The 126079-nt window shown below is 31.7% G+C and overlaps 1 protein-coding gene across 1 annotated transcript; it reads left to right on the top strand.

Annotated features, from left to right (window-relative positions):
• The first annotated feature begins 24184 nt into the window (after positions 1-24184).
• Positions 24185-84339, top strand: LOC147067334 (homeotic protein empty spiracles-like). The gene is made up of 3 exons (XM_085954104.1): positions 24185-25283; positions 59087-59259; positions 83786-84339. Exons 1-3 carry the CDS (start codon positions 24947-24949, stop codon positions 84017-84019), a joined length of 744 nt encoding a protein of 247 aa, XP_085810230.1. The 5' UTR covers positions 24185-24946; the 3' UTR covers positions 84020-84339.
• Positions 84340-126079: the final 41740 nt, after the last annotated feature.

The following is a 126079-nucleotide window of genomic DNA, read 5'->3' as shown; positions in this document are numbered from 1 at the left end:
GCGAGATGGTACTAATATTCAAACATCACGAATCGAACGTTAAAACTAATGATAGTGATTTGTCCGTACTTCGATTGGCTGTTAATTTGCAGTTTACTTACAAATTCTGCCCCCAGGGGCATAATTATCGATAAATTACGGCGGGAAAGAAAAAAAACGAGGTAAAAACATGGCGTCGGCCGCTTCGTTCGGTCGTGGGTTGTTTATTTAAATAACCACGCTCCTAATAACGCGTTTCTCGCCAATTCTCTCTCTTTTGGTTCAAGTCTCGGCTGCTCTGTGTGGCTTTCTTTGTTTTTTAGTGAACTTGTTATTTGTTAATGCGTTGAAATTTCGTATACACTTAAGACAAACCTGGGTGTTTGTTTTTTTGAGGGCAATTGCTCGGTTTTACCTCCGAGAACCGTGGTACAGTGTTACATAATAAAAATCTATTTCATTACATTAATAAACACTTTTTCAACACTGACGGATTTGTTCGGAAATCGTACATTTTCTTTTAAAATTCTTCTCGTCTAGCATGTCTGTAGATTTAAGTGGTAAAACTCGCCACTGTGGACAATTACGCTATAATATTTAAATATAAATAAGATTAATTGATAATAATATAAAATATGTTTAAAAAAAATACATAAATATTAATTATGTATAACATTTATAATTGAATTCTACGCTTTCTAGTAGCTACGCTCTACGCCGTATGGCGTAGCATTAGAAAATCGGAACATAAATAGATATTATTTTTAATCACAATACAAACTTATAAGATCGTATTATTATCATAATTATATGTGTGTGTGTGTGTATTTAATATAATATTTTTCTTTCAACGAATAATTCACTAGGTTTAAGAATGTAATAAGTATTAGATATTTGGAAAAACACATTTTTTCTCATTCTTGTAATTTTTATTTTTCATAATACTGTTGAATTTTTTTTTTTATTTCAGTTAGTTTGGAAACACTTCAAATGTGCTTTATTGCTTTTTCAATGTGCTTTACCTATTTGGCCACATGCACCCTACCAAATTACGATGAAATTTAATAATTAGCATGTAACTGAAGCGTTTCTGAAATTTAGCTAGAATTAGCGACTTGCTTTTGAGGTTTGAATCAAACTACCAGTAATAAGTAGATAGGTACTTACCCTGATTACTAACAGGCATCCGGATGTCTCCAAATTGTAGCCTTACCGTACTTGAAATTGCTAATAATGTAATAAATTATTTTTTATAGAATAATTCACAACATTTGAGAATGTAACATGCTTTATAACATACCTCAGGAACATACATACCTACATATTATTATTATACATAAAAATCTTGAAAATTTTGGTTCCGAGTGAGACTCGAATCTGCAAGCATTAGATTTCGGCCAATGTGCTTTTTCCTTTAGATACCTTCCTCTTTATGTATCAACAATTCAACACTGTATTTTTAATTATATGCTGACCATTTTCATTCCGACAGAACATAACATGTGTTTATAATGTGCAATACAAAAATTAACTACTTCTCGAGTATTTGGTGGAATCTTTCCAAACAACACTTGGATTTAGGGATGCTAGGAATAACCACAATATAGATAGAGAATATTGAAAATGCCTTAAAAGTGTTTGGGATTACACAAGTATCTATATTGAAAAATAAATTAATACCTACATAATATTTTTTAAGACAATCCGCTACTGTAAACCCTTTTAATAGGCAAAGTACACAGTAAATACCAACCATATTTAGATATCCAACGCAAAAGCTCATATCTACAATGTAGTTATCGTAAGCCCACGGATCTGACATTATACAAGTAAGGAGCTCACAACCTGTGATTATGCCAGGCTATTGATCGGATACTGACGTAAACCAGTGGTCAACAACAAGCAATATGTATAGATATAGTACAATTAATATTCTTGATTTAACTAACGATTTTTCAAACGTATTGGAATTATTTTTATGTACCTACCTACTATCGACTACTATTCCTGTTGATACTGAATAACACGTTTTTTTAAAGTATGTTTGGTCTACTGCACCACCTTTCATCAGTGGGAGTTTAAGAGACGTACACTGTACGTGGATGCCATAGCGCAGGGATGGGCATACATGAGGTCAACGAGAGCTGCATTCTGGATCTTCATATATATATAAAGAGCCACACCATAGTCACATTCTCACGTACCTAGTATTAAATACACAAATTTACATTTCTACACATATATTAATTCTCACCTTGTCACATCACACGACATTTAGAAAGGAAAACTCGCGAAAATACAAGTATAATGGGAAAAGAAAAAACCTATATTTTAATCAAGAGATATTGGGAGCCGCACTTAACCCAATTTCCTCAAACACCGCAATTTCCCACGTCTGCCATAGAGTCTAACTGATTCCAAGATCTCTCGCACAACAGATATTAAACTAATGAAATCTTAGTATAAAAACATTAAAAACTTTTTTACACAATTTTAATAGTTAGTTTTATTGTAGTTTTTTTTATCAGATTAATGTTAATGTAATAACCTACTACGTATATTATTTTAAACGTGGCATTTGTTCCTATTTTCTCTAATCGAAACATAATGTCAAACCGCTAATGAGTGACATAAAAGCAGTTGCTGCAAGGATCGTAAACACCTCGAAGCCTCGTAATATGAATGATTCGCATTCGTTTAAGATTCTGGAAAAATTACGACTAATCAAGTGCCTTCTGCATCTTAAATAAAATCGACACTGTTTGTCGTGAAACTGGAGAAATTGTGAGAGCATACGTCAATAGATAGTGATGATATTATGACACTTGAAAGCCTCAGACATATTGATTATGGGGGCCAGGGTAATAAATTCAAATCGGTAGTACAATATCAAAACTGAAAACTTGGCGATGATATCGTTTTGATAATAAACGAAAAATATTTTTATTGGCTCATTGAGTTCTTAATCTAAAATTAAAATAATTACAAGATAAAAAGAACTTTTTATATACCATGTTTTTAAATGTTCTGTTGAATCATATAAACTTGACAATTCTATGTATTAATACTTTAGGACAAATAAGGCAATTGTCAACAAATCATTTTTTTTGCTATTTTGCAACAAACAAACAAACAAACAAACAAATATAGAATACTGAAATGTCATTTTGATTTCCATAGTAACGCACGTATATATTAATAATTTAGTTGCTAGGACCACCCCCTTGGCAACCAATAATAGTGGATTGGATTACGGATTTCTTGCGAAATAACTTTTCATACAAAACAGAATTAACTTAAAATGAATTCAATTCTACTTAAAGATGGCTAAAAGTATTAAAAGAATGCATTGGCATCGTGTTATGATATACTCTAAAAGTTTCAAATGTCTAGCTAGTCGGGAAGTTAGTTAAAAATCGATTGCAAGATTTGTACTGGATAAACAACCACCGGGCAAACAAAAATACGAGCTAAGAAAAACGTGGTAAAAAATATAGATTATGAGGGGCACTTTTGACCTATATTTTACAAATGTAAGGAATTTAATCCGGTCTCAGTAGGTACCTACCTGTGTAGAACCATGGACAAGTAAAGAAAGTTTTATGTAAATTTAAAGGTTCATTACTGTTGTCTCCGGTTTTGACGAACACTTACGTCTACAATCCAATGCTAATTTATTTTTGTCTTGAAATTAAATTAAAAAATATATATATATTTTTAAATTTCATATTTTGGTATTTCAACCACAGACAAGGTTTGCGGTCACTAATAAGGTGATAGAAACAAATACCTGTACATCGTGGTACAAAGGTGTTTATAGTCGTCTGAGTAGAAGAGAAAGATCATTTCAATTGTGAGAAACCATTTCAAATCAACGGAAATAGGCAACAGAGCCGTATATAGGTGAATAATTTTATTTCCAAATTTTCTGAACCAATTAAAGTAGGTGAACGAAGAATTTTTAATAATTCATGAAATTTTTCAGATTACGTACCTAGATATGTAATCTAATGCTACGTTTATACATTAGTGAAAGATTAATAATACCTAAGTAAGTAGGTAGGTACATAATAAATGGATCAGTATTATAATAATGTGTCTAATAATGTGACAACTTGTCACTGACAAGTATAACAAATGTGAGAATGTAGGTATTTAATTTATTCATACACAGTGGCGTAGCTATAAATTTAATATTAGTCCCCTATGATTTTTTGCAAGGGCCTCCCCCAGTGTTTCATGCGGTGCTGGCGATGCCTGCTAAACCTTAGCTGGCTCGCACATCACAACTCGCCTTGTGTGCCTGACGACCATAAATCAAATTTTCTGAATGTTGCATACTACAACCTCGCACATCTGCCTAGCGGCAAACGTCAAACGCGAAAAAGGAGAGTCTCTTGTCTGCCATTTGTATTGTGTTGATTGTATGAACAAACGTCAAACGCGGTGACCAGCGATGAGCGAGCAATGACAGTGTAGACAGAGATAGAGACAGAAATGGCCGATGGCCGCGGGCTGTGCGCTTGCGCGGAGTCGACTTTTTTTAGATACAACATGCAGGCTGTAGCAGAATGCGACATGTTGCATGCAGGATCGTCGCAGCGTCGAGTTGCATCGGCCAATCTGCGAAGCTCCATTTGATAACGTTTGTTTCTTGGTTTACGATGACGTCACATCGACGAATTCGTCGTAAGACGAATGCGGCGAGTTCTGATGTGCGAGCCCTCATAACCAATGCCTCGATATTAAACTTGCGCATCAGCGATGTGTTCTGTGTGCCTGCATCGTATTGTGTGATTCTTCGGACGCATGGAACCAATAATTGATTTGGGGAGTGTGTCTGATTAAAAATGGTAAATAAATCATTAGAAAACCGATACATGGCATCCACCACAAGACTTGCAGATAATAGAATTGGCCGTAGGGACAAGATTAGAAAAGCTGGTACAAAACTCCGCAGTACTCACTCGAGAATGATCACGGCCCTAATGTTTTGTAAACTCTTGCAATGAGATAGCTACGTCACTGTTAAAACATATCATCGCTTCGTTCCCTATTTCTCGTAAGAAAGTCGTTTTTCGGTTCGTAAAATTTTGATCTTTTTTGACGGTAGTATACCGGTGAGGAAGTATATCGGTTATAAATCTTTGCTACCTGGAATTGAATTATTCTATTCCATCTTATATTAGGTATATAGGTACAACTCTCAATTTATTAAAAAATAATAAATCTCATTTTAAGTTTGGTTCAGTGCCCCCCACTGTAACTTGATAATTAACAATATTCGCTATGTGCTTCCAGTGACGTAGGTTCGCAATGTTTTACTCTTAAGGTGATGTCTCTAGGTAAAGTTGTTATCGAAAAATAGCTAGAAAAGTTTATTAATCGGTAAATACATATTCAAAAGTAATGATAAAAATAAAATAAAAAATTAAGAAGTATCATGGAGTTCTATATACCAAAAATACGTGTCAAATTCGGTACATTTCTATCGGGTGGTAAGAATGAATGACATAAGATTTATTATCAAAATTACGATAAAAATGTACGTAAATCTATTACCCAGGGAAACGCTAAACGAAAATTGGAATTTATTATATCCTTATATCTTTTTTTTCAAATTTAAAAAACATCGATTTAGAGGTTAGAAAGCACGCAATTAAAATCAAAAAATCTCGGCTTACACGCAATTTATCGCAAAAAACGCTTAGCGTTTCTATTAAAAATATTATTTATTAATTTTTACGGCAGTTATTTAAATTAAATCTTGTATTTTTGTATATTAACGAATCGATAGAAATTGAAACCATAATAATTGCTCAAATTGGCAACATGTTGATAACACTTAGCCGACGCTTGGCCGTATGGTGCTGCCGTTGTGGAATTATTTGGAAACAAAATATCTCCATACAAAACACACACATACCATAACATGACGTTGAAAATGAAACTCACACATAGACAAGACAAAATAACATTTCTCTGCATTTTGACAAAAATCAGTTTATCAGTTTGAGGCGAAATTGCCATATGAATAAAAATAACTTAATAATTGAAATTACAATATTTACTTAATTTACGTAGAAACCTGCCTATATTCAAAATTTGAAACTGCGAATTATTTGCAATTAGTATTTGCTTAAATTACAACTGTTTTTTATCATTATTTATGATAAAAATAATCAACAAAATAAACAAATCTCGCATTTTAACATATGGTAGCATTCGTGCTCTCGATCGAATATCGGGTTTATAACAATTCTTCTTTATTTGGCCATTATTATATTGTTTGAAAACAGGAAGGAATCGACTCATCAGTAACATTTTTGTCAAGTAAGTAAACTTTTCAGTGTATAATAAATAATATTATTATCGTACATCAAAATGACAAACTATGTCACGCAGTTTTGATTATCAAACAAACATTCAAAAATTATTGAAAAGAGTTACATATACTGTATTTTCAATCACCATCATGCATTTATCATCAATATATATTATTTCAGGCGTAGACTCATCGTTTTCGTAAAATTATAAATACTTTACGTTAGTTTGAGGTTATGTTTATGACAAATGTCATCGAGCGTATCTTGTACGTTTTTTAAATTATCTAATAGATAGTGAATTTCTTTCATTCGCATAATATGATTGTAGAACCGAATTTCATAAAATAAAATTTTAATTTCATTCAAAATTACTGAAACTTGTCTCGAAAATGTATCTCATAATCATCATTATAATTATTCACAATGCTTATACAATGTAACCAATGATTGATTATAATCAAATATTTTATGTGCTTTCAAACACGTGTCCGTGTTTTTAATACAACATAATCGTAAATTGAAAACGTTACCTACAGTGATAAGTTTGACACGAGTATATGAATGTAATGAGGTTATGTTTTTTTGTTTACATATAGATAAATCTTTTAATACTGATGAACTCGACGAAATATTGGACGACAGTGACTGCGAAGTCGGCGACGGTTACGAGTCCGACCACAGCGACGACATTTACAACCTTCGACATCACAATCCAGGGTTCTTCCCTGGCTCACAAAATGGTAGGTTTACAATTTTCTTAATAATATATTTATTGGTTTTATATACCATCCGGTCATACACTAGATTCATTTTCATTACATGCTTTGGTATAAAAACAAGAAATCATTACATCTTGTACACATGATGTAGCGATTGTCTCGAATGAGGAGTTGATGGTTTGAATAGTAAACTTCAATCAAAACATATTATTGCCCATCATTATTTGTATTTTTACTGCTAAATACTTGAATTAATGAGGAAATATGGATTATGTAATAATATTTTTTTCCTATTGTTTCAGTATGCCGAATGCTGGTCCGGAATTGGAGGAAGATTTGTTGGCGAGAGGGCATGTTGCTGACAATGTCCTCAGCTCCTTTTTCGAATACTTCAACCGCGCTCTCTTCGAAAAAATAGCTGAGCAGACAAATTTATATTCAGCACAAAAAAGGGACTTGTGGTCGGTGAATACGAATTCGAAATTCGTATTCACCGGCATCCAAATTATGATGGGTACATTAAGGTTTCCGCAGACTCGAATGTACTGGTGTTATGATCTAAGCATTCCAATCATTAATCAAGCAATGCCCAGAGACGGGTACTTCGAACTGCGGAATCACTTTCATTTTGCAGATAACACTGCTGACCGCACGGGCTGCACAGATAAACTTTGGAAGATTAGTCCCTTTTTAAGTGAGGTTCTAAAAAAATGCCATACTTTGCCCAGACCTGCTCATAACTCCATCGACGAGCAAATGATGCCGTTCAATGGCCGCTGTAGACACAGGCAATTTGTGCTTAACAATCCAAATCCTGTAGGCCTTAAAAATTTTGTTCTCGCGGCCAGTGATAGATTTTCACATATATGTAGGGAAGGGAACGGTATCAGATGGAGATATGAAGCAGTTCGGTCTGGGCGCAAGTGTGGTCAAGTTACTCTGCCGGACTCTCCCCAATCCTCCTGCATTGTCTATACTGATCGTTTTTTCACAAGTTTGAAGCTCGCCGATTCGTTACTTCACGACAAAATATTCTTAACTGGAACTGTCAGAAGTAATAGAATCGGCGATGTGATTAAGAAATTAAAAAAACGATAAGGCAATGCAAAGGGGAGATTGGGATGAGAAGGTTCGGTAGGATGACAAAGTCTGTGTAGTCAAGTGGAAAGATAATAAATCCGTGTTATTATTTTCCACTGCGGTCGGCAGTACTCCTGTTGGTACCTGCATGCGATGATCGAAGGAAGTAAAGAGGAAGATCAGTGCCACTCAGCCGGCCATTGTAAAGCACTACAATATGTCGATGGGTGGCATTGATCTTTGCGATCGGATAATTGCTTATTACAGGACTGCGATGAAGACATGCAAATGGCCTGTGAGGGTTTTTAACCACTTTGTGGACTTGGCGGTGGTAAACTGTTGGCTAATGTATATGCGGAATTGTAAACTAGAAAATGTACCCCGAAAGGATATTATGGGACTGTTGTCGTACTGAATCAGATTAGCGAAAGCTATTATTCGGTATGAAGATCGGGTAGCCAACATTTTAACACTGCCAGCACGAGGTCGGCCAAGAAACATGTCGACATCGCAGGTAGACACAGAGCCACCAGCTCGCAGGAGAACGGTTGTCCCCCAACCGATCGCTGAGGTACGTTTGGACAGCGTTGGCCACCATTCAGCATCCGTGTGCAGATACCCTGGATGCAAGTCCCGCACCAGGTATATTTGCATAAAATGCAATATATACGTGTGCACAAAATTTTGCTTTGAGCTGTATCACACAGTATAGGATGCAGCTCAAAGCAATTTTAAAGTACATATTTAGGGTTTTATTTCATAATTTTAACTAATTTTAAGTGTAAATATATTTAATTATCCTATTTATAATGTTTTTGTATTGTTTTTATTGTGTAATGTTCTATAAATTGACCATTCCTATGAACAAGTTGTTTTCTTTACCTTCCCTAAGTTTATAGAGTAGGTAATATTCATCTGCAGTGTGACCTGGTATGTGCATATAGTATATTTTACTTTATAAAATAAAAATAAAAATTGTCAATAGACTAATATCTACTTCTCTTCCATAAAATCAAAGAAATATTTTTTTCGATGGCGGGTTCTCCCTCGGGTCTCAAGAGATTATATTAGAATATATTATTACTTATATTCTCAAATAATATGTAAATGAATTTTTGTCTATCAATTTTTTTCATCTAGAATTCCATTCCACTGGCAACTTTTATTTACTTTTAAAATTAGTTATGGTAACTCACTGCCATCTGGTTGAAACTGACCAAAGTTTTTAGTAACAGATTTTTAGAAATTCATGGTAGATGCCTTTAAATATAAATAGATGGTGTAAAAGTCACATTATATGTGATATTTAGGCAAAGACATCGCCTTAAGCAGATTCAAAAGTTTTCTCCCTACCGTTTAATTATAGATTAATGAACTTCATTGTGTACTATGTCTACAGTAATTACTTATATTATTTCTTCTTGTGTAGCAGTAACAGAAAAATACAAGAAATATTTGTTAAATTCTGTCAAGAACATCCATAGGCCTGCAGAAGTAACTAGCATAGAAATGTTGAAAAGTATCTTCGAAACATAGGGTTTTAATACCTAGGTGTATGTTTTCTTTGCTTAATTTACCATCCATAAGCAATGAAAGACCTACCTGGATACACATAACATCACTGCATTTGCGTTCATCGCCGTGTAGGCAGTGACGTTCCTAGACAAAATGCCGCCCCTAGGCAGCGTCAAAATGCCGCCCCATTTTTTTATCATCCTTTCATTACTCCAATATCTAAGAAATGTGTTGTATGAAGCATGGCCCCCTCATCCTGAAGCGGGCCCCATGTTAGGATCTTTGGCGCCCCCCCTACCTATCGCTAAGGATAAAAGCAGTGTGACGCTCTACAGTAATGTTTTCCAAATGGTGTACGCGTTAAAATTGATGTGTATATTTAGTGTTTTTTTGTATATTTTAATACATACACTTGAATTATGGAGTTTTTGAGTATCGCTACACTATTATAAATTGTATTGTGTAACCACATAATTTTAAATAATATCACCATTGAAGGAAAATAGCGCCGCAGGCGAATTTTTTGCTATTAGAGCAAATTTGTGATATGTGTTTATCTCACTTATGGAGCCCGGGCCCCAGGCTAGAGCCCTATCAGCCCCCCCCTTGTGGGGGCCATGGTATGGATACATTACTAATAAAATATACACCTACCACTAAGCTGAAACATACAAAATTAAATTTAGATATCAATAAATAAATAAGCGAATAAATATAATATTAGTTAGACACTTACCCAAATCACCAGAGTCTGAGATGCCATTTGGTTGATATGTCTGACACATTTGGTTTGTATCATTTAGTAATACCTACGCAAATGTATTATTTTCACACCATTTTTTCTATGCTATTATTGTACCCTACAAAATGTAAACAAAATAATTTTCCTCATTATTTTTTTAATATAAACCTAAATTTAATCATAAATACACTATTAATTAATAGTCTCAACATTCAACCGTTGATGATTGAAATAAACTACAAATCCACACTATTATCAGCAAAAAATATGTTAACAAAAAAACGACTTAAAAGAAGGTATTGCACAGTATTGTATTCACAGCACGATAAATATGATATAATCTAGGTAGATACCTACCAGTGTACATTTTTATTACAATTAGCTGGTACTTAACGTAAATACCTATTATATGCACGAATACTAATTGATTATGTCAAATGTCAATAAGGATTAATAATCATTATGAAAAGGTATCTATTTGCAATAGGTACATCCGACAACTTTTAAATCTCGCGAATGACTGGCAAAAATATTTGGATAAATTAAAAAATACGGTATGTACCTACCAATAAATCTCTACCATAAATTCTCCTTGTTTCATTACCAACTTTGATATATATAATATTATTTTCTTTTAATAACTATGGCGCGACATAATTATTATTGGCTTTTGCGCAGTATACTTACCACTGTTATGAAAGAAACTCTTTAATCTGAGTAAATGACATTGTATTATTATGACTGATTTATTATTCGGTTATGGTGTTTTAATTTATAAAAATATTCTAGTGTAAATAATGTGTCTAGGCGCCAAGTTTATTAGCATTTGTATACGAAACCGAGCAGTCAAAGATAAAATAAAATAAATCACTAGCGGAGTAGAATCACTAGGTGGTGACATCATATTAAAATCGCTGCGAGTACCACCTACTGGGTAATAATAAAAAAAGCATCCGGAACAAAACATCTCCAACGTTCTGGTTATAATACGATTTGCCGCCCTTCGAGTATCTGCCGCCCCCAAGCGACGCTCAATCTGCCTACCCCCACGGGACGTCACTGCGTGTAGGTAAGTAACTTTTATTTAAAAAACACCCACATTTGTCTTTTATTTCTAATTGCATACATTATTTTTGTTGAAATAAAAAAATACGGAAAAGAAATTTTGGTAGGTAAGTACTTACAAGAAAAATAATAAACATAAAAATATAATGGAACTTCTTAAAGTGGCCGTGGTGTAACACGAGAGGTGTAGGCTACCTGCGCCACGCGCGCAACGCGCGGTTTCTTACAGTGTACTCCGCCATTTATGTCTTACATTTTATTCTCTAAGGACTCTTTCGATTACCAACTCGAAATAGATAAAAATAAGCTCCTGAATGTGGAAATGACGTGTTGAATGGACTTGTGCTCAGAGCATACATTTTACTATACTGCGAAGGAATTTTACTCATCAAAGGTGCCGTAAAAAGTGTGAAAACTACACATCACAGAACAGATAATAAATGGAATACCGATAGGCTATATTCAATACGTCGGATCTTGATGCAGGATTTTGAATGTGTGAGTGTCCTACGAAAATGAAGCACGTAGTATGCACGTGCCATAGTGTGTGTAATACACCAACATTAAATGAGTGTAAATGCATAAACCGAGAGCAGTTTTCAGTATTCGACGTAAAACGTATTCTTAACACGTGTGTAAGTTTAACTCGGATTCTTCCTTACTCGAGTCGGTAACCTGCTATCGCCTTACCCGTTATGTGTTTCAGTTCCCATTATTTCTGAGTTCCCTGCCACACACCTAGTAATTTGAATTTTAAATTTTAAAAATTTAAAAATTGTTTGCGGAAAAATATCGCCGTACAAGTATAAAACCTACCTACGTACCTATCTGTTTTGTGACTTATTTTGTTATGACAAGTTTATAGACCGCTTTGCGAAAATAATTATTTTACGCGCCACTGAGTGTTATAAATAAAATAATAAAGTTGTGCTGCGATGATTTCAAATTAAATGTTTTAAAAACCATGGATTGTAAAAATTGTTCCTACATCTTTTTAATTTTTCATAATTTTCTGACGAAATTAGTGCTTCCTAAACTTCAAAGAAAACCGCCACTGAACGAATATTTTATTTTTCTAGTAGGTAGGTACAAAACCTACTTTCATAGCAACAGTGGATAGGTGCATATTAACAAAATTATTCATCGTTAGTTCATCACATAAATCCCATCTCTTTTTATCGCCTACTTAGCAACTTTTATCCTAAGAGAATGATTTTCCTTTGTGTTATGCATAAAACGTGTTTGCATAGTGGAAACGCCTCGGCCAGCTAGAAAGTAGCCGTGGCTTCTCATAATCGACTCGGTTTTGCAGCGAGATGGATGCACACCACTCATTCTAAAAGTGTTTTTACAGAACCCATTGTCGATTATTAAGTCTTCGAAATAACTTTAAATCTTATTAAGGCTATACCTCAGCTGAGGCATGGTCTAAAAAGATCGTGACAAGGCGATGCGCGGATTGTGCAAATGACGCGAGCCGAACGAAATATAATTTGTCATAAAAATTCGACATGCGTCCTTTTAATGTTATGTTTATTATTATATTCGTAATATTAATAGTATATTCATTGACATGTTTTCTTTTTCAAGTACATTTGGAACGTTTTTAGTCATCTTTACACGATTTAAGAATATATTCCTCCAACGCCATCACAAAACAAATTGATGTGCTCACATGTCAACTATCGCTCTCCAACTGGCAACGCGGCCGAAATTACGTCCCACATACTGTTGAAAATTATTTGCCGTTTCACTTATGTACGCTCCTAACATACAGCAGAGACGTCGTGTTGAGGCATGCAGTTCATGCGTTGCTTAAGGGCGGCACTTAGTTGCGTTCAATTCATAAGTTATATTGGAGAGAAAAAAGAGTGGTACCGGAAACGGAAGGTATACAAAATGTAGAGCTACGAGTGTCTACCCAAGACAGTGACTAAAGGTGGAGGTAGGCTGTTAAAATTCGACATAAATAACGCACACTGAACTTTATCAGTCATACGCATTTGTTTTCATTGAACTTAAACTACAATGTGTAGACAGCGTCGGTTAGTTTTTAAAATCCAATAATTAGACCTTGCGTAAACCAAGCCATGATAGTTTTATACCTTATATTAAAAAACTATTCATCCATCTATAAAATATCTAAAATCATGACATTAAATCATACTTACATAATTTTGGATATTTTATACATAGAAGGATATTTTTTATCTATTATAGTTTGGTTTATCCACGGCTTAATGATGTTTTTAAAACTTACCAACGCCATCTGTAGTACGTATTTATAATTCAACGAAAATAAAAAAACTATGACTGAAAAAGTGTGCATTATTTTTGTCGGATCGCCAATAGCATACCAAAATTATTATAGTTTGGATTCGGCAGAGTTTATTGGATTTTTAAAAACTAACAAACAATGTCTACACATTGTAGTATTAGTTCAATGAAAACAAATACGTATGACTGACAAAGTTCAGTTTGCACCATTTCTGTCGGATCTTAACAGTCTACCTCTACCCTTCGTCACTGACGCAATGAGTGATGGTGTGGAATGAAACAACGAAATCAATCATTTGATTATTAAGGGAAGGTTTATTTTATTCATGCGTGGTTACCAGCTGGCTTTCATATTATTTACTATTAAATAAAGGTTTTTCTTTGACAACTTTGCTATGAACATACCTTTTTTAAATAGTTTATTCTATTCCCATATCCCATTCCCATATCCCATAAATCTGATAAAAAGTCACAATAATTTCTTACATTATCTATGCATGTTGCGCCATTTTATTTAGTAGGTACCTACTGTGCTTGCACGATATTTACGAGATTTATAAACTGTCATGCGGTCAATTTTATAATATAAACTATCCACAAAAACACGTTAGTTTAATTATAAGTACCTACCTACGTATGATAGAATGGCTTCAGGTGCCCTTGAAAAAAATTTACCCGTATTAATAATTCATTATTTTTTGGTTGTAAACATCGATATAGCCAGGGCTCGAAATGGACCGGGACGCACCGGAGCGCCGTTCCGGTTCGTAAAATCGGTAAAATTATCGCTCCGTCTCGCGGAAAAAATAATTTTACCGTCTGAGCTAGATAGACCTTATAACAAAAAATCTAACACTTATGTTTATAAAATACAAATAAAATTTGATAACTATGTTAATAACTTCAGAAAATTTTCGAGCGCTCCGGTTCGTAATCTTTTCCATTTCGAGCGCTGGATACCGTATAGCAATTTTTATAAGTATGTAGGTATCTAAGTAGGTAGGTACCTACTTATTATTATTTAAAGAAGTTTGATTGATTTTTCTCTTACTTTGGTAAACAAGCATGTTGATAAGATTTCGCTAATATAATATAAGTAGGTACTTATGCTTCGTCCAGTACCTACTTGAAATGGAGATTTTAAACTTATTGATAAATTAAATGAACTTGTTAGCTTGTGTAATATTAATTGCCTATTTGACAAATTAAAAAAAGGGCAACATTTTACGTTGTTTCCTATTTACTATATGGATAAATAATATTTTCAAAATATTTAGGTATAGATACTTACCTATGTACAATTCAATTGATATAATTATGCGATTACTTACAGTTTTATTTCCCAATTTTAATATAACAATAATGAATAGTGAAATGTTGGAGAATCACTGATTGAAAGTATGAAGAGGCGCGGGTTCGTTTACCGCCGTAGGCACTGCGCAAATTTGCTTCAAATCGCCACCTTGATAGCGGGTTTACTCGCTCGCACCAATGAAAGTCAACATAAATGCATCTCTTTCTTTCCGTACAATGGGTGGATAATTATTATGACGTATTTTAGTGTGACGTAAATTAATAATTTTTCCACTTTTATGTTTAGTTTATTAATCTAATTTTGAGAACCTAGGTACATATTTATGTCTACTGGTTCACAAAAAAAATTACAACGCAGATAACTAGGTTATATGTATTACTATACACCTCAGAGTCAGACTACCTTTAGGTATTTAAAAAAAACACCTTCCGGAAAACGCATTTAAAGATTATTCATTCAATGTATTTCATTATTATAATAATTTCAGATTTCCGTTATGAACCAAGGCCGACTATATTCAGCCAGTGGGACTGATTTGTGAGGTACATATCTAGTGCTTATTATTGATTATCTTTGAATGCAATGCGGTATTTTCTATTGAATATTTCGTTCAAATTATTACCATTTATTTCAATATGCAACAACCATCATTTTCTTTAAACAGTTTACCATGTTGCATTCGAAGTATGAGCAATTATACAGCGCGCTCGAAACATATTTTTTTTCGAAAATACTAACATATTTAAGTAAGTATCTAATTATATGTATATTTTATAAAAATAAGTAAAGTTAGATTTTTGTTGCATGGTAATAGCTCAGATGATCAAATATTTTTTTCCACGAGACGGGCGATAATCTCGGAAAATTCATGAACCTGAACTGCGCTCTGGTCCATTTCGAGCCCTGAATACCTAGCACTACTAACGTAGCTTTCAGTTTCGTGCCACAACCTGATTACAGTGAGCCTTGGTATGGGTCTACGTGTAAACTGGTCCTGATAAATACTATGATAATTTATGTACAAAATATGTAGGTACCTACTTACCTACGTATTTTTGGGTAAATAAATTGAACATAAGACAGTCCGAGACTCTGCGGCTCAGATTTTAATTTCAAGATTTTTTTCTGAAATTATTACATTCATGTACTTTATGGTTACTGGTTTGTTTCCTTCTTCCAGTCCCACTTTTCACTATTTGAATTGGGGTAGGTATAGCCAATGGCTAATGACCTATTTTTCAAGATGGAGCGGCATTCATAATTTATGTTCTTATCTAAGGGATAAGATACAGATCCAAGCCCGTAACAGAAAAATCACTATATCTATAAGTACCTACAGTTAATTAAGAATTTTTAAAATAATAATACCTACTTAATAAAAAATACATCACACTAAACGTAGTGTCCATTCGATCCTCTCGCAGTATTTGCAGAGTGATAGGGAGGCAAAATTACCGGCAGTTTACATAAGAAATTGCGTGGAATGTTTGGAAAACATCGCTAACAGGGTTGCAACAATTTAAATAGGTACATGAAATATTTCGATAATTACTTTTAAATGATGATAACATCGCTTGGAAAAAGTAATTGAATTTTAAACGGATGCTCTTCTGTTATGTACCTACCCGAAAATATCTAATGAGATTCGATTGCACTATATGTATAATAGGTATCTAAATACATAATATATCATGTTATTTATTCATCACATCGTATATTAGATACGTTATATTATGCTTCAAATATAAACTACCTAATATTGATGACTGGACAAGTTGAGAATGATTCAAAGGTGTGAAACAGGTCTTCGTATTTATAAATTTTCGTGAACTAAATTCTACAAAATTATTAATATTTTCTTTTAGGTGTCTAATTTACATCTCGATTCTAGGTTATATGGAGATAAAGAATGCGTAACACTAAACAGAAAATAACATTAACGTTATACTATTAGGTAACATTATTACAGTAGGTAGATACCTACCTACAGTGACGTCCCTAGATAAAATGCCGCCCTGGGCAGCGTCATAATGCCGCCTCATTTTTTTTTATACAATATTTTTTATCACCCGTGCTCGTGTCGTTTCTGGTCATCAAGGACGTCGAAGGAGAACAGAAGTAAACTAGACATCGTGGACCCGACAAAAAATTAAAGTCCTGTTAAACCTTTGTAGCTAATTATTAAATTTTTTTCGAACCAGTGAGCTGAATTATTGAAAGGAAAGATATTTTCGTTAAGTTATTTCTATATAAGTATACCAAATATGATTCTACACCGCCGCCCTTCAAGTAACTACCGCCCGCAAGCGACACTCAATCTGCCTACCCCCAAGGGACGTCACTGCCTACCTACCTACTTATTAGGTACAATAATGAAAACACGCCATTTATTTAATTTCTTCATTCAAAATGTCACTGACTATTTGTTAATTACATAATTTGCCACATTACTAATAGTAAGTACCTAAGTGGGTTGTTATGCCACCCTTTGGCCTGCAGATATGGTGGGTAAATAAATATAATACCTCGATATTACCTATTTGTATCAACTTATCTCAACTTACTTATCAAATTAATGTGAAGTAATTTAGTCCTTAGTCCTCGTTTCGTACATCACATTACAAATCACAATATTTATTTAGCATTAAAGTTTATATGAAGTGGGCAGATGAGGCTGAAATAACAATTTGTTGGCGCACAACACGACAGGGGCGTAATAATACTTATTCACTATTATTTTAATGAATGATCGTAAAACGTGAACTCAATAGCGTTAAAGCATCATGAGACAGTGGTTCTTAAATACGTTAGATAAAAAATAAAATGGAAGATAATAAATATCACCAGATTTAACAGAGTCGAAAAGTGCCTGTTAGGTAAGTAAAGGTAAACGATGGGTAACTAAATACATTTTTCGAAAAATAATGCACACTTTATTGATATAGGTACAGGATATACCTATTTACCAATAGGTAGGTTTTCAGAAAAGGTTATAGACATCTGACAAAAATCTGTATCACCCTGATTACAATTTTATCCACCTGCACACTATTTTATGTAGGTACGAGTACCATATATATTTTTAATGTTAGGTATATCCATCTGACGTTCGGCTACAGACGGTTTAAGGAGAGAGAAAACAAATACATAATGACGTATTATTTACGTAACCTACAAATTAACGCAGTTTGTAAATTGAACCTTTTTACAATGCAGGTTGAGTTCATTTTTAAACAATGTAATAAGTACAGGTTTCCAGAAAATTAAAATATATGCTGGTTGGTGTCACTATCTTCGCCTAGAGCTGGTACCCACATTTGCAGCAAATTGACGTGAACCGTGGGGCGTCTGGCTTTTGGAAACAAGTACGACCTGTGATTATGCACGTGTGCCTGCGTCGATTTGCACCGGCGTGTGTCTTGGCACTTTTGCGTAGGTACCTAAATGGAATACCTACTTACTTGAACAGTCATGCTTAGGTACTTACGGGAAATATTTCGGCAACTCGGAACTGCAATTTCTCCTTCATTCGCAAAAAATCACCCCTCACTCATACTTAGGTCTCATAAAAATCTATTAACTTGCTCAATATTTTATTAAGAATAGGTAGGTACATGTTAAATGTATCTACCTACATGGGTATCTAGTAATAACCTAGTGGCAGAACTCCGTTATATTAGTCAAAAAAGTTTTTGGTGATTCTACTATATTAAAGTTAATATGTCAGCCTATTGACAGTTGTTTTGGGTTATAAATCCATCAAACAAATTTATATGAAAAATATAACTTTTAATCAAAAATTATAAGATTCGAGGGAAATACAATGCAATAATAGGTAGAATGACGTGTTGTCTTATAGTTTCTAATAAGAGTAGGTATAATTTTGCGATTTTTCTTTTTTAAATATTGAGCAGGTGGCTGATAGATACTTAGGTCATTTACTCGATAAAGTTGGAGTACCGCATTGAAAGAGGATCATGCACTAAATTGCTGGGCGGGGCTAAACAAAATACACACACACAACTTATCTGTACTAACACACGGTTACATCTCTTTCTCTCTCGGTGTTGCTAGTTTATCGTTTCAATTATTTATCCCCTGAATAATGCTAAGTGTTGACTGACGGCAGGGTGCGATGTTGCCAGAACGGGAATTTGAATTTAGAATATTATGCAGTCAAGAATAAAACAAAAAAATCGACTATGGAGAGTAGGAAGGTAGGTTATGAAAAGGATAAGTAGGTATATAATATGTAGGTATTGATTGATATTAGGCTTCATATTGACGCAGTAGGTATATGAATAAAATCGTGAATGGCCATTATAGATATAGGTAGGTATGTCTACTTTTAGGTACAATAATGTTTTTCTTTCATCAACAAATGCATGTGGTTGAAAATTAATCTCAACTATTACTATTTGAAAAAAAATCAGATTTTTAATATTCTCTCCCATGGTTATGTATCTATTCTTGACTTAAAGTCATGTAAATTCAGTCAAAGCACTTACCTAGGTACCTATATGAAATTTTCTATTATAAAACGATTCAAATATGTTGATAATAGATCAGATCTAAGTTCCGACTTACTGAACTGAGTGTAGTAGGTACCTATACCTAGTAGTACAGAGTATAGTAGGTACCTACCTACCTACCTAATTACCTAATGGTACAAACTGGCGGCACTTAGCGAGTAACGACAGAATAAAATACTTACTAGAAATTTTATCAAAGTGTTTTAATTATTATTCAACATTTTTTTTTAATTGGTACTTACCAACCTATAAACAAAGCTGATAATTTATTAATTTTAAAAAGTTATAGGTAGGTAGGTACTCATTGTAGGTACAGCAGGTAGCTATGTAGGTATTATCATTAAATGTAGAAACTGTTTATTAAGTTCGTTGGAATAATATGTAGAAAAGGTTTAAAAATCATAGATAAGTAGGTATGGTCAGTGGCGTAGCTGTCTCACCATAAGAGATATACATATGCAAAGCATTGGGTCCCAGTGGGATAAATGGCCCTAAATGTAACCCCGATAATAATTGATTGTTAATGAATTTTATATTTCATAATATTATAGGCCTATCGTTCACAAATAATACGTATAGATAAAAAATAAATCTCAGGGAAATCTGAAAAAAAGAAGCCGATAAAACTGGAAAAAATTGGGTGTGAGAGGTAAGAAAGCTTACGGTTTTGATTTTGGATGATTTTTGAATGATTTCTGCGTAGGGGGGCAATATTTTCAGCTACGTCACTGGTTATGCACATAGGAAGAGCATATTCTTTTGGCATTGCGGCCAAATAATCACTTTGGAACGGTATTAGTGTCATTTGAAAGTAACGATACCAACACCTAAATGTCCTAAATAAATCGCCTACCCTGCCACAAGAATCTGACACCATTGTAACTTGAAATGTGTGTACCTAACTTGAAATCTTTTTAATGATCCTGCATTGAAGTCCAGTGTGGTCACACTCACAATACATAGCAAAGAATACTTCAATGTCAGATTTTCTAGGAAAAAAATAGAAAATACAAATTAAAAGGCAGAAATTGTTGCAAACCAAATAGGCAGGTAGGTACCTACTTACCTAGGTTGAATAGGCAGGTGATTACGTACATACATAATATTATATACTTACTAAAAAGCAATATCATTTATATGATACGTACCTAGATAGGTAGATACCTATTTTTTGCATTAAAAATATTGAAGTTACATACTATTTGATATCCATTTTTATAGGCAGGTAGGTAGGTAGGTAAGAACACCCATCAGTTTCAAGTGCATATACAATCCAATAGGTATACCTACCCACATACCTATGAGATGTAACAATCTAATTATATAGTATCCTCCACGTAACTTTGCCATTGTACACAGTGACAAGATTTGTGTGTAATACGCACTGCGTATTAGTGTATTAGTAAATACCAGGCCTGATTGGCTGATTTCATCAAATAATTCAAAATAATTCAAAGAAATCTATTCGAACTTGCAAGGTTACGTGGAGGGTGGTCTACCTAGGTAACCTTAAAATAATTATTTTGTAGGTAGATAATAATAGACGACGTAGAATGTAGGAAAATTTCCAATTAGAAGCATTATTATGATTTTCCGAATAACAATTTATCGGGAAAATTCGTTCACCGAACAAAATTGAAATTGAACGGAACGAAGATGTTTGGATTTAGATTTTAGAACAAAGTTTCTGTTGAGATTATTTTTAGAAATTTCACACATGGAATAGCTAAGTTATTTTGATACGGAAGTAAAGTCTTTAATCATACAACATACAAGGATTGCTTTAACTGAATATCGCCCAACAATAATTAATTAATAGGTATACCTAATTTAGTCGTTGTCTTGTAGATAGGTGCAAGCCGCATTGACTACTAGAAAGTAGATAACCAGGGAACATAGAATTTAAATAATATAATGAATGGATATTTTACTCACCTAGCTAAAATATTTTTTCCTAACTTATCTTAATTCAAATGATGTAGCTCATGGCCCCCACGTCCTGAAGCGGGGCCTCAGGCCAGGATCTTTTGCGGCCCCCTTACTTATCGTGAAGGAGATAGGTACTATGACGCTTAGTAGATAGAGTTTCCCAAATGGTGTTCCAGGTAAAATTACGATTATTCGGTGTAATTTGAGCGATTTCTCGTATTTTTTAATCTACTTGATCTACTCAAAAATAACGAATAATTTCAATTCTTACTTTTCAATAATATTTTACCACAAAATTCAACAAATCGCTGAAAATGATTTTCTTGTGAATTAGAGAATGTTTCACAATTAGGTAAGTATATTGCATCTAGTTATTCAGTAGTAAATCTAGATTTAACATGTTGCAAGAGCCGTAAGTATATGGTTCCGAGGGAAGAAGAAGGAGGACCCGCTTTATTTAAAATAAAAATATAAATTAACTAAAAAATATGTAAGTAATTTAATGGGGGATTTTAATATATTTTGCGGTTAGTGGGGTCAAGGATTGAATTTGATTTTTATTGATATTTATAGTTTATTATTTATAGTATTATATTGATAACTATAGCTAGATGTTATTCATTTCCTACCTACCTACCCCAAAGCATTTTCAATTACAGCATAGGTGACTTCGCTGGACTACGTTGAATGAAGAGGGATTCACATGATGGTGGTTTGGGCTTGCACATTTTTTTGTTGTCCAGAATCGAATTCTTCCTCTCACAAAAATCTTCAGTGCAATTAGCTTTTCCGGCAATGTTAGATATCCATACTGCGTTAGGTAGAGCGTCTTTTAAGATTTTCTCCCGAACATCTTTTTCACCGAAAAAAAATATGCGTTCAGAGTCTGGGGAATTTGCCACATTAAATTTATCAGATGTGATGTAGGTAAGTAATAGTCGGTGCCCTTTTATATTCCTGGACGTTATGCATCGTCTGGTTGAAGTTCTTCCTCAATAAATTATTTTCTGTTGATTTATTCTATTGACTACCTAGGTATTCTATTCCTATATCGATACACACCTACATGTTGGATGAAAATAAATAGGTATTAGGTTCACCACGTTCCCTTCAGTTGTAAATCCAGCCCTATTTAAATAGGTAGGCACCATAGAGGTATTAAATAAAAAGAGGGGCAAGAATCGGCTTTTTCACAGAACTGAATGAAACAGGCCAACGATATCCGTCAACTTACGAGAAATAGCGACGCGTAAATATGCAGGGCATCACGGAGGATTTACTTCATATAACCTGCCGCCCCTAGATAGGCACCAACCTAGGTTACCTACCTACCAGTGGCGAAGGGTGGAGGTAAGCTGTTAAGATCAGCTATAAATAGTGCACTTGTTAGTAATACGTATTTGTTTTCATTGAAATAAGACTACAATTTACAGAGGCTGTTGGTTAGTTTTTAAAATTCAATTAAACCCTGCGAAACCAAACCATAATAAATAATAGTCAAAAATACTCGTCTATCTATAAAATATCTAAAATTAAGCAATTAAGTTATACTTACATAAGATTGGATATTGTATAGATAGAATAATATTTTTCATCTATTATAGTTTAGTTTAGACAGGGTTTAATGAATTAAAAAAAAACGGGCCAACAATATTTGAGTAGGTACTCTTAATCCAACGAAAACAAATAAGTATGAATGAAAAAGTGTGCACAATTTTGTCGTATCGCCCAAAGTACATCAAAACTATTACGGCTTGGTTTAGGCAGGGTTTAATTGATTTTTAACAACTAACCAACACCATATGTACCCAAATAATTGTAGTATTAGTTCAATAAAAACAAATACGTATGACTAACAATGTTTAATGTGCACTATTTATGGCGGATCCTAGCCTACATCCACCCTTCGCTACTGCTACTTAAATAGGTATCTACGCTTATCGTCTCCCACTGTCTGAAAAGAAATATGTATTTTAGTAAGTAGTCAAAAAATATCAATCTTAAGTATAATCTATAGTCAAAATAAATATCAAATAAAAATGCATTGTTTTAATTATTAGATATACCTAATAATTTGGTACTGTTCGGTTATACGGAATTCAGCGGAAACACATTTTGAAAATAGCCGATAAACTGGATTATTTATTAGGTTAACCTAACCAAACCTAACCTAACCCAACCTAACCTAACATAAACTAACCCAAACTAACAAATAATCCAGTAGGTATATCGGGTATTTTCAAAATGTGTTTTCCGCTGTATTCCGTATAACCGAACAGTACCTACCAATAATTTTGTTATACCTATGATGGTTCCTTTCTAACTTTCCAAATCATAAAATTGGTAGACAGTTACTACATAGCTACGTAGGTCCTACATACGCTGTAGGATTATCGGAAAGCTCATTAGGCCGACATTTTGAAAGAATTACTTCTGCATTCTTCATTGCGCGAGTGGTACTTTCAGCCGTATAATATAAATAAATACCAATACAAAAAAGCTTTGCACAACACTGTGCAAACAAAACAACCTCACGGAATGATAATCTGTCCAGAGGCGTTCCTCTGCCGACGCCTCGCCCATGCCGGCCAATCAGAAGGCGTCCCGGCGTTGCCATGACGACTCGAGTGTCGGCTCTCGACACCAATGGTCTCCCGGCCACGCCCAGCCGTCCTATCCCCGACAGCCTCGCGAAGATATGCCGTGGCAGTAAGCTTTAGATGCTGGTCGAGCGACGTCAGACACGCGCGCTGAATAACGATCACTTCACGGTGTTTTTTTTTTATTTTGCCAACGATACAATTGTTAAATTTTCGTGCGCGGCGACAACAATAATAAGTCATTTGAATAATTGACACAATGATCCATAGTTTGTTACCGAGTTTATACACGGATAATGACTTTATTTTTGAGTGACTCGATATGCAAGTGAAGTGCCTTTCTGTGATTGAGATTTTTATGTGAAACTAAATAACAAACACAAATATACTCTTCTACATTATCTGATTTTATACAATATTTTCCATGAAGAAGAATCGGTACTTATACCTATATCCTGACACGTGTTAGGTAGGCATAATTTATTAAAACCATAAAAATAAACAAAGTGACAGAATCCTTATGGAAAATGACAAACTTATAGGGATAGTGTTGTGTTCAATGTTTACTTAAAATAAATTGCACAAGTATTTTATAGTGCGAATATTATAATGCTAGGAACGTGTGATATATTTTAGAAATATTCACCTGTAATAGGTACATTACATTTATCTACTTATCGTCAAATATTTAATAGATTTGAATTAAGCTTTTTTGTGTCGGATAAGCTAAAGCTCTCATGGTGTTAAGACAAGCTTTTTAAGTGTCTAATTAATTATTAATAAAAAAGAGACACTATAATTCGCGCCGCAGTTGTTGAAATCTGAAGCCTTAAGATTCTACTGTACGGCGCGGCCTTCGGGCCGTCAATGACGATGATGCCATTAGCGCCTACTCCTATAATGGCGGCTCCGCCCAAGCCGAAGATAGGCTTCAGCATTGAGAGTATAGTGGGTGGCGGGAGCCCTACACACTCCAGTCCGCACTCGGGGGATGATTTGTCGAGAAGGGTGCCCCTGAGGCCGAGCGCTTTGCCAGCGGCGCCGTGTTTATCGGAGCCGAGGCTTCTGGCGCAACTTCAGGGTGCTGCGTTGGCGGCTCTGGTACACAGACCTATGCCACCTCAACCCCCGAGAGACTCCTACCCCCTCTACCCGTGGCTGTTGAGCAGGCACGGGAGAATATTCCCGCATCGGTTTCCTGGAGGTAAGATTACATCTGTTTAATTAAATACATTATAGATAGGTACCTACCCATCCTTTAAGTACACACCTGCTATAGGGTGCTAACCTAATACTAGAGCTAGATAAATAAGTACCAATTGATACGCTTGGTGTAGAGTGGTGTCAGTTTCTTGTGGCAGTACAGGCGACTCATTTAGGTGTTGGTCTCGTTACTCTCAAATGACACTAAAACCGTTCCAAAATGATTTCTTTGAGGTCGCAATGCGAGAAGAATCCGTCCTTCTTCCACGTACCTATAATAAATTACATAGGTACCTAACAAGTTACTAGATAGATAGTACCAACCAAGTAAGTACCTATATATTTTATAAACGGAGACCTGATAAATATACCTACCTAGGTAGGTATACCTATTTATAATAAACGGATCGTACGCAGATAGGCATGGTTGAATTGTGGCCTGCGACCGACCCTGGAAATTTTATAGTATACTTAGGTAGATAGGTCGACAGGTAGGTACATAAGAATTATAACACTTAAAAAATCCTATCGATTGTCGAATAGTGGTCAGGCTCGAAGGGTGATAAAAATGTTAATGTGATTAATATAATACCTATGTGATAATCATATGATTTGGAGTACGTATGGATATAAGCAGATACCTACCTACCTACATGCGTTGTTCACAGTCTGCAATTAAAATGTTTGGCAGGAAAATTTGCCTACCGAGATTTCTCAGTATGTTTGATGAGTAAGAGGGTATTTAGTTTTTTCTTTTTTCAATTTGATTTTGAATTAAACTGAAAATAATTTTAGCTGACTTCTAACCTAACCATTTTTACTCCTAAACCGATTGTATTATACCTACCTATGCAAAGATGGTTTTAAACTTTTTATCCAACTTATTGTGATATTTGCTTTGGATAAAATATTAAGTAGGTACAATGAAAATAAAATCGTGAGAATTCCACTGATAGCTTCAGAGGCAGATACTCTACTACTGAAGCGTGGGTGTCTTAAAATAATGTTTTGTAGATATTATCTTGTCTTGTCAAGATACCCATCTAGTACCTACCTACCTACGTAACCATTTTCTTATTGAACGACATATAAATGATAAAGACTTTTATATCTACGATTGAAGTAAATAGGTATATACAGGTATCTAATTATCATATTGTACCTAATCTACTTTTTATAAAATGAATGATTTTTGCCATACTTAGTTAGACACATTAGTGCAGCGAGAGGTAGAACAGTCGCTTGTAGGCGAAAAAATGTGGCATCCTAAGTAAGAAATAGTAGGTACTTATAGGTCCTACTTAGTACCTAATAAAAACTCTGACGTATATTGGTATAAATTTATCAGATACACATGCGAGTTTAAAGCTGGCTTTATACCCACAAATAGGTATTTTACTACGATACCTATTATCTACTTAAAATACCTACGTGAAAACTGCCGTGCGCGTAGCAGATGGGTAGGTACCTACGTTTATTATATACCTGTTGTATTATTATTATATAGTCATTCTACAGTGGCACCATGGGGACGGTAAAAGCGCCTTGTGTTTGTAGTGGTATTGTAATATGTTAGCATAGACAACTGAAACAAGCATAGTAGCAAAAAATTCCTATACACCCGCAAATCACCTATGGTGCCAGTAGGGTGTATACCTACTTTTTAGTAAGGATGGTTTGAGATTCTTCAAAGATATTTATTTTTCGTATCTTAGCGTTACTATACTAAACCGTTTAAATAGCTATGTACCTATCTACATATATGCATATGTAGGTATAGGTTAGGTACCTAATGTAATAAAATATACCTACAGATCATTGTGGGTATTTACGAAGTAAGTAAACAGGAACACCGAGAAAAAATAGTATTTTCTACAGTTACTACGTCTTTATTAGCTAGTTGCATATTGAATAATGTTTACGTAATAATGATTATTTTTTATGTAAAATTTGTTTTAATTTAATACAGTAAACGATATTATATAAATGGATATCGATAATATGCACGTGTTTTAAGTTAATTTATAATGCTTAAAATAACGCGGACCTACTATCCCCACCTGTATTAATTTTTATTAATTAATTAATCTAATGCCACAACTTTTATCCAGAGCTTACGCTAATAAGCAAACTATTACACAGCGATTTCGACATGTCGAATTAATTTGGTTACCTGTAATCCGGATTAACAAGTTTGTGTTGATTAACTGTGAACGACACTGTGCGTATAGGTAACACTGTAGATGACATCGCAAAAGGTGAGCGCCAACGAACTCAGCCTTTAAAACATGAGCATTAATTTTCTAGTTACACAGTTTATTTTTTTCTCATAAGCTAAAGCATGAGCACAAAAGCTTATAAATGGTAGAAGAAAGAGTTTATTTTCAATGTATTTTAGATAAAGGCCTTCACCTGAAAATTATATTATTTTAAATGAAGGTGCTAATGTGTAAGTTGTAATTTTTAAACCAGGTATATAAGTACCTAGGTAGGTACTTAAAATAAATTGTTTGTGATATATTAATTACTCAATTACCGCAGACGGAAATTAAAGTATTATTATAATTCCATAGTTTTACATTTTTATGTACGTACCAACTTCGTCAGTAATACAGATACTTTGAAAAATCTACAATTGTGCCTCATTGGTTTATTGGGCTATCAACTAATTATTTTTAAAGTCTATATAATTATTGCTTTCAATACCATAAAAATTGTGTATAAATTTGCTTTAGCAGTGAGTATGTTAGTTGTTTTCTGTATCTATATAGCTGAGTTTTTGTTTTGTTTAAAAAAAAAAATAGTAAATGAGTCCACGCGTGCAATTATCAATTGCGGTAAATTATCCGGGTAGAATTAGGTACTTAGATTCTAACATGCCTCGTTACCCATACAATAAGGTCAACAGTGATATCAGATGTAGGTACCTATGTGTACCTAAGTTAGAAGCTAAGTTTCAACGGGGCACTTGATTAAGCTAATAATTTTTATTGCATGGACACATAATAATACATAACTATAAAATACACTTTTGTATAATTATAAACCTTCTAATATATAAATATTAATTTTACTATTTACTATTTACTATTGATAAATTTAGATTTTCAGAGCTCAAGTTTCATTATCCAAACTAGACAAAGCTGCGAGTTATTGGTTTATCTCAGATCATACCTTATCAAACCAGTGATTGTTTTGCGTTAAGCGTTACAAAACTGTGTTAATTTAATTGATTGATTAATTAATACAACAAAATTTAGGCGTGGACAGTTTGGAATATTTTACGCGTAGTAAAAATTTTATATTATAACTAGTTGGTAAGTAGGTATTCAATGTACGACCTACCTATAGAAATTTCTATTCAGTGTTGTAGGTAGGAGATAGGTTTATACCTACGTATATTATGATTATATACATACATACTGAAATATTTATGCACCAAACATAGCCCATAGCCCCAAAAATCTTAGGTGGCCTAGTACCCGAAAAATAATTTTAAGTCATCCATGAAAAAAAGAGGATGCGAAAATGTGCGATCGTCTATATTATAATTATTGTCTATAAGATGGGACTTCACTACTTATTGGCCTACATCAATTAAATATAATTTTCACACGCTCTAAACTTGTCACTAAACTCTGATAAGTTGACAATAATTGTAAACGAAGTTTTTTCGTCATCATCGAGATAGATACCACAACACGAATCGATATAAATAGGTACGAAGATTTCTTAGTTACCTTCTCACGTTTACATGTTTGATTTGATGATTTTTGATGATTTGTTAGACAATTTTCATATAACATTAGAACGAACTTATTAAGCCACATTTTATTGATAAATAATTACAAGATAAAAAGAACTTTTTATATACAACGTTTTTAAATATTCTGTTGAACAATATAAACTTGACTTGACTAGCTTAAACGATCAAAAAAATTTGTACTTGACATGTCACATTGATTTCCATAGTGACGCACATATATATTAATAATTTAGTTGCTAGGACCCCAGACCCCTAGCAACCAATAATGGTGTCTAAATAACATTTCATACAAAACAAAATTAACTGAAAATGAATTCAATTCTACTTAAATATGGCTAAAAGTATTAAAAATGCATTGGCATCGTGTTCTGATATATTCTAAAAGTTTCAAATGTCTAGCTAGTCGGGAAGCTAGTTAAAAATCGATTGAAAGATTTGTACCGGGCAAATAAGAATACGAGCTAAGAAAAACGTTAGATAGAATACATAACTTTAAAATACGATGTCGGTAAGTACCTACTTACTAATTCATATAGGTACACATTTTATATTGTTTTATCATTGTATGTTTTGTTTTGAACTTTCTTCATTTTCTTCTTGTAGTATGGTTACTTACCTACGCTCCTATTATTTAAAATAAAAGTAAATTGCATTAAATTATTGCAGTTTTTCTCAAAAACGCTACTCTCAACCCTTAACACTGAAAAAATAATAAACTTTGCCCAAACATTTTTACATTAATTAATATTTTATCGCTGTAGCATAGGTACCTACGTTATCATCAGTTTCTGTGGGAATAGCTGGGAGCCTACTCATCAGCAACATCTTCTTGGCTACGTGTTAAAACTGTGAACTAACATGCTCCTCCCATTTTCCATTATGAACTAACAAGCTCCTCCCATTTAGTCGACAACAGCGCCTAGAAGCGTAGCCAAGAAGATGTTGCAGAAGAGTAGTTAGTAGCAGATACCTACTCGATTAGTGTAGATACCTTATAGGTACCTATTGCATGGTAATCGGGTACCCAGTATCTAAATAAGTAGGTAAATCATTGAATTATTGAAAGGGGTACCTATTTAAGAACTGTGATGTATGTGGTAAAGCAGGGGAGAATAACTTGAATTTATTCATCGTTTTTAATAAAAACACAGTTTAGTGAGTAATTATTATCTCGTAGGTAGTTACACAAATTATTCATCGTTATCTTCTCTATGTAATTAAATTATTTCTTTCTCCATTCACCCTCGTCCAAAGGGTCATATTTTCCGCGATGACAAATCATTAATTTATTCTATATCACATGCTCCCAGATTGTGTACTATAATGTTTATAATTAATAAATTAATACAAATTATGTTCACACTTAACATTCGTTATCTACATTCTACATTCTGCAAGATAGTAAATAAATATATAATCGAAAAGCATCGTTTTATTAATTAAAGAAAATAATATATATTACGTAGGTACTTAATTATGTTAACTAACTATTTATACTTATAAGCTCATACATTTTAAAATTCTAACACCCGCCTCATTTACACTCTTTCTTTCTGGAAAATACTGTGGCGCATTTTTTTCTGTCCAAAATCAATATCCAGAGCTTTTGTTTAGCTTTCCTTACAGTTTTGAAATCTTATCTCTCTATTTTGAATCTACTGTGTTTTTTTAATGAACAGGTCATTAAATCATTGTACAGCCTAGAACTCTGCCATCTTAAGTCATGAGATTATTTTAGGAAGATATACCTACATGACTGGGAAAGGCGACTTGGGGTATTGCACTAGCTTGAACGATGACTTTGCTAAGCCACTGATCATCGCAGAAAGAACTACCGAATACTCAGGTTGTGTTACAAAAATTATCAGGGATTCTTGAATATTTTGTTAAAAAACTTACCACTAAAATAGTCTGATTGACTTTTTACACAGATATATTGGTAGTTATTTAATCTGTAGGTATTATTATTATTTTCAATGGTAACTAAAAATAGGGGAACATAATATTTATAGGACGTATTGGTACTATTAGGCAGTGGCGAAGGGAGGAGCGAAGCTGTGGAGACCCGATAAAAATAGTAGGTATACACCAAACTTTGTCAGACATAATATTTCTTTGTTGCAATGAACTAAGAATAGGTACAAATAATTTCAGATGGTGTTGGCAAGTTTTTAAAATTCAATTAAACCCTGCACTGAGGCGATATGACAGCGAGTCGCAGTCAAAGCCTCGGTAAAATCATAAAAAAATCATACATCATTTTAGATATTTTATGGATATACGAATATGTTAGTAGGTACTGTAGGTAGGTACTTATCTATTATGGTTTGGCTTAGGCAGGGCTTAGTTGAATTTTAAAAGCGGATCAACACCATCTGTAATTTGTATTCTTAGTTCAATTAACACAAATAAGTGTGACTGCCAAAGTTAAGTGTGCACTATTTAAATCTGGTATCCACAGCCTACCTCCACTTTTCTCCAATACTATTAGGTACCCACAAGTTTTATATTACGTGAAGGGCGCATATTTTATTACTGTCTTGTCTCGTTAAAATACTGTGCTATGCCTAGTTCTACATACATATCTACTTATTATAAACCACAGGTTCCCAACCTTTTACGGGTGGCAACCAGAAAACCCGTCGCGACCCATAGGTTGGGAACCCGTGTAATATAAACAAATAACTAGCCATTGGTTCAATTTAAATAATAGAATCTGAACATACCTAATAAGTTTTCGATATTTTATAATTAAGTATTTGGTAGAAAAGGCAGGATTTCTCAAAAGATTTTTCAATAGGTAACCATCAACATTTTGGTAAATGTGATAAAGTGGAAATTGTTTAATTAAAAAATAGCATTCTGCTAACAACGATTTTCATGAGAGCACTACATAATTGTAGGTACATACAGTGTGAAACTATCTATAAATAACGCTTATAATAATTAAATGATTAAAGGTCATCAAATGAAGTAACTTTTTAATTAACTAAGTTGCTAATTCAACTTTAATGACATCTACTCGTATTTATGATAGGTATTGGTACTGTGCTTTAATATATTATATATTATTTATAATAATCATATTACTACATTCAGTAATAAATTACACTAATTATGTTAATTAAAAATATTGTAGTCATTCATGTATTGATAGTAGGTATAAAAATAAGACGCAATAGGGGATTCACGCATTTGTATTATTTTTTTGTTTAACACTAGATAAGAAAAAGTTATAATCTTAATTGTTTTTAACATAACATGTTTATATCTTTCTTCGCGATTTTATAACTTCAGCAAATAATTGTGATAGTGGCGAAAACTCCATACTAGGCAATTGTTTAAAGCCTACCTTCTTAAGAAAAATATTTTTTAATTACATATTGACGTATCTATTTATATTATAATCGCTTGAATATTTTATATTCTATAGAAATCATTTAATTTTCCAACGACATCTGTCGTATGTGTAGAAATTAATGTATTATACATAATATATTATATAGATTATAGAACAGTCTGTCAAATATTAAAAAAAAATATGCCACAGAGCGCTATCTGTCTTTAAAGTATTTATCGGATTATTTGTCGAGGAATGCGGATATTTTTTTGTATGGACTTTACGTCACGTGACTTCAGTCTGTCTATCACATTGTATGCAATATGGTAGACTCCGATCGCCAAGCCTAAAACCTTTGCGCATAATATTATTGTCCATGATAGATAATTTATCCACAGCCTACCTCTTTCCGAAAGTCACCCTTTACCACTGGTAGGTACATGATTAAATTATACATATTGTTAATTATTTACGAATATTTTTTTATAGTAGAGTAAATTATAAACCCCAAATAGTCAGAGATTCGTAATATCATTAAAATCTCTAAATATTAAATCATAAGTATTATTCACAAAAAGTTTCCGTTTAAATAATCGCCCGCGTAACCGTCAATGGTTTCTCTCGGTAGTCATTATTTACCTACCTAGTATCTAAATAACCTACCTAATTATTGCCTAACATATCAAATGAGATAGTTTAAAAAAAATTGATATAGATACCTATAAGTACCTACAATTAAACATCGAGTGGGAAATTTCTTCTCCCGTCGGGGAAAAAACCTAAATTAATTAAGCGTCTCTTAATAATTTATAGGTAAGTAGGTATTTACTATTGATAAAGATTATAAAGGTAGATAGGTACTACCCTTATATTGTATTTACATTACTTAGTACAGGTGTTGTAGCTATGCCCCAACTAGGGAACACAAAAATATTGTCGAAGTGGGTTGCCTTCTGAATGAGCTACCTATACCAAGTTTTAAATCATCCGTCTGGAGAAATGTGAGATAAATTTAAACACGAAGAATATGATATTTCCAATTATTACCTACGTATGTATCATGATACGGATTATAGTTTGTCACGTAAAGGAAACGCGCATTGTATTAGTAATATCTTAGGACAGTCGGCGCACTTTGTTTTCTTCGCGTTGTATTGCTCGACCATCATAAAGTAAAAAAGTGAACCAGGCTTCAAAATCATGCTCCATGGCGATTGGATTTTAAATGTACTTATAGGTATATTTTATTAAACTGTCCTGTGGCGGCTACGATAACTTTTTTTAAAGGATGCTCCGATGTTTTTTTTATTTAAATTCATATACATACTTAGTTCTACAGCATAATGTAATAAATATTTTAAAAACAATCAAATTAAATATATGTACACATAAAATATTTTTTTTAAATCTTTAAGAGCTATCTGTCTTAAAAATTGATAATTTTCAATATGTACCTAATATAGGTAAGGCCGTCCATGTAAGGACCAGCGATTTAATACACCAATCCCAATGTGAAGTACTTAATATTATTTTAGTTTTTAGTATGTACCTAAATATTATCAATAAAATTATAAAAAAAACTGGTAAGTACCTACTTGAAATGGTAAATCAAATAGGTAGGTACCTACATAATAGTTCATTCACAGATATGTACGTACTTACTTATTTTTATTTTTTGTAATGTTTTATTGGTAGCTAGATACATTTTTCTTTTTACGTTGATATTATACCTACGCCTTCTTTTTGAATATAATAAAAAAAAAAAACAGAATTATAATATGAATATTTCAATAATGGAATATTATTTTCATTTTGTATACAAGTTGGTATAAGTATAACAAATTATTTAATAACACTCAAATGTATGACAATAATTATTTATTATAGCTACTTCAACAGAATACAATAGTTATACTTGTCAGGCGTTTCGATTGTAAGGTTCGTAGTTCTAACAATGCGATTATTACAATAACTATAGGTAGGAGCGTTTTTCATGACTTAGGTAATAACTATAGACATGGCCCCCACAAAGGGGGGCTGATAGGGCTCTAGCCTTGGGGCCCGGGCTCAGGAGGGACCCGGCGAGGTGAATCGACCAGATAAGTGAGATAAACACACATCACAAATTTGCTTTAATAGTAAAAAAAAAGTCGCTATTTTTTTTCAATAATATTACTCAAAATTATGTGATTGTACGATACAATTTTTAATTGTGTATCAATACTCGACATCTCCATAATTCGTATGGATGTTTTAAAATATAGATACATTAAACCCTAAATATACAGATTATTTTTACCGCGTATATACTGCCTTTATTCTTAGCGATAGGTAAGGGAGCCCGCCAAAGATCCTAGCTTGGGGGCCCGCTTCACGATGTGGGGCCCATGGCTATAGATGACTTATTCTTATTTATAAATATAATATAAACTATCAATAATTAACTGTAATAACATACTCAAGGGATACCTACTTAAAGAAAAATGATTGCAGTAGGTACATTTTAGTAGGTAAATTTTCAGTTGAGGCAGAAAACGTGATTCAGACATTATTAAAAAAAAGAAAATTTTTCTTTTCTAAGATTGTTTTGAATATTTTGCAGGGTTTATAACAGCATTTGAAGTTACACGAATCTCAGCTAAATCGAACCTTGCATTTTGCACATTATGTACCTTCTTATTGTACGACAACCAACATCTTCTTGGCTACACTTCTAGGCGCTGCTGTCTACTAAATGGGAGGAGCTTGTTAGTTTATAATGGAATTGCGGGTAAAATGGTCGGAGCATGTTAGTTCACAGTTTTAACACGTAGCCAAAAAGATATTGTCGTACAATAGTTTACATATCTAGATTTAGTCAGGTAGGTTATAAGATATTAACCAGGGCGATTGCGCGAACCCTATTTTGAGTTGTTCCGCTCCGGGACCTAATACTTGCTCCGGCTCCGCTCCAGGATCTGCTCCGCTCAGGGTAAAAAGTATTATATTATGTACTTATACAAATGTTAAAAAAAAAAAGATTTCAAATAATCGTCATTTTCATTATTTGCCTCTTCTGTCAAAAAAGTGAGGACATTTATCACTCGGCAGTGTTGCCATATTTAAAATAATTCCAGTGTTGAAAAGTGTCAAAATATACTATTTTCATTGGATTTTAGGACGAAAATTTAATAATAAAAAAAACATGCGGAACAGTGGAGCACTACAAATTTTCGATGCTCCGGCTCAGCTCCGGGTAAAATCCCATTGCTCCAGTGCTCCGTGCTCCTGCTCCGAGCTCCGCTCCAACGATCTGATATTAACTACCTAGAAAAATCGTACCTATAAATAGGAAATAGCTGGTTTTATTTTATTATACCTACTAAGGTACTAAACGTAGTTACCAACCTATTGACATCACTAAATTTATCCTACTTCGGGGATTACGCCAGAACTAGCTTCCGGTAGTCTTGAATTCAATTTATTAATAATATTAAGTTTCATTTTGTGTTTTATGGAAAGATTAGCTTTAAAAACTGTAAATAGTGACCGAGTGTATGTCTAGATACTCTAGATGGACGAAGTTGGTCAAATTCCGAGAAGGCAGGCCGCAGGAATGAAGCCGTATTATCATACGAGAACTTCGAACAATCATCAGTTGGGAATAGCTCACTACCTAGGCGGGTCACTCTCGTAAGTCTCGAATATTTATATCAAGCCTTAATCACAGTTTTTTTTAAATGTAAATACCTATCCGCAACAAGTTGTTGACTATTGGATATCGTGCAATAGTGTCATCACCACCTACGTGATAAATGATAACTACTTAATAATACAAAAGTATTTATTTGTAGGTATATCCATAATAATAGATTTATTAAAAACATGTTGTACCCACTTAATTTGTTAAAATATGTGAGTATTTAGGGACATGTAAACCTCATTAGTATTTGAAGAACCTTATTATCAATATATTCCGAATTTAATCAATCTGTAATTGATTTAGGTAAAAATTGATTAATTAATTATTAATAAACAATACAATAATTGAATACCTACCTACCCAACTATATTCAGATAATTTCAGGGTTAAAAGCTCCGCTTCCTGGGCGAGCTTTTTTTGAAAGGGTAGCTTTCACAAAGGACGAATTAAATCCTGCTTAGGCAGCTTTAAAGCCAGGCCGGGTCCATTGTGCTTTTGGGGAAGCCTTATCGACTTCACACGACAATAGCGGATAATTGACTCAATTGTGAAGTCAGTTTTTAAATACAACATATCAACGCAACTAATGCCAACACGTTTTACACCCAGGGTTGTCATAGAAAAGTGAACGAATTATTTTATTATTATTTAATAAATATATCACAAGCAATATTTCTTCTTATTAATTTGTTGATGTACTTAGGTAGGTACCTACTCAGCGAATTAATTTAATTTTATTATTTTTAACCATTTTTATACTTACTGGTGTGACAAAGAATTAGCCACCAATAATTATCGAAATATAATATATGTTAGTATGTAGGTAAAGCTAAGCCCAACATTTTGTGGTGAGGTACCGAGCTAATGCTTTATAATTAAATGATGCACGGAGAATTCTGTTGTGCGCAGCTGCACAGGTAACTTTGATGACAAGTTACCATAGACAACGAAGACAATCAAGAGCTTTAGATAATTTAGATAGGTGTGAAAAAATATATTTACATTATATTATATTCTTTTTAAGCACTCTGCGTTAGATAATAGGTAAGTTGAATGTATTATAAACGTAACTAATTTTTACTCAGTGCAAGACAACACTGTTTTACAACCAAGGTGTCGCGATTTTTTTTTCTAAAACTATAATAAATGCAAATGTGGCTTTATTTCAAGAAAAACTTTTTATTTCAACAATTCTGGTGTGTCGTTAAATCCTTATTAGTTTTAAAGTGTGCCGCTAAGTGAAAAAGGTTGAAAAGTACTGAAATACAGTATTATATAATTAAAACCAAAACTTAAGCTTGTATCACACAAATTATTCACCCAAAATCAACCACAAAATATGGTCCCTTAGTGATAGGCCAAAAATAATTGAAATATTTAGACTTCAGACTTAGGTCATAGAGGATACTTGAATTCTTATTATACTGGAGAATAAATTAATGTATTATGAGTGGGTCAATTAATTTTTTGGTTAATTATTTGGTTGTATAATAATTGACACACCATGTAAATATTTGTACATTCAATTTATTGTTTGTAATAGAAAAATTCATGTGTTTTTAATGATTCGTACCTACACACATTTTCTTGTTGTTTTTAATATTCTCTAACGACTTTTGCGTTTAAACTGTAATAAAAATAAAAGATATATACCTACCTACCTAAAACAATTTCAGAAAAATAATAACTTAATCACTTGCCGGAGAAATTTAGAAAAAATAGCTTTCTAGTATACACTTCTACCTACGTCTATTATAATATAAGAAATACACGCTCAAAATGGCGTCACTTGGACATGTGATATCGCGTGTTCTATACAATTTATTTATTACGTAATTACTAGATCATTATTTCAAATGTTTGCACTGTCTATGGAGTCGTGGTGATTATACCCAGTAATTTTAAAAATTGTAACTCGGTGTATATGATATGGAATAGACAAAAACAAACATCATAAACAAGATTATGACGTAGGCATATGTAGGATGACTAAAATTGTATGTGTACTGACACCATAGCAGTACCTTAGCCGCTCGGTACCCATTAGATTAGGGATTACAAAAACGAATTGAATTTTCGATCCCGGAATTTCAGGGCTAGCGTTCCTGGTCTCGATCCCGGAATCCCGATATTGGTCAAATGATTTCAAAATTTTCTCTTTTAATTATTATTAAAGATTGAAATACCGGATGAGAACCATCGGTGCTTATTATTGACTACCGGTATTTACACAGGTATTGAAAAAATAGAAATATATACCTAAATACTCTGCAAATATTTGCAATTAATCAATAATTTATATAAGTACATTTTTTTTCAATTTAACTTCAAATCAAAATACCTAAGCTAACAGGATTAACTTCTTCATATTATTCATCATCAAAATCTATTCAAGAAAGACGTTCTAACGGCTTAATTGTTATTTTTATGATTTTTGATTTCGTAGAAGTATCCACGTATTTTTTGGCTATGCAAGTAGGTATTGTTTCATAATATTTGAAGTATCCACCGTCTAAAATGTTTCTGCTCTCTTAATACAAAAAATTCCAGTATGTTGAATTTTATAAAACTGGTATGTACTTATTTCGAAAAATACCGGGATCCCAGTTTTCGAAATATCGGTATTGAAAACACTAATCAGTGTGTAGGTAGATTATGTTTATTTGAAGTATAAATATATTTTTTTCTAATGAAATAGTTCGATTAAAAAAATATTTATTAGTTAGTCATTACGTATAATTATAGACACATTACTATTTGAATGAGTGAAAATCTTAGTAGGTAAGTGTGCCTTTTCAATCATTTTTTTCGTAAGATTTTATATTCACTGATTTATTGATAAACCAGGCATTTTCTTTAGGTAACCTATACCTACCTCTTTAGTTATCAACAATAGGTTACTTATTTCAGATTAAAATAATATGAAAGCTTCCGGAACCTTCAGTATAATAAGCCATTACCCTACACATTTGACTGCGAGACTCACAATAGTTTTTTTGGTACTGTTCGGTTATACGGAATACAGCGGAAAACACATTTTGAAAATAGCCGATAAACTGGATTATCCGAATTATCCGATTAAACCGAACAGTACCGTTTTTTTTATTAAATAAACTTGCGAATTTATGCATGCATGTAACTGTCAGAGTACGGAAAAATATTGATTCTCATATTTAAAAACACAGGGGCACAATTTTTCTACAAACGTGTTGGGGAAATTTTAAAAGATTTAAAAAACACACCCATTGGCGATTTAAGGTTCGCAGAGGACCGAGGCATTGACATGATTGGTGGTCTCCTTAGGGTGCTTGCAGGTATGGAGCCACCTTGTGGAACGGTCGTTGAGTGACATACATACTTACAGCAGTTATATTGCCATATATTGCATCATGAAAACCCACTACTGTATCTACCTGCCTAACGTTGTTTTAACTATTAAAATCTTTATTGTTTTATTTTAATTTGTGTAGATATATTTCAGTAGACAAATGACTTGCATAATATTTCGATATCATTCATACAGATTTCGTACAGATACAGCAGGTAACAAGTAGATACTTAATATCTATCGATCTGGCAAGTAATTATCTCAAAATCTTTACCAGCTATTTATTAAGCATTATGAGATAATCGTACCTAGCAGGAAGCTAATGCGCTGGCATGAAAATTCTTGACTGCCTTTATAGAAGCCATTAAGAGTTTGTTTTATAATACTTAGCCAATTAGGAGGATTGGTAGGTACTCGGAATGAGTGTGCGCGTATGTAATTATTGAATATTTTGCCTCAGGCTGTGAGTTATAAATGTAACATGAAGGCACTTTTAATGTGTACGGTGGTGCACGATTGTTTCTCTAAAGATTGATGTTTAGATTCGGAATTAATAGTTTGAGCCTCTTGTTTTGCGGAGGAAGTGGGGAGAGATACTTCTCACAATATCAATATTGATATCAAGATCAAGATATATGTGCAGGTATGTAGATAGATATGTATTGTTTTTGTGAGTGGCGAAGACTCCATACTAGGCGATTATTTAAAGCCTACCTTATTAGGAAAAATAATTTTAAATTTCGTATTGGCATACCTATTTATATAATCACATAAATATTATATAGAAATAATTTATTCAAAATTATGTAGGAATTTCACTATCGTTTCATAATTTCAATAAGCACCATATAGGTATTGCATCAATCGAAAGTTTAAAAAAATATGCCACATTGTTTTGTATGGATATTTGATGATGGATCCGAGCGTTTTTTTGTATTGAGTTTATGTCACGTGATCTCAAGATGTCTGAAGCAGTCCATACAAATCGGTAGGCTGTGTGCACCTATTCATCGGAATATCGGAATATCGGATTATCTTCTTATTTCCCGTAAGTAGGTACACCTATCTGACAAGTGTGCTTTCTCCACAGCCTACCTCTTTTCAAAAGTCACCCTTCGCTACTGGTTTGTGTTTTCTACTAATTGACTGGGTGGATTCATAGTTCAAACTTCAACGTAACATTTTTCTGGGCAATAATGACGCCTTTTAAGAGAAGACGTATAGAAAAGGAAATTGACAATACTAACTAGGTTCGCTCTCACTTAAGTTATTTCGTTAATCTGCAAATGTAAAAATTTCAAGACTATAGTAGGTATATAATTATACTATTAATATACTTCATAGCCGTACATCATGGGTTCGATCCTCCAGCTGTGGAAAAAAGGCACCTTGTTTTTTTTAATGTACCTATATTATATCTAGTACAAGGATCTGATAGGTTGGTCAAAAAATAGTTATTAACCATCCCTTAAAAAATGTCTTTTAACAAAACGTCCACTCAATGCAAGCCCATATGCTTCGCTTAAGATGGATAATAGCAATAAACTTATTTACGCTAGCAAAAAAGTCACTAATGACCGTATCTAATGATAGAAAAAAGTACCTAAGTAGGTACATAACCTTATGACCACAATTTTATAAGTAAAAAAATAAGTACCTACCTACCTATGTAATAGGTACTTTCTACAGTGCATTGAAAAGTTTATTATTACCTACCTAAAGTTTGTTTGTATAATTGAATAGGTGCTTCTGAGTTGTAAATTATTTCATAAAATTTGAAATGGTAACTGCTGCATTATTTTATTATGTCAGATTGTTAATTTACAAACTAGCTGGATGTCTAACCAGCCGTTCTATGTAAAAGAGTCGTCGTTATGAACTTGCGATGAAAAATAGCCCTTGTACTCGTAAATAATGGTTACAGGGTAACAACAAAACATTTGAATAAGTACAGTATTTATAGTATTATAATTTTACTCACATTATTTAAAACCTCCAAGTGATATTAGGTTTGAAAATCTACTTATTCGTGGTAGTTTGAAGACGTCTTCATTCAACGATATTATGTACCTACCTTCACATAGTGTGACAGAATTTTGATATTGGAAAAACACTATTTATAAAGTGGATTCGCTCTTTATTTTCAGATGTAATATGTATGATGGATTTAATAATATACGATACATGATTTGATTAAATTAAGACGTGCAATAATGTTCACTATATTAACGAAACACGTGCCGTGTAACTGGTAATAATAGGTATGTTGATAATATTAAATAAATAAAGTTATAAATACGATTATTTAAATACATAAAACCAATGACATTGTTAATGGACAGCGTACTCAATACAGTAGCTAGCAAATAAATTCGCGCATAGCAACATTTGCACATGCATAGGTAGACGTCACACAATTTCCATTATGCGATATCACGCATCGGGAATTTATAGCAATATCACCTTTATTGGAATGGCGTTAGAATACTGTTTCTAGTGTCAATGTACATTTGAGCGAACCCGTTCGAACCGAACCATTCGGCAGACCCGACAAAAAGCATCGGGAATTTATAGCATTATCACCTTTATTGTAATGGCGTTAGAACAGATGCCATTCGGCAGACCCGACAAAAAAGTGAGTGTCATTTTTTTTCCAGATGCTTCGTCCATATTAATGTCATTGCATAAAACACTTATATATAAGTATATGTACCTACTTACATATCTACCTACTTATGAAATGCGTCATTTGGTTGTTGTGTTCAGTTGGGTTCGATTGGATTATTTGATCAATTTTGAAATCTCAGTTGATAAACAATATGAAAATACAAATTTTATGCATTTCTTTTTTATTTAATTGTGTTAGTTATCAATTATTATTAGTGGAAAGACATTGTATTTATTAAAATATAACACACTCATTCCACTGGGACATCGTCAACAGTTGAAGATATTACATTGAAGTGGGCAAAACCACCCCTGATAATTAATAAACTAAGTGGAATAAGTACCTAACTACTACGTATTGTGTAATAAACATTTCCTTGTAGTGGAAATCAACTCATCTTAAATTCATTCTCGCCTAAATTCTATCCCCATTCCGAAAAAGAAATTTCTATGTAGGTGGATTTGATTATAATTTTTTTATAGTAAGTTGTTGAGATTGATACACCTGGGTCTTCTTTAGATAAAGTTTTCGATCATTATTATAGTAGGTATACTCTTAAGCATTATCAAATTAAGTACATATCGTTAATTATTACCATTTTATAGAGCGGGGGCCATTTTTGAAAACTTTTGAACAGGAAATGATCGAATGAACAAATTGCAAAAAATAAGCTCGACGATGAATCTGAATTTGAAGAGAGCGTTGTGTTACTATACTAATCCACAGTGGGTACGCTACCTATAAGGTTTTTTTTATCAAGAAAGTATGTAGTTATGTACTTCTTGAACAGGTAGTAGGTGAGTGAAAATATGGTATAGCGAATGCATCGTACAATTCTACATATATACGGGCTCGGGCAAGTAGCCACGGTTCTAAGATACCCAACTAATTACGCAATTACCCTCCCATGATAAATGAACGAGTAATGCGTCTATTAGGTACTCAGCTACTCGCTTAGAGGAAGAATTACAAGAGGTTTACGATGGCTAAATTATTGTCTTTGTATATTATAGCTATGATTAATATCATACCTATTATAATTCATTCTGTTTACCCTTAATTACTGAGGTTAGGAGACAATCATTTGTCATGTGATGTTATTGTTTCACATATTATTATATTCTTAAATTAACATTGATTTCAGCTGTTAAGAGATATTAATATTGTGAAAATTGAAATCAGTTAAACATAGAATGTAGAAAATTATTTTAAAGTATGAAACCGAATTTGATTTCAATAATTAAATAATTATTGAAATAAAGCTAAGCCGGCTCTCACATCTAAACTCTCTCGTCTACCGCACAGCTATAAATCAAACCTTCTAAGAACGTCGATCCGTGTTGCATATGAAGACCGCGCACATCTACTTAGCGGCAGTCGCACGTAACCCTCTAAACATATAGATATTTGGACGCGGCGATCGGCGAGCCGGCATAGGAATGACCAGTTCGACTCGCATCCCGAGAAGCATGCAACGTGTCGATTGCAACAGTAGATGTTGTTTTCAAACTAAAAACTCGCATTCGACCAATCTGCGGAGCTCAATTTCGCAACGTGTGTTTTGTGAATAACGATTACGTCACATCGACGTATTCGACACGTTGCAAATGAGACGAGTTTTGATATGAGAGCTCAGGCGTGGGCAAACTTTTTGGATGAAGGGCCACACTAGGAATATAAAATGAACGACGGGCCGCAAGTAAAATACTATTTTTTAGACATTCATTATTTATTATCATGAAAAAAGAATTTCAAAATTTCAAATATATGATTCTCTAATAGTCAACAATTTAATGAGCAGAATGAAACTGTTTAACATTTTTTGAATTTCAGGTGTTAGCGATGATGCCCACAGAACGCGTCGGGCGCGCGAAGTCCGCGTATGCAGTGTTTATTCATAACCATAATCACACGTCTCTTCCCGCGCATTACCCTTCACCTATGTTATAAGCGGCCCAAGCAGCACAAAATAAATATTATTACAGCGCCTCTCATAACAAAGCAATAAAAATATTATATTATTTCGGGACTTGTAATTAAAATTTACGATGACATTATTCAACCAGCGATAAACTGAACACGCAATAAAATAAAACAATGACTTCTCTGTAATTAAATAATTGCTTTCCGCCCGTCGATCGACAATGCCTCGCGCAGCGTGTTTTTACTCGCTGTGTTCAATGAATGGACTCCATTGTATTTTCTTTCATTCGTATCGCCGAGAAGCGGTGATTCGCGAAAAAACGATGATTCATGCGGCGCGCGCGTAAAATGCGTCGTCAAATCCAGTGGGCGCTGGCGTATTTGATTACGTTGTATTCTCGTTGATTTACGCGCCACTTGTAGAAATTTTGCGCGAGCGCCGCACTCGCTGCGTCAATGGGCTTTATGCCTTAATTTTGTAGTTGAGATTCTTAAAACTGCTTGTAAATGTTCATCGGTGATGCTTGATCGTAAAGAGTTTTTATTGATATTCATAATTAAAAATATTTGTTCTCATATTGCTCCATTCAGGACGATCCAGCACCGACACTCTCCAGTTGCTTTGGCCGAGTGTTCTTAAATATCCTGTGGCGCAGTCCAGCCATCTCAATTTCGGTCGTCTAGGTGAAGACCCTCGAGGACTGCGTACATAGTCCGTCTTGCTGGTATATCTTCCAGCATTCTATTCACGTGGCCGATCCAGCGCAGTCTCTGCATTTTCATATGCTACGTGATCTTTTCACTCCCATACATTGAACATAATAGCAGTATGATTACTGTCTGAAAATATTTTACTCTTTATTTTACAGTAATTAATACTTATTTCCTCTGTACATAATAAAAAAATTAATTAACTTTACAATGCACATTGGGTACCTACAAAAATTGTACACACTAATAAAGATTATTTATTATAAGTTTAGAAAAAGTTTTAAAGGCAGCTATGTCGTTAACCTAATCTTTCCTACAATTTTGGAAACATTCGAATTGTTTAGTAATAATATTGCTTCTACAACATAATTGAGTATTCTCGACAATCAAAGAAATAATTATTTGTTTATAGCTCACCTTTTGTCAACCATTTTCCGCCATCACCCACTGACTTTTCCGTTTCGATGTGAGATATACCCAGTTAGGTATCTACGACTACCAGTCTGCTATAGCCACCGGCTCGAAATGTGACGGCTCCAATGTTCAATATTTTATACAAAACCCACATGTTTTGTATGAAATGTTATTTTATGTACTCAGGTGATTTCCCGTCAGTGGATCTACATCCTGTTTTTATGAAAAACAACTTATAGACTCATTAAATGCATACTTACGTCTTATTACTTAGGTACCTACTTAATATTATCGGCAAATATATGTGTAAAACTATTTATTGTAGGTGCAGGTAGTACGTAACTCATGTTATTATCGATACATGGGTACATATTTCTATAATTTACCATAGTAGGTACTTTATAGGAAGACACCAACCTACTTATTTTTATTAAAATATTCGTTTTTTTTATAAATATATCTACGTACCTACTGTAAGTAAATTACTTTTTCGGTCAAATGCAATTGTAAATAATATTTTATAGACTACCACAGTGTGGATATATTTTAAAATATTAAATTATATTTTGAGGATATGCCAATTAGTTCCATACACTAGATTCTAGTCACCACATTCAAACACATACATTGATTGAATCAGAAGTTCAAAAAACATGTGTTTTACCTGAACACAATATAATATGCCGTGTCCGGAAATTTGTATGTATGCAGTTCGCCGTATCACACTTCACCGTCAAATCGTCTCTGTTCTGGCAGAACACACTAACTGGAGAATACTAGTTTTGAGTAATTTGACTTTGAAGTTGTTAAAATGTTTGAAATAATGGTCTATCATGTGAGTTTATTAAGTAATCGTAAAAAGGATGACGTTAAAATACAGACTGTTTATTTATTAAGAAGGTTTCCAGACGGTAAAGTTTGAAATAAGGAACATTTTGGTACTAACTCAATATGTATTTTTTTAGAATTAGTGTCTTCTGCCAGAACAGTGACGAAATGTTGTATCGGTAAAATATGGTCGTATACTACGTCGTAGAAGACCGTTCAACCTCTTTGGGTCGTATAGTACTGAGATAAAATTCATGTTTAAATAAAACACGGTTCTTGTCGGTTTACAGACAGGAATCCAGCGGCAAACAAATTTTGTAAGGTTAGCATAGGTTAGGATCTAATAAAATTGGAACATTATTGTCTGCAATGCTCCATGAACAACGCGTATTTTTTATTTATCTCGGTGCCTATATATGTTCATCTTTTTCCGATAAAAAAGCTCATGGCGAACTGTGCATGTTGAAATGTAATACGTACAATTTACATGAAATCGAATACAAGACGAGTGCCAAAGCTTATTCTCAAATGTGGGCAAAAAAATATTAGGTATGTTTATTTCTATTGCACCTTCACAACTTGACAGACTGCGAAATCGGTATATGTATTACTTAGTAAAATGTTTCGATTTTCTATGGAACAAGTGAGATTTGAATCCATATCTATCGCATATGATGATGAATCAGCTATCCAATATTGAATAAAAATAATATATACCTAAATTTATGTATGTTAACTAAACCACAATGTCAAAAATGTAGAGTAGGAGAGTCATTGCATGCCCTATAATAATCAAAATAATTAATTTTTCATAACTTCATATTAATACCTACCTACTACTACATGTTGGTTGATTTGGGTTAATTATAAAATTGTATTTGACTGAAAAGTAGTGAACATACTTTATCTACAGCACCGAGTACCTGCATACAAACTTTTACACCGGTAATTATTATGACATGCAATTAGGTACCTAACTACATATCATTTATTAATTTCCTACATGGATTTTTTTCATCAAAAACACCATTTCATCACGAATGTAGGTTACTTATCTTTGCAATATATGTAGCTAATTATTGCAGTTTCATGTTTTATGTAGAGGTAATGATGTCTTGTGTCTAATTTATATGAGTAATTTTCTGTTTCCCATGAGAGTTAGTAAGTAACCGAAGTACGTTGAGTTAAGAGTACTTCGCTTTTTTTATACGTATTAGGTACCTACTATCGCTTTTACAAAATATGTAACCCTAATTAGTAACATGAGCGTAAAATTTATTAGTGGGTACGCATGTAGTAGGTATACACATATCTGGAAGGAGATTATTGGTAACCCCTGTAATTTCAGTAATCACCATCCTCAGTAATCACCGAAGCAAAGGATATGAAAAGACACACATAACCAGGGAACTCTGAAATAATGGGAACTGAAATACCTGACTGGTGTGGAGTAAGAGGCAACCGATCTCGAGTGCGGAAGAATATGGGATAAACTTAAACACGTATGAAGAATAGGTACGCTTGTACTTCATTTTGACAACTGCTCTCAGCTTATACACTAATGCTCATTCAATATTAGTGTATTTAAAGGTTGCAACACACACTATTACACGTCTATAATGTATGGTTCATTTTCGTAGGACACTCACACATTTAAAACCCTGCGTTAAAATGTAGTGTATTGGGCTATTGGAATTCTATTTATTAATATGTTCTGTGCACATAACTCATAATATCATTGCTTTTCATTTTTTATACTCAGCTTTGATAATGAGTAATTGCCATAGATAAAATAAATATGTCATATTATATTAAAAAAACATTAATTGAGATTCCATTTTACAATAATTATTATTGCAAATAGCTATCAAAAATATTATAAGTAGGCACCCAGGTACCATTACTGTTAAAACTTGTTTTATAGATGTTCTTGAAATAAGTTTTTTAATACTAGGAATTAATAATTTTACTATTATTGGTTACAATTTCTCTTGAATAATATTAATTTTCAAAGCCAAAACAAAGCCACAGAAATCCACCCCCTGAATCTACATTTACTCATAAAATTCAATTCACTTAATCAAAAAATTTGTAACTCCACATCCTGAAAAAAATATTGAAATAATGGTTAACAAAGCGTTCTCGCAAGAAGACATCACAAACCCTTTAACACGATTGTATCATTATAAATATTGTACGCACATTTCAATAGTATCACGTTCTTTCAAATGTTTATTTTATAAAGTCAATGTTACGTTTATTTTTCGTTTAAAAGTTTACCTGTGTCTGGAGAAAACTTAAAAAGCTCTCGATAATTTCACTACTTAAGTGGAAGTTAATCGCTTGCTTGCACAGTTCATAATAAGAACAAAAAAATTAAAGAGTGGAAACTCTTTACGTAATGGTTCTTTAATTTTATGATACGGGGGCTCAAAGTGGGGTTTGCTTAATGTAAAGTAAACTACTTATGGTATAAGTTTAATAATTTTAATTCGTTTCTTAATATACGTAAATATCAGCCATTACAGGTGTGTATAACCTTTATTTAAATATCCACCAGGCATAATATTGCACACTATTATCCTTGGCGAGAATAACTTAGGTACATATTTACTTTAGGTTTTGAAAAAATCGATTCTAGATACTATTTTAGGGGTCTAGGAAGATTCTGCACTGGGACAACTGGGTGCCACGCAATCGAATGAATTTCGAAAATAAATCGACGTTCGTATATAGATGTGTAGATACTTTATTTAATATTATTACTTATCTACATTTCAACTGTTATATTATTATTATTTAATATTTGGTGAAAAATTAAATATGCGCACATAAATAATAATTGAATTGTGCATAATATGTTTTAAGTTCTAACGAGAAGAGACTTTTTTTATTATTATGTAAAGCATTATGTTAAGAGCAAATTACCAAGTAGTAGATAGAAACTGATTAAAAGTCCTCGTCTATTTTCTGTATAAAATTGTAACGAACGTCTAATTACTCTAATTATTTCATTCGAAAGTGAGGCGCCCAATTGTCCTAGCGCCCAGTTGTCCTATTCCCTATTTTAGTTATTGTTTTACAGTTTAAATTGTGTATATTCGATTAATACGCAGTGATTGACAGTTCATTTAGTTTTGTCATAAAATTAACATTTACAAATAAATAAAGCCCGCAAAAAGTTAGATAGTTTATCCTGATTTTATATGAATAAAATGTTAACTAACGTTGAACACGGCGGGCGTTATACCTTGAATAAAAAGTAGGTAAGTAAGTAAAAATATTTTTAATCATCTTGTTCATTAGATTTTTTGACGAAGGGACAGAAAACAAGACTTTAGCTAATTATCGTAGCTAGCGTAGATCAGAATATCACCCGTTTGCTGTTAATTCAAGTGGATAATAAATACAGTATAACTATTACTTATATAAAAACTATGTACAAAAATAAAATAAACCAATATATTATAAGGAGGCAATATATGAGTTGGACATTTCACTCGGATAGGGGATAACCGTTAGGCAAATGCTGTCAAACAGTGGTACTTAAGGCTTTCAGCTGGGGCACGGTCTAAAACGATCGTGACTACGCGACGCGAAGATTGTGCAAACGACGCGTGCAGAACAAAACATAATTTGTCATAAAAATTCAATATGCATCCATTTAATGTTATGTTTGTTGTTCTATTAGTAATAATAATAATAATATATTCAATGACATGTTTTCTTTTTCAAGTAAATGGGTCACGTTTTTTAGTCATCTTTACATGACTTAAGATTTAATTCCCCAGATGCCATCACAAAACAAATTGACGTGTTCACAGCTCGACTTTCGCTCTCCGATTGGCAGCGAGTCTAAAATTTCGTCGCACCTATAGTTGAAAATTATTTGCTGTTTCACTGAAGTATACTCTTAACGGGCACTAAGCGACCACAAGGGCGTCCTAAAGCCCGCTGCTAATATAGTTCAGTGGATGCATATGGTAGTGAAGAATTAGGAACCGAGGAGAGAGAGGAAAGGGAAGTCTTCATCCAGCAGTGGATCGACCCCAGTTGATGATGATAATATAAAACAAAACTAAAACCTAAACATCGCAAACGAAAAAACATATACCTACTTACATTAAAGAAAACAATAATGTCTTGATAAATAAAATAAAATTATAAAAAAACAAATAATCATTAATTTTCGCACTGAATTAAATTTAGCATCACTGAATTTCTGTTCCTAATCGTTATATAGTAAGTAGGTTCATGGTATCTACATAATTCAAAATACTATAGTTCGAGGCAACAACACCTTTCTACGATGAAGGCATTAAAATCACGTTAGGTCATATTGCCCCGACTCTGCAACTCAAATAATTGCTATTAATTAAAAACGAATTGAAAATTGACTGCGAAAATATCTCAATTTGTTAATTCGTCTGATAGGTACAACTAATCTTAACGTTTATTTAATTAAGTTGTACAAAATATTGTATGAATTTTATGTTAGTATTGATTGCATAATATTTGCTATAACAATAATTTGTTAAAATCTGATTAACCGAGGAATGTTGTAAGATATAAAATATTTATTAATAAAAAAAATGTGGAAACATAGTAACATACCTACGTACTATTAAGACGGTTATAAATTGAATACTTATACGTAACTCTGAGAAAAAGGTTTTTTTTGTTTTAAATATTTATGTGAGTAATGGTTATAAAACAAAATATCAACATCAATTATAAAGAAATTATACAAGTGGGTAATGTGGTAATAACATTAAATAAAATCAGGATTCCAGGTAAAATCCACATAGGTCGTAAGAGGTAATAATATATCAGTGATCCTCAAAGTGTTTTTTTTTTTAAATCTTTTTTTATTGACTTATTTAATTACGTTGTTGTTTTTAAATAAATGCGGCTAAAAAGCTATTTGGTACGTGCAGTGGTGTAATACCTATATCATATGAACATACGTACTTTAATAATTAAATTACGCAAAATTAGGACCTACCTACATATTTATTAATTATGATTTTTGCCTGCGGTGCTTCTGTGCCTGATTAATTTACTGGGTGTTCATTTTGACACACATTTAAAATCTGATACACAGATATCCAGAAAAAACATTTTTGCATATACAAACAATATTGAAATAGGATACCTATGTAAATAGTTCATTATTTTAGATATGTAGGTACCTATTTTGTTCGATTTCTTGATAAATCATGTTATTTTAATATGTATATATTAAAAACTGACAAATATTGTGCACCAATTATTCATTGGTACCTATATATTATCTAGTTTGGGCCATTTATGCCAAGTCTACTCAGTATCAGTCATCAAAATATGAAATCTAAAAAATATGCGTGTTTCTCATAAATTGTTTTTTCATAATACATAACAATTAATTTAGATATCACAGAAAAAAACGCTCAACTATCATTCAACAATGTTAAAATCAGTGATGTCCGTGAGAGCAGACAGACCATGCGTTGCAAAGAGACTAAGGCAGTAATTGTGAATATTATAATATAGGTACCTGAATTTTTGATAGTAGATTCCGTGGACGCGAGTCCCTGCCTCATTAATGTGAAATTTTTGAGATTTTAGGTACCTTTTTTATTATACCTAATTCACTAACTTACATATATTCGTACTTTAATACAAATCCATTAAAGCTCATTCAACTAAATAAGTACTTAGATTGTTGATATACTGGTCATGGCCCCCACATCCTAAAGAGGCCCCCAGGTCAGAATCATTGGCGGGCCCCCCTACCTATCGCTAAGGTTAATTACAGTTTGATGTTCTACAGTGGCGTTTTCCAAATGGTTTTCGAGGTCAAATAAAATTCAGTGCAGATTTTTTAACACAATCAAAAATAGCGTCGCACAACCATATATTTTAAAATGTGAATAAATCTGAAGTAAAATAGCGCCGTAGACGACTTTTTTACTAATTATTAGAGCACATTTAAGATGTGTGTTTATCTCATTTATCTGGTCGACCGCCACGCCGGGCCCCCTTTCTGCATGGGCCCCTAGGCTAGAGCCCTGTCAGCCCACCCATTGTGGGGGCCATGATTCTGGTGTAGGTATGTATGTAATATGACTTGTAAAAAAGAGTGTTCACGTGAATAAAGTAAATTGACTAGGGGTTATTATTTAAGTAGGGCTCTATGTCTCCAAACGCGCCACTTAGACGATTCCTTTCTGTATAAATGACGATATCCAATAACTATTTGATACGGCAACACATCTTAATGTTTAAGAGCAGATGACACTGGAATAATACATATTATGTATATAGTATTTTTATGCATGGGCAATGGTTAATAATCATAAAAGTAGAATATTATGCCATATTTTGTTGACGCAAATTAATAATAATACCTACTACCTTACATTATCTCATTCACTGCTGACTAGATAATATTTTTTTATTACCACCTTTAAAATGCACGTTAATTACATCGATCGGCCGCCTGGTCATTACGCGCCAGGTGCGTCTTCAGCGTCCAAAGTATTAAAGCATATTTTTTAATATGAGATAACGCATTTTGAAAATTTTAAGTATTTGTGTTAAAAATGAGTCAACGTTTGACACTTCTTTTTTTTCTATTTTGCTCATGTCCGATCTTAATAGGATCATATGAGCCTCCACATGGCGGAGGTTTGTATTAACAGATTTACGAGAAATGAATGTTAGCCACTTGCTCAACCTATTAGGTCCATACTGTGACTCCTAACACAAATTGAAAAACAATATGCCTATTTGCCTGACCCAGGATTCAAACCTGGGACCCACGACATTATCAGTCGGCGTTTATACCGCTCAGCCATGGGGCCGTCAAACGTTGACAATTCAGTAAAAGTATTTGATTTACGGACTGTTTGGGATAATATAAGATATAAGATTAATAATAAATTGATTAGAGAATGGAATACCAAAATGACACAGTGACTTCTTACAATTAATTGATTTTTAAATTGTAACGTAATTTTAAACTTTTACTGGTAGGCTCTATTATTTTTATATCACAATAACGATTCAACACAATAAAATAATCTATAATCAAATATTATAATAGGTATGGCAACACACTAATATATTTTTTGTCAGGTGTCATGTGCATCAAAAGTTTACGAAGCAGTCAGCAAGATGCATCGTGGCTGATAAACTAACGTACAGACCTAATTTGCCGAGATGCTTAATGTAAAATTAATTGTTTCTATCTCGGGGCATGAAATGTGTTGCAATAATAATTTTGAAAAACACAAGACGGTCATTAGAATAATATATATATTATTACTCACTTTACTAAAAGCAGACAGAATTGTTTAACTTTTTTTTACATGCTTCGCACGGTTAATTTGACGGCGACCTACATTTTTGCTAATTTCTTAACTTTTCACTCGAAAATCATAAACAATCAACACTGTTAGGTACACACATTATTTTACAAATCAGTAAAATTATCTATTTTACCTACTTATATAAGTGGTATAAGTACATTTTTTATGGTAATTGAACATGGAATAAATATGTGAATTCGACAAAAATACCGAGTACCTAAAATACGTTTCTACTTTCATAGCATTTTTTTGGTTTTCAATTTTCACTCTGATGGTGTTATTTATTGTTTCCATAATATATAATGGCATCAGGTTTTTAGGCCGGTGTGCCATTGCATTATACAGTAGGTACGTAAAAAGTACAATTAAGTAGATATCTAATAAAACGGTGAAGAATGAAAGTAGAGTTTGTGCTTGTAGGTAATCAGGGAAAAAACTTACATTAAAAAAACTAAATTATTAACAAATATGACAGTAGGTACAATTAGGGATTGCAATACAGAATGAAAATACTAATACTAGTATTTCGGTATTTTCTATTAAATATCGGTATTCGTGAAATATATGAAAAAGAAAACAGAAGTATCTACCAATCAGTAAATATATATAGTAGGTACCTATATTATAAATCTCTTTCAAAATATTAATATTTTATAGCACGTGCTATTACTGGTCTACAAGGGCGTTGAAGGGTAATGGAAGTAAACCAGACATCGCGTAACCGGACATAAAAATACGGTCATTTTAAACCTTATACGTGAATTAATACATTTTGTTTCCACTTTCAAACCCGAATATTATAGGTATTATCTAATTTTTAAAACAGGAATTTCGGTATGGGATACCGGTTTTGAAATACCGGTATTGCAACCCTAAATACAATGTATATTTTTCATATTTACAGATCCATTTTGATTTCGTCGTAGGTAAATACTAAGTACCTACCTACTAATTAATTAACAACATTTTAGGATTACTTATCTTATATTATTATCTCTTACTGAATCTCTTATTAGTTATACTTAAATCATCCTTTACAAATTCTTTTAGTGAGGAAAATATTGAAATATTTATTAAAACATATTATCTAAGAAAAATTTATTGTTTGATTGGGAATATCTCAGAGTAATGATATAACTATGGCCCCCACATCCTGACGTGGGCCCCCTGGCCAGGATGTTTGGCGCTCCCCCTACCTATCGCAGAGGTTAAGGGGGATATGATGTTCTACAGCAGTTTTTCCCGAATAGTATTCCACGGAACCCCAGATTTCCGCAAGCTAAAATTGAGAGTAGGTATTTCATGTATTTTAGTGATTTTTGTATTTTTAAATAAATTCTTTTGGATTATTGAGTTATCGACACTCATCATCATAATATTATGAAAAACTGATTACGACCCTCTTCTGCTGTCTCCCGGGTGTTTCGAACCTCTAACTCCCCCTCATGGTGCGCCCCTAATAACGAACACTTGGTTAAGATTTTGTTAAAATATTATTAAAAATTAGATCTCTATTCGAGAGGTAAGCTATGGTAACTTCAACTATGCCCTATGGTGTAATTATGTTATTATGACCATGTTTACAATTATTTTTTCGAACTCTGTTCCCATAATAAATATCAGTCAATCATGATTAGACAAATAAAATTGTTAAAATGTATTTTATAGGCATTAAAAATATATATACCTATATATATATATATATATATTTAAAAACTAGGATAATATACAAAACAAAGAATATAAATAGGTACTTTAAATATTTTCACTATTTCTTAGTAAAATTAAGTTAAAGTTAAAAAGTTAGATTTGCTAGATATTTAAAGTTTGAAAATCACTAATTTGTCCGTCATATAAAGTTCGCCCAGACTTACCATAGCTTACCTCTCATATACTGATATTAGGTTACAATTACCGGTTATGTCATTATAATACTATATAGATAGATAAGCAGCCAACTATGCAATGTTAGGCAAATGCCTCGATAATAAAAATCCTAAATACATACGTTTGTAATTAAATCCAATAAAAAGTACTATTACCAACAGAATAAAAACAGCACACTCAGATGGAGTATTGAAAAGATTTTAATTGAATTTAATTACAAGATGCTTGGTAATTATTTAATTATAAGAACATCCAGTAGTCATATTTGAGTTTTCAATTTATTAATTATATAATTATAATATGAGATATAATTAAGTTAATTAAATATTGATTAAATACCTTCTTACATACAGCATATTATATTAGGGGAAAAACAAGAAATATAAAGTATGTACCTATGTACCTACTGTTTTCATATTATTATACGTGCCGAGTTAGGGATTCAGAGCCAACTGATATTTTTGAGAAACTGGGTTTTATTTTTTTGTCTATGGAAGTTACGCAATTATAGTTAATTCGATTAAACATAGATCTTTACCACGGTTATTTCAATTTGTATTTTTATTTACTTAATAATAAATTTGTAATATTCATTCATAATATAATCATTATTTACAGTCATTAAGTACATAATTCACTAATATTAAATTAATAAATCAATCACTATTAAATATTAATCATTTAATTTGTATTGTTTTATGCAATAACTTTGCCTATGTAGTAATTTAACCCACTGATAACCAGACAAGTTGAAATGAAACGTTTTCTCTACTCAATTAAATATGTATTAGTTAATGATCTCCCTGCTCAAGTAATGAAGTAATTTTGGTGTAATTTGAGCATTATCTAATGTTTTGCAACGTGAAAAGGTTTCACTGAGTCTGTTTCATACGCGTATCATTAGATACAGAGTGTTTTAAAACTCATTACATTTTCCTTTAATTGAATTAAAACTCTGTTGTCAAGGCCGGTACTCATACAATATAATTAATAATTAACGCACCTTGAATTAAAAGTGGCTAATATTGTGAGGTATTGATAATAAACAGAGGTGTCGATGATGGATGGATAGGCATAAGTAATAATTATCTATATTTAATAAGCTGTAAATAATATGTGAAATTAATAAGTGGTTGTCTTTTTTTATGGGCAATTTTTATTGTATGATAAACAGCTGAAGAGACGTGCAATATTACATACTATTTTGCATGATTGCGTTAGTTTTTTATTAAATTATACGTGTGTACCTACCATAAAAATGATAATATAATAATTGATTTATTCCAAAATAAATGTTTTCAAGTTTATATTGAATTCGTGTGCCTTATATATTTTATTATAAAGGTAAAAAAATATAGAAAATACTTTAGTAGAATAAATTTTAAACACTCTGTATAAAAAGCGGGGTATTAGGAATCAGTATAATATATTATTATTGCCCACATGCAATTCGACGATTAGCAGACTAACTAACTGACTCTGTATTTTTAGTATTGTGCGAACTGACAGAATGAGTAAATTAATTTAACGTGAACCAAATGGCATTTAAATTAGAGCGGAATTAATTCGGAACGTAGAATTGCCCTTTTGTACAAATGCCGGGCTATAATGGGTTAATGTGAGTAATTTTTGATTTATTTTAATTTTGACTGAACGCATTTTAAAAACGTTTATTTAGCAGTTAAATTTTAAATTGATGTTAAAATGCTTCTGGATTGTGCAGGTAGATAATAGTTAGTGTGATTGGCTGAGACATTTGGTCAATGAAATTATGACTATAGTATCATTGGTTCTAAAATATAATCATTAATATGAATGTTTTAGCATTGCATAGTACCTAAATCACTTAGAAAATCCTCAAAAACATAATTATTAGAATAAAAAATACTTGCTTACATCTTGTTTATATAAACATGGGACCTATATAGGTATATAACATTTTAAAAAATTAACATCAAGTATTGATTTTTTCTACTGGCGTAGCAGGCCATTTTTAATTTCTTAAAAATAATAATTAAACATACTTATATTCTATTGCTAAGAGAATCAAACAACGAAATAGTTAGGTCAGTACAATTTGTACATATAATGTAGTTGTATTTAAATATTAATTTTTAGTTTTTATCTCTTCAATTATTTTTGATCTTATTCAAGTAAATATAATAAATAGTCGGTACCTAAGTAATCTTTTAAATGAATCACATTTTATTTTATTTATGTTAAAATTAATGATATTTGCTATGTCTTGAAACTCAGGAGATCAATAATGGGATCTGAAATACCTAACGGGTAAGGAGTAGCAGGCAACCGATCTCGAGTGCGGAAGAACACGGTATAAACTTAAACACATGTCAAGAATACGTCATACATAGAATACTGACAACTGCTCTCGGTTAATGCATTGACGCTCATTTAATATTGGTGTAGTCCACACAATATTGCAGGTCCATAATGCGTGGTTCATTTTCGTAGGACACTCACATACTCAAAACCCTGCGTTCAAGTGTAATGTATTGAATATAGCCTATCGGAATTCTATTTATTAATCTATTCTATGGTGTAGATACTTACTTACCGGGCTGGATTACGTCCCAATAATTTTATTCAGTGTTTTTGTAATGTGCGTTTAGTTAGATTATTTATCGTTCTAGGCGTTTTAATAGGTGATAAACCTTAACATAATTTTTGTGACTTGATAAACTGCCGCTAAAACGATGGATCAGCGTCAATATTATTCGTTAATTACCCCAATAATTCATAACTCAGCTGTGTCAATAAAATCAGAACCGTTGCAATTTCGTTTGCTGTAAATCTAATCGGAACTTGACAGCGGTTATAAATTTCACTCCAACAGTGATAGAGGACATAAAAGATTGAATCGGGTTACAGGCAACTGTTTTACGACGGGCTGAAGTTACACGCGGCAAATAATGTAACATAGCGATTACATTGTAACAATGTTAGGCTTTAAACGGGCGAAAACGACGGTTGATACGTCAAATATTACACTTTAAGGGCCCAGGTGCCGCATAACAGTCGAATCAGAAGACTTTCTGGTTTATTCGTAAGTTAAGTCTGAAAAAATTGTAGACTATTGGAAAGATGTAAGCATAATATATCATTATCATGACATATAATTGACTATAACAATATAATTGAACATATTATCTACATAATTCGAAAAACCTGAGAAAAATACATAGGAAAAAAAATATTATCGGTTTTAGAGGACAAAAAATATAACATCATATATAACAGTAACTTATATCTTTGATAGCAAAAAAAATGCATTCGAAGATTAACTTAAAAATCCGTTTTGGGCATTTAAAAATACTGAAATTTAAAAAAAAATGTAAAGCTACATACAAAATAAATACTTACCTTCTAATGTACGTAGGTATTGGAAAAAAATAAGTTAAACATACCAGGTGCTTGGTGCTTGAAAAATCAATATTTTTCGAGAATACAAGTTAAAAAATGTAGAAAATATTATCTATCCCTTCTTTACACAATAAAAATCCAGACAATTTCGCTATATTGTTAACGCGGCGCCCAAAATTGGTTTATTACATTTTATTATGTAATATTTTTAAGGGAATCTCCAAGCTTTTTAAGCTTTCACCTACCTATTTAAAACCGTTACCGCATACATAATATATATTAGTAAGATAATAAATATTGTAAGTTAAAATATAATGACAGTATTTGGTATTAAATATGTATTACATTTTATTTAAGTGAGACTTATTTTTTTACAAAGTAGACATAAGTAAACTTTATGACTCTGATACTGATATTCATGAGCATTGTGGTAAAGTCGTCAGATGTTTGATGAGTGATCTCGTTTATCCTTTCAGCCGACCCTCAGCAAATACTCAACTCATTGATTTCTGGACGTTTTCCAGGACCAGACATTCCCGGTTTCCTCCTGCAGCCCTTCAGAAAGCCCAAGAGAATCAGAACGGCCTTCTCGCCCTCGCAACTCCTCAAATTAGAACACGCCTTCGAAAAGAATCACTACGTCGTGGGGGCGGAAAGAAAACAACTAGCGCAATCCTTAAGTTTGACGGAAACACAGGTAAAACATCTTTAATTATTAACCAATATGTTTCATATAATTAAATCTAGGATTTTTTAATGCCATACAGACAATATTCACTGTTAGCAGAAGCATGATTATATATTGATATATTAATAGTAAAGGTACATGAAAAACGTTACAAAATTGTTTACAATGTTTGTCGTCTATTTGGTTAAGTTTAATATGGTTATTGTATTCCATTTAGTGAACTTAATAAGTAATATTATGTTTATAAAGATTTTTAATGTGTGAAATCATTGACATATTAAACTAAAATTTTCGATTTGAGATAATGATTTTTAACTAAACGTTGATAATTTAATAATATGATACTATCTATACCTATCTATTTTCGTTTATAAAACTAAACGGGATACTTCCCTGACATCTAAGAAAACGTAAGTAAATGAGCATCGTAAATATGTAGATATTTATAGTATTAAATGATTAATATAGATACATCCGGCATAGAATCATCCTCTTAATAGCAGCCAAGTTACTCTTACAGTCAGTGTCCGTATTTCACTATGACTGTACCAACCTAATATGGATTTTTTTTAAATACAGAAAACGTTAATAATACAGAAATGCGAAAGTCAGTCGATATGGAGTATAGACTAAGACGTTAGCAGTAGTTTTGGTTTATGACTAAACGTGAGATAAGCCAATAAACATAAAAAATACAGAGCCCCCTGAATTACCTCAAAATACCTAATATTACACAGATTGAATGCACGTTTTGCGTTACACATACTATACCTATACATTATATTAAATAATTACAAGGTAAAAATAACTTTTTATATACAACGTTTTTAAATTTTCTGTTGAGTCATATAAACTTGACTTGACTAGCTTAAACGATCAAAAAAATTGTACTTAATAATTTAATAAATTAATATTTAGTTGCTCGGACCCCAGACCCCTAGCAACCAATAATAGTGGATTAGATTACGGATTTCTTCCGAAATAACTTTTCATACAAAACAGAATTAACTGAAAATGAATTCAATTCTACTTAAAGTTGGCTAAAAGTATTAAAAAAATGCATTGGCATTGTGTTCTGATATATTCTAAAAGTTTCAAATGTCTAGCTAGTCGGGAAGTTAGTTAAAAATCGATTGCAAGATTTGTACCGGACAAAGAACCACCGGATAAATAAGAATACGAGCTAAGAAAAACGTTGTAAAATAGCATAATATTATTCTTTTACATAATATTTATACCATATTTTTCCACCACCAAGAATCGTATTTTCTTACAATTACACCTAGAAGGTAACACGATTTCTTTGTGAAAAACGAATATTGTGCATTTCCATATTGAAAATAAAACATGATAACTGATATTAAAAGACTTACCCACTCCGCAACGAAGACGCGCCTGCATAAAATTTATAAGAACAAAAAATACACTGGAGATAATTGCAGTAATTAAGTGAAACTATTATTAATTGTCATGTCGTTAGCCATGTCTTATTAAAACTAAATAGGTTTTTTTCACTGCAATAAGTAACGGTAGGATAGTTTTAATTTTATGTGTGTTTTTTATATCACTGATGTTAATAATTGATAGTATTAATTATGTTTTTTTCAAACTATCATCTAGTTTGTTTAATTTGAGTATAATCTGCGATATAGCAATTAATTTTTTAAATTAGAAATGAGACCGGTTAATCTTTAATGAAATGATGCAATCATGATATTAACTTTTTGCAATTTCACCGTAACTATTGGCTACATGAATAACTATAAAAATAAAAATAAAATTGACCTACACAACAATTAAACATCGCAAGCAAACGTCATATTTTTATGAATTTTTTTCATTTGGCTTATCAAACACAGTTTCAACATTCAGAAAAAAACATAATAATATAATAAGTAAAGGGACAAATTTACATATTTAACATTTGCATTCATTAACAGAGAAGATTAGATCGACTATTTATTTAAACACATTACTCGAAATATAAGATTTTACGAATCGGAGCGCTCAAAGATTTTCCTCCACTACAAAATTACCATTGTCATTTTAATATCGAATAATAAAAACGTAGTTATGTAGGTTAGTATAAAAAATATTGAAGTGTATTCTCCATTGATCACAAATTCTTCTTCTATATTCGTTGTCTATGAAACACGTCTACACGCCCGCTCCTGAAAACCTATGTCATATTTTTATTGCACCTGGCTTCCACATTCTGTATATAGACCTACAAATGACATATATACACGTAAAATGAAATGTAAAAACTTTTAATTAAGTAAATGATAAACTAATTTAATTTAAAGAAATTAAACAATACAATTCTGTCTTTGGATTAGAACTAAGAAGGAGCAGTAAAAACAAAATTGTGTAACAGCTATTTAATTACTTATCTTCGTATAATGTTAAAAAGCGATTATTCCAAAAGCAACCCTTAATCCATCATCATCATAGCATTATTATTAGGAGAAGTGGTTCAATTTACGACAGGGTGTAACAACTTAACTGAACGAAACTTGCTCGAGCCACTTTCCTAAAGCTATCGCATTACTCCGTAATTAATTCAATAGTCACCCAAACCAAATGGCGTTTTCCTCTGCACTATATACAATGGTTCTCAAAATATTATTGTACGTTTCTATTTTATTTCCAAATATACAGTAAAAATTCGTGACATCTATTTGCGCAATAGATAGAATATTGCAAACACCATTGCTCTGGATTCAGATTATTGGTTTTCAGGCGCACACATAACCCCATCCCCCACCAGCAACGGAAAAACATACAAAATATTTAGGTAAATGGTACCTATATCAATCAGTTTTCTTCTTCTTCGTAAGGGCCTCGTAAGAATGCACCTAGAAAGTGTGATAATTGGGATAGTAGGCGGAGTAAATGTGGTAGTCAGTCCGCCGAGTTAAAAATCAATAAAAAATATTTTAGATAATTTTCAAAATACCCTCCATAGAATACAATAGGTAGGTATTATGTAACATTCACTCAACCGGTAGAATTTGAACTCGGACCTTATATAAAGGCGACGCTTCCAATATAACCTCAGCGGAACACATACGTCTAACGGAATTCGAAATTCAAATTTCAAAAATAAACTTTAAAAGAATCGTCTCTTTTGTATGTTGTTGTGTTTAAGTCGTCGCCTTCGTCGTTCATGTTTTCTTCATAATATGTGTATAATAATATGGACTCCCACTCCACGCAACGCCTCCAATAATCTTAACTCTGAGTATATGGTTACCTAGGTATCTAGTACCTACTTCATAATATTTTACTGTATTTTGTATTAATTTTTGGTCAATAATTGTTGTTTTAGAGTCACTGCTCCGAATCCAACCAGCTATGGCCATGCATCATATTCGTTGACGGGTTTTAATTTTCTGGGTGTGTATAATGTCAGCAGGGTTGTTAACAGTTAGCACCCCCCTCTAGATGTTGCTTGTGTCTCCGCCCCACTTGTGAAGTCCCGCTGCTCGCTATTATTATAGCGATAGGGTGAAACGCTATCAAGCGTTTGAGAATAGTTTCATACATAAATGTATGATATATTCTGTAGTTTATCAATTTCAGGGTTGTCAAAAATTTCGAAGCAAAAGAGTTATCCTTAAATATTTACTTAAACATTATTAACCATTCTCATTCTCTTCTCCGTTTTCACGATCGTCACTGTTGAGCATTATTACTTAATTACTCATTAAATGTCCTGGGGTCTCTCCAGCAATTTTTGCAATCGGTCAGTACTTGTTAAGAGCGACTTCTCTCTTTCGCGACTTAAATGTTACTTATAATGATGATCCTTTCTAAATTATTGTGTTCCCTTATTAGTCCCTCATACACACGCATATATTTACTGCCAGAAATAGCGTGAAAATTAAAATTTCGAGATAATAACTTTTATCACACTTATCCAAAAAATGCTGATTGTCTCTATTGACACGTCTGATATGCGTGTCATGTTCTGTATGCTACTCGGTATATTTTGTATATTTTGTCACCACGTTTACCACTATTGTTATACGGTGCATGCACACATGTATACTATAGCGTGAAAATTCTGAAACGAATAAATTTTGTTGATCCATGCATACAGTATTGCAACTTGCACGACAATAGGAGTTTAATTTTTCCTTTTATTTTTACGGTCGCTATATTACCTATCCACTGCTAGCAATAAATGCACGCACATGTATCCTGTTTATACGTGCATGGATTTACTGCTGACAGTGAGTAAGTAATTCAGAAGCTTCTGATCTTTTTGGATTCATGCATGAAATCGTGTCAACTGCAGGATAATACATGCTTACACGTAGATTTTCTTGTTATGGCCGCGATATACGCAGTATTGCTGGCAGTAAATCCATGCACGTTTACGAGCGCTAATAAGCTATGTGGTTATAAAACTCCAAAAATAACAAGACATATTTTAGAGATGGATTTTCGCGCTTTCTTTTCCATCCTTTGAATGATTTTGCCGCTTCTGCTTTCAATAGTATACCATACCATAACCAAAGTTGCATAATGAGTAGGTAACTTAAAAACTGTATTGAATCAAAAACTTAAAGTTACAGCATAAACTGTCATATTAAGTGGGTAATAATATTTCTATTTGGTCAATAACTTTTTTTGATTATACATAATTCAAGACCAGTTAATGAAAGGATCAGCAAATTATTGACAGCTGCCATTTCATTAGCACGATTTAAAAAAAATATTTATCGCCATAACAATTATTGTCTAACTAATTATTTATCTTTTATAAAAACACAATTGCTATGATAAGCGTAGGCATAGGAAGCATTTTGGACTGTCTGAAATACTTTGATTGGGACGATCATGATTAATGATGGGAACTAGGTAGGCATAACAAATTGATACTTACTTCATACGTTTTAGTAACTTTAATATAAGTACCTATCATAGATTATGTATATGCAGCCTTAAGAGTATAAGTATATGGATATAATATATGGTTATCTAGTTGATATATAGCTTTATTTATTTTCTAATATCCTCATACTATTTACATTAAATTAAAGACGTGGGGAATAATAATTATCTGACAGGTTGAAGGTAAGCTGGACAACTAGGTCCGAATACAAAGAAGGAAGTGAAATGTGCAGCTAGACGCGATCATTGCGTGGCACTCGCATCGCTAAGCCGGCTAGCACATCAGAACTTGTCTTGTCTGCTCTATGTGACGTCATCTTTATTCACAAAACACGTTGCCAAATGAAGCTACGCAGATTGGTCGAATGCAACTTTTTAGTATAAAAAAATATCCAGTGGTGCTATCAACAAATTTCATGTGTCTCGGGCTGCGAGTCGAAGACGCCAGAATGCATACGCACACCTACGAATTGGTCTTTCCTATTCCTATACTCATTGATTGTGGTTATTTAAAAAATAATAAAGTAAATAGGTACCTAAATCAGGTGAAACATTATAATTTGAGGGGATATACGTTGTGTATACCTACCTACTCGTATGACCAAAAGTCTGGGGGTTTTCTTTTGTACTGTTATACTTACCATTTATTTCAATATCTACGTTCTTGCTAGATGAATTTGACTTGAAATGTTTGGTGTGAATATAATATATATGTAGGTAGGTACTTATTATAATATATATATCATACTTTTCCTGTGTTGACTGAAAGCTTTAGGATGTCCATAATAGATAGTAATAAATTATTAATATAACTTACATTAACGTAAACAATTAATTACACTTAAAATTTTAAAAAAAAACAACAGTAGGTACCAATTTTATTTAAGTAGCAATTCACACTGTGCATCTGTATTTCAAAGCCGAGTTTTCAACTAACTAAAATAAACCATGTTAGTTGTATGCAGATATCATTATTTAAACGAACACGATAGCAGATATACAATATTTCTTTACATTATATTACCGTCAATTTTCAATATGCACCCTCATTGTACTGTAAGTAAAGTTCATTTTTTAACTAGATTCATTTGTATTAATCTAAATTAACACAATTATAATGAGCAGTTCCACATTTATATGGTCATAGTTTTTTAAGAGGCAACTTTTATTTGTCATATTATGTTATGTTTATTAGTAAGTCTTGCAAGTACGCAAACAATATAGCATCACCCTATCATTGAGTACCTACTTATTCATATAACGAGGGGAGAATTAACGATGTCTGAATAGTCTGAATCGTCCACAATAACGATAAATCAAAAAAATGTACATCTTTCTAGAATAATGAACACTGATTTTATGATTATGTGCACTTTCATGATGTTTATTATTATAACGGTTTTATTACTTATATAAAAAACTAATTTCTTGTTTATAATTCCACTCATTTTCCCTTGATTGTTAATTTAACAATGCATATTATTAAAAATAAACAATTACTTACCAGCTAGTACCTAATTAGGTACTAGGGATTTTGGTTCCGGGATACCGCAAGATTTTTTAATCTTCCGGGATTCAAAATATTAAATCCCGGAACTTCGGTATTAGTTCTTTTAATTATGAACCTTTGTAATATTCAAACTTTCATGGCATTACAGGGTCGAAATAAGTGTTAAAGAATTATAAAACTTCGTATATATATATATATATATGTGTGTGCTTTAAATAATCAATTAAGAAAGTGATACTAAAAGTGAAATTTATTGTATTTTTTGTTGTTAGTGCAATATATTCATTTTAAATATTTATATTAATACCGGACAGTAAGTAGGTACATTAAAAAAATTACTGGTACATGTCTTATCCCGTCAGTGCTCGTAATATAAAAGTTTATGTACCGGAGCACTTGATAATTTTCCGAAAATATTAAGAAATATATAAGTTATTTATCTGCTGAATATAAGAAATGCATGGCTTGTAAGACTTCACTGCTTTGTACGTATAATTAATGTACTATTTTCTATCATTTAAAATGTTAACTTAATAATATCATGCCATTTACATAGTCATTGAAAGTATCGGAAATCGAATCCTAAACATTAAACCAATGGAAAGGTACAAAACTCAGAAAATAATCAGAATTTAAGATTGCATAAAAACTTTTTAACAAAACAATACAAAGTCATATTATTGTTTGTAGAACTAGGTGTTTACGAAATATCAAATTTATTAAACATGCAAATCATTGTAATGATTGTCTTAATAATTTCCCAACTGGAGCGGCATCCACGAGACTGAGCGGTAGTCTCTAAGATTTCACGAACCGGAGCTGCTCTCCGGTGCATTCCAGTCCATTTCAAGAGCTGAATCCCGGGATGTCGAGATTCTGTGATTTAAAATATACAAATACCTCAATCTGTAATCCACTGTGAGTTGAGGATTCCATGACTGTTTTTTGAAAAGTATTTGAAGTTATATTAACATTGCTTCTAATATAAGTATTATTAATTTTATCCTACTTTACAAATAGCGTCGTAATTAAACGATCCGGAAAACAAAACTTCTTTAATAGATAATTAAAAATGTCACTCATTGTTATAAGTAATTAGGTCTTCAAATGTTGACTTTTCTCATCTGCCTACGCTTCTGTATATGTATAATTTCATCTTACTATTTTTAAAAGCATTGTTTTAGGATATCAGTAATGAAAAATATTGAATAGAGCTGTTGCATATTATGAAAGTAAGTAAATAAATTAGGTCTTTCATGTGCGATTCTTACCATATAATTTTGACTTTAATTATGTAGCTTATAATATTGGAGATTAAATTAATGGACTAAGGAAAATGAGAAAAAGAAAGAAAAACATTGTATTAATATTGTTTTGATAATACCAATAATAATACGATATACCTATCATTATTACGTATATATATAATTGATATAGGTAACTTTTTAAAGGATTAATTGGCTAACTTAAGCTGTCATGGAATCCATAGACTTATAGCGCCTGTACGTCATGCATGTGTTTACTTGCACCAATTAATACTGTTTATTAACTATTGCAATAATAATATTTACTGTTTACACGTAAAAGTGCTGACGGGCTCTACAATCTCATTTTTCAAGCGTAAGCGAGACGCGATGTTGTCATTGTATGGTGCTATTTGACAGCTTCAGACAAGTTTGGACAGGTTCGGTATATGTCAAAATGTGCTGTGCGGGTAGTTCGTATTTCTTTCAGCAGCTTCGCCACAATCGCTGTACTGCGCATGCGCATCCATCATTCAAGTACTTCATGCAGCTTCTGAACTTTTTTGATTCATGCATGCTACCCTTGCAACTTCCACGATAATACGTGTTTACAAGTGCATTCTCTTGATATTGCCGTGATAATACGTACTGTCAGCAGTTAATCCATGCACATGTAAACGGGGTATAAAAATATAATAATAATACAAAATCTTACGCGATCATCGGGTCTATTCTATACAAAAGGCGACTATCGACCGCTAACGTGCTAACGTGATAATGTGTTAGTATTTGTTACATACATTTAATATTGAAATATTATAATTGTAATTGTATTGTAATCAGTTAATAAGTCGAAACTGTCTCTCTCTCGCTCTCTCTCTATCGCTCATGCTCTAAATTTTAGCACAGGCAGGGGGCATGCCGTTAAAATATATCATTTATTGCAACAATTAATACCGGCTAATTATAATTGTTACAATACGTGTTAATAATTTGATACAAACATACCCTAGTTAGCGGTTTTAGCGGACGAAAGCAGCCTTTTGTATAGAATAGACCCGCAGAAATGCACGCACCAAATTTTCAAGGCAATATCGGACACCGTTCAAAGTCCAATACTTACCTTTTAAGTTATCTTACGATTTTAAGCAAGGTGGTATCTTGTACGAGTAGGTAGGTATAACTATACCTACTGCTTATTTTAAAAAAATGAGCTTCAATTAGCTGGAATAAATATACTGCCCCTATCAATAATTATCAGAAGTGAAAAAAAGCTACCTACTCGAAAGAATTTATTTTTAAACACACAGTATAATATTTAATTTGATTTTTCTTTATGTTCAAATAATATTTAAGTACATGCTAATTTTTGTTTTTATAATAAGATTTTACTATTTAATCTCTGAAGTAGCTATCAACAAATTTATACTGACGCATGTCAAATACTTTATTGCACTAAATTGTGTCTAATTTGTTTTTGTTGCAAAAAGTATTTTTTTAAAGATAACTTATTTATTTTTCTAAAAAGATCTTTCCTCGAATCTGCGTAAAACTGGTTTTAGTAGAGACTGGCATGAGCAAGTTCTAATTAATTAATAAATTTACTAATGCCCAAGTCACCGGAGAGGTGAATTTAATTCTTGTTTGATCAAGACCTGTAATTATGTATAATTAAACTGTCAAACGAGGTAATTGCCCACATTTGTTCTCTGATGTATTTGATTACGTTCTTTATTTACCCTTTACGTTGAGATAACAATCGAAAACAACGTACTTACTTACACATAGGATAATGTTACTCACTTCATAGTTGTTGAGATTTTGTGGAGTTAGTTTGAAAAAGTTGACACAATCACAATTAAACACACTTTTGCAGGGACAAACCAAAATATGGAGTATCTCAATTTATATCAGAACTTCATTGTCGCGACACCGCTGGGGAAAATCCCTTGTCATTCTAAGTGTCTAAGAGGTGCGACTTCTTTCAGTTTTTCTGCAGCCTATACCTATAATAACTAGTGTAGTATCAGAAAAAAAATTCTGAAGCATTTTTTTGTTGTAAATTTCTTAAAAAGATGACTTCAATTATTACTGATAGTTAAAAAATCAAGCAACGGGAAGTTAAAATAGAACAGGTAATTACATTTTCCCATGATTACTTTGAACTCTTTCACACTTTTGATCAAAGTTTACTATATATATAAAAATGCCCATTATTTCAGTTTTGGATTTGTTTTTCCATAATATCGATTAGTACTATCTGTAGAAGTATCGGATTGCGCTCTGTCTTAGAAAAAAAGTCCAGAGGTGCTCCAGTCCCACTACATCACTGGTTTTTTTGTCCTTATAGTTGTATAATTTATTATATTTATCATCAGTGGTGATTAAAGTGACACAGAGTTGAATATTTTATAATTTATATAAAATACCTATCTGTAAGTGAATTGGTATCTATAGAAGTCTGCTTTGATAACGTTATTGTCTACATCAGAACAGTCAGAACATTAGGTAAACATTAAAATTTATTATAGAACGTTCTTTGGGAAAATGAAATAGAATTGAAAGAAGAATTTTCACGGGAATTTTAAATTGGTGAACAGTTTTAAATTTTGAGAGCTTAGTTTACGTTCTTAGAGCTATAGAAAATAAAACACCATACCGAGTCGACTAATGGGCGAAGCACAATATAAACAGGTCGGTTAAACACTATAAAAATTACCATACTGACGTATATTACAAGTAAATTATATACAGAGAACGATTTGAATATTAAAATAATAATTATATCGTAATCAGAACGTATTTAAGGGTTATTTTCCTTTGAATAAAATTGCTTAGCCACTTAGCCACGTCGCTTTATATGGTCTATGAAATGGCGATCGTCAACAATTATTTTTACTTTAATTATTTAAATTTTGGAAAAAATATTGATACTTTACATTTTAAAGTGTCAATACTCTTCAAAAAAAAACCTTTGAATTTTTTTTATTTGAAGTCAGATATATTTACAATTAAAGAAATGTTTAAAAAAATGTAATTTGATTAAAGAAACCTTTGTTACATATCGTCACCTCAATACTACAACTAGATAACTCTGATTTGGTCATTATTGGGAAAATGAAATTTAAAGTTTACATTAACATAAATCTAAGCTACTTTAATATATTATTATTATATTATTTAAAATAAAAATGGTAAAGTGTACTTATCTAATTGTGAATAATTAAATAATTTTCAATTGTATAAAAAATATTGTTAATATATTATTTTATTTATTTAATGCATTTATGGCTTTAAAATTATCTAATATTTTCGAACACAAAATTAATACAGTTCCCATTAACTGTTGACTCATCTAGTTTTATCATTTTGTCGAGAAGGAAATGTAGAATCATATTCAATAGCTATCTCAAAAACACTGAATATCAAGTTATCTAGTATTGAGGTGACGATAATAATATGTTTGCAATTAAAATGTCATTTATTAAACATTCTCTTATAAAGCGAAAATATAATATTTGAATAAGGTATTTTAATGTAGGAACCATCCCGTTCATTTTCTACGTTAGTTTCTCTATAATGCTTGCTTTTTATTACATTGTAAAATTTATGGGGATCGATCTGATTTCATTTGTGATGAGTTCTATGCCTAAAATTTTTGTCATTTATTTTAATTGGTATGATAAAAATATTTTAATATTCCGCGGCACCTATGTAAGCCAGTTGTTTCGCCACTTTGGGAACCACTGCTTGATTATATTCTTTTCTATATGCGCAGTTAAATAAATGAAGAATTATCAACTTGGAAAGCTTTAAATCAAATATTCAACATATAGCGTTACGACAACGATAACGTCGATAACAAGTTTAATGTATTAGTTACCTGTATGATTACTAAGTGAAAGAAAGCATTTAGTAATGTTAACCATGAAGTATTTTGTAACGTTACGTACCACTGGCTTTTATTAAAATAACATATATCGGGAGCTTCGTGTGTTGTTTAAACGAACAAGCAATCATTACCTCGTATTAAAAATAATTACGGAAAAATTATTATAAATTACTAGGCCTTTTATCACATATGGTCATCGGTGTATTTTATTCTATACCAATATTACATATTATTATTTTATGTTGGTGAAAAGCACATCTCAGTTTTTTTAGATTTAAAATACATCTTGTTACCGAAATATAATCTTAAACACTTTTAGATCCGATGGCCACTATGCGTACACAACAATTATTTTAAGTATTTATTATTATATTCTACCTTGTTAACATAAATCTAAAATATATTATAATAGATGATCTGAATACAAAATAACTCTGAATGTCAACTAACAGTGGGACATTTAGTGACGCAGAGACCCGACGCACTGAATTATCACATTGATATAAGAATAAAAAATGCTATAATTTAATAATAATAATTGTATGACCGATTTGAACCCATTTCAAACATCCCTACGAATCGATTGTGTCATCTGCGTCAAATATATTCACTACTGATTGTTAGGTAAGTATACAATTGTTTATATTTCTCTAGGTACATAGAATTATTATAGTGATAGAATAAGACGTAATAAATACTACCTAAATAATTCACCTAGTTGTACAATAATAATTAGGACTGGCTTTGTCTTGATAGAATAATAGTTTTGGAAAAAATTATAAAAACTCAGAAAACTTGACAGAAATGTGATTTAATAATGCCTCTTAATTTTATGAAAGCAGAGTTTGGGCATAATGATTAGTAATGTATAAAATATGTATATAACAATCGATTAAAAATACTATGATATAGTGGGCGTCAAAGAAACCGGCGAGATTTATTAATAATAGATAACTTATCATAAAATTAATTCTCGTGCGAAAACTTTGCTAACTAACTTTAAACTGGAAAATATACATACATACGTCCGACCCACGTGAAATAAATATATATATATCTTGTCTTAAATATTTTAATATACAATGATTATTGTATTAAGTTTTTTTTTGTACAAATGCCCGTAAATTGCTTATTTTTGTCATGGTCATCAAAGGGTTATCATCAATCATTATTGATACCCATGATATCGGTTAATAATACTGAATGTAAACTGTTTAAAATGAATTATTTAAGAAAGTTTATGGGAGTGGAATGTTTAGAACCGTTTAGAGTTTTTGATTAGTTTAATGGAATATAATATGCATTATTATTTTCAAACACTATTCAAAAATTATCTTAAATCAGTTCCAATTTAGCTAACTACGCAATTGTTAATAATTGACCACGCAGATAGATTTACAGGATTTAAAAAACTATTACCTTATTATTGTGATATTAATAATCACCATGACATTACAATAATATCTAAGTGTGTATTAACTAATTAGTAAGACCACAGATACCGCTTAATAATTTGTACCTACGGATTAGAGTTTCTTCTGTACAATTTTGAAAAAGTTTCGAGCTTTCGTGCAATTAACAGAGTTCTCTTTTTATCCAATCTGCCATAAAGTATAAAAATGGTTTTAAAGATCCTTGACTTCAAACTATGTATAGAATATAGGTAATGTTTATGGTAAGGAAAAACAAAAATAATTTTAAGTTGGTAGCCTTCTGAGTGAAGTTGTAACAAAGTTTAAAGCTCGAGTATTGTGGAATATGAGATAAACGTAAACACATGCTATTTTCAAAAGTTACGTTTTATCATGATATGCATACAATTTTGTCACTTAAATGAAACGCACATTCAAAATTATTAGTAATATTTGAGGATATTCAGCGCTCTTTGTGTTTCCTGCGTTTTATGACCTAGTCATAAAATAATATACAGAATCCGGCTCGAAGCAAACGCGACTGGCTTTCACATTTATATTTTATTAATCTGTTCTGTGTTTGTGATAATTTTTCTGCAATTAAACATAAAATACGAATGCGTTTTCCGCCCGCGATTAATGTAATATTAAAATGGGAAAACTATAGGCACTTAGCTACATATAAGTATTGTAATTTATTTTGTTATTATTATACATGATACATGATGATAAGTATATGAATTGATATTGCTGTGTAAATTATATTAATGTGACCCACAGGTGGGCGTTCTTTATTACAATGTCACAGATAACTATTTTCATAGCCTAAATGAATTCATATCCGAAAACAATGCCACAGTATCACGTCTCAATTAAAGTCTTGTCTTCCAATTGAGTAGCTACCATTGTAATATTGAATTACCGAAATGAAGGAGTGACAGAACAATGTAAGCGAGATAGAACTAGTATCTAATTCACATACTTAGTCGCGCCTCAATTGCACTGTATAATAATAATAATATTTCTCTCCATGGAGAATGAGAGAGGCTTCTATTACTTGCTATTCGAATTTCAACTCATTATTGTGGCACGCCTACCATCCATTTATCTATGAAGCTATACATTTTGTACTCGTAGGTAGGTATTTACATACATTCTAAAATATTTTTATAGCTACTTCAAAACGTTGCGGCACTTGATTAATATAAGACTTTTAAAATCTACTTAATTATATAATATTATGTTGTGTATACGTTACTGTGGATGGGTATGCAAATACACTTTTTGAAGACAAAGTTCCTTAGTCGTAGCATCCTGAAAAGAATAAAGATATAACTATAAATACATAATATTTGAAACAAGTGAAATGAATTTTCCTGTCAGATTGATGAATTAATGATAATAACACAATTGCTCATATGTCTTACGTAAATTATTTTTCATTTTAATGATCATTGTTATGTTTTAATTAAAACAATAATTACTTATGCCACCACTACGCCATAGTAATTTATAATCTCAAACTCTTTTACATTTTCAGTAATTCTTCAATTTCGTTCGTTAAAACAACACTTCAATGCATTGAAATGTTGGGTTAGGTACGTTCATTTGAAAACATAAGTGTATAAATACACGTTTACATAATTTGTCGAAGCCCAAGAAACATAGGATTGATATATTACTGGGTTGTACACATTTAAAAAAAAATCTAGAAGAAAGGCTTCGGTCGAATGGGATTTTAAAACATAATATTCACTTGCCAACCGATCAACATAAGTAGTGACTTTGCACATATTCTATGATAGTAAGTGAGGATATGTATTTTGTATTATTATTATACTCTCACTTCATTTTAAGGCTACTTATATACCTATGTATCAACAGGTCTGAGATATTTATATTGAAAACATAATATTATAATATTAATTTGTCTTATATGTAGGTATATATTTTTATTCGTGGGAAATTTAAATATATACCGCTACTCATCGAAACTACTATAACGAGAAAAATTCTTGCAATACTCGGCATACGAATCATTAGCACGATACGCCCACCTTTGTGTAGATAAATAAATACTTTCCATATATTTATATTCCAAGCGTATTAGTCTCTTGTAATATTGGTGTTATTACGCCATAGGTATCCATCATTAAATTCCAATTTGGCATTTTTAAAAATTCCGGGAAGCAATGGTTTTTCTCATAGGTTGAATTCGATTCTAGTATTGAATTTTATGAACATGTTTTTTAGTCAATGTATATTTTGACTTTTAATGCCATTATCTTTTAATTTTCCTATTATGACTTCCGTAAAGGAGTCGGACACCATCACGGGGATTTTATTTTTGTTGCATAATAACCGGAATAGCTCAGAGCTACACTCATACCAATCATTATGGTTCCACGGTAATTCGGCATCTTTCTCTTCGACATTGATTGATTCTTCTTAGGATATTTACAAGACTAATTAAATTATGCATATATAAATGATTTTTCTTTTGACCATGTCTGATCCTAATAGGATTATGGGCCTCCATTGTGTGGAGGCTTGTATTGACAGACACGTTTTTACGATAAATGGATGTTAGTCACTTGCTCAACCTATTAGGTCCATTTCTGACACCAAACACAAATTGAAAAACCATCTGAGTTTTTGCGAGACTCACAACATTATAAGTCGACGCGTAAGCTACTCGGCCATCGTGGGTTCAAATGTAATAATAAGATGTTAACATCTTGGTTTTTTTTAGCAAAACGGGACAATCTCATTTACGTGGTCTAGTAATTTCCACTATAGTGAAAGAAATTGAATGAATTATTTCTTTTATTTACGTTAGTCTGATTCTTCTATAAGTAAGTAGGTAGGTACCTACTAAATATTTGTGTGTTTCTCATAAAATTATGTCCATCAGTATTTTTTTTAATTATGTCAATTCTTCATACTGTCAATAGATTTCAAAACTAATCAATTCATTTATTTAATATTTTATTGTTATTAAAATTACTTATTTAATTCACTAATCGTGGTATTTGTAGTTTTTATTATTTTTTACGAGAATCAACAGGAGGCTTATCAATATTTAAGCATAACTGTACAATAATTAATAAATTGTATGTAGGTAGGTATAAACAGTTTTTTTTTTAAATTTATTTATTACCTGTTACTGAGGCTATTAAATTGAATGATTTTCACAATTAAATACTCCTATTATTAAATTCTTTAGGTGGAATTGTGCAAAACTGATTTCCATTTTCCCGAACCGATGATGAAACCGACCACGTAATTAAATGCTAATAGATGAATACTTATTATTATACCTACATGCAGGAAACATAATAATTATGATTAATAAAATTAAAATAGATGTATTAAAATTACGAAATACAATATTTTGTATGATATATAAAATTTCATATTGCATGATACGTATTTTTACTATTTGGACATTATCCATTATTAATATTTTCAAACAAAGAAAATCTTGCATAGGTATACAATACCATTATATAGATTATATGTGATAATGTACAATTAATTACATATTTCATTAATTTTGAATTTGTAACATATAATATGACGTTGAGAAATGGAAAATACTGTAAATAATTAAATGAGCACTGTATATTATATGCAGTATGTACCTACACGGGTTACCATACTAATAATTAATTATGTTTATCAAAGTTTTTTGTTTGTTTTGGTTTCTTATTATTTCATAAAATTACATAAGATAATTCAATCACAAAACTTATTTAAATAAATTTTAGTCAATATTTTTATATTATGACGTAATCTTCTACATTTCATTCCATAATAGGCTAATCGTATCAGATCTCCAATGTATTGGACATTGATCCACTTGCGGAGGATGGTTAGCCAAGATAATCTCTACCTTTCCCTGCATTATGAATTAGACGACATGTTGCTGGACGTCTGTATTGATTATTAATTATGCTATTACTTATATTCAGTCCAGTAAAACTCAATTAAGCACTAAAAATTAATTTCTTAAATAAAACAGTCCAGAAAACGAACATTATAGAATAAGTCAAATTTTAAAACTTTTCTTTAATGGTTGTAACTATGGTATAAGTAGGTACCTACCTACCTAAAACATGGTGTTGTTTTATTTTAATATTAATTTAAAATTCTGCGTGAAATGAAAATATTTAGTAGGTAGTAATAATTATTTTTACAGAATTTAAAATGATTAAAGATTAAGTGTACCTAATCAAAATCATTCATATTTCTTTTTTAAATGCACTAAGATCTTGAAAATAAAAAAAAGTTAGTTTCTGAGAGGTCTATATTTTACACGTCATGTTATTTTGAGTAGTTATACACTAATAAAGTAGGTACCTACATAATTAAAAAAATGTTTGTTTTGTACTTTTTTCAAATCAACCATCCGTAAAATAATCTTCCATTATGACATTTTTAGGTGATTATTTTATTCAATTACTACACTAATTAATTCCAATAAAGATAAAATTAATTATACGTATAATGTATCTAATTCGTTCTCGATGAATTATGATGTAGGTACCTACATAATATGTGTACATACTACATAGGTATTTAGCTCTTAGACACTATGTAGGTAATAATTATATTGTTATGAAAACATATATTATATAATAAGTATACAAGTAATAAATTGATTGATTAAAATATTTTTAGGTTTAGTAAATGGCGTTGTACAATTGATGCAATTAGAAAAGCGATTGAGCGTGCAATGAGCGACAGAAAATATCCATTAAATTTATATTACGAGCCATTACTTTTGGCACCAGTTTCCGCACAGATTCCCCCAACGCCGGCGCTTCTCAAACTTCGATAAAAAAACATTGCACATAGTATAATATAATATCTATCATACTAGATATTTAGATCGAATTATTACGAATATTTTTATTACAATATAATATAATTTTGTAATGTACCTATAATGCATCTGCCTAGGTGAAGTTTGCGTTATCATATTTTTTGAATTGTCTAACTCTAACACAATATAAACAATAATAACAAAAAATACACCGTGGAAGCAAATACAAACCTGCTTATTTTTGTTGTAAAAACGATGTGCAGTAAAGAGTGACCATGCGGCGAGAAAATTATAAAAATAAGAAAAATCATTGAAACCTTATTATTTCACACAACACTAATTGTATTATGCTATATTTGTTATTAAATAAAATAAAACATAATATTATATAGTTGACACCAGCAATCTAAAATCTACGCATTATTTAATAATAATCAAAACTAGCTTTGTCTGTTTACTGTTTGGAATAACTTTGTCAATATATCTGATGAGACGAACTGATTGAGATCAGTATAATATTTAATATGAGAATTGAATACATACTTACTATGTACATTTATTTTTTATAATATTATGATATTTACCAATATTTACCAATTTCACGAGTTAACATTAATAATGTTTTAATATGTAAGTGTCAAATGTCTACAAAATCGTGTTATTATTTTAAAAAAAAAATGATTCGATGTGAATAAACGTTACAATCAATCAAAGATCATTTTAATTAACATTATGAATGGTCGCGCATTATAGATAATGTTACCATATTAACTTGTCTATAGAAAATTTTGAGAACCAATCTAACGGTGGTGCATTTTCACCCCCATGGGGTAAGAAATCATTTCAACCCTCCGTTTCGATTGCAATGAAGCGCGGAGCCTGTACCAGATGCAACCAGATAGACTAACAATGCTATAATAAACCCTGAAATCCCAACGATCAGATCATAATTCTCCAAAATTAATTCGGCAGGGAGGGGTACAATCGCCGCATATAAACTTTATTTTTCCTGCGGACTTTTAAATTAATTAAAATTCGAAAAAGAATTACAATAAACTGGATATAATTACCTACATATTATCTAATGTTCGATATTATTGCATAGCAACTGGGTTGTGTATTAATGATTGTTAAAATATTTTTAGACGTGATAAAAATTGGTGGATGATTTATTAAAATAATTAATTATTAAGTGTAGTTTGAGAGTGCCAAATTTATGACGCAATTAAAGATTATAATCGACTTCTATAAGTATATAAATAGAAACTTACACATTAATACATTTATATTGGGATACATTTTAAAGTTCATATCACAATGATATTGAGTTTTATTTATTTTTTAGTATTTAGTTTAGGTACTTAATAGTAAAATATTTTTAATTAAGCAAATAATATAATTGGTAAACATTGATTAATTCTTACATTCGGATGTATTAACATAGCATTGTGAGAAACTAGCGACATCTATTAATATTATTGCAATGATAGAAATTTTAATGAATAAATTTATGGTCCAAGTATTCGCACTGTTTACTAATTAATACAAAAGATTCAGATATCTGAGATATCTATAGAGATAGTATTATTGATTGTGTAGACAAATAAAACATAGTTGAAAAATGCTGTTTGGTTATGTAAATTGTACTTATTACATTTCGCCGTAGCACAGTTTGTCGTGTGCTATATTCTCAGAAAGAAATGGCTTTATAGTATAAGATTTTTAAAAAACCACGTTCTTCGTGGAGCTTTGCAAACAATAATGTTCCGATTTTATTAAATTCAACAACAAAATAATTTAATTTTTACGATTTGAAGCATACGGCACCAGAATTTTATATACTACATTTTATGGGTGATTATATGTTTAATTTACTTACTTTATTACCTATTTTCTTCTATCTTCAACCACAAGGGTGGTTTCCGACGGTTTTTATTAAGTACCTATTTTTAAGTGTTTTATTTAGACATAAATTTGATCTAATTCCAATACAAGATCTCACGGTGAACTGTGATAAAGGCAACTGCATACGTACTACTTTCCGAACCGGAACCGTTTACCTAAACGATTATGCCAAACATCACTGTATGTATATGCGCACCAGTGCTTAATTTATTATTGTTCTGTTTGTTTGTTCATCTACAAGCACTCTTTGTCACTGCCATAAAGTTATTAAGAAAGAAGCAGTATGTATTATATCATTTATTTACAATAAAGTTGATAAAAATGACTGTCGCTTTTGCAAAGTGCTCGGAATTTTAAACCGTTGCAGTATTTAATTCTGGGTCTGTGAGGTAAAGTGGATTGAATGAAATATTTCATTCGAAGCAAAAAAGCTTACACTATAGATGCATCAAAAAAGGAAACTATGTTAATTTTTTTGTTCAGCATTCGTTAATTTTGCGATGAATATTTTTACCTATGTAGATGACATTACTAACGGAATAACTGACAATGAAACGCATTTTTGGACTTGTATCAAATGAAAACCTGCGTATTTTCATTTAACTTTTACGCCAAAATATTGTCTTGTTGTTTAATATTTTATAATAATATATTAGTTAATACGACCTGTAGGAACAAACTTTAAGTTTAGAGGAATTAAAGACTGAATAAGCAATAGCACGCTGTCACTGTGTTTCCTCTTTCTCTTTCTATGTAATACCTATGTTATACACTATTTTTTTAGATATTTTCTTTTGCACCCTAAAAAAGCAACCCTTTCTATTCCCATTCGGGATTGGCCAATTTCACCATCACTCCATCATCTCTATTAGCCAGTGCACTTTGTATTCATCCCTTTCATAGTTCAAATGCAGGGGTAGACGATGCTTTATAATATTATATTTAAGTACTTAGCCATTATAAGTAGGGATATAGTCAAATAATAATAATTTTATTGTTGTAAATTCTTATTTTTTTTGCGATTACTTTCTATGGTGGGTTTTGGCTACCTCAAGCGGACTCTTAAATTCCTTTTGACTCTAGTTATTAACTCCCAATACATCCAAATATTCATGGAAGCCATCAAATTTGGGCCAACAGACGTGAGGCACTTTGTCCATCGACGACATCAACCTCTTCATAATATAATCTTTGCGGTTTTTTTTATAAAACTACCTACGTTCTACATGAATAAAAAGTTCTCACATTAAAATTCACTTTTTACAGTAAAATATGAATCGCACGATACGGAATTTGTTTTAATTTCTACTCCATCTTCAAAATTATCTTTTTAAAATAAATACTGTACAATAATATTTTAATTTTAACAGATTTAAATTCAAATTTCATCAATAAGGTACCTAACCTCGGTTGATAGTATATTAATATTTTTATATTTTAATGATTTCTAAATTTATAAAATCATTGAAATTAAATGATTGGGATATTGAATACCTACTGATATTGCATGATTACAAGAATAATACTTCATAACTTTGCATTACAGATAAAATGGTTCCATAAAGTAACACTTAGTTAGGAACCCTTTTAGGCAACGACCCCTTTCGGTAATCGAGGCATCAGTTAAAGCAACAAATAATAAATTGGACCAGTAAACCGCTTAATGCGCAACCCCTAAGCACCCGTCTCGCGCTAGCGATAACGCAATCCATTAGTGTGAGGGAGACGCACTCTGTGGGAAAACTCACCCCCCTGAAAATATTTTCTTTACCGCTCCATGTAAAGTGCGCCGAGTTTGTTTTTGCATTATGTGGAGAGTTCGGCAACATTTAGTTCCTGATACGAAAATATTTCCTGATACAAAATACCCTTATTCTTAAGTTATTCGTTTAACTAATGAATTACCTATGCACTAATTTTATTCTACCATTGAGTAACGAAAATAATTTGAATAATCAATAATCTAAGAAGAGTTATATTTATTGAGAAATTTACCCAAATCCATTAAATGTATTCGAAAATATATGCCTCACGGTGAAGTAATGCTAGAGTTAGAGTGCCCATTTCTAAACTCGTGTCAAAATCACATGTTGTATTTTTCAATTGACACAGAGTAAGGACCAAATGGATTCGGCAAATGAAAAACAGACATTAATCTTAAAAAAATATATCCATAGCTCTTTGGAGGCTCAGTAAAAGACAATTTACTTATAAAATGTATTAGTGAAAAAGCCTGCTTCATGAATGTCTTTATCATAAAGGAAGATTTTCGACAATTTTGGATTATTTTGATATATAAGTACATAATAATAATTGAGTACTGAAAATGTAATTATATTCATAGTCACTACTAACAGCTGTCATTGGTGGTTTTCCTTGATGATGGATGTGTAGATCCTTGATGATGGTGTGGACGCTTTGTCAGAAAGCTCCCAATGTCTTAAAAGATGCGTATTTTTTGCAATATGAGTAGGTATATATCAATGCACAAACAATAAATCAGCTTAAAAATGCTGCCAACATAAATATTGTTATTTTTTCATATATTGAATGGCAGCTTATGATGTAGGCAAGGTTTTCACAAGGAGGCCCCCAAACCTCACAGCGTATCGTTATATTTTCATATAATCAATGGCAGCTTATAATGTAGGCAAGGTTTTCATAAGGGTGGGCCCAAATATCACAGCGTATCGTACACCCACGTGTTTAAAATCGCGTTTAGTAAAATGAACATTTAACTAATAACTGGGAAAATAATCATGAAAAAGACAAAAACATTAAACCTACCAAATACGTCAATATAACTAAAATAAAAAAATAAATATTTCCAAATATTATTTTGGTACATCTTACCTATTACAATTTTATTTATATCATCTGCCAAAAAAATACTGCCTAGATTATGCAGTCATATTATTATTCGGTTTCCGACCCCTCAAAATGCTAAAATTGGTATCATTGAACGCTTGTTTTCATTTCGAAAAACGCCCGTTATGGATACAGAGGGGTCGTTGAAAAGCCCTGCGATTGGGGCGCTTAATTCAGATGGGGGATGTTTATTTGATTCGAGTTAGGTGGTTGTTAACCGTGATCGGGAGCATGGTTCCGATTCGCTAGGGGATGGTTTAAACTACCCTTTGAGTTATTGCAAGTAATTGCGCGACGTTTTAGTACAATTTGAAAATAAATTGTGATATTAGTTGAGTGCGTGTAGTACGTTTTGTAATAATTCATTATCATCGTCATTCTTTGATCGTTAAAGATTTAAAAAAAAACTATCATTACCTTTAGAGTATTGGTAAGTTACTGTAATAAATTGGCAGAATTGGACGGGAATAAATGAAAAGAACAACAAGACAAGATTTTGAATTTTTGTCACTTTAAGGTCGGTTCGTGTATATTCTTTTATTTAACTTTTACTGCTGTCAAAATTACAGTTATTCTGATACTGAAAAAAAAATATTATTGCTTTATTAAGTATATCGATAGTTGTATATCAATCAACGAAGCGACATTATGCGATGTCGGATACTTCAGTTAGTTAGGTAGGTATACATTATGTGACCCTAGACGAGAAGATAATTTGGATAAAATATAGATAGATCATATTCCAGATCGTCATTCATATCCTTTTATATATGTGTATTATAAATATCGTTTTAAAGGTATGATAATATTTATATTCGGAATTTGAAATGTATCCAATTTCCTGAATAAATAATCCAGCTATCACATTATTTGTCATAAACCCATGACACAAAGAGATATTTTTGCATTGCAACCGTTTACATCGGAACATACCGCAGCCAATAGCGCGTAAAGATGACAGTCAAATGCGACTTTATAACCAGTTAACATATGAATGGATATTTTGCTGCACAATAAAAATGTTCATAGCATATTTCACATGCCATTACCCCCATGATAAATGGTATTTGGCAAGCTGCAGTTTTCCCTCCGCGGCGGCCATTTTGATTGTCGCTCTATGGCTGATGCATTTCTTTTGTTTGTGATACTTTTTATTTTCTTTTTTATATTTATTTGCATCGTACTAGAACATATAAATGACACCGGATGAAGTTATATGGATAAATATTGAGATATAGGTATTAAATATATGTATAATATACATTATAACTACTTAATGCTTTACTTGGCAATTACTGAAAGCAGTATTTTCTTTCCGAAAGAAAATTACACATTTGTTCCACTCTATTACATTTTTAATTAGAGCTCTTTATATTATGTGGTGCTAATATTGTTATAGAGAATACGTTGAAATAATATAAGTAAATATTCATGTACATAATTAGAGTGTATGTATACCAATCACTACCCTGAAACCAATACAAATTAAAAACAAAAAAGCATAATTAGGTATTTCTCATACCAAGAATGTTTATAACTTAAATTACTCACTGCGGTGATTTAAAAGACTTTGGGGGTTTATTGTAAGGCTTTATTGTAAAATTGGCTAATAAGTAGGCGGCACAATGGGAGCAGGTTATATTTTTCTACTGCCTAGTTAATGAGATGAGTAAACAACATGTAATTGAATTTTTAAAAAGATTGCAAAGGCTAATGATTTTATTATGTACCTACACATCATTTTGCATCGCATATTAATGTATATACTTATATCAAAGTTCATGCATCTACTCTGAGACTTAATGTTACAAGCCTGAAAGATAAGAGAAAGTTCAATGCAAAGAATATAGTCATCAATTCAACGTTACAAAATTTGCAGCTGCAGTCACAACCAAATGTTGGAATACAAAAAAAAAATACAATTAGATATTTTTAATCGCATGTAACTAAAAATACATTTTCTTTCTTTCGCAGGTGAAAGTATGGTTTCAAAATCGGAGAACAAAACACAAGCGAATGCAGCAAGAAGAAGAAGCAAAATCATCACAATCAGGAGGCCAGTCCAAGGGTGGACAAGGCGGCAAGTCGTCGACGGGAGACGATGACCAGCCCTCAGGATACGGTCAAGGATACGACGATGACGAAGAGGAACTCATCGACATGGAAATGGACGATGATGGAATGACGGACAGTGAAAACGAAGGATGAGAACTACTTTCTAAGTGCTAGCTATGTGACACATAAGTCAAATGTACTTGTATCAAGTTTCCTATTTGTGATTAACAGTGATTAGTATAAAGACAAAACTCATTTTTAAATGTGTGAACCGAGAAATTTAATACTCACAATATTAATTCCTGCAAATACAGTCGTTTTGAGTAGCTGTGACCTATCAGTTAACTTTGACCCACACTCTTATATTCTCTTTATGAATATTTGGAAACGTATCTATCTGAAATCTGTACCTACTAACTTTATATAAATTTGAACCAATGAAAATACTCCATGAATAGTTTGTCTATATTTACAAAAAGTAAAAAAAAAGATTCATAGGTAGAACGGTATAATATCACCCTTAGCTTGACGGATATTATCAAACCATTTCTGTTGTTTAAAATACATTTTACAAGTTTTTATATGCAGATTATAATTGCAAAATTTGTTTTAAAATCCATTAAAATAAAAAATATATTTTAGATTGAATCTGCTCACTTGCGTTTCTTGTCATTATTTACTGTTTATTAAATATTTTAATCAGAGAATTTTTATTTTGTGTTCATTATTTATTAAGCATTATTTTCAATCGTTATTTTCAAAATCATTTTGAGAAGGTTTCTAAATAAATAATATTTTTCTGCCGGATTTTATTTAACTAAATATTGTTATAATATACCTGTTTATAACTTATTGTATTTCCAGCCATATTAAAATCAGTTAATTTGTACCCTGCACCAACCGAATATTGTGTACAAACTATATGTAGGTAATATTTCATAATTTATTACAAAATAATTGTACGTACCTATTTACACGTCCTACCTATCATAAACGTTAGCATTTTAAAATATCAAATTTTAAATATTCGCCGAAATATATATATACACGCCCTTATAGAGTATATCTACGTTTGTTATTCAAAATCATTTTTTTTTTCATTTTATTCTAGAAACAAAATTACAAAACTTGTAAAAAATGTTAAATTTATATTTATGACTCATAAAGTTTAAAATACGCTGATTTTAAACAATTTAGATGGCTAATAATTTTCAACAAAACCCACGACTATTAGAAAATATGATGGAATGAAAATTCCAAACCAAACTATCTTTAACAATCTCTTTTTGCCTTTGGGCATCATTGTTCAAAATTTAAAACACACACCTAAACATATTGTTTTAAGATCTTCGATCGAACTTTATCGCTGTTTTAAGGCTTAATGTATCTTGTTTTTGTTCGATAAAAATCCGGTATGTTAATTTATTGATTTACTAATAATAAATAAAACCTATATTAAAATATCCTCACTATTTTATTGCCGGTAGCATAATTCTCTTATCCGAAGAGCGATATTTAAATGCTGTGAATAATAGTTTTAAGTTAATATTGTGACTCATAACTTTGTGTATTTATATTTAAGTCAGTGCCAAATAATATTAAGACATTTGTAAATAATTTAATAGGCATGAATTGTATTATACTTAATTAATTATTATATTATATTAAATAAATGTACTTATTGTTTCAAGACATGCATTAAATTGCATTACTGTATCTGTTCCCAGTGAGAATTCTTATCCTATGTATTTTATTAAGACATCATACGTTGATGTTTAAAAATATGTAGTTCATTAAAAAAGAAAAATAAATATGGTCTTTAGTAGGTTGACAGTTATAATTATTAAAATTGTTGTAGTTTTATAATGGTCAAATTACACGAATCGACACTATTTTTACTGACCGTTTAGTTACTACGATTATACGACTACGAATGCGAGTTATATGGTCAGTATCATAAAAATGTCACTTTCAATCCGAAGTGAAGTATAAAAGTTACTATGTCACCATCATTGCTCGAGCTATCATGTTGACGTGTAATTTCATAATTTTCACATGAATGTTATTTGTATAAATAGGCAACACTAATACAAAATAATACTATAGAGCAGAGGGGGGCAAACTTTTTGGATGGAGGGCCAAATTCAAGAATTCAAAATGAGCGGCGGGCCGCAAGTAAAATACCATTTTTAGATATACACTATTTATTATCACAAAAATAAATATTACAAAAAAATTATGAGAAGAATGAAACTGTTGTACATTTTTTACCATTTTTTTTAATTCAGGTGTTAATTTTGCAGTTGATATTCTCAAAACTACTTGTAAATGGGCATCGGAGATATTTGATCGTTAAGAATTTTTATTAAGGTTCATGATCGAAAATGTTTGTTTGTTCGAATTTGTCTGAATTAAGGGCATTGTAAAATTTGGAGATTTCTTCACGACGACACAATTCTCTTAAATCAGTGTCAAACTGCAGATCAATGATCTCAAGTTGTAGCTCTGTCGGTACACTATCAATATCTATTGAAAATGGATCGCGTACTATTGCTAAACAAATTTTAATCCATATAAATATATTTTTTTTTAATTATAAAAAAGTTATTCGTAATCAGAAGTACAATTAATGATGGCGGGCCACAAAAAAATATCCGGCGGGCCACATGCGGACCACGGGCCGCAGTTTGCCCCCCTCTGCTATAGAAAATGCAGTCACTAACTTTTTACTTGCCCATGAAATAGGTAATCAACAAAAAATATTGTTTAGTATAGTCACCACTTATAATTTTTAATACTAGCAACACAATGAACAAATCATAACAAATTAATGTCGAGACGATCATATTGGTATCTGAATCGTTGTGTGTAATACTCATTTATGATTGAAGATTGTTCATGGGTTGGACGGGAGTCTTTCAATCGTCGAGACTGTTAATTTAATCTGGCCATACGATGGTAGTAGAATGTAAAATTTAACCTACGTGTTATTGTCCATTTTTAGTTTATTATCCATTATAAGTGACTATGTAAACATATAATAAAAATAAAACGCACAATCGAATGAGTAAACCATGGCCGTAACTACATATATATTAATTTTATACATCTGCTAATTCTATGATAGACCATATTATGCGAAATGTAAATATACATATTATTATTATTTATGGAATGTAAATATTTAAAAAAATAATAGGTATGGTATCACTAGGTATCAATGTGACCGATTTCTAAAAACGTAGAATGAAAAAATGTATTATTATGAATGTGTAATATCCTAAGATAGGTAATTAAAAACATGATAATGAAAACGAATCGCATACACATAAATCAAATTTATCTTTAAAAAATCTTAATTTTTGTAATATTATTACAGTTTTTTGGATGAAAATTATCCAACAACACTGATTATTTATTATAGCAAATATTTATCTCGAAAGTATAATGATAATATTATTATCTTTGAAATCACATATATTTTTAGTTATCAAACAATGCCATCATTAGATATTTTTTTTCTACTTTTTGGACTCCCTTAAAACGTAGATTCATAAACCTAATTGGGTGCTCTTTCATTTCAGTAATTTTTAATAGTCCTGCAATTTTCGCTTTTGTAGATAAGTAGTTTTATTTGACTTAGCTTTAAAAATGATTTAAATATTTTGCAATAAAATATAGTTTCGGATAGTGACGACACGTGCAAACCCGGGAGCGCTGACAAACTAACATACTCACTTATAAAAATGTTCAATTTCGAATCATCGAATTTGATTTGATCAAGTGGAGTTTTTATTTAAATCAATATACTTCCGATATATTTAACTTGCTATCAATCTGAGTTTGGCTTTAATTCAAATTTGAAATAATTCATTAGATATTCCCGTATATTCGAAGTTTTTTTTTTGCAATTGAGATGAATGAAGTTGTATATTTATATTAAACTGTGTAAAAAACTATGTGATGTTCATAATATGAAAGTCTATCGTGTGTCTGTTGACAAATTTAATGCTTGGAGATGACTTTAGCTGGTCGAAAAGCCAGCTGTTTCATTTATTCGTAATAAAAATCTTGTCAATATTTAAAAAACCTGTTTTTTTATTAAAACAATATAATCCTATTCCTAATTAAATCCCCTATCATCTTATCACATATATAATTTTACATATCTACTGTTTAATCTGCAAGCCAGCTAACTGCACTTTTGACGAAAAATGAGATTTTGATGGCATTTTGTTATAAATCATGTTTTTTATACTCCCACAAAATTTCAAACTCCTAAACCTAAAAATAAATGCGTTTTTGTCCGTCCTTCACACAAAACAGCCGCAGGTGCCATATTACCAGTATCGTAAATGGAACAACTCCGCTCTTTATATGTTTTTCTATATAATAGGGAGGCTAAACTAGTGTATTAATTCATAGTGCAGCTTAATTGTAAAAAAATTCCAAGTGTATTTTTGGAATTGTTAAATTTCGCTTGATATAAATTATTTAGTTTTTTCTCCTTCCTGAACAATTTATCCAAAAGGAGTTAGCTAATTTACAGATTAAGGAGTAGATATTCAAAAATTTTAAACATGAAAAGTGCACAGGTCTTGAGTTAAAATTTCAAAAGCATTATTTTGTAATCAAATGATGAGCTGATTACAGATGAACAAAACAAATGAAAATATTGTTGTTGTCATTCATATGATGCGTTGAACAAGATTTCTGACTTGGATGATTTCAATAAATATTAATTGTGGAAAAAATACGTTAACATACCTATTTATGCAAGATATTTTGTTTAGCAGTGGTAAAACAAAGATGATGGGATTAGGTACCGACTGTATAGGCAGATATTGTGCTATTTTGTTATTTAACATGAGACATGTCCCTAAATTATAGATGTCAATATGAAGTTCCTAATAATTAACAAGAATTTAGATGGGATTTACATCTAGTATAACAACAATACGAAATTCCTTTATTAAAACACTGTCTCACAATAGCATTATTTTAAAATCACACAGATTCATTCATGTGGGTTTTAATAAGCCTCATTAAACTACATAATTTAAAAAATTTATAAAGTCAGTCACTCCAGTTCTAACTTGTTGTAAATGCGTATTAGTTTTGAGTTAATCAAGTTTAAAGATTGAGATCAAATATATTCGATGTTAGCATATGTGGCACGGTAGAACTTCGGGTAGCAAAGGTTTAAACTAATTAATAAAATATGACAATGCTTACTGCAGAAAAACATAAACTACACAAATTTGTGATAACTACTTACAATTTAATAAAGTTACATTCCTCTTACAACAAGTTAGAAAAGGGGTGATGATATTATTATAATATTACATAATATTTGGGAATTATTTTGTTTTAGAGATTCGGCTACGCTATTTTACAACGTTTTTCTTAGATCGTATTCTTATTTGTCCGGTACATATCTTGCAATCGATTTTTAAATAACTTCCGGACTAGCTAGATATTTGAAACTTTTAGAATATATCAGAACACGATGCCAATGCATTTTTTTAATACTTTTAGCCATCTTTAAGTAGAATTGATTTCATTTTCAGTTAATTCTGTTTTGTATGAAAAGTTATTGCGACACTATTATTGATTGCTAGAGGGGTCTGGGGTCCTAGCAACTAAATTATTAATATATACGTGCGTTACTATGGACATCAATATGACATTTCAAAATGACATTTCAGTATTATTTCTATCAAGTAGAATTTTTTTGATCGTTTAAGCTAGTCAAGTCAAGTTTATATGATTCAACAGAAAATTTAAAAACGTTGTAAGTATATAAAAAGTACTTTTTATCTTGTAATTATTTTGTAATTTCGTTTGAATATTAAATTATTAATTTTGATTCAGATTTATATACTATGGTTTATTGATTAAAATTAGTTAGGAATACATCGTGTATGTCCAGTGTCTGCCGAAATTGAGTTTATATACAAAAAAACACCCATCTCGATGAAACCTATATTATAATGTATACATCTCATTCAAATACTTATACATATATATTTCGCATTCGATTTTCAATTATTGATGATTGATTCAAAACTGGGTATACAACATCTGTGCACTAACTAACATATCTATATGAGTATGTTATAATCCTAATCAACCTAATTTTACACGACGAAAAAAATTTTATAAGGATTTCCGCACAAAGAATGGATACAGCGATTGTATCGTTTTGTTTAATATTCCAATACAGCTAATCACAGTCATCATTTAGTAGTAATTTATTACTATTGCATATTTTACTAGGAGGTATTTATCTGTAAACAATTAAAGTCAATATTTGTACGAATACGGCACGACTTGAGTAAGGCATTTAATTAATAAGGAAATCGTAAATTTTTACCCATCGATTCATGTATCTGTAGATTAAAAAAACCGATAAAAGCCGTTTTGAATTATGTTCTTTTAACACAAAAAACCCCATTAATAACGCGTAAAAAATGAATCAAGAGTGTGTACACCCTAACTGTCATGGAGATTTGAAATATGGACAAAAAACCCGTTCTATTAAAACAATGATTATTATAGGCACTGTAATTATGGCGTTTTTTAACATATTAAAACATCCTACGCTTATTAGATGTATAGATAGTGAGGAATATTTTAGTGATACTAATAACTAAGATATCATAGCTGAATTATTTTTAACATATTATTACGGTATAATAAATTAACTAAGTTCAAAGAAATTTGTCAAAATTTTGTCAAAAGATCAAATAATATATTTCAACAAATATAAATATTTATTTTTAAATCATTTTGTATTCATTTATCAGACGTTAAATATATTTGTTTTAATTTACACAGTAAGTTCCTTTAAATACATTTATCAAAAGAGTTTCAATTTATAATATTGACAAAGGAATCGAATAAAAAACTACCAATAATTTAATGTGTTAATTACTTTACTGTCGATTCTTGACGGAATGCCATCTTTTCACTAGGTCTACAATCCATCCAGATCTTTGCCTCTTTGCGAAGAGGTTCCTTAGCAGTTGTATTTTTACTAGAAATGACAATATGTGAATTTTCTAGATCCGTGATACGAACCCGAGACCGACGACTTCATAGGAGGATCTAAAATAACGGTAACGTACCGCCCATCCGTCGTGAACGTGAAACGATTTGTATTAATTTAAATAAAACACAATATATTTAATAATATAACAATCATTTTTTTTTGTTCACCATGTAACGTTCCTTTATTGAAAATACATCATTTGATAAACATAGTATAAATAATAAAATTGGTGTGTGTACTTATGTACGCGCGATAGAAGTTATACTTATTTGGCGTAACAAAACAAAAGTTGTGATAACCTAGATTCTTCGACTAGCTCTTAATTATCTTGTTAAATTACACACTCAAGAAAAAGGACCGCTTATTCGAACGCCGTTTGTCTATTTCTATACACTTTAACTTATATTACTAAATTATATAATTATTTACCGTTGTAATTATTATTAATTAGTAACAACTGCCAGTACGACGTTTAATAGTTTGTTTACGTAAGGAATTGCAAATGGCCGACAATAATAAATTTACTGCCTAGGCAACGGAACAATTCTAAACTATAATATTATACTGTATAATCGGTGGTTCGAATCCAATCGAGTGCGTTTATTATTGTGTAAAAATATAAATTATCTGTCACACGTCAAAAATACACTCATACACGCCAAAAGAAGTATAACTTCAAAAATCATTTTGAAAAATTACGACGCCCAGCGGGACTTGGACACGCATCCACTGGATTCGCGCCAATGTATTTTACAAATTGAGCCATATTGTGTGTCTTGTTTAATTACGGCGAAATTAACTACTAGTTTTTACATTTTTTAAGAGACGCTCTTAGTATATCGTTCTGACAACATTATCATCACTGTAATAGTGATCACGTATAGGCTAATATAAATACTAAAACCTTTCTTGATAAAACTAAATCCAACCGAGAATGTTGCTTATTTGAAAACTGTGTTTTCTGATATTGGAACATATTGGAATTCTATTGATTTTATTATTGGTATGTAATTAAAAGCGAACTATACCTATATATTTAAAAAAATAAAATGGGGATTTTATGTCAATAATTTCATAATATGCCTAATGCGTAGGATGCTGGAATTTTATCTGGGGGCTCCGGGTTTGATTCCCAGTGAGGTCACAATAAATTTATGTGAATTTCTCAACGCCTGGGTATTTGTGATTTTTCCACGTCTACTACTAATAACACTTCTGTTTCGTTACACAACTACTGTCACTGGGCACCATGGCATGTTGTAGTAGGCTGGAATGTATATGCGGGCACGACCATCAAGACGCTGAATACGTCCTTTGGGACTGCACGCTAATGGGAGCTGTTTGTCAGGGACCATCCACACCTGGGACTAATTGGCCACGCCTCCTTGATATCAAGCAATACCAATTTTGTAGCATTTGAAAAAATTGCTGGGTCGTACGGAGGACGGAATAATTCTGATCTCTCCTTAGATTCATCATTTTCAACTCCTGACTCCTCTGTTTTGGCAAAGTTTCAGTAAACGGGTACAGAGGACACTTCATGACACTAAAGATAAATTCTCTAAACTCTTTCTTTCAGCACCAAGGTATATGGTCGCTACATCAGTCCCGTGCATCTTTGTTTCAGGACAAGGAAGTATGGCATTAATGTCTTTTCATTCCGACACGTTTATATCGTCATGGAATGCGGCCGTGAACAAATCGCGAATGCATTTATATGACGGGTGGAGATGGGGTATTGATTAATAATATCAATACTGTGGCTACAACTTAATGGTGATAATCTCTATCAATATTAATTTATATTAAAATTGTCAGTCTTCTAAGATTTAAAAAAATCGTTATGAAATTATTACATATTCAAGTTGAGTGACAAAAATGTTCGTTTTATGATATTTTTATCACTCAATTAAATTACTATGCTTATACAATAATATTCACGGACTGTCACTTAATATGCAAAAATCGTGCAGCATATAAACTAGCGAAAAAATTAACTTTTATATTTTTCTTCTCGGAATGACAAACACAATATTAGATTTTATTACATTTAGTTACGTCTTGAAATTTCAACTGATTATTAAACACAATCAGAATCAATAAAACCAACCGAGAATGTTGAACCTGATTTTTAAGTGTCAAATAATTAGTTAATTTAAATAATATTTTCAAATATTTTGAAATCTGACCATTAAAGATGTTCGACAAAACACTTCGGAATGTTTTTTTAATGGTCGGTAGTTTGGGATAATTTATTTCTTTTTTCTCGAAATTATTTAGTCAAGCACATAAAACTGTTTATAATATCTTAATGCTGGATTTGATGTTATTGCGGAGACATAATGACCGCGCAGCGTCTTTTTCTTATTGAAATAAAATAAGACATAAACCGCTAACTTTTTAATAAATACGATAAGACCCGAAAGGTAAAATTTTCTATAATATTATTATAATAATATAATCAGTAATCACATTATATCATCATCATCATTAGTAATGCTGGATGAATGCCTCCTCTAACTCATTCGGTCCTTAGTTTTTTGATGTCACGTAATCTACCGAACTTTATGAGCCGGCGGGTTTTCGGGAATCCCCGTAGTACCATTGTATGAGTTCATTTATCCAGTGGTTATCTACTCACTGAGCGACATATCCAGTACATCTGCTTAGCGACCTCTTTCACATGACAAAACAGAACAGTGACAAAACAGAACATGACAAATCATAACAGTAACAAAACAGAATAGCCAGGGGAAAAATGAAACATTAATTTTTGTGGAATCTATTAAGGTTAGGTTAAGCAACACTATATATACTGTACGGCAACACTGTATATTGAAACATTGAAACGCATTGAAAATCTGTGCTATTAAAAATCTATCAACATAACAGAGATAGGACAATTTCAATATTAAATTTATATTTTTCCTGAAAGGTCATAGTTATATTTATCGTTGTTCTGTTTTGTCACTGTTCTGTTTTGTCATGTTATGTTTTATCGTGTTCTGTTTTGTCACTGTTTTGTTTTATCATGTTCTGTTTTGTCACTGATCTGTTTTGTCATGGAACCATACATTATTAGTAGTCTTCACTATATCCTGAGAGAAGCAGATTACCGTGAGGGATGGGGATCATGGCCCCCACGGCCCCATAGAGGGGATTGACAAGGCTCTAGCCTGGGTGCCCGGGCTCAGGGAAGGGGGTCGGCGTGGCCGATCGACTAGATAAATGAGATAAACACACATCACTAATTTACTCTAATAGTAAAAAAAATAGTTCGTGAATATTAACATGTTAAAATAATATATGTGGTTGTGCTTTGTAATTTTTGTTTGTCGATACTTAACCGCTATATTATGATTTAAATGAATGTATTCAACATTACAAAAAAATCGTTAAAATACACTTTATCTTGAATTATCTTGAATAAAAAGACATTATCTTGAATACCATTTAAAAAACGTTACTTATGAGGGTCTCATTGCTTTTGACCTTAGCTATAGGTTTATATAGAGGCCTGCTTCATGATATGGGAGTCATGGTGGATAGTTTTGGTTGCGCAAAAGATGTCTCTATTTCAGGATTATCATGATTCTTACCCACAACGAAATAACCGAGAAGAAAAGAAGGAATTAATCTATTGTTAGTGATATTATTATAGTAGTAATAAAGCCTCATACAGGTGTGACATTGTGAATGATTTGAAATATCTGGTGTGAATTGTATTCATTGCAAAAAAATCAATAAAACATACATTTATGTAGATATTTATTAATATAATTATATTCAATATTAACGTTTTTTGTCTGATATTATACCAATGAGTACATTGTATACGTCCGTACTGGCGTCTGTACCTAACCATTATCACCTTGAGGAGATAAAATTAACATAACTACACTACATTCAGAACATGTTAATCACAGCATCCAAACCGAAATCTAAATTATTCTATGCGGGCTGTTGGACAAATGGAGAACCAAATATAGAAATTTAATTTGTTGTTATATATAAGTACAATCAATCAATATTCTCCGGATGTGGAGACGTATAATGAACGAAAAATACATATTACTTCAATTTAAATATAGTATACTGCTCTCGTGTATGCATTGTGTGGCAAAGTAAACTGCGGCCTGGATTCAAAAACAGGTCCAAATATATTGAAATTTTTAAATAATACCCTTAAAACAGGTAGAAAATTCACAAGTTTTCCTAACTTCTTAATGTTCTAATCGACCTTATATGAAGTTTTAGTCACGATTTTTAATGAATCCATCATTTAAAATTCAACCGTCTTTTACCAATACATTCTTATTATTTTATAGCAGTATTGTTATACAGGTTCGATTTTCAACGTAATTTAAGATGACGTAGGTACTTAAAAAAATGTGGTAATCCTGAAATGTTTTAATATCTTCAATATTTTTAAATAAAAAAAACTGTCTCGGCTATCCAAAAACAAGTGCGTTTTTCCCATCAGCCTCTTATGCATTCAAACGCATGTTAATTCTTATTAGGTACCTATATTAAATACTAAAGAGGTTAAAATAACTTATCTGTCAATCGCCAAGCTAAACAGAAAATAGCAGTCAAGCATTTACGTACGGTAGATACGTAGGTACGTGATGCAAAATTTTGATTAAGTATAGGTACTATTTACCAAAGTACTAAAGAGTGAAGATTATAATATAATTATGTTTGCGAAAATTATTTATTACTTAAAATATTTTTTTAACACATTAAAATACCCTCGCTCAATATTTCCATTGAGTTCTATAAATTTGTATAGAATAAGTTTACTATCTTGATGCTGTTTACTACATAAAATATGCCTAGTTGTAATTTTTTGTAATAATAAATGACTTACTACAATAACTAGTTTTTGCCTCTGATTCCACAGTTTGTATAATGTTTGATTTAAGAACTCATTTTAAACAATCATTCTCCGTATATAATAATATATAACGACGAGATTGCTCGCTGGACTAAACTAAAATGAAGCACATTTGGACGCCTGAACTGTAACTTTCTTCAAAATTGACCTCCCATTGCATATTAAACGTAAAGTGTTCAAATAAGTTGTGACGTCAGGGTGCACAAAGGGCTTTGTTTTGAGATGACGTCAAGTGTCTATGCCACCACGGAAGCAACCAAGACGTCCTACATAATTTAATTCTCGATTGTCTACTTTTTAGCAAGGAGCGGCACGACCTGAACTTTATTACAGATGGCAGATGCAGACATTCGAGACCTTCCGGGGACTATGGCAAACGAGGCCGGATGTGATGCACTTTTTAATTTCTATATTAATGTAATAAAAAGAATCAAAATAATAAACGGTGACATATAATAATGATTCATGCCTTTCGGATCCAGTGATTGCAGTCATATAAGTTAGGATAACTATTTGCTCAGACTATCAGTCCTATACGACATTTATTTTACCATGGGAAAAAAACTCAGCTATAAATCGCAGTTCTCAGTTCCCAATGAATACAAGAAAATATTTACCAGAAACAACTCCTCCTTGCGCTACAAAGAATTTTCTAGGTTTTTGGGAAGGTGGTTTCATAGGCCCTGGCTGAATTCAAATTAGCAATACCCGATGCGGGTAGACGAATATTTTTCAATAAGGCATCTCTTTCAGACGGCACAATTTTTATTTGACTAGCATCAAGTAGAGTAGTTTGCATACGAACGTCCTTAAAGAAACCTCGATAGTAAATACAAGGCATCCATAAAAGCATCTAGGAAAAAACCAAGATGTGCTACCAGTACTCACGTATACATATTGTGAAAATGGACCCTTAACATTATATAAATCTAAAAATTATGAGTAGTGCAGCGTAGCATGAAAATGTGCATGTTGGGCATAACACGTAAAGACCATAAAATAAGCCAATGAATGAGAAGGAAAACAGATAGATGAAATGGCAATGGGCTGTACCCGTCACTACGTAGGTGGAGAACTGTTGCGTCTAATTAATGTCGTCATACTACAGGGATCCCTTAAATCCCACTGGATATGCGAACTCAAAAAGTGGCAGAAATTTAACTAGACACCTAGAAGAGTGGGAGAATGTAGGTGAGATATCTCGTGCAGCAGTGAATTGACTCCGGCCAACGGTGATACCTACTGTATAATATAACCTCTGTCCTCTACTCTGTGATGCTCATATGCTCCGCTTAAAAGCCAATATGGTAATATTATATCCCTTTTCTTAAATATGTGCAGAGGCGGCTCTACTTCAAGGGTTTGTATGGACCATCCCCACATTGTTATCATGTCAAAAATATACGTCCGATACTACTTAATTATATGATTGAATGAACTATGTGTTTAATTTATTGCGTCCATCTAAACCCGTCGCAATTTTATAGAGATATTTATTATAATTACTTATACAAATAAATAAAGCAATGATTGTAAATTATGTAATAACATAATAATGATTACTCGATATTAAAGTACCTAATTAATTAAAATAAATACGCTCTATATACAGTGACACCTATCTATATATAATTAAGAAAGCTATTGCGTCTATCTTTCGCCGACCGGGGACACTCAAGTCCCATCCCATCGCCTCGGTACAAATCTCGTCCTACAAAGTAGGTGAATGCATTAGCGTTAGTATACGCATTCATACTGGGGACTGAATTAAATAACCCCATGGCTAGTAAAAACGCTTGCTGTATGTCGTTGTTCAAAACTGATAATGGTAAGTCTATAATAATAAGTAGGTATTATTAATTGTTAATATTTTTAAGCACTTTTTTAGATGTGATTAAGTAACGACTCAGATAATAATATTAGTTATTCTGAAAAATTACTCATTTCCTCATCAATAAAATCATATTATTATAAGTAGCTTTTTACAATTAATATTGTAGGTAGGTATGAATATTATTAATTAATGGCTAAACCCCACCACCTATAAAGTCGTCGAGCCGCCACTGAATATGTGTGTACCTACCTAACAATAATTCCTTCTCTTTTGTGGTAAAACCAATGAATAAAAAATAAAGGAAGGAACATACTCATTCATTGCAGTACAAAAACGGGCAACCAAATTCGCCATATTGGAAAGCGATGATTTTGCGTAAACAACGATCAAGTGGTCAGTACTTGTGCGTGTAAACTTCGTATGTGTTTGTAATTTTGTGTATTTTATGTTTGTGTATCACGCAATGTCGGCCATATTCGCCGACCTTTCTGATTGCCGTGATTTGTACATATGCTCATTACTTTCTTTTTTATTCGTAGGGTAAAACATATTTTTGAATAATAAGCTAGACAAAAAAAAATATTGAACACCTCTGGTGCTCAAAATTTAACTAGCGTATGTATAAACACCATCCAATAAAATAGATAAATTGGCTCTTTGTGGCAGTGTAGTGTGTATGTATGTATCTATGACACCTACCCATTAAAGTAAGTTAGTACCAATTTTTGACTACACACCTTACCTTACCTTACCATTTGACTGAGGCCATAACTTAATAAATATGTATGGAAGAGTACGAGATGATTGTTAACACTCCGTGGGTTAAAGGAAAAAAGTATGCAATTTAATTAAGTAAACGGTTTTTGAAAAAATACGAACAGCGCTTGCATAAAGCGTAAACGGTTTATGTAATAATTGCCGGAGTGTTTAATTCATTTGTAAAAAAAATATTGTTCAAGCGTGATGTGCAGAGAGGGCACAGATAGACTGATAGAGACAGAAAAGAACTGAGCAAGCCAACGGTCGGTTCCGGTTGTAGTGATATTAAAAACAAAATATTGTTTTTGTTTTATATATCACAATATCATCACTGTTATAATCAATAGTCCGACAATCTGTATGTGTCCTTGGTCCCTCGAACTACTCACTATACACGTTTTTATCTAAAAAGACCGATTTACAATTCGGTCCACCAAACATGTGACAGTCATCGGTAGATTCATCTAGTCCTATCGGATTGTTTGACATTATGTACTTCCTTGTACATTACGTCCACGATGGCCGAGCGGCTTACGCGTCGGTATATGAAGCGCCTAGTTTCAAAAGACCCTAAAATGGTTTTTGACAATTTTTGAGTTAGATATGTATTTAGATAGATATTTTTGTTAGCTATATAATATGATGGCCAAAAATTGATCTTTAAAAAACGCCATAAACCGTCAATACGTATGATCATAAATAATGGTAAATTTCAAAACCCGCTAAAATGGTAGGGTGTGGTTTTCAAATACCTCTAAAAATTTTTCTCATTTTTTTCAAAACTACCTGAAATCGTTTTTCTCATTTTTCTCAGAACTACTTAAAATCGTTTTAGGGGCTTTTGAAACTAGGCGCATCATATAATGTCATGGGTCACAGGTTCGAATCCTGGGTCTGGCAAATACACATAGTATTTGTGTTGTCTTGAGTCAGAGTATTGACCTAATAGGTTTAGCAAGTGGTTGACATTTATTTCTCGTAAAAAAACTATTGATACAAATCTCCACTCTGTATAGGTCCATATGAAGAAAGAAGTAGATTATTGTTAAAATATGATCTAATGAACGCGGTCTTAATATCATAATATTGACTAAACGGTGCTAGAATCTGAAATCCTTGTCGATACCATACACCACTTTTCCTACAATAATTATTATAGCCGTCCCTGATTAACCTACCATGATAAAAAAAAACAGTAAAAGAGGTAAAATAAAATACAACGTATTGTTACAGTAATAAAAAATAATAGTACACTGAAAGTAGCATATCAAATTATATGAAAAAAAGTTGAGAAGGTAGATAACAAAAAACATCATTTAATGCAGTACCTACTTGCATGCATGAAAGGAGGTATTGAATATGTTAATAGATTAATATTTGGAAGAAAATTAATCCTTGTTATTAAATAATGAATAGAAAAGTTGGCTTTACAAATTAAATTAATCAATGTGAAAATGGTCACAATTTTTTGTCTCACTTGTGGGGACACGAAACTGGATTATACCCAACAGTTCGGGGCAGTTGAAGATTTAATTTCGTGAGGTTACTGCGAAAAGTTGGTAAGTCGATAATTTAGGTATTTAGAGTTAACAACTGAATATGTGTACATAATATACTTATATATATACCTACCTATATATGCTAGAAAAAAATCAAAGGTCATCCGATATATATAACATGCACATAAAGCATAAATAATTCAGCATTATGCCTGATTTTAGAGGGTATTTCAAATTTTCAAATTGCTATTACTCCATAACATAATTTCGAAACTTAACAATTTTTGGCAGTAACCTCACATTAAACTATGTACAGTTTTAAACATAACCAAAAGATTAACCATTTGTCGCGTTGATTTTAAGTTGGATATATTAGTTAACTCTTACAAATTACTATTATAGACAATAGATGGAGAAAAACATCTAATTAAAATTTAATAATAAGTTAATTATAAAAAATAACAGTTAATTTTTATCTAATTAGTAAATTGCGAAATTCTCAGAATTTTCATCACTTCATATCATTTTGTACTGGCAATTTGGGGTGTGGTTTTTTGGTTAGTACGTAGTACCAGTGAAAAAAGCGTAATCACAAGAAGGTACAGACAGTCCATTTAACTCTACCAGACCCATCTCACATACCAGCGGTGCTAAGTGCTTACTAAAATTTGGTATCCATCCATAAATTACAAAACAAAACGAAGCACAAAAAGCAAGAGTTGAAAAGAGAAGTTTGCTTAACCCTAGATTAAAGAGAACTGATAATTACATATAATAACTACACTCGTTAGACGCGCGTATCGAAACGACGTAACTGCGTTGAGTTTTGTATGGGTGCAGACGCGTTTCGGAACTGGGCGTGGTTCTCGGGTCTTAGCTCAAACCTGTCTGAAAATGTAATTAATAACACCGTATAATGGTTTGGCATACATGGTAAGGTACAGTCAGTCGAAAGTTTGATAATCGGTGGGAATATGGCTATACTATTAAATGTATTCATTATATTTTTTATCAATTCACCGATTCTTTCATTATCACATACAAAAATAAATGTTTTAATAATATTTTTATTTTAGTGGAAATTGTATTGTTATATCGAGTAATAAGAAACGGTCAACACGTACCGCAAGTTGCCACAATATGACACCGCATTTTTGTGGCCGTTTGCGGTGTGTGTGAATCGATCCACAACTAAAATTTTCCGATAGGTAATATTATTGATTTAATAAAAATACACCGAATATATTCTTCTTCTATTGACGCCATTTTCTCGACCATTTCCTTGTCCTGGGTTAATCGTATCATATCACCGATGCTTTGGGAATTGTGCCACTTGCAGTATTATTCAGAGTAAAAAATATCTTAACATTCTGTGTTTGATGGGTGCTAGAAGTAAGTTATCTTGACAGATAGGTTCGTGACCTAGGATTTTTCCAGACCGGAAGTGCTCCACTACTTTTTCAAATAATTTGTAGTACTAATTCTACATCACGTGAATAAAGAAAATGATGTCGATGTTTTTTATCTAAGTAAACTGGACGTAAACTGCGAGAGAAGCGATTAATTAGTTGAATTCCAGTGATTCATTCATTGATTATAAGAAAGTGTAGAAATAACTGCTTTCGCCAAATTAATATACCTAAATTCTGTTCGGTAAGCGGGTGCGTTAATATTTAGATGACAACTCCCGCACCTCCAACTCTATACCACGTTTTTTTCAATGTCATCATTGTCACCAGTCTAAATCAATCCACTACTGAACGAAGGCCTCTTTAAGCTGATTCCTTTCAGCTTGTTATGGTTTATCTTGCCACGTACTTTCATAGAACGTCACTATTTCGTCGATTCAAGAGCCTCTCGGTCTACATTTTTGGCGTTTTATACCTTTTGAGTACCGTTACAAGTCTAGCGATTATCTTTACTTTGAACTGTGTATTTTGCCCTTCTCAATTTAAGGTTTATAGCAGATTCTTTTGCATCTAATACCCTTATTTACTCCTTTATTAAATTATTCAGTTTTTGATCTTTACGCATTATCCCCAGCATGTCCCTCTCCATATTATAACGTTGTGCCATCATTTATAATTTACAATTTCTTTATACTTAATAAAATTAATAGAAAATAAATATTTACGATGTTATTTAAAATTGTAATACTTCCGTTCTCTCCGTATAGGTTGCTCGGGCAATGTCGAACAAGGCAGGTCCGCCCGAGGCTGCCTCTTAGTTAAATATTACCTTTAACAAGCGTCGACTCGTGCTCCGTCCAAACTTCGCTCAGCGGTTAACTAGCGAGCTTTTTGGGAAAGATGCAGGTTTGACTCCACCAAGAATGCAATATTTTTAAATATCAGTTATGTAAATATGAGTAAATATTTATAATAAATTTTGAAATGTTACTCTTAGTTAAGAGAAAAAAATATACAACTAACTGATAGTATAACCTACCCTCATTAAATTTTCTTCTACTACGACGACGAAAAAACCACCAGGCAATTATTATGACATGGGGATTGGTGCAAATAGTAAAAACTTTCACGTGAACGCTTTAGTAAGTTAAATATTAGTTACGTATATAAAATCCATAGTTAATATTACTGGACAGTGCACACAGTATTAAAAGCTTAAACTAGGATCAAAAAAAAATTCTGCACCTCCATCCAAAATAAATGCCGTTTGATCCTACATGTAGGAATAAATTAATAAAACACATTGATACTCAGCAGTCAACGGTGCTGATCAGAGAAAAACGATGCCGTGTAGGTGCCAAGTGAAGTTTATTTTTAAGTAGGTATAATCTTATTAGGACAATAAAAAAGGCTAAATACCCATTTCAACTCCAATGTGGAACACTCTCCTTCATACTAACTCCCCTGATCTTCTACATTGTAGAGGTATATGTTATATAAATCTGAAGGCGTCTTTAATCAAATTGGTGACAGAAGAAGTAAGAATGTATTCCATCGATTTTTTTTTTAAATCGGATTATAAACATCAGGCAATACAATAAGATTTTGTGAGCCTTATTTGTTACTACAAGGTAACGGATTATACAAAAAGTATGTATGCTTCTTATACTAGTACATCATACGGATTATTTGCAAAAGAAAATTATGCATAATATGTTTATTATAGTATATAAATAATTAAATAGAGAAAAATGGGGGGAGAAATAAAGTTTCATCGTGATAATTGAATGGACTAAATATCCCTGTATTGTAGGGGTGTATGCCAACAAACAAACAATTTGCAAGAAGTGTTATTCCTGTCGGCTGTAAACAGGTTATCAGTTCAACAGTAAATAAATAATATAAATCAAGATGGCTATCCTTTAATTGCCACTGCCAACGGGTTGAAGATCGAAGTTTTGATTTCTTTATGCGTCCACTTTTGCGTACAAGAAACGAATTATACCTAAGCATATTATTTTATTCAACTTTCGTCTGTCGATGGTAGAATAAAGCTTGTGGGTGCGTGAGCAGTGTTGCCATTTAACCACTTCGCAAAATATATATTGTAGATTCCACGCGAGCCGGTAGTTAGTAAAAAAAAACCTTTTCTTTGTCGTGTTGCTTTGAATCGTAATTGTTTTTTAGAGCTTCTTTCCATATATTTCTAGCGATATCGACATTCAGCCATCCGCATGGCTGGTAGATGTATCGATTATCGAGAAGTCTATAGTAACCATGGAAAATTAACTCTAATATAATACAGTGGAATCTAGGCCTCTTCACAATTCAAATAAACCTAGTTTGAAAATAATCACAGACTGTTGACAATATAACGAATATACAATGGTGATTGAAGATAACCTTGACTCTTGACCACTAACACCCGTCAGTTTTTGACAGACTATGGTGGATTCACTGCCAAGCTCTACAATTTTGGACTTGTTACCCGCCCAACATGTCCATATGGCGGAAAACTAGAGGATGCAAAGCACATCCTCTGGGAATGTCCGAGAATGTGCTCTAACGGGGAAGAGATGATCAAGTCGGTCCACCAGCTGTTGGGCCCACCGCGCCATCCGACCTGGTCACCGCAGAGCTAATTATATTACATTAAACATTTTGCGGCATCTTATTACGGACGTGAATATCTCTTCACATAGTTTTAATTGCCCGTATTGTTTTAGCTTTGCTTTTGTATCTTATATAAATCATTAAATTCATTTTTTTTAGTCTCCGTGCCTTTCTCCCCCATGGCACTTTTTATTAAATTACGCCTTTCATTAAACTCACGTGCGAAACACCCGGGCGACAATATTCAGAGGGTGACAAAAGTTGAAAAAAATATTTAATGATATTATTAAAAATATATGTTATTAAATAACTACATGATGAAAAAAGTCGTCTGGTGCGCAATTTTTTAATTTATATCATTTAATATTAGTTTATTAATTTTGATAAATATCACTTGATACATCCCTATGTATAGATTTAAGACACTTTACATTATAATTCAGAATGTTATATTATTTAATCTGTGTAAGTTATAATTTTTGTTATATATTTTGATAAGGGGCGACAATTCTAGGTTACCACCTGGACACCAGCCACCCTTAGCGCCGCCGTAGATCTGCCGTATACACCCTGTGAACAGTAGCGGGCTTAGGGACATGGAACCCGAGTCACTGACTGATTTTGAAGTATAGGTATATGGTATATTTCAATACCATCGAATCTAGTAAAAACATCAATGTACCCCTTTCCTAAATTCACACCGTGTAAACAAAAATAATTAATATGAAAGAGGACAGTGATGACACATTATAATATTGGTTTATTTTTAGTGTAAAATATGTACATATCTGTTTGAGAAGTTATGCTAAAGGTCCTCTTGATGTTGCAAGAATTTTGTTATGTTTTGGGTAATATATTATCTAGGTAGGCTTAATTTTTGAGAAATATGCATCTTTTTAATATCTCGGTATAATCCTAATAACTTTATGACTAGTTTGAATTATTTTGAGGTAACATTTTAAATCTTCTGTTGAATTGATCGCGTAGTCTTTAAGAAATTCACTTAAATATATTGTGACCTCACTGAGAATCAAACCTGGGCTTGGAAAAAAAATATTAAAAAAATAAGTACGTATTCGATTATTGCATTTAGTTCGGATACACTAGTTATATTAACATGCTTCCACATTATCCAAAACTAATGGTATTATCAAAAAAAAACAAGAAGTTCATAAATGCTTTGCTTTATCTACACATAGCGTTAACGTGCAAAACTTTGACAGAAACAAAATGAGCAGGGGCCTTATGTTGTAACTTGCGAGTTGAAGTCACCCGGTCGACATGACGTCATATGACGTCATTGTGACGTACTACCGGAGTGAGTCAATAGCATTCGAGAAATTAACGCTACTCTAATACTGGCGTTATTCATTGTCCCCATACACAAATAGGTGTTTCAGCATAATAATATCTATGGTGAGCCGTGTACTTGGGCGGCTCGCCTCGATGCGTGTATTGAGCTACGTCACAATTACGTCATGTCGTCGGGTGACTTCATGTCTCAAGTTACAACATAGACACCCAGTACCTACATAGTAGGTGATAACGTTGACTAATAATAACTGACACGTCATTTTTATTATTTCATTCCATGTTGTTACAAAAATGTCGTTGCTACTACGGCTATAACTACGGCTTTATATCTAACTTAAATTTCAATATACCTACTATAATGTTTTAGAATAGACCACGTTTACCTACATTATTACCAAAAATTTTACTTACTTATTTGATGACTATTCAAGATTTTACGGATTCCTGCGCAGCCCTTGTACAACTCCCGGAGCTCCAGAATCCTGCGGAATCCGATTGGGAATCACCGTGTTATACAATTAAATATTATTATTTAATTATTTAAAATGAATTCAAATAAAAATGCATTATTGAGACCACTGAGAGGATCCACTGACGCATTCAAATTCACTATAGGTACCATTGACTTCAGGTATAATTACTGCTTACCGTACATTCACATAATTCCATCCCCTATTTCGTAAGAGATCTTACTTATATGACACTTTTTTGGAGATATCTTTTTGGAGAAATTTCTTTATTTTTAGATTTGTGTAGAGTAGACATAGGAAAATAATAATGTAGTGTTATCTTACTTGCCATACATAGTAAAAATCTAAAATCGATTATTAAAGAATTATCTGGAGCAGGCATATAGAAAAATCATACTTAAATTTTCTGCGTTGCTATTTTCATTTAAAAAAACTTAAAAATTATTCAAATCAATATTTAAAATAACTATGATTTCGATTCGAGCATTACTAAGAAATTAAATTAAAATTTGAACCAGCAGTTGGTATATTACACTGACACCTTTTAGCAATTAAGTGTGAGGGTAACCATAATATTATGTACTATGCACTATATGTGTATATTATTATAAATACCCACTAATTTACTCGTAATCGATTTTTATTCAAAATACTGTCAATCAGGTATATACTTATTTTTATTTTTTTGTTCGACCATCTCCGATACTAATAGGATCATATGGGCCTCCACAGAGTAGAGGTTTGTATTAAAAGATTTAGTTTTTTACGAGAAATGGATGTCAGTCACTTGCTCAACCTATTAGGTCCATACCCTGACTCACACACAAATTAAAAAAAAACAATATGTGTACTTGCCAGACCCAGGATTCAAACCTGAGACTCACGGCGTGATAGTCCAACGCTTAAGCCGCGCGGTCACCGTGGGTGTATAATTATAATCAGTGACATCCCTAGGCAAAGTACCGCCCTTAAGCAGGCTTAATAGAAAATAGTCCCATTCGTTTTAGTTGCAAATTGAAAATTCGTTAGGTACCTACTTACGTATTTTATTATTTATTTTCAGTTATCTTAAACAGACAAATCCACCAAAAACCTTAAAATTGACATACATACCATTTAATGAGAATTTGAGCATTTCCACGAAACCTACTCTCAAACAGTGGTGGTTCTAGATACGAGAAAGTCTGTGGCGCTGACAAGTTTGGAGGCACCCTTTTGAAAAGGTTGCTTGTGCGATAAACTGCCATTACAATGGGTATTACAACACAAAATTAGTCATGTTAGGATTTTTTATGCTTCGATATTTTTTTAAACTTGTTGATTCTTTATAATGAAGTGATCGCATCATCTGCTTCACGAAGAGTAGATACTGCTCTCAATAGTAACTATTGTAATTGTAACTACAACTGTTGTAATGTTTATATTTGTTCCTTCATTTGCCTTCTTTTATAATGAACTGCCCCTATGCATGACTTTTTTACCCCCACGGGACGTCACTGCTTTTAATGAAACGGATTCAGGTGACTGGACCGCCGCCAATATTTGAATATGATGATGACTATATATAGTTACTAATAAAATTCAACCATACTAAAATCATTCTGGAAAATTATATGATTCACTCTAGCTATACTTACACTCTTTAGGCCATACCCTAATAGCAGCCTTTTTTGCTTCATTAAACAATTTTTCTTCTTCTATGAATGGTTTAAATAATTAACATCGCTATAATCACCCGTAGGAACAAAGGCAATGGCAATAATAATAATTGTAGAGTAATAAATTATCATTACGAAGCTCAGGATTTTAAACATAATTTTTCATTTATAATTATCATTGTGATCGTTAACTGCTCAGTTCAGCTTTGCGCGAAGACTCTCAAACTTTCAATCGCGTCCGTAAATTACATTATCAATTTCAATTTTATATTATACTGAGTTGCATTTTACCACTATCATCATCAGCAATTATTAATTGCGTAACAAATGAAACCTAAAAATAAGTAAATCTTTAATCGCTTATTAGGACACGTGCACACAATATTGATTTCGCCAATTCTCACATCCAAACTACCTTTCTCGTGTAAGTGATACCGTCAAGTATGGAGAGGGACACAAGAGTGTCAACCATAAGTTAACACAAGGCATGTCTCAACGATTGATGGTATAATAATAATAAGACATTGCTAACAGGCTGACACAATTAATGAGTGTTTGGCCCGTAGTCGACAACGCACGTGTGTTCTTAAAAACCAGTGTTAACAGTGAGTGACTTCGTCTTCAACAGACAACATCCTTGCTCCCTTGTTCCACCATCCAACTAACTCTCCATACATTACACTAATATTTACAACCACCTGTGATTAAGTGTGAATCCATATTCCAACACCCCGTTTCTATCCCCCGTAAGGGAGAAATGACTTTTCAAATTATGTGTGTCTTTGGTCTCTCTTCAGTATGCATTGTTATATAGTTAATTAATATAAAAGCGTGGATTCGGTACAAAAAATTGTGTTTTATTAAAATTCTTAATTAACTATATTTGCAAATGTTGTTTAAAATAATTTTAGTCAATGTTGACTAGCTTAATTTATATCATGAGATGCCTCAAATTAGTCAGCACCTGACGCGTTCACATAATCATTTTTTATCGTAGTTATTTAATCATCAACAACACTGCTATTATTATTGAAATATCTTAATATAAAAAAAATAAACGATATTTATTGGGGTTGGTAAACTTTGAGAGCACCTGATCTGGAATCATCGCGTGATTTTAATTGGACGCTCTGCAGCATTTGTTTTCATCGTTTGTGATTCGAAAACACTTTTAATAATATCGAACTTTACAAAAAAAAAACTAAAATATAATCTAGGAGCGTTTACCTCTTCCCTAATGTAAGTGATATCATGACTAGTTCTTATGAGTAGAGAAGAGCAATTTAAACAACACTGTATTTATGATTGTTATATAAAAATTAACCAACAATTCTATCGTAAGGTACATATATAATATTATCAGTATTATTACTGCCAGGGCGTACTTAAAGTAACCAAAAAAAATGTATATTACGCATTATATAGTTTGCTAGTAAGAGTAAAACGAATTTGGAAGTATGTGCTCTACATTTTTACTCACTTTTTTGAGAATTTTATTTACACAAATTAAGTAAATAGGTATATTTTTATTCTTTTTTTTAAATATTTTGTTTTATTTTCAACAACATTTTTCTTAGCTCGTATTATTATTTGTCCGGTGGTTCTTTGTCCAATACAAATCTTGCAATCGATTTTTAACTAACTTCCCGACTAGCTAGATATTTGAAACTTTTAGAATATATCAGAACACGATGCCAATGCACTTTTTTAATACTTTTAGCCATCTTTAAGTAGAATTGAATTCATTTTCAGTCAATTCTGTTTTGTATGAAAAGATATTTCGACACCATTATAGGTTGCTAGGAGTCTGGGGTCCTAGCAACTAAATTATTAATATATACGTGCGTTACTATGGAAATCAATATGAAATGTCAAGTACAATTTTTTGATCGTTTAAGCTAGTAAAGTCAAGTTTATATGGTTCAACAGACAATTTAAAAACGTTGTATATAAAAAGTTATTTTTAGGCGTGCATTTTTGAAGCAAGTATTAATAGACAATTTTGAAAAGTTTTTAAATAACAACTGTCAGAATTTTAAATGAATGGTAAGTATTTATTTCAAAGTATCGGTATAAGCCCGCCAGTTTTAATGTTGAATGTAAAATATTGGTACAGCAAGAAATAATATTCAAAAATCAGTAGTAAAAATAAATAATCATTATTTAAATGACATGGGCCAATAGATAAAATCAATATCCATTATTATTTTGATAGTATGAAAAGTAAAAAACATTCAATGGGGCGCACGGCATTTTAGGGTTACCATTATCGCATATAAAGTGTATTAGTCTATGCATTCATGAATATCGGTAAGAACAAACTATTTATGATTATATTATTATTAAAAGAAGATCAAATAAGAAGTCGCAGAGGTGCAGAAAAAAGAGCTAGATGGACATTTTACAAAATAAATGCGAATAACCTCAAAGATAAAATTAATAATTGATCAAAAATATAGGTTCTCTGGGTAGGTACTACAAATAGTACAGAAATATTTTTTTTAAACTAAGTACATTTTTATTACCTATTATTGTCTAATTTTATAAAAAAAAATGAATCTCAGTTTGGGTACAACAATAATTAATAGTATGATATTAAATTTATCTCAATTAAAATTGTATGCTAAATTAATTAGTTAGGGTTCGTGGATTTTTTATATTTTACATGTTTTTTACTCTAAAAAAACTCTCTAAGCTACTCTTAAAATTACTTATTTAAGTAAGTATCTTAATAATTATTTATATAATATGTATATTATTATTTTTACTATTAGTGTAAATGCCGAATCAGATAATAATTTAATATTGTTAATTTATTACAGTATGTAATGTAAACAAGACCGTGAAACGTATTGCCATTGGCGAGCCAAAAGTCCGAGGACAAATAATAAGTCGTCCGATTTGTCTATGCTCTGATACTGATCAACGAATGAATAAAAAAACCGAGCTGTCAAAAGTTGCGATAATCGGAATGTTTTCCGATAATCTTAAAATGTTGTGTTATTTATATGTAGACTTGCATAAAATAATATAACAGTAAAAACAACACAAATTTTATGTTTTCTTTTATGAATTGCATGAACGTTTTTAGTAATAGGTTGTACGTAATTGAAGGAAAAGATTTTTATGTTATCGTTTGACTGGGTGTGTATTCTAGATTATCATTTTCAATCATTCACATTGATCGACATCGGTCGTCTTTAGTAATAGGTTGTATGTAATTGATATATCATTGAAGGAAACGTCTTATTCTGTCATAATATGTTTGTTACCATTGATTATTATTGTGAATTTTTGAACACAAGAAATACCTACATTTATTGTAAACAACCGAAGTCTGTCTTATTATTTAATTCTGATACTGAAAATAATATGTAATAAGCACTATATAAGTCTGAAGTATGTCTTGTTATTATTGCAAAGTTGAAAATGTATATAATAGACACTACAATTTATTTAACTCCGCAATGAAGTAGAGATTAAGGGTTTGAATCTCATAAGGTAAGGTTACATAAATATCTTTGAAGTGCGCTTAGATCAAGAGTGTATGCCTAACAGCTACCTACAACTGATGGTTCGGAAGGTGCAGTTAAGTTAAGTTACAGCTGATAGTTAAAATGAAATAGTATCTTAAAGGCACTAGAAGCTTGCTCAGGATACTCGCATTGCATCATTGAGCCGTTTTATAGATACACAAATAATGCTGCTACACTAAATGGGCGTAAGGGATGAAATAATAGAGAAATACCATTCTAATAGTACAATCTGTTCTGGAGAGCCAGATAGAAAGAATAATACTATCCTACTAAATTTAACATAATATAGAAGCTACTAAATAAGTTATTTCTGTAAAAGAAAAAATCTGTCCAAAATAGATTTTATACTGACAAATTGATATTTATACTTACCATTAATTATATAAATAATTCCCGGAAATTATTTAAATACTTCCCTATCATAATTTAAATACTTCCATTGTTATATTATAATACTTACCAATAATCATTTTTTACTTGCTGTTCATATTAAATAGTTCCCACCTTTTTAATAAAATACTTGCTCAATTTTTTATTAGAATACTTGCTGTTAATGCATATATATACTTACCCTATAATTTGAAGCCTTATTTTTATCTTGTAATTATTAATATTATACACATGTACGAAATATACTTAGGATGTCCGCTACATTTTAGTTATGCAACTGAAATATTTGGTTACTTTAGCCTTATTTTCCATGGGAGCATCGACAATCTTACGAGACTTCTCGATAGCAGAATAGTCAAAAGATAAAGAGAATTTGAAAAGACACAGGCTCGCTAGATTGACCAGGTGAAGGGTATAATGTACCACAGCTTCTCTCATACAACATCTTTCAGAGATCTGGAGAGTAAATGGAGAAGGGTCGTAGAGGGTAACTAAGCAGTTCCGCTCATTGAAGATCATGACCATCAGTATTGAGGGAAATGAAGAAGAATAATAGCATACCGACGCGTTGTAACGAAGGTACAGCACACTTGTTGTGAGCTTTTCATGCATTTTATCTGTGGTATACTTCCAGAAAATGGACATCGTTTCTCTTCTGTTATGGTGGTGTCATGTGGTATTAACTAAAGAAGCAAAAGTATTTTCTCGTCCTAGAAGTCAGCAGATTATTCTACCTTGGACCTTTTATGTTGAGTGAAATCGTGACCGTCAAAACCTAGGGGCGGCAAGTTATATGAAAGTATGGTGAAGCAGGCTGGTATGGTGAAAAAGTATGGCGAGGCGGGCTGGTAATCAAGTTGCGGCAAAATTTCCACGTTAACATTATATTATATGGGTACGTTATGATGAGCAAAGTAAATCCTCCGTGATGCCCTGATTTTTTTTTATCGCGTCGCTATTTCTCGTAAGTTGTCGGTTATTGTTGTCCTGCTTCATTCAGTTGTATGATAAAGCCGATTCCTTGCCCCTATTTTTATTTAATATCTCTATGGTCAAAACAGTAACTCTTTGATCGGTACTGTATAATCAATATTTTTCTTCCGATGCGATACAGGTATCGACACTTTTTTGTCAGTATCGAACCATTCGATACCCTTTCCCTAGTTAAAGTATTCAAATGCTGATTATGCATTACAGTGCATTACAATATTTACAATATTTTAGCAATTATTTTCAGTATAGTTTTGAAGTTAATTATTTAACAGTTGATTTGATTCAATATTTCAAAAATAGCCAACCGTGCGGAGTGAGATTAGACTGATTTTATTTTCAAAAATTTTGTACTAAATTAATGTTTTAAGCCTCAAGTTTTACTAAATAGTCATACCCTGTTTACAAGTGCATGGATTTACTGTTAACAGTAAGTATCATCACGACCAAAAAGAAAATATATGGGTAAACATGTATTATCCTGCAGTTGGCAAGATTACATGCATGAATAAAAAAAGCTTGGAAGCTTCTGAATTTTCATGCGACAGTAGGGATTTTAGGTAGTAGAACGATACTGGCGAACCTTTCGACAAAAAACACGAACTACGAACGAATTTTAAAGTTGACCGATTTTCACTACTTGTCAAATAGTACGAAATAGTACCATACAATGACAACATCGCGTCTCGTTCACTCTTAAATAATGAATTGGAGAGACTGTCAGAGTGTAAACAGTTATTGTCACGATAGTTTAAAATACGCACTATTCCTGCCAGTAAATCTAAGCACGTGTACGTGCGCTATCATGCCACATGATTACCGAAAATGCATGATTACTGTTTATTAAGAAAGTACTACGTTTTTGGTATTATTTAAAGTTTACATACTTTTTTCTTCTATGACAGCGCCTTATTCGCTGCATCTATGTCTACAAAATATATTAAAATTATAACCAATACATTATACCAAATTAAATAAAGTTTGAATATCAGCAACTCAGTGGTACAAAGATTCTTTAAATTGACAAGTGTTGTCACTAAAGTAAAGGCCATAGGTATTTATTGTGTACAGTTTTTCATCCGATTGGACTGTCAATCCATAGACAAGGAGATAGAATCAAACTAACAAATCGACCACAATCGCCTTTTCCGATCTCAAGACTCGGTTGATATTTGTATTTACATTGCTGTGACTATAAATTAACTCAGTTTATTTATGCCGTAGCGTTAGACTTTAAAAGAGTTGAATCGGTGACTACATTAGTAAAAGCTTTGATATCGGAATTTGAGCTTAAACCGAAATGATTTGAATAATATGTGTTTTAATATGAAACGTAATTGGCAATTTAATGCCATTCGTTAAGTCATAATAACAGATTCGACGACTTGATTTGGAAGAAACTCATCTCACTATTTGACGCTACTTGAGTAAATAAATTTACTTAAGTACACTGAAGAAAGGTTTTTTTTATTACAGCACAAAATAATCATATTTTTTTGCTTGACACAAAATAACCGATTTACCCTTTAATTACTGTAAATTAAAAGATAGTAATAATATTCAATCTTCCATAAACAACAAAGTTTTGAAAAACTAAAATAATAGATTATATTATTTTCTGAGACATTACTCGTTAATTTATCAATAATAGCCTAATTATCAATGGTTCATTCATACTAATTCACATTACATTTTGAATTAGCGGTTGTATAATATGAAAAACATTGCTTAAAGCGTATTTGTCATTACTCATTACTAATATGTGTAGGTACTTACTCTCTATAGTTTTTAAATAGAGATTTATACGACTTATATTACATAATATGTTCACCTTATTTACAATATTTATTTTATTAAAATACATAACGTCTCCATGAAACAAAATAGAGCTTTAAAGCTTGTGCTTTCAATACTTTTATTTAGTGCGATGATTCTTTTAAATATTAAGACTAAACCAAAATATATCCGCAGCTTTATTATCCATTTATGTTAATATACAAAACCAAAGGTGCTGAATAAAATCTTCTTCTATGAGAGATGGGGCTTAAATATATGAAAAAGAAGGCAGAAAAAACCTCCAGGGCATCTAATTATACTAAATCTGAAACGAGAGAAATGAAACATATTATGGCAATATAGAACTTGCTCCAAAGATTTTATATCGGAAAACTACAAATGGCTACGTTTGGAAAATTCAACATCTTTATAGCACCAAATTTACCATAAAAAAGACCCTGATTTATTCCATTGTTTTATGTTTATTAACAATAGTGATACTGCTTTATAAATAATTGATATGGTACATCATAGGTTGTATTTTTTGTTCATTATAAATATTTTAATTAGATATGTAGAATATTAATTCTACTTTAGTTTAATAAATCAATGTCTGTTAATTAGAGCTGTCTTTGAAAAATACATGTATTATTAATTATCTATTTAAATTATTTTACATATTTATAGTTCAGTAGTTATGAATTATTAATCAGTAAGAAAGAACCTTGCATATTTTCCATACAAATTTTCCGTAGACATAATTTTAATATTTCGTACCTATCCTACAAGCTGTCATATTTTCAAGAAGGAACAGTTTATTAAGTAGATGGTAGTTGTCAAAAAATCAATCTGATTTTTAATAGTCACTCTTAAAAACGTATTCAGGCCTTCACAAACGGTTACAAACAATTATAACAACATTCCTTGGCACCCATCGATATGATCGATAAACGAACTTTTCAAATCGTCTGACAGTGTTAATAATAATTGACAGGTGTGATGGCACGTCGAGATCCACGGTATTCCAAAAGTATTCTTCACTTATATAAAATTAAATTATTTACCTATAAATATTTTATATTGTATAATATATTGGTACTACATACTATTCTGCGTTATTCTTCCAATAAATCAACGGAATAGAGATAAGTGTAATTTGAGCTTTCCATGAGCATTGATGTTGTCCCAGTAAATTTAGATCAATATTGATCTTCAGCAATGAAAAGTTCCCACTGAATACTGTTTATAATTTTAAAAATATTACATCATTATCAGCATAAAAATATAATTATAATTCGTCGCGACGTAGTTTTAGGAAGAAAATTATAAGAAAATTCATTTGGTTATAACGATATTATAGCAATTTAGTATTTATATTTTTGTCACAGGTATATTTGTTTCTTACAGACTGACATGAGTTAAGCCAGCGATACGGAACCTTTTCACTGATTTTCTCTTAGGGATGCTTATATACTGTAGCTTAAAATTTAGAAGGGATCTTTATTTAGCTACATATTTTTTCAGACTTATACGCGGCGTAAATGTGAACTCTGCCATTCTTGGTGGTGTTGGCTTGTGTGTCTCTGATAATTACCTTAGGAATCGAGGGCATCCGTTGTTTGTTCTCCCACGGTGCAGAACTAACCTGCCATTAGTAATACTAATTGGGAGGGCAATAACCATGTTTAATGAAATCGCTTCGGATATTGATATATTCCACTTACGTGCGGTTGAATTTATGTGGACGTTGTTTTATTAGTTTTTAAGATAAGCTCTATCAAAGTTCACTCTGTGTGCTTCCATCTACTATTATTATTTTCCATCTACTATTATATATCTACTATTGTTATTTTTGTTATTTTATTTTATTTCTTTTCTTATTTTATTGCCTATTATATTATTAACTCACACTTCTCGGTATTTTAATTTTTTTAACACTTATTTTATGTCATGTCGTCAACGCTTTGAATTTATAATTTGTTATGTTCATTATATGTAAAATAAATAAATTTGATTTGAAAGGTCTCATTCATTTATTTTTAATCAAATCTGTAAGCCAAATTTAATATACATAGGTACAAAAAATGTACATACAAAAAATAATGAATGAAAACTAATTTTAAAACTATAAGGATTTGTCCCGTAAATTTTGGATTCAGTCAAAAGGCTGCGGGTTTCCCTCTCCAGCCTTGGTTTAGGCTATTTATAATAACTAGCTGATCCAGCTGGCTCTCGCCAGTCTGTCTCGCTAGGTCTTGCAGACGGCTTGGCGGTATTGTATATTAATATAATTGTGAAGTATGCATAAACGGCGCCATAGTTTTCCCTTCGGGATGGATTTTCATTTACGTCAGACATTTTGACATTTCGCTGATTTGTCAGTTTTACAATTTGCATCTCGTCACTGCCAATACAAATTTGGAGTCATATGCGTAGTCTATTCTGGAGTCAGGCCTTCACAATATCACCTGACACCACTTCAGGCTGCTAGGCCTGCTATAGCAGTGGATTGATCCTGGTTGATAATGATTTAAATAATATGTATAACACCAATTATTGTTGAATACCTTTTAAATATTTTTGGGTTATATGAGCCAATTGAATGTATATAAGTTTCATTGGTTTAAAAAAATTATCATTTAACAGCCATAAAAAAATGTTACTTTATTAAATTTTGAAATAATATTCTATGGTTGATCCAGTATTGCCATGTCTACTGAAATTTCAGTAGATCAACTGATATTTTTTGCCAATATACTGAAATTTTGATTTTTTTCGAAATTCAAGAAATCTACTGATATTTGTGTTTCTCCACAATTGTAAATTAACTGATGATTCTTTCAATAATAAACTTGAAATGATTTACGCATGACCTTTTTTGATGTTATACACTTCTAAATTTACATAAAAAGCATTGTAACTCTACCCAAGAGCGCCATTTTACCCATTAATATCATCATTGTTTACAGTAAATTAACATTATTAGTTATTGTTATTCTTATTAGTTTTAAATCATATCTAATAAACCACATTTTTCAAAATCTACTGATATTTTATGAAATCTACTGAATTTTTTGTCAAAATCTACTGAAATTTTAAATTTTGACTTGGCAACACTGGGTTGATCGCATAGTCAGTGTCGCCATGTCTATCTACTGATTTTTTTAAATTTTGGCTTGGCAATACTGGGTTGATCGCATAGTCAGTGTTGCCATGTCTATCTACTGATTTTTTTAAATTTTGACTTGGCAACACTGGGTTGATCGCATAGTCAGTGTTGCCATGTCTATCTACTGATTTTTTTTTTTTAAATTTCGACTTGGCAACACTGGGTTGATCGCATTAGTCAGTGTTGCCATGTCTATCTACTGATTTTTTTAAATTTTGGCTTGGCAATACTGGGTTGATCGCATAGTCAGTGTTGCCATGTCTATCTACTGATTTTTTTAAATTTTGGCTTGGCAATACTGGGTTGATCGCATAGTCAGTGTTGCCATGTCTATCTACTGATTTTTTTTTTAAATTTCGACTTGGCAACACTGGGTTGATCGCATTAGTCAGTGTTGCCATGTCTATCTACTGAATTTTTAAATTTTGACTTGGCAACACTGCAACCCAGTGTTGCCAAGTCAAAATTTAAAATTTCAGAAGATTTTGAAAAATGTGGTTTATTAGATATGATTTAAAACTAATAAGAATAACAATAACTAATAATATTAATTTACTGTAAACAATGATGATATTAATGGGTAAAATGGCGCTCTTGGGTAGAGTTACAATGCTTTTTATGTCAATTTAGAAGTGTATAACATCAAAAAAGGTCATGCGTAAATCATTTCAAGTTTATTATTGAAAGAATCATCAGTTAATTTACAATTATGGAGAAACACAAATATCAGTAGATTTCTTGAATTTCGAAAAAAAATCAAAAATTCAGTATATTGGCAAATTTCAGTAGACATGGCAACACTGCTGGGTTGATCGCATAGTCAGTGTTGCCATGTCTATCTACTGAATTTTTAAATTTTGACTTGGCAACACTGGGTTGATCGCATAGTCAGTGTTGCCATGTCTACTGGAATTTCATTAGATCTACTGAAATTGTTGTCAGGAAAAGAAGAAATAATGATATTTGTGATGAACAAAAGTCACTTTTTACATGATTTTTTAAAAGACACTTGTGAGATTATGTCAATATGCACGCTTTCACCAAACACAATCGTAGAATTTCATACATTTTTGTCAATCAATGGTATTTTGAAGAAAAAATCAAAAAATCTACTGAACTTTGAAAATGTTAGTTGGCAACACTGGTTGATACCTTTTAAATATTTTTGGGTTATAATGAGCTAATTAAATGTATATAAGTTTCATTGGTTCAAAATAAAAATTGATTCAACAGCCTTACAAAAAAAAAAAAAAAGTGACATCATATTTTAAAATTTTCCTTGGTGTCGTAAAACGCCGATATGTCGTACGCCCGCGTTTCAATGAAATGATCAGTTTTAATCGGAATTCGTATAAATGTTATTGTTTATTTGAATATTTATAGTTATCTATGGGTGCTTGTTATAAATGTGAGTTATTATATAGTGCTGTGCATTTTTAAATCATTAGGATACGTAAATAATATCACCTGTCGTTTTTTACATAAACAACAAATAATGACGTATGTTACCTTGTTTTTAAAAGTGATTTTTTTGTGACTGTGTTTAGTTATATAAAATTGTGCTCACTTCAACTTACAGTCACTCGAATGCATCTCATAAGTAAATATGTGGTCAGTCAATTGAAATACCGTATGTTAGTATACATAGCGTAATAAATTTATAGTGTCAAAAGACTTGATTTCCGTTAGAGGTGTAGAAACTTAACTTAAATAGAGAACTTAATTCATAAAAATTTAAATAAATCAGTTCTAATATGTTTATCGATCAATCTTATTATGATTAGTTTGTGAAAATTGATTGTATATATCGGTTAAAACGCATTTTAAATTTAAAGCGGCCATCTTTGTTTAGTCGGTTCGAGTGTTGCAAACATTGTGAAAAAATAAATTCCCATATTGTCAATAATGTGACTTATGTGCCGGAAAGCTTTAGAGAAACATCAATATTATATCGCAAGATAACTTAAATTCGGAAAACCCTTCCTTTCATACTCTATATGACCTATTTGAATTTCGAACATTCCATAAGTGTGTTTGGCGTTTTAACCCATCGGACGTGACGAATAAGGCACACAATCGCTCGCAAAAACGGGCAAATCTGTAGGATAATAATATATAGGAGATAATTGCGTACCTACTTTTTTTAAAATTATTAACAAACATTAGTGATTACCCATTTTTGTTGGATTCTACATTTTTAACTACGGCTCTGGGCTCACACACATTTTCTTTATATAAGATTTATGAAACTAGCTAATACCTAATGCGTTGAGACATTCAGGAGAAGACTGTGTTATGAATTTACGTGCATTATTACCTATAGTAACATCTGAAGCATTTTAAGCGAATATTTTATATAGATTATGTACCAACAGTTATTTTTCCCAATTATATTCAGATGCCTAATATAAAATATAATAATGTATTATGACATACACTTTAGGATATTTTTTTATATATTTCAAATTCCACGGCAATCTCAGGTATGTGTTATATGAATTAACATGAAAAAAATATACATATTCTTTTTAAACAACGTGTAGAAGAAGTAATGAAATTATCATAATGAGTAGAAGAGAATGAGAAAAAAAGATACGCACGTCGCACACTGTGCTCCAAATCATATTATTAAGACAAGCCCTGCTTTATTTTAGACACACATATTATTATAGATCTAATTATCTCATATAAAAATTTTACTCATGGGCGAATGGTGGAACTAGGATAAGTTAACATATTTATATGTTACGTAAATATTTTTAACATACTTATTTTTGTATTTATTGGTACCTATATTGGTTTGTTTTCTTTTCCATACTCCTTGCAAATTATGAAGGGCGTTCATTGCTCTACAGTTTAAGCCCTACGGTATACATACGAATATGACAACTATGAAGACCTAGCATATGGCGAAATATAATTTAACATGCTTCCTTTTTCATAAAAAAAAAAAATTTTCGATTAATTTTTTCGGTTTTTTTTAATTAAAAAAATGGTTGTTCCTTTTGTTAATTAAATTAGTAAAATAATCATCATAAGTTGGTTCTTAATAATAAAATATTTAATATTATTTACTGACACAATATAAGTACAACAATACGTTAATGAACAAATAATAATCTATCTAGAATTGCACATTTAAAAAATGTAATGTTGCATTTTTATATTAATATCTATCAAGCACGCTCAGACGATACATTTAATTTGATCACACATGATTTTATAATACAAATGATATAAAATAAATTAGTAAATATGTTCCCAGATAAGTATTTTAAAAATCAAATGTTAATAGTTTCCCACCTGTCTAACATTGTTGCGCAAGCATCTTCGTAACATTGTACCGCCACTGGTTTTATTTCAGGTATTTAAATAGTATGCTGTGTTTAATTATTAATAGGCCTTCTATTTGAAATCGATTGAAGAGTGTTAATAACTGATAATGGTATGTTGAGTCCCTCTACACAAGAAAAGAAAAAAAGTAATGGGTTTGCATGTTCTTTGACGTTAAATTAAAAATGTATTACAGCGATACGAAATTTTGATAGCACGAACAAAGATTATGTATCTTAATCACTCATGTCAGTGGCATTCTAAATATTTTATTTAAAAAAATACATATTTTATTGCAATAATAAAATAGTTTATCTTATAATAACTTATCAATGACTAAAAATAAATTAGGTAAAACCATCTCATTGTTATATTATTCTTGAAAATTTATGTCAATACTCGTATATACAGAGTCTGTTAAAAATTATGTAAATATACATCGTAATAATAATAAATACAATAACCACAATAGACTAAATCAGAATATCAATCGGTTCACGCCAATCAAGGTCTTGCAAAAGTGATAAAGATAAACTCTCAAAATATTTTTAAAGGACTTATAATGTTCATTATGTCAGAATAGGTGTGGAAATGAGGTAGTTGGCAGTGGTAAAATAAAGTATTTACTTTGTTATAATTCGTGGCATTACTGGCAAAAGTTGGTAAGTCTCGAAATCATTTTATGGAGTATTTGCAATTTCAAGTATGACATAACATCTAAAATCAGGTATAATGCTAATTTTTTTGTACTTTATGTGCATATTGGACGCACTTCATTTTTTTTTCTAGCATACATAATTATATAAGTATAGACACGTAATCCGTTGTTGAATCTAAATACCTAAATTATCGACTTACCAACTTTTCCCAGCAACCTCACGATATTTCAGATAATAGTTATATGCCCATCAAGAGAGTTTATCAAATAAAGCTTCTCAGAAAAGAAGAGAAAGATTTATTATTTATATGGAATCTACTTCTTTGAAACCAGCATACGAATTCAATGAAACTGTTGAAAATAAAAATAAAAATGTACAAAAATAACGATTTTATTTAGAGAACCTTTGAATATTTAAACTATCGTCACTTTCTTATTTAATGATTAATTTTTTTATGGTTTCCATATCATTCATCAAAATAATATGTTATATTTTTTCCAAAATAATAACAGCATGTAATTTTGTAATTTTTTCATATCTATTGCATTGCTTTTTTCTTTTATAGTGATAAATCAGATATGTAGGTACTTATATTATAATAATTAATACATAGTTTCCTACTTACTAATTAAGGTATAATATCAAATTCATATCTTCATTGTGTTTGTTTTTAATGACTCAACTCAAAACGATTTTTTCTCTCTTTCTATCTTAATAATTCTGTAAACGTAAAGCTATTATATAGCTGACACATTATTTTTGTTTTAAAGTTCAAGTGTGCGATGACCCCTCTCTTGTGACGCCACTGCTTCAATATTATACATGCCAGCTTTGATTAAGAGTCGAAATATATTATGAATATAATTAATTAGTGAATGTATTAAAATAAATTTATTATATTTTGAAAACTCACTTTCCTAATAAATGCAGATGAACGAGAAAATTTATGTTACTAATTAAAAAATTAGTGAAAATATTACAATCACATGTTGCTGCGTTGTTTTTTTTTTTTTTTTTTGAGGGTTACTTTTATAATAATGAAATTAATTTTTATTTTGCATGCTAGTTGACACGAATGACCCATATTTTAATGAAAATAATTATAATAAAAAACAGTTGAATAAAGTTATAATATTATAACAAACGAAACGTAAAGCTACGTTCAAATAAATATAATATATATAGGTAGAACATTGAAAATTACCTTCTAAACATATTAGGTAAGGGAGGTACTTATTAAACTTTTGGAATAATTTTTAAAAAGTCAAATAATACAGTATTAAAATAAAGCACTATGTACTTTTGGTCCCTTTTGAAAAAGCTCTTTTTGACGTTTGAGGTTTTATAATAATCATATTCGGCGAGATTTTTAAATGGTTAAATACCTAAATTATATACATGAATTTTTTTTATTAAATGGACAGTATGTCGGTTAGGTACTATATTTATTATTAAATAAGCAGATCGAGTCACATCATGGTGCATACATTACTTTATAATGAGTACTTATTCATATAACATGTACCTATTTATAGTTGAACATACATTAATGCAAGATTTAAGAATTAAGTATATATAAATAATATGTATATATAAAATGAAAAATCCACAGAAACATACATTCAAAAATCTAGATAACATTTTTAACGTAGAATTCAAAAACGGTTTCAAAATGTGTATTTTTAATGAAGATAATATTCTAGACGTATTACTATACTTAGTCATAAATAAAACATGATCAAACTAATACCTCATTATAATAATTATGATCGAACTCTAAAACAGTATAAATAAGTAGGTAGGTACATAGTATTGCTATGTATCTTAAATAATGGAAAAATAAACAAAATTCGATAAAATAGGAAAAATATTATACTAAAAGCATTTACAATAATGGACACATAGTTAAATATAATTAATATGCACTAAAATGTATATAACCTTTGTTAAACAACATTCGACAAGCGTGTGAAAATTTTAATCGTGTGCGGGCGGGTGATACCTTTTGAAACAAAGGCTTACCTGTAGAATTTTTAATCCTTAAACAGACGTTTAGCTGTTAAACAATTGTTTTTAATCCGCCCTTTAGATGTCTTTACCTTTTGAAATACTCAAATATTCATTTCAATGACTTTTCATAATCTGCTTTAAAATTAGCAAACTTACAAACACTTTCCAGGGAAAGCCGCACATTTAACCAAACGTTTAGAGTACCTAAGTCACTTAACGAATTACTCGAAAAAAAACAAACAGTTTTTGTATGAAGAATTGCTTAAATCATAGAACTAATACTGTTTATACTTAACTACTACACGGCAAATAGTTATCTCTTCCACGAAAGTACGCTGGAAAATTGGGACTCTTTAAAAAAGTTGAAGAATCTCGTTTTATAATGAGATGAAAATGGGACAAACTGAAAGAGTAATTTTATATTTTTTTCATACAATAAATAGCACTTACGTCATACTTGACATAAGCCACAGAAAGCTATAATTTGAAAAAATATTACTATAGTTATAAGTACCTAGTATAGTTATATACATATTCACAATTTGCTGAGATCTATAATAGCTATAGGGTTCGATTTCTTTTTATTAGACAAAATGACATGTTGCTATTCAAATTAATGTATTCAGGTCCAGAGAATGGGTTTTGTAGTATTCTGTCCTTTCCCCTTTATTTTTTCCTCGCGAATAATACAATGAATGGCAAATAAGTGCTTAAAACTCTCTTGCATGTATGTTTTAGCATCATGGTAACTGCTTCTATGACATTCTCAGTCATAAAAAATGCTGTGATTCACAGCCAACCGTAGGATCCTAAGCTACGTCTGATTAAAACCCGGTGTGGTGCTGGGCGATGTGGTTTGGTGAGATCATTAACTTAAATATTTATAATATTTGTCCACGACAAAGTGCCGCTATATGATTATAAAAATTAATTGATATTGTCTATATTAGCATAACAGCCCGTTAAGACACGCATATATTTACTGCTAGCAGTGCGTGTTGCGACCGTAATAATAAAATATAAGTTTAAACACGATTATCATGCAAGTTGCAAAATTGCATGCATGGATCAAAACGTCTATCGGCTTCTGAATTTTTACGCGACAATTGCGCCTGCGCAGTAGAACGCTGATGGCAATCCTGCCGAAAAAATAGGAAATGCACAGTGCAGAGCATTTTGACGTATACCGATTATCACTACCTATCAAACAGTACCACACAACAACGACAAGGCGTATCGCTTACGCTTGAAGAATGTGTAGAATAAACAGTTAGGTATTGTCACCAGTGGCGGCCGGTGACAAGAATATGAGGGAGTGCAAAAAAGACTCACCTATTTATGCAAGAAGTCCATCCTCCGATCCTTGGATTTTGAAAACACGTCAATAACACGAATATTAAAGTCTGGTATTGACGATATCAATTGTTTTTCTATACTAAGCATCGCAAGAGCATTTAGCCTGCCTTGAGATATGGTATTTCTCAAAAATGACTTAACCCTCTTTAAAGTTGAGAAACAACGCTCACTTTCCACTGAAGTCATCGGAATTGTACAAATTATTTTTAATAGGGTAACACTTTCACTAAATACTTCCAGTAAATTATTATTAGTGAAAAGTTGAAGTATCGACAATGCTCCATCAGTAACGTAGAAATCTTCTCTACTGTATAAGACTATTAGTTCATTTTTAAGTTTAAATTTGTCAATAATGTCGTATAATGTGGTTACCGTATTAAAATCTGTAGTTGGAAAATTTGTATGATAATCCCGGAACTTTTCACTAAAAAACAATTTGGCTATTACTAAATGACCTTTATATTCGAAACGATCTTTCGCTTGGTTCACTATAATGTCGCATACTTCATTGCATATTACAGAATGAGGTAAATCATTGGGACGACGTTTTTTCGATGGTTGAATTTGTGACATATGATTATTTTGACGAATACATTGTATAGCACGCGTAAAGTGTTCAATGTCCATATTTATCTCCAACACGTCCTTTGACCTCGATTGAAGTTGTTTAAAAAGTATATCACAGTTTGGCATAATTTTGGCAAAGAAATCTAACCAATAGTTAAAATTGTCTTCGTTTAAATACCGTAACATTCCAGCTTGATTAATGGTATCGGCGTCTAAATTTTCAGATTCTAAAATGTGTTCCATGCACTCTTTTAACTGATCGCGATAAGTATGCACAACAGTAACTGTTCTTATATTGAAATTCCACCTCGTTGTTGGTGCTGCTGGTATTTTTCTATGAACTATTTCTTTCAAGATATCAGTTCGCTTCGCAGACCTCGAAAAAAAAATTGGAAACGCTCGTAAATTAGCAAAAAAGTTTCGGACTATGGTGTTAGCTGAAACACTTCTTTCCATTATCAAATTCAATTGGTGTGCATAACAATGTATGAAGTGTGCGTGTGGATACGAAGCTTTTATCAAAGCCTGTACACCACCTAATCGGCCACTCATCACGGATGCGCCGTCATAACTCTGGCCAATTAGTTGTGCTTGTTTAATATCGAGAACTTCTAGTTCTTTCAAAATTTCAGATGCAATACCTGCCGCAGTGTGGTTTTTCGGCGTCATAAATTTCCAGAATCGTTCATGTATCTGTCCGCGTAGTTCATACCTTATGACCAAAACAAGTTGTTCTGTAGTAGATATGTCCGTTGTTTCATCTGCTTGTATAGCTACAAACTTGCTTTGTGATATTTCATTTTTAATTTCGTTACGGCACACCTCTAGAATCGAATCTAAAATGTCATTTTGAATCGTTTTTGACGTACCCTTAAAAACACTATTGCTCTCCAAATGCTGTTTCATGGCTATGTCAATTT

The sequence above is a fragment of the Rhyacophila brunnea genome, unplaced genomic scaffold, assembly GCF_057557595.1.
Source record: "Rhyacophila brunnea isolate RB1 unplaced genomic scaffold, BYU_Rbru_1.0 scaffold_4, whole genome shotgun sequence".
In the NCBI taxonomy this organism is placed as follows: Eukaryota; Metazoa; Arthropoda; class Insecta; order Trichoptera; family Rhyacophilidae; genus Rhyacophila; species Rhyacophila brunnea.
The sequence above is the reverse complement of the archived record's forward strand: the minus strand, read 5'-3'. Positions and strand labels throughout refer to the sequence as shown.

Bases quoted from the DNA above. Each gene is read 5' to 3' on its own strand.
- LOC147067334 (XM_085954104.1), top strand. From the start codon at position 24,947: ATGACGATGATGCCATTAGCGCCTACTCCTATAATGGCGGCTCCGCCC. The intron at 25,284-59,086 runs GTAAGATTACAT...GACGTTTTCCAG, and splicing joins CCCGCATCGGTTTCCTGGAG to GACCAGACATTCCCGGTTTC. The intron at 59,260-83,785 runs GTAAAACATCTT...TTTCTTTCGCAG, and splicing joins TAAGTTTGACGGAAACACAG to GTGAAAGTATGGTTTCAAAA.